General features: G+C 39.9%; 7 protein-coding genes across 18 annotated transcripts; all 7 read right to left on the reverse strand.

Annotated features, from left to right (window-relative positions):
* Positions 1-20,425: 20,425 nt before the first annotated feature.
* On the reverse strand, positions 20,426-28,540 carry mybl2a (MYB proto-oncogene like 2a). 2 transcript variants are annotated; one of them, XM_080294422.1, is made up of 12 exons: positions 28,305-28,540; positions 25,016-25,118; positions 24,728-24,799; positions 24,537-24,629; positions 24,224-24,444; positions 24,017-24,137; positions 23,733-23,786; positions 23,360-23,598; positions 22,468-23,170; positions 22,005-22,247; positions 21,665-21,865; positions 20,426-21,544 (listed from the first exon to the last, which is right to left on the reverse strand). In XM_080294422.1, exons 2-12 carry the CDS (start codon positions 25,115-25,117, stop codon positions 20,951-20,953), a joined length of 2,643 nt encoding a protein of 880 aa, XP_080150548.1. In that variant the 5' UTR covers position 25,118; positions 28,305-28,540; the 3' UTR covers positions 20,426-20,950. The 2 variants fall into 2 exon arrangements, with proteins under 2 accessions (XP_080150548.1, XP_026009064.1); XM_026153279.2 differs by lacking the exon at positions 28,305-28,540 and adding an exon at positions 27,812-27,954.
* Positions 28,541-32,303: 3,763 nt separating this feature from the next.
* sgk2a (serum/glucocorticoid regulated kinase 2a) lies at positions 32,304-45,548 on the reverse strand. 3 transcript variants are annotated; one of them, XM_026153510.2, is made up of 14 exons: positions 45,390-45,548; positions 43,705-43,768; positions 43,493-43,544; positions 40,817-40,878; positions 40,526-40,583; positions 39,760-39,843; positions 38,664-38,795; positions 37,564-37,676; positions 37,415-37,451; positions 37,240-37,326; positions 35,713-35,808; positions 35,121-35,276; positions 34,727-34,816; positions 32,304-34,077 (listed from the first exon to the last, which is right to left on the reverse strand). In XM_026153510.2, the coding sequence occupies exons 3-14, from the start codon at positions 43,505-43,507 to the stop codon at positions 33,922-33,924; spliced, it is 1,086 nt and encodes a 361-aa protein (XP_026009295.2). In that variant the 5' UTR covers positions 43,508-43,544; positions 43,705-43,768; positions 45,390-45,548; the 3' UTR covers positions 32,304-33,921. The 3 variants fall into 3 exon arrangements, with proteins under 3 accessions (XP_026009295.2, XP_026009293.2, XP_080151767.1); XM_026153508.2 differs by having other exon boundaries at positions 43,493-43,547; XM_080295641.1 differs by lacking the exon at positions 45,390-45,548 and having other exon boundaries at positions 43,493-43,722.
* A 4,181-nt stretch (positions 45,549-49,729) lies between these two features.
* l3mbtl1 (L3MBTL histone methyl-lysine binding protein 1) lies at positions 49,730-65,027 on the reverse strand. 7 transcript variants are annotated; one of them, XM_026153501.2, is made up of 22 exons: positions 64,889-65,027; positions 63,637-63,832; positions 59,547-59,728; positions 58,868-58,994; positions 58,117-58,279; positions 57,899-58,034; positions 57,752-57,800; positions 57,278-57,366; positions 56,166-56,270; positions 55,909-56,044; positions 55,552-55,643; positions 55,093-55,244; positions 53,903-53,979; positions 53,526-53,611; positions 53,287-53,397; positions 52,230-52,419; positions 51,602-51,704; positions 51,114-51,302; positions 50,997-51,046; positions 50,390-50,547; positions 50,239-50,301; positions 49,730-50,000 (listed from the first exon to the last, which is right to left on the reverse strand). In XM_026153501.2, exons 2-22 carry the CDS (start codon positions 63,800-63,802, stop codon positions 49,866-49,868), a joined length of 2,559 nt encoding a protein of 852 aa, XP_026009286.1. In that variant the 5' UTR covers positions 63,803-63,832; positions 64,889-65,027; the 3' UTR covers positions 49,730-49,865. The 7 variants fall into 7 exon arrangements, with proteins under 7 accessions (XP_026009286.1, XP_026009288.1, XP_026009283.1 ...); XM_026153503.2 differs by having other exon boundaries at positions 52,278-52,419; positions 58,117-58,294; XM_026153498.2 differs by having other exon boundaries at positions 58,117-58,294.
* Positions 65,028-65,267: 240 nt separating this feature from the next.
* On the reverse strand, positions 65,268-70,197 carry LOC113013007 (uncharacterized). 2 transcript variants are annotated; one of them, XM_026153506.2, is made up of 6 exons: positions 69,977-70,197; positions 69,437-69,597; positions 67,667-67,785; positions 67,353-67,555; positions 67,149-67,229; positions 65,268-66,997 (listed from the first exon to the last, which is right to left on the reverse strand). In XM_026153506.2, the coding sequence occupies exons 1-6, from the start codon at positions 70,081-70,083 to the stop codon at positions 66,493-66,495; spliced, it is 1,176 nt and encodes a 391-aa protein (XP_026009291.2). In that variant the 5' UTR covers positions 70,084-70,197; the 3' UTR covers positions 65,268-66,492. The 2 variants fall into 2 exon arrangements, with proteins under 2 accessions (XP_026009291.2, XP_026009290.2); XM_026153505.2 differs by having other exon boundaries at positions 69,464-69,597; positions 69,977-70,196.
* A 1,548-nt stretch (positions 70,198-71,745) lies between these two features.
* Positions 71,746-76,885, reverse strand: eif2s2 (eukaryotic translation initiation factor 2, subunit 2 beta). Of its 2 annotated transcripts, none has more exons than XM_026154596.2 (9): positions 76,672-76,885; positions 75,429-75,612; positions 75,236-75,336; positions 74,983-75,112; positions 74,783-74,880; positions 73,613-73,761; positions 73,444-73,500; positions 73,244-73,329; positions 71,746-73,133 (listed from the first exon to the last, which is right to left on the reverse strand). In XM_026154596.2, exons 1-9 carry the CDS (start codon positions 76,684-76,686, stop codon positions 72,958-72,960), a joined length of 996 nt encoding a protein of 331 aa, XP_026010381.1. In that variant the 5' UTR covers positions 76,687-76,885; the 3' UTR covers positions 71,746-72,957. The 2 variants fall into 2 exon arrangements, with proteins under 2 accessions (XP_026010381.1, XP_026010380.1); XM_026154595.2 differs by having other exon boundaries at positions 74,783-74,883.
* A 1,716-nt stretch (positions 76,886-78,601) lies between these two features.
* Positions 78,602-84,205, reverse strand: LOC113013173 (charged multivesicular body protein 4c). Its single transcript, XM_026153871.2, has 5 exons — positions 83,853-84,205; positions 82,241-82,418; positions 81,706-81,820; positions 80,578-80,704; positions 78,602-79,951 (listed from the first exon to the last, which is right to left on the reverse strand). The coding sequence occupies exons 1-5, from the start codon at positions 84,034-84,036 to the stop codon at positions 79,887-79,889; spliced, it is 669 nt and encodes a 222-aa protein (XP_026009656.1). The 5' UTR covers positions 84,037-84,205; the 3' UTR covers positions 78,602-79,886.
* A 1,214-nt stretch (positions 84,206-85,419) lies between these two features.
* Positions 85,420-121,326, reverse strand: LOC113013154 (guanine nucleotide-binding protein G(s) subunit alpha). Its single transcript, XM_026153833.2, has 20 exons — positions 121,125-121,326; positions 119,910-120,783; positions 119,585-119,723; positions 114,478-114,550; positions 110,694-110,748; positions 110,477-110,596; positions 105,690-105,787; positions 101,524-101,578; positions 101,138-101,211; positions 100,937-100,995; positions 100,725-100,845; positions 100,292-100,422; positions 99,815-99,882; positions 99,541-99,671; positions 94,091-94,164; positions 92,658-92,810; positions 89,790-89,893; positions 89,296-89,376; positions 88,369-88,548; positions 85,420-86,752 (listed from the first exon to the last, which is right to left on the reverse strand). The coding sequence occupies exons 3-20, from the start codon at positions 119,721-119,723 to the stop codon at positions 86,585-86,587; spliced, it is 1,884 nt and encodes a 627-aa protein (XP_026009618.2). The 5' UTR covers positions 119,910-120,783; positions 121,125-121,326; the 3' UTR covers positions 85,420-86,584.
* Between the last annotated feature and the right edge of the window lie 2,369 nt (positions 121,327-123,695).

Raw genomic sequence — 123,695 nt, forward strand, 5'->3', positions numbered from 1 at the left:
CGACAATGAGCTGAAAGAACAACAGAAAGAAATTAGAGACCTTAAGGGTAAAACTGGTAACAAGCTTACCACATATGACAGTAAGCTAAAAGCAGTGCATGGCCTGCTACCTCCTATTTCCACTAGGGCCCGGTCTAAAACTGTAGACAACTCAAAGAAGCAGTCTGAGTCTAGGAGCTCACTCAACCTCAAGTCCACTGTTACTCCCAAGGCAGAAGAAGAAATGTTTCATCCCCATTCACCTGAACTTACTTCCCAGTCAACTCTACGTAGAGTATACAATCCTGCTACAAAACTACTCAAGCGCCGGCCTTCAGCCAAACCCAACCACATCTAAAAAATCCTCCTACCAGTTCTCACACTGACTCCAAAGAAATAATCAGCTTTTAAGCTGGTTAAAAAATATCTATTTCTTTGTTTCCAAAGTCAAAATAAATCACAAAGAGACAATATCAGAAAAAAATTTAATACCCGCCCATCCTGAGGGTATATTACATCCGTAACCCAGGAGAGGCTGTATTTGCTATAACATCATAAATGTAAGACAATAAGGACATCTCTGCATGTGTGAGGAAGTGACATGCATTTCATCTATGTCGCTTCATCACCCCCAACCGGTCGAGGTAGATGGCCGCCCCTCACTGAGCCTGGTTCTACTGAAGGTTTCTTCCTATTAAAAGGGAGTTTTTCCTTCCCACTGTCGCCAAGTGCTTGCTCATAGGGGATCTTCGGATTGTTGGGTTTTCTCTGCATTATTGTAGGGATGTTAACTTGCAATATTATATAATATTGCAAGTTAACATCCCTACAATCTCTGCGTTATTGTAGGGATGTTACCCTAAAGTTTTAAAATTGGCACAAATAAAATTGATGTGAACTGAATTTTTCTTTTGATGTGTACAAGTGGTTGTATTTGAGTACTTTTGATCTGCTTTTATTCACTACTACGCACACACTGGCTTCAAAAATACAAAGTGATGGCAGTCCCCATGAAAAGGGAATTTTGGCTTCATTTTTGTACAGTGGCAGGAAGTGGAGTGAGGTTATTAAAATAGGCTGTTCTCAGCTATTTTTAAAGCTACATTTTAGTTAGTTTTTAGTTAGCGAACCTTTAGTTACTGTGGCCAAATACATATTTCATTTTTTAAAGTAAACACATTCTCAGTCACTCGCAGTCAGACATTGAGCAAAAGCACATGTTCGGTAGCTAATCCTTGTATTTACCCTGACTAACAAAATATCTCTGCTGAAGTCACTGAGATGGTTTATATGAGAAACAGAAATGTTACTGGCCTGATCAGTCACTAGGCAATGTTGCCGTTACTGTACCTTTAGGAGTTACACAGTCAGAGCAACATGCTGGACTCTTCTTTAGCTCCTCTGCAGAGCCCATTATTAAATATGTGCAAACAGCAGCATGTTTCTGGCTCCCTCCACACATGGTCAAGGTCAGGTTTATTGATCGAGCACATTTCCAACAGCCCATGCTGCACAACTTGCTTTACAAACTAGAATGCAACTAAAACAAGTAAAATGCACTACAATGACGCAATAAAATATAAATGAATAATAACACTAAAATAAAATAGAATGCATTTAAATTACTTATTGGCAGCTGATTTGACGCAGTTTCAACTGAAGATGAATCAATGAGAGGATTAAAAAAAATGTTCTCACAGTTTTCTTCAGTCGCAAACTGTCTTTAATATCAGACATATTCCAATATTCCAGTTTCTAGCAGATATCTCAGTTTCTTGATAACACAGCTGATACATACTCCAATGTTTAATGCAAGCAAAAACTTTTTGAATGCTTCTCAGAGGAGATCACAGCACTCATAACACTGGTTTTAATTTTCAACACATTATCGGTCTTTACCGCAGTAAAATCAGGTAGCTGTCATTCAATGCCAACATCAGCCTACCTGACAAAGCCAAACTAAATGAAGCTTTTCCATCAGCTTCCATCAGACATTATAGTTTATCCAAGCAAAATGTTTTCTTTTTAAAAATCTATGGTTTTGAGGAAAACAACAGCATCTATGAAAGTACATGAATTATTGATTAGGCTATTTGAAAATGGTGAAAGACAAGTCTGATAAAAAGCTGAAAAGATGCTGACACTGTTGTATTTCACGTTAGAATGAATGAAACAAAACTGTAATGCCTGAAAGAAATGTACAGTGGATTTCTCATTTGACTATAAAATATAAATGACTTTTGGGGTGGAGGGACTGAATAGCCAAATTCAATATAAAGATCTACTGTTCCATCACGTTTGGCAGCAAATATCTCATTTATCAGTGCATAGTGGAAATAAATAAGCATTCAACCTCTGATTTGACATTTTATTACTGTCTTAACAAAAGTTGCAGTCAGAAAACATGAAATTCTGCAAAAGAACGATACAAGCTGAACTCATTTTGGTTTGAAGTGAATCAGATGCCATTCATTCACCGACTCCATTTCTAATTTGCCATTTCCCAATCCAGTAGAGAGCTCTGACTTGAATCATGTGTGGAAGGGACAAAGTACAACTCTGAGCAGCACCGTACAGCACGCAGAGACAGTGTGCATCTCTATCGCTGCTGCAGGTATGAAGCTGTGAGGATCATTGACCAGAATGCGTCCTTTTAACAAACTGATGAAACCAGCTGTAACACAGGACTTGTTGTTTTGTTTTTTTAATGCAGACCAGCAAATGCGTTCTAGGAAGAAAGAGTCAGCTGATTCATTTGCTACAATATAAGAGGTATTAGCAGTTCACCCTCCTTCTTAGCGTATGGCACAGTTTTTAAAAGTAGAGGCAGAGTTTCTGTTTAATGCTGTGAAACCTCTGCCACACTCAGCTGTTATCCATCAGTGTTTAGCAGCCCGACTGGGCTTTTTAACAGTCTTCACTTTTACAGAGTTTTTGTATAGTAGCAGTCTCTCTGTGGTGTGAGGTGGCAAGCGGTTCCTTTTTGCTTTCACAATGCACGCAGCCATCGGACTGAAACGGTCAAAACCTCCAGATGTGGCGGGCACCGCCAGCAGCTTCTTGGCGAGGCCTTGGAGCTTCGGGAATCGAGAAGCACATTTCCAGTACTGAAGAGTAGAGTTGCTTTCCCACAGCGGTTCAGACAGGTACACGTCGAACTCTGACATCTTTAGAGTCTTTGCAGGCGGCTGAAGGAAGTTGAAGATGGACTTCCTCTTGAGGTCGTTTTCACTGATTTCAGGACAGTTGTTGTCTGAGCTGCCAGCACAAGTGTCCATCACGCCATCTGTCTGGCTTTCTTCTTTCACATCGTGCTCCAGCCCACTGCCTGTCTGATCTTTCTCTGCCTCAACAGTAGGAAATGTTGAGGCTTCCATGTTTTCTAATGTGGACTCAACAATGCTGCGAGCCTCAGATTTTGACGGAGGTGTTAGGAAATCATTCTGTTCATCCTGGTTGTCATCAGAAAACGGCTGCAAAAAAAATGGTTGTTTTAAATGTACACACATTTTTTTCCTATATCTACTCAACACGCATATTCAGTTAAATATAAATCTACAGAAGTCCGCTATGCTTCTGGCCTAATTTGGTACCTGCAGTTTGATCCTAGGATCCAGCACAGCAGCTAGTATCATGTCCTTCTGGTGAATCACTGGCTGGAAGTGTGTGTAGAGGCCTGTGCGCAGGGCCTTGCAGAAGTGGGTGTAGTTGGTGACACAATTCTCCAAGGTTTTATCAAGTCCAATGAGGGACGGTATGATGAGAGACATAGTCACACCATTTCCCTGCAGGACCTACGATAGATAAGACACAAACATGGCATCCACAGTGAAGACATCGTGGACAGCGGAGAATCTCCCGGTGGTGGAGCAGACTGGGACAGAGTTCCACTGATGAAAAAGAGAGTCACGATGGATATTATAAGAATTAAATAAAAAAAGATTCAGACCAAAAGATTTGTGATCTACACAATCCAAGCTGATCAACGATAAGCTCAGTATTTTCATTTAATATATTTTTCATCTGCTTGAATGTTTCCTGCTTCACACAGTGCTCAACCTGCTAGATTTTTGTTTGTTATTCATTTATTTTAAATGTCTAATCTTATCTTTGAATCAAACATTCATACATATATACACTGTGTTCATTATAATAACATACATATATACTGTCAGACACCACTCTGACATTCCATTCATGCTCAGCTGAATATTAAAATGGACAAATATGTGTCATCTCTGCATACGCTATGATCATTATAGAATGACATGAAATATTAAAACTGAGCTTAATCTTCAACATAAGCAGTAGTCATATAAATTCATATACTCTTAAGCACAAATGGTGAAAGTTTTTCTGCAGAATAAGTAGCCTATTAGTTGTATCTGTATTGCGGTGTTCTGATAGTATGGCTTCTTATACTGAAGAAATGGATCTAAATAAATAACTAAATAAATCCTCCAGCACTCGTTATTGTCACCTATTGCTAATGTTTTGACGCTGCCAACCTCTCATACGCTGTAAGAATTTAATTCAACTGTTTATCACAGAAAAAGTGTGACTTGTAGGACACGTAACACTAGCGGGCATAATGTTAGCTTAATAGTCAGCTCAACAGCTGTTGTTAGCTCCGGACAAGTGACTACAACAGTAGCGATGAGCCCCGATGAACGGATCCGGGGGCGGATGGGCTCGTACATAAATGGATCGATCGGGGCGGGATACGGTGGGAAACGACAGATACCTTAAACTTGAAGACAGCCCAAGTAGAAGGATCGCTAAAGTCTGCTAAAAAAAGAAATCGCAATGCAAGTTGAACAAACTTGCAAAGACACAATATCAAATTGAACCCATTCTGGTACAAAATGACATCATAATAGACTGTCCTTTGAATGTCACGACGTTCGGCGATAACGTCACTTGAACTCCTTTGAAGACAGTTCTGGGGGCGGAGTCAGAGCCTATAAATATCCCTCGAGTACATACCTTGAACCCATAGATCGCTATAGTTCTGAACTAACAGTTTCCACTTGCGAACACTGTCTCATTGAGTAGATCATTTTTCAAACACAGAATAACACGTCGTATAAACTAAACTAAATACATTCATTTCAAAATGAGCTCCCTAAGCTACTTTGATATGCAGATGCTCAGAAATGAGATAGAAAATTACAAACAAGCTAAAAAACTTCAGCTTGAGGAAATCCAAGAAAAGAATTGTAGGATTTCAAGTCTTGAGGCATCTTTGAAAGAAGAGCAGGGACTGGTTGCAAAGATGAAAGAGGAGTCCAAAGAAATGCAGATGCTCAGAAATGAGATAGAAAAGTACAAACAAGCTGAAAAGCTTCAGTTGGAGGAAATCGATGAAAAGAATTCTAAGATTTCAAGTCTTGAGGCATCTTTGAAAGAAGAGCAGGAACTGGTTGCGAAGATGACAGAGGAAACCAAATCCCAGCTAAGGTCCGCAGAGTCACAGAATGTAGATCTCACAAACAAATATGAGGCAAAAATTCGGGCTCTTCATAAGGCAATCAAACACCTTGAAAATAAGTGTGCCACTGAAAAAACGATGCGGGACAAGAAAGAAAAGGAGGTGGAATCTCTGGTTGTCCTTAAAATCAAACATGAGCAGGAAAAACAAGAACTCAAGATGAAGCTAAGCAAGACGACTGAGGAAAAAAATGAAACACTTAAAGAACTGCAGAAACAAAATGAGCAGCTTCAGACTGAGATTCAGAACAATGAGAAGTACATTCATCGTAATGACTTCCTTGAAAGAAGGATAGACGAGCTTCTTACACTACCTGGGGAGGTGTACTGCCGTCAACAGAAAGTTAAAAGTGTGGGGAAGAAAATTTCATCCCAAAAAAATAACATAGCCCGTCTGAAAACTGCTCAACAGCTGAAGGGACTTTATGACACACTCGGCCACACTGTGCAAGTCGAGAAAAAAGCCTCCCCAGAGCAGCAAAGAAAGGATGGGGATGAACAAATAGCCCGGAAAAAGGTGAGATTTGACCTGAGTAATGTGGAATACTTTCCATCCAAAGGCGACAATGAGCTGAAAGAACAACAGAAAGAAATTAGAGACCTTAAGGGTAAAACTGGTAACAAGCTTACCACATATGACAGTAAGCTAAAAGCAGTGCATGGCCTGCTACCTCCTATTTCCACTAGGGCCCGGTCTAAAACTGTAGACAACTCAAAGAAGCAGTCTGAGTCTAGGAGCTCACTCAACCTCAAGTCCACTGTTACTCCCAAGGCAGAAGAAGAAATGTTTCATCCCCATTCACCTGAACTTACTTCCCAGTCAACTCTACGTAGAGTATACAATCCTGCTACAAAACTACTCAAGCGCCGGCCTTCAGCCAAACCCAACCACATCTAAAAAATCCTCCTACCAGTTCTCACACTGACTCCAAAGAAATAATCAGCTTTTAAGCTGGTTAAAAAATATCTATTTCTTTGTTTCCAAAGTCAAAATAAATCACAAAGAGACAATATCAGAAAAAAATTTAATACCCGCCCATCCTGAGGGTATATTACATCCGTAACCCAGGAGAGGCTGTATTTGCTATAACATCATAAATGTAAGACAATAAGGACATCTCTGCATGTGTGAGGAAGTGACATGCATTTCATCTATGTCGCTTCATCACCCCCAACCGGTCGAGGTAGATGGCCGCCCCTCACTGAGCCTGGTTCTACTGAAGGTTTCTTCCTATTAAAAGGGAGTTTTTCCTTCCCACTGTCGCCAAGTGCTTGCTCATAGGGGATCTTCGGATTGTTGGGTTTTCTCTGCATTATTGTAGGGATGTTAACTTGCAATATTATATAATATTGCAAGTTAACATCCCTACAATCTCTGCGTTATTGTAGGGATGTTACCCTAAAGTTTTAAAATTGGCACAAATAAAATTGATGTGAACTGAATTTTTCTTTTGATGTGTACAAGTGGTTGTATTTGAGTACTTTTGATCTGCTTTTATTCACTACTACGCACACACTGGCTTCAAAAATACAAAGTGATGGCAGTCCCCATGAAAAGGGAATTTTGGCTTCATTTTTGTACAGTGGCAGGAAGTGGAGTGAGGTTATTAAAATAGGCTGTTCTCAGCTATTTTTAAAGCTACATTTTAGTTAGTTTTTAGTTAGCGAACCTTTAGTTACTGTGGCCAAATACATATTTCATTTTTTAAAGTAAACACATTCTCAGTCACTCGCAGTCAGACATTGAGCAAAAGCACATGTTCGGTAGCTAATCCTTGTATTTACCCTGACTAACAAAATATCTCTGCTGAAGTCACTGAGATGGTTTATATGAGAAACAGAAATGTTACTGGCCTGATCAGTCACTAGGCAATGTTGCCGTTACTGTACCTTTAGGAGTTACACAGTCAGAGCAACATGCTGGACTCTTCTTTAGCTCCTCTGCAGAGCCCATTATTAAATATGTGCAAACAGCAGCATGTTTCTGGCTCCCTCCACACATGGTCAAGGTCAGGTTTATTGATCGAGCACATTTCCAACAGCCCATGCTGCACAACTTGCTTTACAAACTAGAATGCAACTAAAACAAGTAAAATGCACTACAATGACGCAATAAAATATAAATGAATAATAACACTAAAATAAAATAGAATGCATTTAAATTACTTATTGGCAGCTGATTTGACGCAGTTTCAACTGAAGATGAATCAATGAGAGGATTAAAAAAAATGTTCTCACAGTTTTCTTCAGTCGCAAACTGTCTTTAATATCAGACATATTCCAATATTCCAGTTTCTAGCAGATATCTCAGTTTCTTGATAACACAGCTGATACATACTCCAATGTTTAATGCAAGCAAAAACTTTTTGAATGCTTCTCAGAGGAGATCACAGCACTCATAACACTGGTTTTAATTTTCAACACATTATCGGTCTTTACCGCAGTAAAATCAGGTAGCTGTCATTCAATGCCAACATCAGCCTACCTGACAAAGCCAAACTAAATGAAGCTTTTCCATCAACTTCCATCAGACATTATAGTTTATCCAAGCAAAATGTTTTCTTTTTAAAAATCTATGGTTTTGAGGAAAACAACAGCATCTATGAAAGTACATGAATTATTGATTAGGCTATTTGAAAATGGTGAAAGACAAGTCTGATAAAAAGCTGAAAAGATGCTGACACTGTTGTATTTCACGTTAGAATGAATGAAACAAAACTGTAATGCCTGAAAGAAATGTACAGTGGATTTCTCATTTGACTATAAAATATAAATGACTTTTGGGGTGGAGGGACTGAATAGCCAAATTCAATATAAAGATCTACTGTTCCATCACGTTTGGCAGCAAATATCTCATTTATCAGTGCATAGTGGAAATAAATAAGCATTCAACCTCTGATTTGACATTTTATTACTGTCTTAACAAAAGTTGCAGTCAGAAAACATGAAATTCTGCAAAAGAACGATACAAGCTGAACTCATTTTGGTTTGAAGTGAATCAGATGCCATTCATTCACCGACTCCATTTCTAATTTGCCATTTCCCAATCCAGTAGAGAGCTCTGACTTGAATCATGTGTGGAAGGGACAAAGTACAACTCTGAGCAGCACCGTACAGCACGCAGAGACAGTGTGCATCTCTATCGCTGCTGCAGGTATGAAGCTGTGAGGATCATTGACCAGAATGCGTCCTTTTAACAAACTGATGAAACCAGCTGTAACACAGGACTTGTTGTTTTGTTTTTTTAATGCAGACCAGCAAATGCGTTCTAGGAAGAAAGAGTCAGCTGATTCATTTGCTACAATATAAGAGGTATTAGCAGTTCACCCTCCTTCTTAGCGTATGGCACAGTTTTTAAAAGTAGAGGCAGAGTTTCTGTTTAATGCTGTGAAACCTCTGCCACACTCAGCTGTTATCCATCAGTGTTTAGCAGCCCGACTGGGCTTTTTAACAGTCTTCACTTTTACAGAGTTTTTGTATAGTAGCAGTCTCTCTGTGGTGTGAGGTGGCAAGCGGTTCCTTTTTGCTTTCACAATGCACGCAGCCATCGGACTGAAACGGTCAAAACCTCCAGATGTGGCGGGCACCGCCAGCAGCTTCTTGGCGAGGCCTTGGAGCTTCGGGAATCGAGAAGCACATTTCCAGTACTGAAGAGTAGAGTTGCTTTCCCACAGCGGTTCAGACAGGTACACGTCGAACTCTGACATCTTTAGAGTCTTTGCAGGAGGCTGAAGGAAGTTGAAGATGGACTTCCTCTTGAGGTCGTTTTCACTGATTTCAGGACAGTTGTTGTCTGAGCTGCCAGCACAAGTGTCCATCACGCCATCTGTCTGGCTTTCTTCTTTCACATCGTGCTCCAGCCCACTGCCTGTCTGATCTTTCTCTGCCTCAACAGTAGGAAATGTTGAGGCTTCCATGTTTTCTAATGTGGACTCAACAATGCTGCGAGCCTCAGATTTTGACGGAGGTGTTAGGAAATCATTCTGTTCATCCTGGTTGTCATCAGAAAACGGCTGCAAAAAAAATGGTTGTTTTAAATGTACACACATTTTTTTCCTATATCTACTCAACACGCATATTCAGTTAAATATAAATCTACAGAAGTCCGCTATGCTTCTGGCCTAATTTGGTACCTGCAGTTTGATCCTAGGATCCAGCACAGCAGCTAGTATCATGTCCTTCTGGTGAATCACTGGCTGGAAGTGTGTGTAGAGGCCTGTGCGCAGGGCCTTGCAGAAGTGGGTGTAGTTGGTGACACAATTCTCCAAGGTTTTATCAAGTCCAATGAGGGACGGTATGATGAGAGACATAGTCACACCATTTCCCTGCAGGACCTACGATAGATAAGACACAAACATGGCATCCACAGTGAAGACATCGTGGACAGCGGAGAATCTCCCGGTGGTGGAGCAGACTGGGACAGAGTTCCACTGATGAAAAAGAGAGTCACGATGGATATTATAAGAATTAAATAAAAAAAGATTCAGACCAAAAGATTTGTGATCTACACAATCCAAGCTGATCAACGATAAGCTCAGTATTTTCATTTAATATATTTTTCATCTGCTTGAATGTTTCCTGCTTCACACAGTGCTCAACCTGCTAGATTTTTGTTTGTTATTCATTTATTTTAAATGTCTAATCTTATCTTTGAATCAAACATTCATACATATATACACTGTGTTCATTATAATAACATACATATATACTGTCAGACACCACTCTGACATTCCATTCATGCTCAGCTGAATATTAAAATGGACAAATATGTGTCATCTCTGCATACGCTATGATCATTATAGAATGACATGAAATATTAAAACTGAGCTTAATCTTCAACATAAGCAGTAGTCATATAAATTCATATACTCTTAAGCACAAATGGTGAAAGTTTTTCTGCAGAATAAGTAGCCTATTAGTTGTATCTGTATTGCGGTGTTCTGATAGTATGGCTTCTTATACTGAAGAAATGGATCTAAATAAATAACTAAATAAATCCTCCAGCACTCGTTATTGTCACCTATTGCTAATGTTTTGACGCTGCCAACCTCTCATACGCTGTAAGAATTTAATTCAACTGTTTATCACAGAAAAAGTGTGACTTGTAGGACACGTAACACTAGCGGGCATAATGTTAGCTTAATAGTCAGCTCAACAGCTGTTGTTAGCTCCGGACAAGTGACTACAACAGTAGCGATGAGCCCCGATGAACGGATCCGGGGGCGGATGGGCTCGTACATAAATGGATCGATCGGGGCGGGATACGGTGGGAAACGACAGATACCTTAAACTTGAAGACAGCCCAAGTAGAAGGATCGCTAAAGTCTGCTAAAAAAAGAAATCGCAATGCAAGTTGAACAAACTTGCAAAGACACAATATCAAATTGAACCCATTCTGGTACAAAATGACATCATAATAGACTGTCCTTTGAATGTCACGACGTTCGGCGATAACGTCACTTGAACTCCTTTGAAGACAGTTCTGGGGGCGGAGTCAGAGCCTATAAATATCCCTCGAGTACATACCTTGAACCCATAGATCGCTATAGTTCTGAACTAACAGTTTCCACTTGCGAACACTGTCTCATTGAGTAGATCATTTTTCAAACACAGAATAACACGTCGTATAAACTAAACTAAATACATTCATTTCAAAATGAGCTCCCTAAGCTACTTTGATATGCAGATGCTCAGAAATGAGATAGAAAATTACAAACAAGCTAAAAAACTTCAGCTTGAGGAAATCCAAGAAAAGAATTGTAGGATTTCAAGTCTTGAGGCATCTTTGAAAGAAGAGCAGGGACTGGTTGCAAAGATGAAAGAGGAGTCCAAAGAAATGCAGGTGCTCAGAAATGAGATAGAAAAGTACAAACAAGCTGAAAAGCTTCAGTTGGAGGAAATCGATGAAAAGAATTCTAAGATTTCAAGTCTTGAGGCATCTTTGAAAGAAGAGCAGGAACTGGTTGCGAAGATGACAGAGGAAACCAAATCCCAGCTAAGGTCCGCAGAGTCACAGAATGTAGATCTCACAAACAAATATGAGGCAAAAATTCGGGCTCTTCATAAGGCAATCAAACACCTTGAAAATAAGTGTGCCACTGAAAAAACGATGCGGGACAAGAAAGAAAAGGAGGTGGAATCTCTGGTTGTCCTTAAAATCAAACATGAGCAGGAAAAACAAGAACTCAAGATGAAGCTAAGCAAGACGACTGAGGAAAAAAATGAAACACTTAAAGAACTGCAGAAACAAAATGAGCAGCTTCAGACTGAGATTCAGAACAATGAGAAGTACATTCATCGTAATGACTTCCTTGAAAGAAGGATAGACGAGCTTCTTACACTACCTGGGGAGGTGTACTGCCGTCAACAGAAAGTTAAAAGTGTGGGGAAGAAAATTTCATCCCAAAAAAATAACATAGCCCGTCTGAAAACTGCTCAACAGCTGAAGGGACTTTATGACACACTCGGCCACACTGTGCAAGTCGAGAAAAAAGCCTCCCCAGAGCAGCAAAGAAAGGATGGGGATGAACAAATAGCCCGGAAAAAGGTGAGATTTGACCTGAGTAATGTGGAATACTTTCCATCCAAAGGCGACAATGAGCTGAAAGAACAACAGAAAGAAATTAGAGACCTTAAGGGTAAAACTGGTAACAAGCTTACCACATATGACAGTAAGCTAAAAGCAGTGCATGGCCTGCTACCTCCTATTTCCACTAGGGCCCGGTCTAAAACTGTAGACAACTCAAAGAAGCAGTCTGAGTCTAGGAGCTCACTCAACCTCAAGTCCACTGTTACTCCCAAGGCAGAAGAAGAAATGTTTCATCCCCATTCACCTGAACTTACTTCCCAGTCAACTCTACGTAGAGTATACAATCCTGCTACAAAACTACTCAAGCGCCGGCCTTCAGCCAAACCCAACCACATCTAAAAAATCCTCCTACCAGTTCTCACACTGACTCCAAAGAAATAATCAGCTTTTAAGCTGGTTAAAAAATATCTATTTCTTTGTTTCCAAAGTCAAAATAAATCACAAAGAGACAATATCAGAAAAAAATTTAATACCCGCCCATCCTGAGGGTATATTACATCCGTAACCCAGGAGAGGCTGTATTTGCTATAACATCATAAATGTAAGACAATAAGGACATCTCTGCATGTGTGAGGAAGTGACATGCATTTCATCTATGTCGCTTCATCACCCCCAACCGGTCGAGGTAGATGGCCGCCCCTCACTGAGCCTGGTTCTACTGAAGGTTTCTTCCTATTAAAAGGGAGTTTTTCCTTCCCACTGTCGCCAAGTGCTTGCTCATAGGGGATCTTCGGATTGTTGGGTTTTCTCTGCATTATTGTAGGGATGTTAACTTGCAATATTATATAATATTGCAAGTTAACATCCCTACAATCTCTGCGTTATTGTAGGGATGTTACCCTAAAGTTTTAAAATTGGCACAAATAAAATTGATGTGAACTGAATTTTTCTTTTGATGTGTACAAGTGGTTGTATTTGAGTACTTTTGATCTGCTTTTATTCACTACTACGCACACACTGGCTTCAAAAATACAAAGTGATGGCAGTCCCCATGAAAAGGGAATTTTGGCTTCATTTTTGTACAGTGGCAGGAAGTGGAGTGAGGTTATTAAAATAGGCTGTTCTCAGCTATTTTTAAAGCTACATTTTAGTTAGTTTTTAGTTAGCGAACCTTTAGTTACTGTGGCCAAATACATATTTCATTTTTTAAAGTAAACACATTCTCAGTCACTCGCAGTCAGACATTGAGCAAAAGCACATGTTCGGTAGCTAATCCTTGTATTTACCCTGACTAACAAAATATCTCTGCTGAAGTCACTGAGATGGTTTATATGAGAAACAGAAATGTTACTGGCCTGATCAGTCACTAGGCAATGTTGCCGTTACTGTACCTTTAGGAGTTACACAGTCAGAGCAACATGCTGGACTCTTCTTTAGCTCCTCTGCAGAGCCCATTATTAAATATGTGCAAACAGCAGCATGTTTCTGGCTCCCTCCACACATGGTCAAGGTCAGGTTTATTGATCGAGCACATTTCCAACAGCCTATGCTGCACAACTTGCTTTACAAACTAGAATGCAACTAAAACAAGTAAAATGCACTACAATGACGCAATAAAATATAAATGAATAATAACACTAAAATAAAATAGAATGCATTTAAATTACTTATTGGCAGCTGATTTGACGCAGTTTCAACTGAAGATGAATCAATGAGAGGATTAAAAAAAAATGTTCTCACAGTTTTCTTCAGTCGCAAACTGTCTTTAATATCAGACATATTCCAATATTCCAGTTTCTAGCAGATATCTCAGTTTCTTGATAACACAGCTGATACATACTCCAATGTTTAATGCAAGCAAAAACTTTTTGAATGCTTCTCAGAGGAGATCACAGCACTCATAACACTGGTTTTAATTTTCAACACATTATCGGTCTTTACCGCAGTAAAATCAGGTAGCTGTCATTCAATGCCAACATCAGCCTACCTGACAAAGCCAAACTAAATGAAGCTTTTCCATCAGCTTCCATCAGACATTATAGTTTATCCAAGCAAAATGTTTTCTTTTTAAAAATCTATGGTTTTGAGGAAAACAACAGCATCTATGAAAGTACATGAATTATTGATTAGGCTATTTGAAAATGGTGAAAGACAAGTCTGATAAAAAGCTGAAAAGATGCTGACACTGTTGTATTTCACGTTAGAATGAATGAAACAAAACTGTAATGCCTGAAAGAAATGTACAGTGGATTTCTCATTTGACTATAAAATATAAATGACTTTTGGGGTGGAGGGACTGAATAGCCAAATTCAATATAAAGATCTACTGTTCCATCACGTTTGGCAGCAAATATCTCATTTATCAGTGCATAGTGGAAATAAATAAGCATTCAACCTCTGATTTGACATTTTATTACTGTCTTAACAAAAGTTGCAGTCAGAAAACATGAAATTCTGCAAAAGAACGATACAAGCTGAACTCATTTTGGTTTGAAGTGAATCAGATGCCATTCATTCACCGACTCCATTTCTAATTTGCCATTTCCCAATCCAGTAGAGAGCTCTGACTTGAATCATGTGTGGAAGGGACAAAGTACAACTCTGAGCAGCACCGTACAGCACGCAGAGACAGTGTGCATCTCTATCGCTGCTGCAGGTATGAAGCTGTGAGGATCATTGACCAGAATGCGTCCTTTTAACAAACTGATGAAACCAGCTGTAACACAGGACTTGTTGTTTTGTTTTTTTAATGCAGACCAGCAAATGCGTTCTAGGAAGAAAGAGTCAGCTGATTCATTTGCTACAATATAAGAGGTATTAGCAGTTCACCCTCCTTCTTAGCGTATGGCACAGTTTTTAAAAGTAGAGGCAGAGTTTCTGTTTAATGCTGTGAAACCTCTGCCACACTCAGCTGTTATCCATCAGTGTTTAGCAGCCCGACTGGGCTTTTTAACAGTCTTCACTTTTACAGAGTTTTTGTATAGTAGCAGTCTCTCTGTGGTGTGAGGTGGCAAGCGGTTCCTTTTTGCTTTCACAATGCACGCAGCCATCGGACTGAAACGGTCAAAACCTCCAGATGTGGCGGGCACCGCCAGCAGCTTCTTGGCGAGGCCTTGGAGCTTCGGGAATCGAGAAGCACATTTCCAGTACTGAAGAGTAGAGTTGCTTTCCCACAGCGGTTCAGACAGGTACACATCGAACTCTGACATCTTTAGAGTCTTTGCAGGCGGCTGAAGGAAGTTGAAGATGGACTTCCTCTTGAGGTCGTTTTCACTGATTTCAGGACAGTTGTTGTCTGAGCTGCCAGCACAAGTGTCCATCACGCCATCTGTCTGGCTTTCTTCTTTCACATCGTGCTCCAGCCCACTGCCTGTCTGATCTTTCTCTGCCTCAACAGTAGGAAATGTTGAGGCTTCCATGTTTTCTAATGTGGACTCAACAATGCTGCGAGCCTCAGATTTTGACGGAGGTGTTAGGAAATCATTCTGTTCATCCTGGTTGTCATCAGAAAACGGCTGCAAAAAAAATGGTTGTTTTAAATGTACACACATTTTTTTCCTATATCTACTCAACACGCATATTCAGTTAAATATAAATCTACAGAAGTCCGCTATGCTTCTGGCCTAATTTGGTACCTGCAGTTTGATCCTAGGATCCAGCACAGCAGCTAGTATCATGTCCTTCTGGTGAATCACTGGCTGGAAGTGTGTGTAGAGGCCTGTGCGCAGGGCCTTGCAGAAGTGGGTGTAGTTGGTGACACAATTCTCCAAGGTTTTATCAAGTCCAATGAGGGACGGTATGATGAGAGACATAGTCACACCATTTCCCTGCAGGACCTACGATAGATAAGACACAAACATGGCATCCACAGTGAAGACATCGTGGACAGCGGAGAATCTCCCGGTGGTGGAGCAGACTGGGACAGAGTTCCACTGATGAAAAAGAGAGTCACGATGGATATTATAAGAATTAAATAAAAAAAGATTCAGACCAAAAGATTTGTGATCTACACAATCCAAGCTGATCAACGATAAGCTCAGTATTTTCATTTAATATATTTTTCATCTGCTTGAATGTTTCCTGCTTCACACAGTGCTCAACCTGCTAGATTTTTGTTTGTTATTCATTTATTTTAAATGTCTAATCTTATCTTTGAATCAAACATTCATACATATATACACTGTGTTCATTATAATAACATACATATATACTGTCAGACACCACTCTGACATTCCATTCATGCTCAGCTGAATATTAAAATGGACAAATATGTGTCATCTCTGCATACGCTATGATCATTATAGAATGACATGAAATATTAAAACTGAGCTTAATCTTCAACATAAGCAGTAGTCATATAAATTCATATACTCTTAAGCACAAATGGTGAAAGTTTTTCTGCAGAATAAGTAGCCTATTAGTTGTATCTGTATTGCGGTGTTCTGATAGTATGGCTTCTTATACTGAAGAAATGGATCTAAATAAATAACTAAATAAATCCTCCAGCACTCGTTATTGTCACCTATTGCTAATGTTTTGACGCTGCCAACCTCTCATACGCTGTAAGAATTTAATTCAACTGTTTATCACAGAAAAAGTGTGACTTGTAGGACACGTAACACTAGCGGGCATAATGTTAGCTTAATAGTCAGCTCAACAGCTGTTGTTAGCTCCGGACAAGTGACTACAACAGTAGCGATGAGCCCCGATGAACGGATCCGGGGGCGGATGGGCTCGTACATAAATGGATCGATCGGGGCGGGATACGGTGGGAAACGACAGATACCTTAAACTTGAAGACAGCCCAAGTAGAAGGATCGCTAAAGTCTGCTAAAAAAAGAAATCGCAATGCAAGTTGAACAAACTTGCAAAGACACAATATCAAATTGAACCCATTCTGGTACAAAATGACATCATAATAGACTGTCCTTTGAATGTCACGACGTTCGGCGATAACGTCACTTGAACTCCTTTGAAGACAGTTCTGGGGGCGGAGTCAGAGCCTATAAATATCCCTCGAGTACATACCTTGAACCCATAGATCGCTATAGTTCTGAACTAACAGTTTCCACTTGCGAACACTGTCTCATTGAGTAGATCATTTTTCAAACACAGAATAACACGTCGTATAAACTAAACTAAATACATTCATTTCAAAATGAGCTCCCTAAGCTACTTTGATATACAGATGCTCAGAAATGAGATAGAAAATTACAAACAAGCTAAAAAACTTCAGCTTGAGGAAATCCAAGAAAAGAATTGTAGGATTTCAAGTCTTGAGGCATCTTTGAAAGAAGAGCAGGGACTGGTTGCAAAGATGAAAGAGGAGTCCAAAGAAATGCAGGTGCTCAGAAATGAGATAGAAAAGTACAAACAAGCTGAAAAGCTTCAGTTGGAGGAAATCGATGAAAAGAATTCTAAGATTTCAAGTCTTGAGGCATCTTTGAAAGAAGAGCAGGAACTGGTTGCGAAGATGACAGAGGAAACCAAATCCCAGCTAAGGTCCGCAGAGTCACAGAATGTAGATCTCACAAACAAATATGAGGCAAAAATTCGGGCTCTTCATAAGGCAATCAAACACCTTGAAAATAAGTGTGCCACTGAAAAAACGATGCGGGACAAGAAAGAAAAGGAGGTGGAATCTCTGGTTGTCCTTAAAATCAAACATGAGCAGGAAAAACAAGAACTCAAGATGAAGCTAAGCAAGACGACTGAGGAAAAAAATGAAACACTTAAAGAACTGCAGAAACAAAATGAGCAGCTTCAGACTGAGATTCAGAACAATGAGAAGTACATTCATCGTAATGACTTCCTTGAAAGAAGGATAGACGAGCTTCTTACACTACCTGGGGAGGTGTACTGCCGTCAACAGAAAGTTAAAAGTGTGGGGAAGAAAATTTCATCCCAAAAAAATAACATAGCCCGTCTGAAAACTGCTCAACAGCTGAAGGGACTTTATGACACACTCGGCCACACTGTGCAAGTCGAGAAAAAAGCCTCCCCAGAGCAGCAAAGAAAGGATGGGGATGAACAAATAGCCCGGAAAAAGGTGAGATTTGACCTGAGTAATGTGGAATACTTTCCATCCAAAGGCGACAATGAGCTGAAAGAACAACAGAAAGAAATTAGAGACCTTAAGGGTAAAAAGGGTAACAAGCTTACCACATATGACAGTAAGCTAAAAGCAGTGCATGGCCTGCTACCTCCTATTTCCACTAGGGCCCGGTCTAAAACTGTAGACAACTCAAAGAAGCAGTCTGAGTCTAGGAGCTCACTCAACCTCAAGTCCACTGTTACTCCCAAGGCAGAAGAAGAAATGTTTCATCCCCATTCACCTGAACTTACTTCCCAGTCAACTCTACGTAGAGTATACAATCCTGCTACAAAACTACTCAAGCGCCGGCCTTCAGCCAAACCCAACCACATCTAAAAAATCCTCCTACCAGTTCTCACACTGACTCCAAAGAAATAATCAGCTTTTAAGCTGGTTAAAAAATATCTATTTCTTTGTTTCCAAAGTCAAAATAAATCACAAAGAGACAATATCAGAAAAAAATTTAATACCCGCCCATCCTGAGGGTATATTACATCCGTAACCCAGGAGAGGCTGTATTTGCTATAACATCATAAATGTAAGACAATAAGGACATCTCTGCATGTGTGAGGAAGTGACATGCATTTCATCTATGTCGCTTCATCACCCCCAACCGGTCGAGGTAGATGGCCGCCCCTCACTGAGCCTGGTTCTACTGAAGGTTTCTTCCTATTAAAAGGGAGTTTTTCCTTCCCACTGTCGCCAAGTGCTTGCTCATAGGGGATCTTCGGATTGTTGGGTTTTCTCTGCATTATTGTAGGGATGTTAACTTGCAATATTATATAATATTGCAAGTTAACATCCCTACAATCTCTGCGTTATTGTAGGGATGTTACCCTAAAGTTTTAAAATTGGCACAAATAAAATTGATGTGAACTGAATTTTTCTTTTGATGTGTACAAGTGGTTGTATTTGAGTACTTTTGATCTGCTTTTATTCACTACTACGCACACACTGGCTTCAAAAATACAAAGTGATGGCAGTCCCCATGAAAAGGGAATTTTGGCTTCATTTTTGTACAGTGGCAGGAAGTGGAGTGAGGTTATTAAAATAGGCTGTTCTCAGCTATTTTTAAAGCTACATTTTAGTTAGTTTTTAGTTAGCGAACCTTTAGTTACTGTGGCCAAATACATATTTCATTTTTTAAAGTAAACACATTCTCAGTCACTCGCAGTCAGACATTGAGCAAAAGCACATGTTCGGTAGCTAATCCTTGTATTTACCCTGACTAACAAAATATCTCTGCTGAAGTCACTGAGATGGTTTATATGAGAAACAGAAATGTTACTGGCCTGATCAGTCACTAGGCAATGTTGCCGTTACTGTACCTTTAGGAGTTACACAGTCAGAGCAACATGCTGGACTCTTCTTTAGCTCCTCTGCAGAGCCCATTATTAAATATGTGCAAACAGCAGCATGTTTCTGGCTCCCTCCACACATGGTCAAGGTCAGGTTTATTGATCGAGCACATTTCCAACAGCCTATGCTGCACAACTTGCTTTACAAACTAGAATGCAACTAAAACAAGTAAAATGCACTACAATGACGCAATAAAATATAAATGAATAATAACACTAAAATAAAATAGAATGCATTTAAATTACTTATTGGCAGCTGATTTGACGCAGTTTCAACTGAAGATGAATCAATGAGAGGATTAAAAAAAAATGTTCTCACAGTTTTCTTCAGTCGCAAACTGTCTTTAATATCAGACATATTCCAATATTCCAGTTTCTAGCAGATATCTCAGTTTCTTGATAACACAGCTGATACATACTCCAATGTTTAATGCAAGCAAAAACTTTTTGAATGCTTCTCAGAGGAGATCACAGCACTCATAACACTGGTTTTAATTTTCAACACATTATCGGTCTTTACCGCAGTAAAATCAGGTAGCTGTCATTCAATGCCAACATCAGCCTACCTGACAAAGCCAAACTAAATGAAGCTTTTCCATCAGCTTCCATCAGACATTATAGTTTATCCAAGCAAAATGTTTTCTTTTTAAAAATCTATGGTTTTGAGGAAAACAACAGCATCTATGAAAGTACATGAATTATTGATTAGGCTATTTGAAAATGGTGAAAGACAAGTCTGATAAAAAGCTGAAAAGATGCTGACACTGTTGTATTTCACGTTAGAATGAATGAAACAAAACTGTAATGCCTGAAAGAAATGTACAGTGGATTTCTCATTTGACTATAAAATATAAATGACTTTTGGGGTGGAGGGACTGAATAGCCAAATTCAATATAAAGATCTACTGTTCCATCACGTTTGGCAGCAAATATCTCATTTATCAGTGCATAGTGGAAATAAATAAGCATTCAACCTCTGATTTGACATTTTATTACTGTCTTAACAAAAGTTGCAGTCAGAAAACATGAAATTCTGCAAAAGAACGATACAAGCTGAACTCATTTTGGTTTGAAGTGAATCAGATGCCATTCATTCACCGACTCCATTTCTAATTTGCCATTTCCCAATCCAGTAGAGAGCTCTGACTTGAATCATGTGTGGAAGGGACAAAGTACAACTCTGAGCAGCACCGTACAGCACGCAGAGACAGTGTGCATCTCTATCGCTGCTGCAGGTATGAAGCTGTGAGGATCATTGACCAGAATGCGTCCTTTTAACAAACTGATGAAACCAGCTGTAACACAGGACTTGTTGTTTTGTTTTTTTAATGCAGACCAGCAAATGCGTTCTAGGAAGAAAGAGTCAGCTGATTCATTTGCTACAATATAAGAGGTATTAGCAGTTCACCCTCCTTCTTAGCGTATGGCACAGTTTTTAAAAGTAGAGGCAGAGTTTCTGTTTAATGCTGTGAAACCTCTGCCACACTCAGCTGTTATCCATCAGTGTTTAGCAGCCCGACTGGGCTTTTTAACAGTCTTCACTTTTACAGAGTTTTTGTATAGTAGCAGTCTCTCTGTGGTGTGAGGTGGCAAGCGGTTCCTTTTTGCTTTCACAATGCACGCAGCCATCGGACTGAAACGGTCAAAACCTCCAGATGTGGCGGGCACCGCCAGCAGCTTCTTGGCGAGGCCTTGGAGCTTCGGGAATCGAGAAGCACATTTCCAGTACTGAAGAGTAGAGTTGCTTTCCCACAGCGGTTCAGACAGGTACACGTCGAACTCTGACATCTTTAGAGTCTTTGCAGGCGGCTGAAGGAAGTTGAAGATGGACTTCCTCTTGAGGTCGTTTTCACTGATTTCAGGACAGTTGTTGTCTGAGCTGCCAGCACAAGTGTCCATCACGCCATCTGTCTGGCTTTCTTCTTTCACATCGTGCTCCAGCCCACTGCCTGTCTGATCTTTCTCTGCCTCAACAGTAGGAAAAGTTGAGGCTTCCATGTTTTCTAATGTGGACTCAACAATGCTGCGAGCCTCAGATTTTGACGGAGGTGTTAGGAAATCATTCTGTTCATCCTGGTTGTCATCAGAAAACGGCTGCAAAAAAAATGGTTGTTTTAAATGTACACACATTTTTTTCCTATATCTACTCAACATGCATATTCAATTAAATATAAATCTACAGAAGTCCGCTATGCTTCTGGCCTAATTTGGTACCTGCAGTTTGATCCTAGGATCCAGCACAGCAGCTAGTATCATGTCCTTCTGGTGAATCACTGGCTGGAAGTGTGTGTAGAGGCCTGTGCGCAGGGCCTTGCAGAAGTGGGTGTAGTTGGTGACACAATTCTCCAAGGTTTTATCAAGTCCAATGAGGGACGGTATGATGAGAGACATAGTCACACCATTTCCTTGCAGGACCTACGATAGATAAGACACAAACATGTCTTCTATTAAAGACCCCGTTCACATTTCTTCTTAGCCTGATTATGGGATTACTGAACAAAAGGTTACACATGTAGATTTGGAAATTCCATTATAGAGAAACTTGCTCTGTTACCTGTAAAGCCTCCTCAAAGGGCTCAAGAAGACCTAGAATGTCAATCACTTGTTCCCTCTTAACCATGACCAGTGGTGGGGCGCTGGCTGTGTCACTAGCCTCTATGCGTGCCTGGGCCAGGAGAGTCATGATGGAGCTCCAGACAGACTCCTGGACCATTCGCCGTAATGATAGCATCATGGAGTTCCAACGACAGTTGCTAGAGGAAGGGCACAAAGACACATTGTACTCCTTCATCAAAACCTAATTTAAAAGAAAAAAGAGAAAAAGGGCAAAAATAATCTTGTTAACAGAGCTCAGGTCTGCATCTTTTCTGTAAAACATTTGCCACATTACACTAAATAATGTAAGCAAGAGGAAACATCTCTTAAATTCTGTTTTTCTCCCTCGCAATGAAAATGAATATATTGAAACCCAGCTTTAAATACCTTGGAAATAACATTTAAATCCTTTAGTCTCATACCTCGCTCCAGTAGGGGCTGCTCTTGAAGAAAGCCACCACATTGTGGACCTGTGAGAGCAGGTTCTCTACTACTCTTGAATTTCTTAAGGCATCCCTAATCACTATCTGCAGTGTCCTGGCAGCACATGTAGTCCTTGTCCCCATCTGCAGCTCGGAAAAAGGGGACTCTGCTTCAGACATTTGGTCTGACAGAAAGGCCAGCACTTCATCTCCATCCGGTTCTCCTCTATTGGACGTGCACATAATCTTGTAGTCGCAGAACAAGTTGTTTGTAGCTAGGGCTTCTTTAGCCTGGTTGGCAAGGACGTAGCCGATGCTGCGAGGAAAGATCCCGTAGCTGAGCAGCACACCTTCGAGCTCCCTGGACACACAAGTGCTGAGGTTTTTGTGGCTGACATGACGGAAGGCCACAATAGGACGGCGGAGCTGCCAGGAATCACTGATAAAGTGAAGCTGGACAACAACAATGGGATCCTCTACTGGCAGGGTTTGAGCCCCTGCCCAGAGATCAACGGTGACATGAATGGCACTTTCACCATCTTTCATTGTGGCAAGGCAGGATTTAAGATCACGGATGAGCTGAGGCTTGATGGCTCGTTCCACCTCGTCATAAAGCTGCAGGGCCACTGCGCGCTGGGATAGCTTGTTGTACTCAGGGCTGATCGTACTCATGAAAGACCTGAAGCCAGCCCCTTCAACAAAGCTGTGCGGAATAAAGTGAATCATACATTTAATGATATACAGTAAATATTAATTCAATATATAAAAGCCTTTACAAAGTTTTCAACATAACCACAGAGTGACAAGAAAATTGCATTGACTTAAGGATTACCAAACCTCCTTCAGTGAATCACAAACCAACACTATCTCAACTATCAGCAGAAGAACTCACCTGAGGGGCAACATGTCCTCAGCAATCATCCTTAGTGCTGCATCAGCAAACTTTTTCTGATCCACCTGCACGGCTGGTGGTGCGGTGCCAGAGCTGGGACTGGATTTTGAGCAGGGGAGAAAAGAATTGCTGAGGGAGGAAGACTCTCTCTTTGATGTAGACCTCTGCGGAGGTGGAGCAGCAGTCTTCTGCTTGGCTTTATGGTGCTCCTTGTCCTGCATTGACTTCTCAGGCCTGAGCTGCAGCAGAGCAAAACGCACAATAGGTAAACCAAACTTGTCGGATGAGAACAGCTTGTGTGAAATCCTGAAAGATTTAGGTATTTATGAATTCCTAAATCTTTTCTTCAGAAATACAGCTATAGCAAGCTCACCACTTCAGGAGTTACTGGTTCGGCATCTAAAACAACGTCACATTTGAAATCCACCTGTAACACATCATGTAATATTAATTCACAATTAACAATATCAAAGTTTACTGTAACTTAAAACTGCAGGAAAAATGGTAGTTTAGTGACATTAAAAACAAGCAGCTTTGAATTTTTTGAGCTGGCTATGTCCCAGTATAAAATCTATCTAACAATACTGGCATATCTCATCAGTTATAACTGAAAATGAAGCCTTAAAAAGTATGAACTACATCCAATAAGCACTGTACCTCTCCATCCACAAATTGCTGAATATCAATGGAAATGCTTTGAGCAGCATCTCTAAAGAAGCCCAGCTCTGCTTTACGTTTGATGGTCGAATTCCAATGATTCTTCACAGAATTGTCAGACCTGCCAGAAAAAAATAAATAAATAAATTGCATTTTGACTGCTAACCATATTTTAAAAATTCAGTCATTGCTAGCTAACTGGCCCACCTTCCTGGGAGCAGCCTGGAAATCTCAGTCCACCGGTTTCCCAGAATGGAGTGGGCTTTATAGATGATGAGATCCTCTTCATCAGTCCAGCAGCTCTTACTGATCATTGGGTCGAGGTGATTGTGCCAGCGATCACGGCACTGCTTCCCCAATCGACCCTTTAGATGCTTTGAAATTAGAGTCCAGTGCTTGGTGCCATACTTGGCCACAAGCTCTACTATCTATCCAGAGAAAAATACAAAAGTAAAAACAGAATTTAAATAACAAAAAAAGGAAAATATCCAAACTAAAACCATGTTTTTCATTTTCCCACCTTTTCATCTTCCTCTTTGGACCAGAAGCCTTTAATTAAGTCAGGATCCAGATATTTTCGCCAGCGGTGCATACACTGGTATTCTGTTCGCCCCTGTACAAGGAACAAGACATGTCACGCTGTATTAAGTCAGAATTCACTGCTGTTATTCATCTTATTCTTGAACAATGTCTGCATGTACCAAAACTTACTGGTAAAAAACTAGCAATAGTTTTCCAATCTTTTTTTCCAATGTTGCAGACCAGAATTTTGAGATTTTCATCCTAAATGTCAGAGAAAATAAGTCCAAACACAGTACATGGGTTACCATCAAAACATTACAACGACATTTACAGATACTGAGTTAGCCAGGTAGTTAATTAATATGAGCCAAAAAACAACCAACAATATGACATTAGTAACAGTAACTGAATAAATTATGTGAAAATCAAGATGCTGTAGGAAGAGAAAAGGTTGTCCTGAGACTTCTTTCAACTTACCTCTTCCTGAGTCCATTTGACTTGACACCTGGTACCATCCTTATTTTCTACTAAATCTGAGTCAGTGTCAAAGCATAGATTATCATCTCCCTCATCGTCCATGCTGCAAACACAAAGATAACCAATAACTCAAACATAAATATTTTACTTTATTTAAATTTCCCAGTGCAAGTGCAAAGACACTGAGCTCAGATGTCTCAGCGATGAACACTGACTATGACATGGTTGACATTAAACCCAAACAAATAACTCCAGAGCCATCATTTACAATACACTCAGTACTGTCTGCAGCATATGCAGCAGAGTACAATTCACAGTTGAGCAGACTGTGATCTTAAGGACAAGTTAACAAACAATGACTTCATTGCCATTTTCAATAGATCTCTGAAATACTCCATGTAAATAGAGAATATGAATTCATATATAGATATCTGAATTTATGTTAATCCCTAAAGATCCAGTATCAACTGAGATCTACATTTTTGCAAGTCAATACCAAAATCTATTGTAAATGTAACAGATATTAAAAATGAAGGCACTAAGAATGAAGTATGCAAGTGTTGGCATATTTGTTGTTTGAACTTTAAAAATCACATAAGATGTGTCAAAGTTATTAAAGAAAATAAACTACAGAGCAAATTAACAGCAAAATCTTTTTCGACATACATATCTAAGTCACGTCAGCTAAAGAGCTGTCTAATAACTATGGTTAAAAAAAAGAAAAGAAAAAATATCCAGTGAGCAATTGTTCTTAGAGCAAAATTGCCTTGTTGATACTAGAGGTTCAAGTAGAATAGCCAAACGGTTTCAAGCTGATAGGAAGGCAACATTAACTCAAGCACCCGCTACAATTGGGAATGCAAGCATATCAAACCTTGAAGCAGATGGGCTAAGGCAGCAGGCCACCACATGAGGTGCCACTCCTGAGAGCTAAGAACAGAAAACTGAGGCCAAAACTGGACAGAAAATTGGAACAATGTTGCAGCATTCAAAAATTATGGTCAGAATAAAGTATTCACATGAAATGATGCTTCCTGCTTTGTATTACCTAAGCCTTTTTCTCTTAGTACCTACTTGACTTCACTCAGTTAAGGTTGATTTCAATTACAATTGAGTACCACCTCAATGTGCTACGGGTCGTTGCAGTAATGTCACCGAAAGTCCCATGATGTTGTTTGTATGCAACACAAACACAATGCAATAATGGAGGACGTCGAGACAACGGTATATCTGCTGCTTGGTGTATGCCTTTTAAAAATGGCAGCTCTGTGAAAAAGTCGCGACACCACTGACTGACCGATCATTGGCATGCAGTCAGTTGCTGTTACATTTTCAGATCGACTCAGCTCACTTGGAACCCCAGCCGAGCAAGTACTAATAAAGTACCTGGTATCAGATACTACCACCTAATGGAAAACCCTAAAAACCAGGTCAAGTTAAGCTGAGTAGGTACTAGTGGAAAAGAGGCATTAGTACCAACTGAGAACTATTTAAATGCCACAGCCTACCTCTGTATTTCTGCTGACCATGGCCATCCCTTTATGAACACAGTCTACCCATCTTCTGATGGCTGCTTTCATAAAGATGACCAAAAAGCTCAAATCATCTCAAACTGTTTTCTTTTTTTCCTCTTAAAAAAAGGGAGTTTTTCTTTCCTAATGTCACCAAAGTGCTAGCTCATAGAGGGTCACATGACTGTTGCAGTTTTCTTCGTTTCTTCTGTATTATTGTATGGTCTTGACCTAACAATATAAAGTTCCTTGAGGCAACTGTTGTTGTGATTAAGGGCTATATAAATTAAACTGAAGTGCATTGAAATCAAATGGCCTCCACAATTTCCAGACATCAATCCAACAGACAACCTTTTGAATGTGGTGGAATGGGAACCTCGTCGATGTGCAGCAGACAAATATGCACTAACTGTGTGGTACTTTGTGCTTCCAATTCAATATAAACCAAAATCTCTGAGGAATGTTTCCAGCATCTTGTTGAATTTGTGCCAGAAGGAATTAAGGCAGCCGAGGAAAAAAGGGGGTCTAAACCAGGACTAGCAAGGTGTACTCAAAAAAGTGCCCTAGAAATTTCATTATCTGTCTCTAAAGCAAGCAACCCATCAGTGATATTTTGCAATTTAAATAGAGCAACTGTTTGATACAGAAGTAACCTTAATGTCAAAATTAATTAAAGAAAAAAGTAAGTAACACAATATAGTCGTCTGTAATGCTCTTAACCTAAGCAGTCACCATTGGGATATCTAATAATAACTACAGTGTAAATGGGTTGGAATGAATTTCATTCATTTATTGAGTACATTTCAAATATAACACACATTGAGTAATTATTTATTGACTGGTAAAGTTGATTTTTGAGTCTTAATTCTACCCTCTCTCTAAGGAAATTATCTGGATTACAGCTGCTCCAAGACAGTAACAGTAACAGACTACACTATTTAAATAATACAATATGTTACAGAGTTTACAAATTGAAGAAATAACACTAATATGTAAAATTGCTCAATTACACAATATCAAAATATCAGCACATTATCACAGATCTAACTGCTGTATTTCACCTGCTCTCCAGCAACCAGTTAAACAAGCATGCATGCTATTCAGCTAAGAGCTAACAACTTCCCACAGCTAAGTAGCTAACATTAGCTTCTGCCAACCCAACAATTAAATCGCCGTGAAAACAAATTGTTACCTTATATAGCTACAACAGTACATTGTGCGACTCTCGAAACAAAGTTATTGCAATTGATCGAACAAAAATATAACGCAAAGCTGCAGAACTTACATTTAAACTTGGTTGCAACTTCAAGCTAACTCTCTGATAGCAGATCCAGTGAGCACACTTGAGAAAACGTTAGCTGTTAATTTAGCAAGTAGAGCGCCTCTAGCGGCGCTTGTGCGGGATAAAAACAAGCCTGCCCAATGCAACGCTTTCATCAGGAGTGGAAGTCGTAACAGGCACATTTAGCCGACACGAAAGCAGAGATAACGCGGACATGTTTAAATAAATCTAACATTGTGTAAGTGCTTCTGGAAAACAGTCGCGTTCAGCCCTTCCAGCTCACAACTTGACGGCATTGGAGGAAATCACAGTTTCACTCACTGCCATAAACACAAACAAGCTCTGCAACTGCGTGATAAATATAACGACAAATAAAATATTCTTTTGTGAAACATTTCCAGCTATCGCAGAGTATCATATACCTATATATTGCTTGTTTGTTTATTTTTTAAAGACACCAAGAATATACACACACATGCACATTTCTCACACTTACCTGCGCGATATAACTCCTCTGTCCCTTCAGTCCCCCGGTCCCGATGAAGACCCGAAATTAGCAACCACAATAAATCATTGTTTCCATGTAATATATGCTTAATGCGGTTTGTATTGGTTATCTACAGACAGTAACAGGGAGCTGCTGGCGTTTTATCAGTTGAAATTTAGCCGGGACGATATACTAAAGGTCTGTTCAAGAGCACCACTGCTGCAGAGCTGCTACACACATTTCCCGGAAACGACCCATGTGAGCTGCTGCTAACGGCTGCTCAAAAGACAGGCTGGTTACACTGCATGCACGACTTCGGCTTTAACATTTGTAAAAAGACTTTAAGAAAATAAAAAGCCCACATCAAAACATTAATGTACCACTGAATATATTCTAACGTAATAATAACTTCCTCATAAAACCTTTAGTGGGGCACTTGGTAGGCTAATTGTTATGCAGCTGTTTCAATAACGTTCTGCCTGTAATGTCTTTAAAATGGCAAATACTACTTGTGCTTGCTAAAAATGGACATTTTAAGATAAGAAAGCCTCCTTTTAAAGTTATAATAACGTTTTGATGATTACCATTGCCATTTATGTAAATGTATATAACGCACATTGTTATCAAAAGATAGCGTCAAAATAATAAGAGATTAACTTCATCCATTATTAAATTAATTTCATTTTAAGATCCATGTAAATACCTTGTCTATGGCAAGAGTTTAAGTCCCCTATTTATGGGGATAATTGTTTTGTTTATGTCATGGCGTTGTATTATATCTTAAAATCTCTTATTCATTTTCAATTCAATTCAGTTTTATTTTGTAAGGTAAAGACTCTACAATATATATATATATTTTTTAAAACCCTCAACAATCACATGACCCTCTATGAGCAACCACCTGGTGACAGAGGGAAGGAAGAACTCCCTTTCAAACTACAAGCAGCACCAGAATCAGCCTGTCCTATGAATACATATCATGCAACTATGTTTTACTGTATGACCGGTTCTTATTTGTTTATACACCAGTTTCCACAGGAAGCATACAAGTGCTCCACAAATTCATGTTAAGCCTTTTCCTTATTTTTATCAAGTATGTGCTTTTACAAAGGTAGATGCTCAAAATAAACATGACCAAATTCTAAACCTTTGGCTTTGGCTGTCCTCAATATGTTTACCCCAGACAGCCAGGCAGATCTGGGAGAAGCACAGAAGCCCTATCCACCAACAGTTCGAATATTCTGCTTACTAGAGGTAGCCTATCCAAAGAAAGTTGGCTTAAAGGGAGAGTGAAGAGAGCTAAAATGATTTATTTCATAGCCCAGATGAACCCAGGACCTACACCAAAGCCCAGGATCAGATTAATAAAGATTATTTTGAATTGTGAACCAGGTAAACCGCTCTATAAGACTGGAACGAAGTAAAGATGGAGGCTGAAATTAGTGTTTTTATTTTTTAATTTAAAAAAAGGCGTGATAATAAATATCATTATTTACGGCATGTTTATGTTGTTTTATCCTCCCTAATATTTATTTATTGGTTATCAATTTACCTAAAGCAAGTTTGATGTCTACACCCTTATGAGGATGCCGGTGGATGATAAGGTGTCGTCCAAAATTCACCCTTTGCAGCAGTGTTGCTCAGGAACAACTGGCTCCTCATCGTTGGTGCAGTTTCACACTGTGTGTTTCCTATAATTTATAAAGTTTATATGTTTGCAGTGTTGAATTTAAAAAAAACTGTTTCAGTGTTTATGTTGGATCCTGTATTTTCAGCTTAAGGTCACACTGAAATCCAAAGAAGACTCTGGGACACGACAGGTTCTGTTGTCCACATAATGATACTGAGAACCATACAAGTTGCAAACATGTTTCTGTGTGTACACTGCACCCCTTTGACTTCTGCTTGAGTGAGCAGTGTTCATGTGCAGTGTTGGTGATTTTTGACCACTAAGTGGGGCACTTCTACCAAGGTGATGGCGAGCTGTTAATAACTCTCAACTTTCCTCAGTGAGGTGAACATGTTTCACTGTTGGATTAATAATTTATCTGTTAATCTCACCTGAAAAATTGAAAAAATAATGAGTCTCTGGTGGTTAATGTGACCACAGCTTGCAGCGCTTCACTTAGATAAGTTTGTGGTGATATAATAAAAAGCATAAAGTGATGAAATCTGAGAAGATACGATCGGTGATGAAAAAGAGACAAAGCCTCCATCATATACAGATGACTCACCCAAGGCTGTCAGTTAAAGCTTGTTGTATATGAAATCTTTTGGAGAATAAATGAATATCCAGAATCAATGAAAGACTTCGTTTGCTCTTTTAATTATTCACTGTTATATCAGTTTGATAAACGCAGTTATTGTTTTATTATGTTACATTGCTTTGTTGATACCAATTGTTTATTGTGCAGCTTCTAACTGTGTTTTTAGTTTTTCTTGGAAAGCACTTTGTTAACTTGCTATAAAAGTGTAATATCTGGATTATCTGGATAACAGTATGTCGTATATTACATATCTATTACATAACCAGTTTTCCAACATGTCATCGCTTACACTGAAATTACAATACTATGGCATTTCCCTCTTTACAGTCATGGATATTCCCACTTTGAATACATGTGGAAGCTGAGTGCCGTTGTGGCTCAGTAGCAATAACCAGAAATAGGAAAGCACAGCAGAGTCTTTACTTTACCTATGAAGCCCAGGGATGGAACTGGAGACAATCCTATTCTATATTTAATTTTGTTTCCTGATTTTTTTGTCTTTTCCCAATGAAAACATTTTGACATGTCCACTTAGGTAGAAGCTATAGGCCTGTAAAAGCCATCTTCTTCTCCTGCTTTGCAAAGTGAGAAATGTCTCCAATCTATCTGCATCTCCTCAGTTCAACAACTGCAAGTTTGTTTGTTTGTTTGTTTGTTTTTCCACTGTCATAACTGCTCTCTCACAACTGAAAAAGAAAGCAGGCAAAAACAATCAACCAATGAGAATCATTGGATCGATGACGAGTTGAGCAGAGTTATGCTTATGTAATAAAATAAAATGTGGTGCCAAAAGGACTTTGAAGCAATTGTGTGGTGGCGCATGTCATTTCAAACGTGTTGCACAATAACTTCCAGTCTGTATGACTTTCACCTGTGCTTTGTCTTTATTCATGTCTAAGTAGAAGTAATATTGTATTTACCAATCCCAAACGTAAGAGATGTGGGCTTTTAAATTTAATTGCATGGAAAGATAATCAGAAATTATTATATTCGGACTTCAAAAATAGCAAAATTCCAAATCATATCCAAGCTGTTTATTAAAAAAATAATGTCTTCTGTATAAAACTTCAGTACTACCTGCTGAGTGTGTTTTCTGCTTCTGGATTTAGAGGTTGCCTTTAGGATCTCTTTATGGATGAATACGTTTTGTTGAAACATAGTCGCACCAAAACATAAATTCAGCACAAGAAGCTATCACTGTCTTACAGTAAGGAAACTGTTGCTTTAAAGGAGGGTGACCATGACTGCTGATTGATTGCATCACAGACTCTGGTCCACTGAATCCCTCATTTGTTATACAGGTCTGTTCTACTTTTGACCTTTTTTTAAAGTCTTCAATCCCACGTTAACCTCTGATTCAATCTTTAGTAGATAAACCCTGTCGCAGGTCACCACCAGGAAGAGCTTGACATTTTTACATGCTGGTCGACGACTGAAGTGAATGATCAAAAACATAGTTCGGTCACGTTAAACGATGCAAGCAAAAGAACACGTAAATATTTTGGCAAATATTTGAGTTATTAACACGCATAGGTGGATTTTTGCTAATGTTGGTTTCGGTCACGTATGGCGCCGCTGCTGGCAGCGTGACCCAGCAGTTCCTGTGTTTACAAGATCTGATGGTGAGCGGCAGCTCGGCACACAGCTTTACAACTTTAAAGGTCTGACCAGAATTTGACCCCTACGAGCAACAGACCATTTGTAGATTTAGAGGAAAAAATGACAGCTGTCACTCCAGAAATCATGCGGGTACATGAGTGTATTTGGTTTCACAGTAAAGCATGTGATACACCATTTGTTAAGATGAAATATTGAACAAGATTAACAAGTTTTTAAGGAGGTAAATATCAGCGTGCTATGTTCAGAAACCAGAATACATACACAAACAAGACTTCAGGCGTATATGAATAGAATTATAAAAACAGAATGCAAGGACATGTTATTGACTGTACATTTTTAACTGTATCACCTACAACTGCCATCACCAACTTCACAGCCAAGTCAGAGAGGCACTTCACAGTTTACACTGATATAATCACAGTAGTACTGTAATAATCCTGCTGCAAAGCTGCTGCTGTATATTTACAGTACTCGACACCGTATTTCCACAAAGACATGGCAACAACCTGTTATATAAACCAGTGAAGCTAAACTTATATCTACAGACAAAAGAACAAATGAATACTTTGATCATGACTACTGTATAATCCTCATAATAAACGACTATATCGTGCACACAGAGCCATAGCTGACTGACTGACTGAAGTTAGTCAAAGGTACTGCATCAGTGCATCATTAGCAAATCAGTGTGGACATTTAGTACATTTGCAGCTATGATCACCGCTGCAATAACTAGTAGCCAGTGTTTCGCACCCAGCTATGCCACCTTCACTGTTTTATCACTGCGAATAGCATGGCTCGTATTACTTTTCAACATTTTTTTCTCCTTCTTTGGTCAAAGATTTTTTTTAATCCTTTTTTTGGTCTTTAAGGAGAAACATGCTGCATAGAATCATCAGTAGCACCGTGTGACAAAAAGATAAAAACAAATGAAGAAAACATGCCTTTGCTTAGGCTGCTGCCCCCGCGACCCGACCCCGGACAAAGCGGATGACGATGGATGGATGGATGGAAAACATGCCAAGTGTGCACTGATAACTGATGTTAAAAAGCAAAACACTGCACTAGAATTGTTACTATCTAACCTGTTAAGAGTAAGAAAGTTTTTTTTAAAAAATATATGAATTTCTTCTTGTAGTATTTTTTCTTTCTTTTTTTTATTATTCCCTGTTTTAACTCAGTGCTGGACTCCATGATTATTATCCGTTGCTAAATTTAAAAAAACATGTTCATCAGGATCTACTTTCTATAAAAACAGGATCAGTGAGCAACAATGCTAAGTCTTGATATAGACACACAAAGATGGTGTTTTGTGCAGGTACAATATGCTAAAGCCTTTAAAAAAATACAAAGAAAAAGAAGTTTTGTCTTTATCCGGACTCATGTGTTCTTCATTTCTCTACAAATAACTGAAATAAAGGCACTTCTTGTTACATTTTAAGGACACTCCAACTGCATAACTTGTTTGTGTATATCCTAAACACGGGACCCCCCCAAACAAGACGTTTTACATATTTCGAACTTGAACTTATTTCGAACAGTGTCTGCATTGCAGACTTGCCCTTTCTGCTACATACTCGCTTCACTGCAGCGGTCAAACATGACCGATGTCATGTGGGATTCCTGCTGTGTTACATGAGGAACACTTATCTTTGTGAGAAAACTTTTAATAATAATGAACAAGATTTCTGCGCTAAAAAATCATTTAAACAGTTAGCTGCGATTCATCTGTCCGGATGTCACAGAAAGCTGTCCTCGGTGCCGACAAAGGAGAACCCATTAAAGGCGTTGCTGGAGCTGGTGCTGGGATTGAACTCTGGGGTCTGACTCACTGAGTTAGGAACCATTTCTCTGGTGAACTCAGGATCAATATGTTGAGTGTCAGCTGGGCCCCTCTGAAAGATGAAACAATTTTAAGCGTAAATAAGGATGACTGCTATTATATGCATTATATACAATGCATGACAAGGTGTCCTAAATGTAAAACTAATATACAGCGATGCACAGGCCCATTTGTCTAACTTAAGTCTAACTAGTGAACACTGATCTAGAGAAACTTCTGAAAGCTGGTGTTAAAACCAAGTTTAAATAGTAATCGATTAAATGATGCATGTGAGTAAATTCAGATCAGCTTACTCGTTGACATCAATATACTGAAAAAGCCTAGAAGCACAATAAATGATCCTTATTTTCATTAAAGATATAAAGTATAATATATTTCTATTTCATATGTAGAGTGATTGAGAAGCAAAGCCACACCAGTCTTTGCAACAAGTAAAAGAGTTTCAACTACATAATGACTAAGAGTGCAAAAGGTCAGAGGGATTTCCTTGCATTAATCTTTAGCTAGATAATAACATAAGATGGGATAAAGAGATTCAGGGACAGATCTGAGAGGGTTTTACTGGCTGATCGCTCTGAAACATTTGTGGTGAGTGGAAAGAAAACAGAACACCAGCTAAGGTGGAGATAAGTGGTTAATAAAGTCACATATGACGAGGCAGGCACACAGAAAAGACACGAGCAGGCGGAGCAGCAACTCACCACATTAGGGTTGTAAGGAGGGGTGATTCTCTTGTGGTAAAGGTCGTCCCAGTTGATCGGAGTGAAAAAAGTGTGGTTCTTTATTTCTAACTATAAATAAAAGAAAGAAAAAACTTCACATGCTTAACTTTTTCATGCCTTTCATAAAAACAAAATCACACATATAGTGAATCATGTAGAACAAAGCCAATAGCTGCTACATGCAAGGTAAATGTTATCAGAGGGCTTGGGTGTGGAGCTCTCTTTAAAAGAAATCCAAAACTCTTAAATAAAGACTACACCCAGCTTTTATTTGCGCCAACATTTATTGCAGTTATCCCTATTCTAAGACTAGGCTTATATCCTGTCTGGGAAAGCATCTGTTTTAATATGGAGCAAAGACCGAAAGACTTACAAAGTCTGCGATGGCTCCCAGGCGTCTGTGCTGGTCTTTCTGGAGAAGACCCATCAGCAGAGAGCAGGCGGCCTCAGACTTTCCCGGAGGCAGCATCAGCGGCTTGTGAAGGATCCCATCGTACATTTCACCAATATCACGGCTGTAGAAAGGAGGCTGAAAAGAAGGGATGCAATAAATATCATTCATATGTAACATATCAAGTTTCTTTTTAAGGGAAACGAGAGAAAAAATGTTAGCAGTTTCTACCAGGAAGTCATCATGGCTGCGTGCCCAGTAAATGACAAAGGGAAAAGAATTCCTCATAAAATGTAACTCAAAATTCAATCAGTCTGTGTCTTTAAGATGTTTAACAAAACACACCTTGTCCAAAACCTTTCTTTGACCATTTACGACAAGGTCTACTAAAAACTGAGGTCAAATTTGGATCCACATATAGGAGGATGGTTTTAACCTTTAACTACTTTTTTCTGTGAGTACCACCAAAATAATGTGTCTTACTTTTGCGGAAGACTACTTCTTGGTAAAAAATTAACAACAGTACAGTACTGCCAAAACTCATAATCCATAAACCCTAAACAAATACGCATACCAGACTGAAGAGCATCTCATACAGCACGGCTCCCAGGCACCACCAGTCCACTGTCCTGTCATACGGTTCCTTACGAAGAATCTCTGGCGCCAAATACTTTAGACACATGATAGAGAAAAAAAAATGAAACGATCCAAACTTTGGGTTATCAGGGAACATTTCCTTCCTACAAACTATTGTTCACCCATAGTCTGCATGCTTGTGTTTATATAATGCAATCTTCTTTATCTGGTCCACCTGTTCAACTGTTTGCTAATGCAAAGATCTTATCAGCCCACCAGTAACTCTTTGCCTTTAGGCATGTAGATATGGTCCACATGATCTGCTCACATTCAAACAGAGCACCAGAATGGGGAAGAAAGGTGATTTAAATGGCTTGACATGGTTGTTGGTGCCAGACAGGCTGATCTTTCAGAAACTGCTGATCTGCTGGGATTTTCATGCAAAACATCCAATGAGCTGCAGCTCTCTGGGTGAAAATGCTGTGTTGATGCTGGAGGTCAGAGGAAGGCTACGGTGAGTCCAATAACCGCTTGTTACGAGCAAATTACGCAAAAGAGCATCTCTGAACACACAACACATTCAAGCTGATGGGTTACAGTAGCAGAAGACCACACCCACCAGGTCCTGCTCCTGTTAGTAAAACTGAGCCTACACAGAAAAACCTTTTTTTTTTTTTGCGACAAATTGATTTGGATTGTAAACAACATGAAAACATGAATCCATCCTGCCTTGTATCAGTGGTTCAGGCTGTTGGTGGTATAATGGTGTGGGGGATATTTTACTGGCACACCTTGCACACCTTAGTAGCAACTGAGCATCGTTTAAATAGCACAGCCTGCCTGAGGATTGCTGCCCACCATGTCCATCCCTTTATGACCACGTGTGTAGTCATCTTCTGATGGCTGCTTCCAACAAAATAGTGAGGCATGTGTCAGAGTCCAAATAATCTCAAACTGGTTTCTTGAACATGACAATGAGTTCACTCTATTCAAATGGCCTCCACAGACACCAGATCTCAGACCAGTAGAGCGCTTTTGGGATGTGGTGGAACAAGAAGATTCATGGATCATGGATGTGCAGCCGACAGATCAGCAGCAGCTATGTGATCAAGTCATGTCAATAAAGACCAAAGTCAGGGTGCAGGTTTAGCTCAGTGTGTTGAGCAGGCGACCACATCACAGCCATGCGGCTGAGAGCGACTGGCCCTTGTCCGACCCGCGGCCCTTTGCCGCATGCCCCCCCCCCCCCCCCCTCTTTCTGTGCCTCTGCTTTCCTGTCTTTTCTTCACTGTGTCTATCAAATAAAGCTGAAAAAGGCCAAAAAATTAAATATACAAAAAGACCAAGCAATGTGAGTAATGTTTCCAGCACCATGTTGAATGCATGCCATGGAGATTTAAGCCAGTTCTGAGGGCAGAAAAAGGTGTCTAGCCCAACAATAGCAATGTGTAACTAATAAAGTGGCCAGTGAATGTGAATTTAAAATATGCTTCGTAAACGTTTACTGAAAAAGTTTTTTACTCACTTCTGGAGTGCCACAGAAAGTCGAGGTGGTTGCCTCTGGCTCCACACCCTCCTTGCACAGCCCAAAATCTGTCAGCACCACATGGCCCTGCGCACACAAAACAGTGAGTGACAAACACAAATAAAGCCTTTTTCCCCTTTAAAGTGTTAAAGCAAATGGGCTGATCCTGACTCACCTGACAGTCTAAAAGTATATTTTCTGGCTTCAGATCTCTACAATGAACAAGAACAAATCAGACCGTCAGTGCAAAAACATATTATTACTTTGTATTTTCAATTTTTGATAAACGATAGGTTTCAATAAACGTTCGAGCGTCTCTTTAACCTGTAAACAATGTTGAGAGAGTGAAGGTAGCCGATGGCGCTTGCTACCTCAGCCGTGTAGAATCTCGCTCTGGGTTCTGAGAAACACCGCTCTCTCTGCAAGTGGAAGAACAACTACACAAAGAGAAAGACGGGCGGAAAGAAGAAAATAAAATTATATTGAAAATTTTCAATGCATTGAGAGATGAGACACTTCCAAAGTCTCAGGAAAAAGCTCGGTATAAAAAAGGTTTTGACTTGCTTTGCTTTTTGAGTGCTGCAACAGCAAACAAGAGGAAAACAACAACATGACATCAACTATGTCTCATACCAGTTTCAGTTTAGGCTTCATCATTACAAATGTGGACAAATTTGCACAATAGGTGAAATAAAAACCATCTGATCAGTAGACGGAAATATGTTAAGATTTTAGATAAGACATTTTCTAATCTGTGGGCTTTTGTTTCAGTGACGGGAAGGTTCACTCTTGTACCTGTAGGCTGACTATGATAACACTATAAAACTAGCAAGAATTGAAAGCTTGTGGAAATCATCTGTTGTACTGCACTTTGTCTAATCTTTACTGTTTTAGCAAGAAAAAAGCGAATTTGTAGCAGTTACACAAAAGAGAACAAAAATAAGCTAGAGGTAGATTGTTTGTGATGACAGCAGTACTTCGTACACTGATGATGCTTGTTACAGTAAACAAATAAATCTAATTGCTTCCTGTCACCCAGGAAATTACTAATATATCCTGTACAAGTGGAAACAGTTTGTGTCATAAGTGTACTGAACACGCTATACGGGCTGCAAGGCATCGGTCTTGTTGACAGTGACCTAATTTATTACAGAGAGCATCTAATGTCATTGCTTTTTAACTTAGCACCTTTAATTGAAACAGTCCAACAAACCATGAAGCTACAGTCTACAATCTTTAATGTTAAATTCAGCTCATTTAAGAGACAACTCAAAACATTTTTATTTAAAAAAAAGATCCAGGTACTTTTTTAAAAAGAAATCTCTGAAAACTCTGATATTCACCACGCTCCAAGCCACTTTCTGACAAAGTCTAATGAACTATGTAAGTGGAAACGATTTATTTATGTATGTTAGCGCATGTACCTCTCCGCCATTTACATAGTCCAGGACAAAGTAGAGCTTCTCTACAGTCTGAAACGAGTAGTGCAGCCGAACCAGAAACGGGTGTTTGAGGCTCTTCAGCAGCACGTTTCTCTCTGCCATGATGTTCTTTTGCTAAAGAGGGAAAAGGAGAAAAATAAGTTCTGGAGCTTTTCTGCTCCATGTTTTTTGACAAAAAGGCCTTAAATCATTTTATTTCACTATAAAATTTGAAATGCACGTACGAACATAAATAAATATTGTTTATAATTCACAGAATATATTTGCAGTGATGATGCATAAATAATACAAAGAAAAAGGAAAATAAAGGAAACATGTTTAACACACATCCTGTGTAATTTATTTAAAAAATGGCTGTAATTCATAAACAGTTAATGTAAAGGTTTTGAAAACCCGAGAGTTTGCACTTTAATCACATTTTGATAGTCCAAATTAAAATCCAATGTGATGATGTAGATACTAAAAAAAAGCATGAATAATGTGATTGTTTTTTGCCCTGGAGTTACTGCGCTCACATGCTTCTGGACCAAAAGAAGCACATCAATGACTTCTTTTCATGCTGCTAACTGAAATCAGTTGAAATATGTGTACTTTTTTTTTTAATTACTCATTAAACATTATTTGAGCCCCTTTTTAAAGTAATTAAAACAGTGATGTGCAAGTTATCTTTCACACTATGAAAAGCTTATTTCATTACATTATTTTATTTCATTTAATGTCACTTTATGACAAAAAGGGATGACTGAGGAAGAAGGTTGCCAGCGAGCATGGTCAGTAATAACAATCAGTTTGTCTAATCAGCAATTATGCTGTCTAACAAACACCTGGCCTGGCTTTTTTTTCTGGAGGCAATAAAATCTGTTCTTTGTACAGAGCTGTAGATTAGATAAGCCTGAGACCCTGTTGCTAGGTAAAAACTCTAACAACTATCAAAGATCCTCACTATCACAGAGGGAACCCTTGGACAGTTATTTTCCATCGTCACCACCTTATCCTGACACAATTCCAAAATGCATTTCAACTAAACGCGGATTACTGGACCTTTAAAACACATTAACACAGTGACAGCAGAGCCCACCTCTTTTTTCTTCAGGATGATTTTCTTCTGCAGGACTTTGACAGCGTAGAATTTGCTGTCGGCTTTATGCTTGGCAAGCAGGACCTGTATGGAGGTTCACTTGTTAGTGCCTTGTTTAGCAAACAGTCTGCACCACCATCTCAGCATTCTGCTTTCAGGATATTACATGAAAGTAGCGCACGCAGCACAGATATGTCGTCTGTGGAACCAGATAATACCGAGAAATCTGATAAGTTTGTTGACACAAAGAGCAAAAAGGCCTGAGGTGGACATGAAGCCACAAAAACGCCTATTTTTTAAGATCTTTAGGAGTTGAATGTCCATATTTATTATGTTCCACTGGACGACGCTCAGGAGACCGAAAGAGGCCTCAGTGGATTGTACAGTTAATGATTCATGAAGAAAGGAGCACATTTCGATTAGACAGTAGTCAGCAGGTAGACTCTCACTGACCCCCGCTGCAATGTCAGCAACCGCACGCTATGTAGTCTCTCTCCTTCTTTCTAACGCCCTCTCACTTGTCTCACAAGGTCAGCACAGTAAAACCCTTATTCATTTGCATTAATACCATTAATACCTTCAACTGGATTTGTTATTTATTAATAAAAAAGGAAAAAATTTACTCGAGGAGCCGCTGCAGCCGCTGCACCTCCTTCAGTGAACTGAAGGAGGTAGAACAAGGAAATGACCGAGAGGAAAAAAAGCCAGGAGATGTATTAAACAGCAGAAAGATGGATCTATAAATAAGTAATTGTTTCAGTGTTACCTTTCCAAAGGTCCCTTTGCCAATGACAGCCAAGAAGTCAAAGTCAGTGGGCCTGGCACTGAAGCAAGAAGGTAATTTATTAAAATTACATAATAACTTCTGAGATACTTTATTACTAACAGGATATAAATCGTGGAGATAATGCTGGTAAGAGTTTCTCCTCATACAGCAACACCTCCTTAATAAAATACAGACTGTAGATAATTAAAGTTTCTGTTTGAGGTGCTTCGATCTGACATTAAGAAAGTTAATGGGGAGGTGGAGCTACATGCTGGTTAGTGAGTTACTGACTTTGGGTTTGCTGAAGGTCCCAGGTTAACATCATCTTGAGGAGAGGAAGGTGGTGTCCGCAGCTGGAAAAAAAAAAAGATTGATTCAATTGATTTATAAATAGGCTTCAGTAGCAGGAAAAGGATACATGTCACGATGTATTCGATTATCGAATGAAAAATACAGAAACTAAGGAGTTCGCAGTAAAATCTCGACAAGGTAAGGTCATGTCTAGCACCTTTGAAACACCAGAGCCATTCAAAAAACTTTAGAAGATCAAATTAAAACCAAAAAGATGAAACGAAGAGAAGAAAAGGCAGAAATGATCCCAGTAGTAATATTAAAAATAAAAACAGCAAACACAATGTTGGCACAGCTACCTGCTGGTTAAAAGCAATCATGAATAAAGGGGCTAGCTGGTTGTGGCATTAAGCACCATAGCAGCTGTGCATTTAGCTGCTATGGTGCTTAATGCTCATCCTGCTTAGTTTAAGATCTGTGCAGTGCACTAGCTGACCGGATCTACTGGGTTTGTATCCATTAAACATCTCAGATATGTATTTAGGGCCCCAAGCCTTTTAATGATTTATTAACAACCAGTAATACTTGTAATTCAGTTCTATATGTTACTGGAAGCCAGTTCAGGGAGCCGAAAATAGGTGTGGGCAATTTACAATTTTCAGGAGCTCAGGAGCAAAGCTGCTCAAACGTATTTTAAGGAAACTTGTGGGATGTATCTAGAGAGCAGTTATTACAAAAAAAGTTTTGTAATCCATCCAAATTCTTCCGCTTATCCAACTCAGGTTGAGAGGCGGGGTACACCCTCGACAGGTTGCTAGTCTGTCGCAGGGCTAACACAGAGAGATAGACGACCGCTCACACTCATATTCACACCTACGGGTAGATTTTTTACCACTTAACCTAACCCCCACTCAAAGCATGTCTTTGGACTGTGGGAGGAAGCTGGAGTAATTGAAGAGAACCCACACAGACACAAGGAGAACGTGCAACACTCCACACAGAGATGCTGGATTCAAACCCATAGTCCTTCTTGCAGTGAGGCAACAGTGCTAACCACTGTGCTGCCAGACATCGTTAAATTACTGCTAATTATTGAGTATAATACATATTTTCTCTGGTATGAATTTTGTTCTTGAAAAAACTTATTGCACTTTTTGGTTGAGACAAACTCTTGAAGTGGCAGTGCTGGAGGGCTTGTTAGTTTGTCTACAGCAGCAAACAGAGTCTGAGTATTTTAGGTGTTTTCATTAATAATGTTAGTAAAGTAGGATTAACTCAAAGATGTAGATACAGACACTGATTAAAAATGTCATTGTCAGTCTGAAGACTGCTTCTGCTCAGTTTTCTTGTAGTTTCTCTTTTGATCTGCTACCATTATAACATTTTTCCACAGTGCTTTCTGTTTACCAGAAACAGTGTTAACCTTGACAGGTGCAATGTTGTCAAGAACCCTGAGAATGTTAGAGTTACTGCTTGAGCTGGTCATCCACAGACTCTGCTATTGCACTATTACATCATACCAATGGTTTGCATAAATAAAGTACTAGTGTTTTCATTGAAATTCCTCTTTCTAATAGTTTTGAATGTGGCTTGGTGGACTGGGGTAACCATCAAAGAAGACACAAAAATGGTCAGACAGAACTACATCCAAAGCATTAGGATCAGACTCGTAATGGAGCTGATCTTAAGCCCAGACACTACAATTTTCAGGTCTTTTTGATGATTTTGTATATGAACACTGAAATACCAGAAAAATGTAAAAGGATCAAGATATGTTCAACATTATGCACCACCATTTAGTAAAGAAGAGAAAATATAATTCTCTGTAAGCCGTATGTTTGATCTGGTCAAGATTTCATGCCCTTCCTGATGCAACACTCCCCAGTTACCCAGGCTTGGGACCAGCACTGGGAGTACTGTGGCTTGTGGACTCCTGGACAGAATTAACAATGAGTAGATCAGAAGGAAAGCTCAGGTTCAGTGGTGTGAAAACAAAGTTAGAGAGGCAAGGCTGACTCTGGACATGTGCATAGGAGGGATAGTGGGTATATCAGATTAAGGATTAAGTGGAGCTGATGAGCAGGAGGAAAAGAGGAAGACCACAGAGGAGGCTCATGCATGCATTGAGGAAGGATATGCAGAGGGTTGGTGAGACAGGGGAGAATGCTAGGGATGGGGTGAGACTGCGGTAAAGGGAGCAGCCGAAAGTTATAGTAAAGAGGAAGATTGACACTTGGGTCTTGCGCTCTTTTAAATAGCAGTCTATTCAAGTCTGATCTATTCAGGTTTAAATTATGTGGATTAGGATTTTGTGAAAATCTACTCTGGAAATTAAAAATCCAGAACCAGAGGAAAAGACATACGTGAGGTTTGCCTCATTTAAACAGGGAAACCCATCAAAGGTTAAGAGCAACACAACAAATGCATAGATTTGTCTCGTCCTAAGTGATCACATCAAACAAATGGCACTGCTAGAGATCATGTGCTGAATCTCTAAAATATTGATTCAGTGTGACCTGATCAAATACGACGCGACATGAAAGCCAAAGACACTCCAGATGTCGATATCAGTTCACTCATTAGACATCTGCTAAACAAAGCAGGACTGGACTGCAGGCGCGTTTCCCTTTCACCCAACAGAGTAAAATAAAAGCATCATGATAAAATTACACTCACATTACAGTGTGCCATGGTTACTATACTCCACTCCCATCAGTGTTTGACAGACCTGCTAGGAGAGGAGAAATATTCACATTCAGTGGGCTCAGCAGCTTTTGTAGGGGTAAAACATATTCAATATTTATAGGTAAAAAAAAATCTACTCATCTGCTCTGACTCAGAGGAACGTGGTCATCTAACCTCCGTAACCTGCGCAGGTGTTAACTCACCTCATGTGACAACAGCCTGAGGATCAAGAGGAGCTGGTAGTTCTGGTTTGTACTGAAGAGGATGCTGGAACAACAGAAAGACTGTGATGGGCCTCGTGTTTGTGTAGTGTGTGTCTGTGTGTGTGCTTGCATTACTAATGTTATGAAGGGAACACATTTTTACAGCGTTAGGAGACGCAAAAATAAAATCTGTAAATTTTACTCTTAACATTAGGGTGAGGGTTATGTTTCGTAAACTAGAGGTTATGGCAAGTTTTCAGAAAGTTATTGAAAGTCGGTGCGATGTCCTCTAAAGTGATGGAAACATGACCCTGTGTGTGTGTGTGTGTGTGTGTGTGTGTGTGTGTGTGTGTGTGTGTGTGTGTGTGTGTGTGTGTGTCGGTGAACATGTTTATATGCTAAATATTGTTGTGTCTTTTTTCATATCTGTCAAAACATATGGGATGACCAAGATCTCTCTCACTCACACACACACACACACAAGCACATCCATCTAAACACACACACATAAAACAAAAGTCCCATTGATCTGAGGTCATGCTTTTCCTAGGAACCCTAGGCCTGTTTATCTATTTATAGGCAAATGAGGTGCTGAATGTCACATTACATTTGTGCAGATGCATTTATTGTAGTTTGTATATAATAATATTTTAAGGCCAGTTAGTAACCGAATCCGTGCAGTTTCACACCCAAAAAATAACGATTTTATGCTACATTAAATAATCTACAACTAATGAAGAACTCTCATAGACACAGACTGTCACTTACATAATGCCTTTCTAGTCAGTTTGAGCACTAAAAAAAGCTTCTTACCACAAGTCTTTAAACTTGATCACACACATTCACACGGTGCTTTTACTAACATTAACGCACTCGAACATTTCGACATGCAGAGTGGACGAGCCGGAGTTCGACCCAAAAGTTTTCCACATCCAGCTCAAAATTTTAGCTGTTAAAAAGTGTCCAGTTTACCAAATTTTAACTTTAAGAGTGTGTTTCCACATTAAGATTGATATGAAGAAAGCACTCTATTGTTCATTTAAATGTAACCCAAAAAAAGTGAATAAATAGACTGCAGTTTGGCTATAACAGCGAACTTAATGCATTATTTAATAATGACACATTTGGTAAGGACATGACAGGAGGTTAAAATGATGCACATTGACAGTTATGATAACCTCTTAATCTGCCACTAAAGCTACACTCAGCAAAACTACAACTCTGTTCAGAGATTAATCCTCAGAGCAAACCAGAAACTAACTCACAGAAAGACTCGTGTTCGCAAAACTAAAAGCTGGATAGAAAACTGAATCATACAAGAATAAAAACCTATTACAGAGCCTTCTTAGAAAACTGTGACTTTCCTTTAAAGAAGGGAAAAGCTCAGCTACAAGTCAGTGATCTGAGTGAGAGTTGGGACTAAAGACAACATGTAGAGACTTCCTAACGGGGCTATCAGTACAGTATCATCAGTAACCCTGATCGATCACACAGATCACATATGGACGTGTCTAAATATCCAGCAGGCTGAGGTTGTTAGCAAGTTTTACAAGCAGACCTGTGCAATAATGATGAGCACCACAGTGACGCTCCACACTATCTGTGCACCTGTTATTATTACCCCGGATATAGAAAATGACCCGAGGAATAAATCACGCAGAATAGGTCAGAAATGATCAGCTCACCTGTGTGAAGGATGAGGTGATCCGTGCTCTGCGCGCTTCACACTGACAGGACTCCAAACAGAGCGCAGTCACAGTGGCAGCTTGAGGCTGATCTCAGGTCAGCGCATCTGCTTTTCACACGTCATGAGGGGACGTGGGCAGGACTCCACAGAGTGAATCATTGATGAAATGTTAGCGAGCTTAAAATAACAAGGCGGTGCAAGGGCGCAAACTTTCAGCGACCCTGCGTGCGTGTGCGTGTGCGCAAATAGCAAAATTTCCGGAAATTGCTGTGTGGTTTCAAAATAAGGTATGTAAGATATAAAATAATGTAAGACTGATATGTTTTTTAACCTTCCAAAGTTATTTGTCAAGAAAAAAGGTGAAACAGCGGTCACATTGTTATAGATACTTCACGTATGTGGTTACATGAGTACATGAACCCTAACTTTAGCGTCATGTAAAGCATGCGTACTAGGGGTGCCAAAAAGGGATTTCCGATTTTTCTGTGTGGGTTTTTGTTTGTTTGTTTTCTCATGTGTAATTTCTGCGCACGCACTGTTAAATAAACTGTGTTTTAAAACTCATTTGTTTTGTAAGCATCTATCACAGATTGTAGGCCAATAAAATCATTTCGTTTAATTAGGGGTAGATATTTTTAGCGCAACACAACTCTTGTACATGGCTTGCTGGGCTATAATCTGTCAAACATATCTCTCACGAATGATATCAAGTCATTTTGAGCCTGAAAGAACATCGATGTCACAAGGTACACGTTGCAAATATCGATTTTCTGGTTTGTCCCTTCCACACAGAGATTTTTCCATGTTTTGATGTTATTATATACTGTAGATGATGAGAAAAGATCTTTGGTTCCTCAGACACCCACAAATGCAGGTAATAGCTCTGTGATGCAAAGAAGAAGGCATGGAAACACTGGGCCAAAGATCTGAGGCAAAGAGGAAAACTGTTGTTAAAAGAAGCGGGGATGCTGTACACTGATAATCATGGCCCCATTTAAATTTATTGCACTCATATGTGACCTGTGACCCATTAAGATAATCTAGCTTCTGAAACAGCCCCATATAGTTCATAGACTGGTAACACTTTGGCCGTTACCTCATTTTTTGAGGTTGTCGAGTGGCTCTATGCCCGGTTAGTGGGGCATAGTCACACAGTCCCACAGTTTGAGAACAACTAAAAACAATGAAACTTCGACAGACTGCAGAATAAGTCAGTAGACTCTACTCCCAGCAAGGTTTGTCAGTTTAGATGTGTTTTAACACACGTGAAAGAACATTTGAATAAAAGTGTGTCATCTTCCCCCCAAAACACTATGTTATATAAAGATGTTACATGACAAACTAAACTAAAAAAGTATTTATGAAGTATTCATTGAACTCCCCGGGCTTTATAAATATCCAAGTCATTTTCTTTTAAGGTTTTATGATAGTGGTTTCAAACTCATTCTACATTGTGGGCTGGGCCAGAGCGATTAAATGATACATGTGTAAAGTTCATCGCTCTGACTGCCCTGTAATTAAATATTTAGATTATAAAGTTTTCATTAATTACCAGAAAATGTACTTGTACTTTTGTGTGGTATGGATGGTGGGTGAAGTCTGTATTAATCAGAAAAGCTGACTTAAAATACAGTAAAAAGTTTGAAATATACTCAAAATATATCCTTCAAATTTTCTAAAGCTGTCCAGTGGGAGACATTGGAGTGTTTGCCAGGCTGATTTGAACACCCGGGCCTTATGTTTGACACTCCTGATTTATCATATCTTTTTTTTTTTTTTTTTACTGTACTGTGGGTTCAGGTTTCCATATCATGCTTCTGAATACTGAACTGCAACAAGCTTTCAATATTAAAATGCGCACAGAGCTGAACGTTTAACACAGCTCAACACTAGTTTCAGTGTAATGGGACTTTTCTTTTGTTTAACTCTGCTGCTCGTACAGAAAACATGGGTTAATGTTAAAACCAAAAGTCCTGACTTTGCTTAGCGCCATCTTCTGATATTATTAAGAAAAAAATAAGACCTGGTCAACTGCTGCTCCTTCCTGTATGAAACATTTGTTACCCAGCAGTCAACTGAGTGCTTTGTTTGTTGTCTTGCTGCTGCAGGTTATCAGCAGCGCCTGCTTTCTGGCCTCTGCAGTGGAACAAGAAGATAAGTAGTGAAAGCAGAAAGGGCGTGGAGGGAGTTATCGCCAGTGCTGACAACAATACGATCAACAGGGGGATGTGCCTGTAGGCATAGTCAGTTTATAGTCAGTACTGTGCACACAGAATACCTGCACACACACAGGAAATGCAGGATTTATCATCTGTAGCAGGAGGCAAGAGGCAGAGACATTAATCAGACAAGACAGCTGTGGATGTTTATTAATTCATATGGTTTAAATGACATTTGTGACCCAAGATTATCTTGACACGCACACACACGCACACAAATCCCACCAGAGAGACATACAAAGAAGTGATATTTAAGATTCCAGGAGCCCTTAAAACATTCAGCTTTCGTCTCACAATATCAACTCCATACAGTGTTTTAAACAAACCCTGACATCAAATGTAAACATTTCTGAGAACACAGTTCGCCCGGCGCTTCCTTCACATGTAAACTGCAAGAGCGCTCCATTGGCTAGATACCAAATACGTGTTTATAGTGCAAAAGGTGGATTTTTTGCACTCTCTAGTGACCGAGTGTGGGAATATCCATGTGTAAAATCCATTTGAATTTCACAGTTGTGCTAAAATCCCAATGCAAAGAGTCCGTTTCATCTATTTATAACAGCTAAAAAATAATTTCAGACGTTTTGCATATAGAGATAAAAATTCAAACACTGTCGTTTGTTTTCTCTGCCTCGGATTCGAGAGCTGAGGGTCGACGTTTTAAAAGTTACATTTCGTCCTTCACTCGAGCGCTCACATTTTCGGTGCAGCGCGCAGAATTTTGAGGCAGTGAACATAAAGAACTAATACTCAGGAATAATCAGTGAAATGAGCAAAGGCTTCCTCTGCGACTCAATCACAAATCTAAACAGTCTGAACAAAGCAGCTCATTTGATTTCCTTTTTTTTAACATTACAGTGCAACAATTTGTCTAATATATAAGGAACTGTAATATTAACTGTTGCTGAATACAGCACTTCTGTATCAGCTTCTTTATTGCACAAAACATGAAGCCTATAAGAGCCTCACAGACCAGCCTCACTTACTGCATCAAAATCCTTTTACTTACTTTTTTTTTAATGTGGAACCCTTTCTTGTCTTTTACCCAACCTTTTTTTTTTATTTTCCTTCATTTCCATTAGTTGATACAGTATTTCAGGATGATTTCTTTTCAACCTTGATACATGTTCCTTTCACTTTTACTCGTCAGACATTGCAAACTGATGGGTTTTGTCACAATCCAGGTAAGAGTTCTCATCACATCTGGCCACGTGTGAACTTCATCTTAAGGTAAGTTGACCTCTTTGGAGGTTTCAACTATCCTTGTACATCAATAGGAACTATTCTAACTTAGGAAGTAAACGTACAGTATCAGTACTTATATCAGCTGCATTGGTGTAGGCAGGAACTGGATGTTAATCTTCCTTGTACAGGAAAACAAATAAAACAGTATGTCTGTTTAACAAACATCTGTTACATGACATCACCTATTTTTTCCCCTTCACACCACTGAGAGCAGCGGGTGTCTGCAGTTCTCTGCCCATCCATGTGTCCATAAGTTTGTATACCTTAAGATGGACAACTTTGTTCATCTTAATCAAGGACATGATACCTTTTGAAGGTTTTCGGGGATTGTCTTTAAATTTGGAAGTTCAAGCACGAACTGATTAGAATTTGGTAGTCGGTGTTTAAAAGTCGCTGAGAGCTTTTGGCTTAATTCACACTGTGATATCATTTCTCACAATAGCTTAAAAGGATATGTTATTTATAAAATTATAACATTTTTATGTTCAAATAGTAAAAAAGTTACCCGCAGAGAGACATGGATGTAAAGTGCGCTTTGGTAGGCAGAGAAATGCAACTGTGGGGTTTCCAGCCGTTCCCGCTGGCTTATAATTCAAATTCAGTATAAAGTATGTGGGTTGAAATGTTGAGATTTAGCACAGCACACACAGACGTACTGTGGCTAAGGGATATTTTTTGAGGGGTTTTGGGTGAACCAAACCCATCAGTTTCTGTTTTCCTACATGTGCTCCATCCTCATATCCATGACAGTCCTCCATTACTCTCCAAAAGTATTCATATTTTCTAATCAACCTGAATCTTCTAATCTCAGCTCTGTTTCTCTTTACCCTGATTGGACCTCACCCCCCCCCCCCCCCCACCCCACCCACCCCCCTCCCTCCTCCCTCTCTCTGATGGGTACAGGACACCGAACACATGGAAAAAGGGGTCAGGGTCTTTTTCCCTGCAACAGAATGAATTTGGCACATGATGATTGGCGGCACAGCGCTGCCGCTGAGTGAGGGCGGGATTCACTTCAGTCCCTCGTCTGTGCTCTTGAACATGAGGATGGCGTTGGAGATCTTGAGGGCGGGGCCTAGCTTAATGCTCATGATCTTCACAATGTCGGTCTGGGTCAGCAGCAGGAAAGCCTCCCCGTCGATCATCTAGAGAGACACAAATGTGGAGATAGTAAGTGGAGAAGAGTTTGTTCCATCTGGTCAAATATCAAATTATAGTAGCCCCTAGCAGTGAAATCCACTCAGAAATATTATACAGCTGCAAACATGTAAGAGTGCAAGACAGTCTAAACAGCATCAGTAATGAATGACATGTTTACACGTCACCAGTAAAGACTGCAAATCTTTATTCATCCTTCAGTTATTAATCCACCTCTGGTCTCACCTCTTCTTTGAAGAGACGAGCCTGTTCTTCACAGCCAATTAAATTCTGGACAAATCTGAAGACCTGCGGCACAGATGCAGCGGATTTCAGGTAATCGTATAAGTCAGAGAAAGAATGTAAATAATTATAGAGGCGAACGACATTTTCCCACCTCCTCGACGCTCCATGCAGCCACCTGGCTGGCGTGAATGCCCTGAACGCCGGGCAGCAGCTTGCAGTGCTGTTCCCAGCACAAAGACAGAGTGCGGTCTGATTGGTTGCTCAAAGCTGACATGAACAGTGATGGATACACTCCCTGTGAGGACATGTCTGTGCACAGAAACATACATACACATGATGAAACACGTGATTGTACAAACATGGAAATTTGAGGGGAATACGAGATACATGAGCTGACTGGATGTTTGTTGCAACTGTTGCCTGTCTAAATACTGTATCTAGAATCTTATAAAGACAACGTGATTGTAAAATTATCTTAAAAGCATTAAGTAATTATATAAGATAAATACGTTGACAACCATTTAATTTTGGGTATCATAGCAGAAAAAGCAACGGTTAATTCATTTCTATTAGATTGCAAGGCTCAGTGGAAGCTCTAAAAACTTCACCGGTGAGTTACAAAAGGTCTGCCGGCCTTTTCACAGTAACAAATACAGCATATCAAACAATTAACATGCAAATCTTCTGATTAGATTATTAGTATTTCTTGTTTTGAGGTGAGGTGCTGCGAAAACAAAAAAACAAACAGTGCAACTTACTCTGGTAGTCCCTCTGTTGATTCTTTCTGTATTTGGGAGGACGACCAATCCTGAAAATACAGAAAATGAATGCGAGAAAAAACAAACATGCACACAAATACATGGACACCACTTTACCTGCCACGGTAATGAGTCTTCTTAGTCCTCTGACCAAAGAAGAGGTTTCTCTTGCACTCTGAGTCTGATAGGTCAGCCTTCAGCCTACCCTGGTTACGCTCAGCCAACGGGCAGCCGGATATGCAGTGATGGGCGGTGAAACGACCGGTGACATGGCCTGAGCCGTCACACCCTGGAGTTGGACACTTCCTGTTTCAAAGACAAAAATGGAGATATGCTTTCTGTGCATTTTAGCATCTAAAAAAATTCTAATTTAAAAAAAAAAAAAGTTGGGACTCTGTGTAAAATGTCAACAAAAACATGGCCCCGTCCCAACTTTTTTTAGATCATTGACTGATAATGTCAAATTCAAAATGATGATCCACTTTCTCAGTTCAAATATTTGACTTTTTTTATTCTGTTTTCATTTAGGTTTTACACATCATCCCAAGTTTTTGGAAAAATCATGCATTTAATGACAGAATGACAGAGCTGAGTTCAGGATTTACCTGTTGTGGAAGCTGTATTTGTTGGTTCTGGGCTGACTGATGGGTTTACAGGGAACAGAGGAGGTGTAGGTGGACTGGCCTGTAGCAGGAGGCTCCCTCACACCTACATATATACAAACACAGAGGAGAACATTCACATACACTCATAGGCTGACATTCACAATCACGGCATTGATTATACCTTAAAGAAATCATGTAAATAACAAGTGGCAAACCGTGAGGCTTTAAAAAGATCCACTAATGTCCACATGAGACTGGCTTTACAACAGAAAAAAACCATTTGGTCTATAAAGTCACCCATTTAACTTGTATTAAATCTTAAAGTTATGGATATGCCTGACAATGTAGATTAAATCATTACCTAAGAACAGTTTCTGTTAATCCAGTTTTCTTATTGTTAGGTAAAGTTAGCATGCCATTAAATATCACAGTGAATTACACTTGCTATGTAAGCTAGCTTGTCAGTGCTAGCATTAGCCAATATCGTAGCAGCACTGCCTTCAAAGTTCAACAAAATATTAAAATAAAGTTTCAGAACAGTCCGTAACACAATACTGATGTCACTGTGGCCACTTCTATCTTTTATATACAGTCTATAGAAGATAGCAATAGGCTTAGAATTTTTGACCTCCAGTTTTAAGTGAAGAAAAAGGAGTCACATGAGGCTGGTTGCTACCATGCGGTTGCTGTGTTTTAGTGTCCCGTGGAGGGATTTTAAGCGGGTGACCGGTGGCCTCGCACCAGCCTGCTGGATGGATGTCTGGGTGATCTGAGTCTACCCACTCATCATAGACGTGACTCCAGCCATCATAATGGATCTGAACAAGAAGAAGAGAGCGGGCTGTAATAGATATAAATACTCCACATGTACATGAGCTCAAAATGTACAGAAATCAACAGTCAACTGCAAAGACGTATGACACAGTAATTGGACATGGAAGATCTTATTCCTGCAGACCTATCCAAACTGACAGGCACACATTAAACATACTTTATTGTTTCTTCTGTTTACTTCTCTTAGTCGTTGTGCTGTTATTTCTGATGACTGATCCGATCATCTACACACACACAATCCACTTTATTGATCTAGTCTTTTATCTCTGTTTGTCTTCTTCACCTCTGCAAAATCCTTGTTCAAGCTGTTCCTGACGAGGCAAGATGGTTTAACCCATGAGACTGGCACCTTCTGCTTGTTTTCCAGGTTTGATTCACTGCATCAGTTAGATTGCAGGTTGCGCGAGCAGCACCTTGGTTTATCTGGATGCTGATGGTCAGACCGAAGGGATCATATGCTTGATTGTCAGGATGGTCGGTCTTTGAAAGCGGAGCTCAGAGAGGTTGAAAAGTGGTCCACCAAGATGATATTTGATCTCCAGACTTGTTTATTGTTTTATTTATTGAAGCACAGCTGCTGAGCATAAGGAAAAAGTACTGGAGCAGGAATCTATATCTAATTTACTCTGATGATTAATGAAACTTGATTTCTTTTATTGTCATCAAACCAGTCTTGACTCCTTTTTTTATAAAGCTGATACTGGGATTATGTTTAATTGTGTTGCTTCCAGCTCTTTGACTGATTCTTGGGATCTTTTAATCTTTAGGAATCGATCAATCAATTAATTTTCTTCAAGAAAATGGGTTCAAGTAATCATTCCACAACATTAAAGAACTATACAAAGTTGTACCTTAATGCGATGCGTGTCCACCTCCTCAACTGTAGCCACTCTTATGAGACCGGGACTTCTTTTGTCCACGGCCTCCAGTTTCATCTGAGGCTGAAAGCTGTGAGGTGACCGCTGGAGCAGAGGATGATGGGATTTCACATTCACGTTGACAACAAAACAAACTAGACATATTTTCCATTAATCTGTGACTTTACTGTTCGTAATGCTAGCTCTTCTTTACTTTTTATCTGCATTCTCACCACTTTAAAGGCATCAGCAGCCACTGCTTTGGATCCTGTCTCCTCCAAGTATCGAGACCAGGAGAACCGGCCCTGGTCTGGATAATCTGGTGCAGGAAAAAACTTTCACCAACGTAAACAGCCATAAAACCTTACACGGTTTTGCCTGACTTTATATATCACTTATTAAAAAACAGCTTTTGTAAGTTTTAAGCATAGATACATATGTCAGGTACTAACTTTTAACTGTCACATGTTCATCCTCAGTTTAACGGTAATGAAAGAAAAAAAAAAGAGGGCAAGTGTACAAAAAAGTAACTGAGCAGAACTCATGATGAACCCATGATATGACAATGAGCACGGATAAACTACTGATTAACAGGGATCACATTCCTCACCTTGGGGTGGTGTTAGAGGGAGGTTCCTTTCTTGGCACCAACCAATAGGATGAATGTACGGACTGCTGGAATCACACCTGCATGTTGTGACACACAACAATATGCACAATTTAGGTTCAATAGAAATTTCTGTGAACTTACAGGAAAATTAAGACTGAACTGATGAGAGATTATGCTGCAGGAAATAAATCAGCATCTAGCTGTTGAAGAAAGTGAAACTTTTAAATCCTGAAAGATTTGTGTTTCTCTCTGTTGAAGTGATCTAAAGACACTTGTTTAGTAGTATTGTATCCATAGTGACATTGATGTAAAGGTGGATTTGTTGTACTGCTCTGAATCTCTGTGAAGATTGTGTTACAGCAATGTCAGTGTTTGCACGACACTTTTTTTCTGCATTGCTCTGTAAACAATCTGAGCTGACTGTGTTGAATATTGAACAACAGTTACTTTTACTGAAACACAGGAGCGAGAAAAGAGAGAGGTGAAAAAACGAGAAAGCAGCACGCATCTGCTGTGTGCTGGGAGAAAACTGGCACATGCGCTGAAACGAGTGAGCCAGATAAAAGTCCAGCTTGTTACGCTTTGTTTAATGGAGGCATTATCTTTATGCTAATCAATACACCGTGCTTGTGCAGCTCGGCTGCTGTAGTCTGAATTGCTGCGATATGTACTGAAAAAGAAATCGGATACATGGAAAACATATTAGATGTTCACACTGAGAAAAGTCCAAGGGTTTTGGATTTTTTTTGCAGACAGACGAACCTTTACTTCTGAGCAAGGTTGCCACTCTAAAATGTTCTGAAATGAACATTTCACAAACGTAATTTTATAATCTGAAATGGTCACATATCACCTATGACACAGCATCAAACAGCTGTACAGTCCTAATAAAGGTATGAATTTCGTTCCACGGGATTCAGAACTTTTTGCAAACTCTAGCAGCCATCATTAATCTGCCTTAACAATGCCAACTGCTCCCCTCTTGATTAAACTCAAACCTCCAGCTACACCAGCAGAATAGAGATATTATAATTACCCTTTTCTATGACAGCACGAAATATCTAAATAGCTGTATTCTCACCGATACTGCTTCAGATTTATATGAACATATCAAAAGCCCAATCACAGTATCATTTTAGAAATCCTTTAAATCATTTCCCAAAAGCATTCAGATAGATGCTACGACTCACCAGTAGTCATATGTGTCATCCCAGTTGTCAAAATGAACCAGGAAGCGGTCATCCACCACATCGGTGATGGTTGCTACACAGATCAGGGAGGGGTTCATACGATCGACGGCCTCCAGCTTCATTCCTATCTCGAAACCACACTTCACATCGATCTGGAAAACCAGGGGAAGCGTTACCTTCTTTGGTGTGCTGTTGAGCCACTTGTCAAGATTTTTAGATTATGATCTCCATGCATTTGGTATTTACATAAAAATTATCCAGGACCTTATTAAACAAAACAGTTCAGTTTGTCTTCAGTGCTGCACGATCATGATCTAAGGTGCACATTTCTTAAAATAAGCTTTTCATTATAATAGCTGAAGTTGGGAATTTTCCTTGCACTGAATCAGTCACCTCATCCAATATGTGTGTGTGTGGTTAAAACAGCCAGCATATATTATACTGCACAGAGATGGTTACCCTTCCGGGACTGGCAAAAAGTTCTTTGGGAGCCACTTGTGCTTTAGTCATTCTCAGATAGTTGGTCCAAGTAAACTCCTCCTCTTTACAGCCTGCAGGAAGCACAGAAATACAGAAAGGAGTCACATGTTGGAAGATTTAGAGGATTTAGAGGAATTGTTTTCACATCTGTGTGCTTTAAATGTAAAAATGCCAGGAGAGACTCAGCTGAGCTCAGTAAAAACACTAGATCTCATTACTTAATCTGCACCAAAAGAAACCATGCGCTCTAAACTTCTTGTGTCAATAAAACACACACTGGGATGGCAAATATTTTTTAAGAATTTATTTAGTGTAAGAATAAGTATGACCTCTGACCTTTGGGGGTGTGCAATTTGTGCCCTGTGCTCTCACACCAGCCTGCAGCGTGGATGTCGGGAGAGTTGGCATTCACCCAGAAGTCATGACAGTCAGAGTAGCCATCAAAATGAAGCCGCAGCCGGTAACCGCAGACCTGACATGACATATCAGAAGAGGAGACACCTCAGTGAACTCATTCTGCATCCAAAGCATTCTGTGAATACATGAAAATGATCCTAAATAAGAAGCCTGGCGGCGACAGTCAACTGGCTCACCTCAGCCACAGTGAGGACAAAGTACATGGACGGATGCTGCGGGTCGATGCCTTCCAGCTTCATCCCCTGTTTGAAGCCGTTCTTCACTGTCGGCACTCTCTGGGACTGGAACATGAAACAACAGCAAAAGTTTCCGTACAACAAGGAGATGGAAGCAAAGTCTGCATAAAAGATTTTTCTGGGGAAACTGAGTGACAGCAAAGAACAGAGAAACCATCCGAAAACCGCTAGAAAAAATAATAAAATAACAGGGATTATGTCTTCATCTTAATGTTTTTTACTCTTTTATTCCAAGATTAGGTTTTTCATCACTGTTATACAAACCTTTAGATTATTTTAAAATCAAACTCCAACATTTAGTACAGAGGTGTCAAACGTAAGGCCCGGGGGTCAGAATCGGTCCGACAAACACTCTAAGACTCCAATCCAGTCTGCTTAGACAGGTTTGGAAAATGGCATAAATTTTGGACTTTTAACTGTATTTTTAAACATTTTATAACTTAACCGATGAAGACCATGGACATTTATACCACATCAACATAACTACGTAGTAGGTAAACTATTCTGCTGGATACACTCACAGCTCAAAAAAAAGAAGCAAGTTCTTTGAATTAACATACACTTTCTGTTTTGGAATAGTCTCAGCAATGAGCTTTCTTTTGTGTAATTTTCAGCACTTATTTCTTACAATTTAAGCCCAACGAGCTGCGCTGACAGATTTCTTTCATTTGATACAGCAGCGTTTCTTTATTGTGTAGAAAAACGGAGACGTACTGCTGAAATTGCACTTGTTTTCTTACACTGAGATACTTCAGAGATTAAAAGTGTAACTAAAGTTCTTTACACTTACAGAAAGGAGAGTTTCATTGATTTGGCCCGCTTCACTTCAAAGTGGGCACAATGTGAAATTAGTTTTAAATCCTTGATTTAATATATGAACATATGGCTTTGGCGACATAAATTACTTTGTCCCTCTCTTGAGAGTGCTACACTCAATTTTGCTCCGAGCAATAGATTTGATTGCCTACTACGGTTACTACGTGTGTGTGTGTGTGTGTGTGTGTGTGTGTGTGTGTGTGTGTGTGTGTGTGTGTGTGTGTGTGTGTACATACCTCTTGGAAAAGCTTGTTAGGAGCAGCAACAGCTTTGGTCTCCTCCAGGTACTGAGCCCACGTCCACTGCTCTGTCTTACTGTCTCCACCTTCAGCAAACAGACACCATCATTTATTACATTTATAAAATTATTTATTACAATTTACAACTAATGGAAACAGTCAGAAGAAGATAATTTAATGGCATGTCAGCTGCAGCGGAATTTAAAAAATCTAAGCCTGCTGTGAAACTCCAACATTATGTCTTCTATACACTCGATACATTTTCGACCTTGCATGTTTTTTTTTTTCAAATAAATTGAAACAGGAAAGGGTATGTAATGAAAGGATAAAGAAGGACACACAGCTTCTGGATGAAGTAAAGAGATGATGTGATTTTATGTGATGTAGTGTTGCAGCTTAGTAGTAATAGTATCCAGTGAAAGATGATATGCGTCCAACAAAACCACTGATGCAAGAAATAAATGCTCCAACCTCCTCTGATGTGTCGGCCATCTGCTTTAGAATCATCCATTTTCTCATCCTTAAAAAGAAAACACGAGAAAGCACACAACAGGAAACGGTGAGATGGTAGTCACGCATAAAAGCAACTTTAAAACTGAAATAGCAACGCGGTTCCACCGTGCCCTCGATGTCCGAGTCTTCCTCAGATGGACTCAGGTACTCCTTCCTTTTCCTCTTCCTCATGGGCTTCAGGTGATCGGGGTTGAGGGAGACTCTCCCGCCTGCCGGCACTTTCTCCACGCCAATGCTCCTCCTGAGGCGCGGGGAACGAAAGATGAGCTTATGCATGTGGAGCGAGGCGCGTAAACATAAAGGCCGAGCAGCGGGGCACATACTTGTCAGTGATGGGGTCTCTGCGGAGCTCTTCTGTGTAGGTCCGCTGAGCTCTGGGATTATGGTTCTGTTGTCCTGGATCAACCTGGACTTCAGCTTTGATCGGCACCAACCTCTCTGGCTCCAGGGCCACGCCCCTCCCAGAGCTGGCAGGAGTCGACGCATCTGTCACAGACAGGGCTGCAGGTGAAAACACGCCCGTCTGCATCTTTATTGAATATTCTTTGACTTTTCAAAGTTTCTCAGCTGGATTTTAAATGTCTACAAAGAAATCTGCAGCTGCAACCTCTTCACTTGTAAAGAGAAGCTCTGCTACAGCTGATGTAATTACCACTCATTTATGCTTAATACACACACACACACACACACACACACACACACACACACACACACACACACACACACACACACACACACACACACACACACACACACACACACTGATGACTGAGCCCATGCTGTTTAGTACTTCAAATAAAAGTGCAGGCTGTTTAAACACGTGTAACACAAGAACTAGTTTAACTCACTGTTATATTTGAAATATCACATATAAAAGCTGCTTTGGTTATCAAATATGTGCTAAAATATAACAAACACATGTGGCTAAGTAGTATAAAAATCTGTTATCCTAGAGGTGACCGGTTCCAAACTGTTTTGTGCTCTGTGTGTGCAAAATGTAAATGATTCACCAGAGTGCAGTATTTGTGTGTCTGTGCCTGATATTACTATGACCTTACGTAACCACGAGTCTACCTGGCTTGTCTGGAACTCTTTCTGCGTCAGTGGATCTCCCAGAAGTCCCTGCTGCAGGTTCAGCAGTGCTGCTGGCAGTGCCCGGGGTGATCAATGTGCTCAGAGCTCCTAAGTCACTCACACAGAACTACAAGACAAATACACACACACACATGCATCAGTGCACCATCTGTCAAAATGTGTCCGTGTCTTTACAAACTGTATGCTGCTTTAAAAAAAAAAAAAAGTATATACATGTATATGTATATATATATATATATGTGTATATATATATATATATATATATATATATATATATATATATATATATATATATATATATGTGTATATATATATATATATATATATGTATATGTATATATATATATATATGTGTATATATATATATATATATATATATATATATATATATATATATATATATATATATATATATATATGTGTATATATATATATATATATATATATATATATATATATATATATATATATATATATGTGTATATATATATATATATATATATATATATATATATACACATATGTGTATATATATATATATATATACACATATGTGTATATATATATATATATGTTATTCAGGACTTTGTCAAAAAAGAAATAAAAACAACTTTCAATGACTTTTTTTAAACCACAGCAAAGCTTAATATCGCTTTACCTTAAGGTTGCTACTGGGCAGGATGGCCATTCCCTCCTTCAACTCTAGGACATGGACAATGCTACAAGCTCCGCCCACCTGTGCTGTCAGTGCAGGCGTTGCCATCTCATTGGCTCTGCTTCCTTTACCTGGGTTACCCACTGCAACAGCTGGAGTCACCTCCACCTTCTGATGGGCAGGAGCTGAGGAAAAAGATGCACTCGGAATAATAAAGCACAAAGTGATGTAGTTCATTGTCATCTGCTTTACTCACTATAAATGGTAAAGGAAAAACAGCGCTCTGTTGCCGTGACAACCAGGCAAATAGTATTTGTTTGTTTCTGTAGATTTGCAGACAGGCCTGGTTATCAGCACACTTCACAAAACTGTTAAACAGCTGCTAATATCGTCACTCAGTTTTCACACTCAGTATTACTGCACATTTCTCTGACATGAGAAACTGCAATAGAAATCAGGATCTGCTGGTTATTAGTGTTATATTATTGTTATTAGTGATTAACACGTTTGTAAAAGACCCGGGGGCACAGACCCGGCCTCAGAGAGGGTCACAAGCTAATGTGCGTCTAACGCCAAGTCAGATAAATGGGAGGATTGTGTCGGGAAATAAATTGTGTCTGTTTTTTATTTTTATATCAGTTCATTAAAGTATTTTTTCCCCCAAAACTTTGTTATGGTTTTTATTTCAGTAAGTTTTTATTTTAAGTAACAACAACAGTCTTGGTTTATCTAATACAGAGCAGAGATTTTGGAAGCAATCAAACTGTTTTCTTAATGTTGTTGTTATTTTGGACAAACACAGTTTTAATTACCTGATTATCTCTTTTGTTAATAAAATTAAAAAAGTAAAAAACTTCCACGGCTTTGGTGAGCTAGAGCTAACGTCTCAGAAAGTGTTGCTCTGTCCGGCCAACACATCAAAACTTAAAGGTTTAATATTGAACATGGAAACTCTGAATTAAAAATTATGCATTAAAACTTATTAATTATGAACAGGCACTGGAAGATTTGTCAGGATTTGCACATGCAGAGAGGAGTGGCTGAGTGAACTCTATGTACTACCAGTCAAAAGTTTGTACACACCTTCTCATTTAATGTTTTTTCTTTATTTTCATGACTATTTAAACTGTAGATTCTCACTGAAGGGATCACAACTAAGAATGAACACATATGGAGTTATGTAGTAAACAAAAACGTGTGAAATAACTTGTGTTTTATATTTTAGATTCTTCAAAATAACCGCCCTTTGCTTCCATTACTGCTTTGCACACTCTTGGCCTTCTCTCAATGAGTTTCATGAAATGGTTTTCCAATAGTTTTGAAGAAGTTCCCAGAGATGCTCAGCATCTTGTTGGTCCTTTTGCCTTCACTCTGCGGTTCATCTAATCCCAAACCATCTCCTGTGCCTTCAGTTTTGAATAAGTTCCCCAACAGTGTCACCAGCACAACACCCCCACACCATCACACCTCCTCAATGCTTCACAGTGGGAACCATACATCTAGAGACCATCAGTTCACCTTTTCTGCGTTGCACAAAAACACGGCGGGTGGAACCAAAGATCTTAAATTTGGACAATGAGACCAAAGCACTGGTCTAATGTGTTTTGTGCTAATTTTGATAATTGTATTTCAAACAAATCTCTTCTGCTTGTTGTTGCTGCTTGTATTAGTTTCTTAGCAGCTATTTGACCATAAAGGCCTGATTTGCGAAGTCTCCTCTGAACAGTTGATGTACAGATCTGTCTGCTACTGGAACTCTGTGTGGCATTTATCTGGGCTCTAATCTGGGTTGCTGTTAACTTGTGATTTCTGAGGCTGGTCAGATGAATTTATCCTCAGCAGCAGAGGTAACTCTTGGTCTTCCTTTCCTGGGCCGGTCCTCATGTAAGCCAGTTTCATTGTAGCGCTTGATGGTTTTTGCAACTGCACTGCATTCAAAGTTTAGTTATTTTCCGGACTGTCTGACCTTCAGTTCTTAAAGTAATGAGAAGGTGTGTCCAAACTTTTGACTGGTAGTGGATGTAGCATCTTTAACAATCCTTAAACCATCAGCTGGGCCCGATTCCAAGAAGCAGGCTTAGTAAACAACTTTGAATTTGTTAACCCTAAATTGAAGGAAACACTGTTTTCCCCCCCTGAACGACAGGTAACTTCAACTCTGAGTAGTTACCATGGTTACCAAGTTTCTCTCTCTGACTCCTCCCCTCTTGATATGCACAGTTTAATTTCTCCTTCATAAAGTCGCTGTCAAAGTGCACAACGCAGCAAATTCATTCACAGAAGAGGGCATGGTTAGTTCACTGTTTTCTGTACGTAACATAACAGCGATTACATCTTAGACTTATTGTCAGTTCAGATTTAAATCTATAGACTCGGTCTTTCTAAAGCTGAATCTCTGTGAACAGTAATGCAGCTGTCACACTGTCAGTCAGTTTGCCCACACTTTAAACATTTGCTGCAGCAATCACTGTTTAAGTTATCAATCATGTGTTGTTCTGTAATCAGTCACATTGATGGAAAAATGGCTGAGAATATCTGATTGAAGATGAGCGTGAAATGACTAAAACTGAGTTCAATGGTTTTTTTACAGTGACGTTTAAGGATGCGCTCAGATAACCATCATGGATTCAGACTGGATCAGGTCTGGATCCAGCTCATCTCCTCCAGATCCATTCATTGTGGCTTAATTTGTCCCGATACAATCTGTATTCCTTATTTAAAGAGCCTCACCCTCCCAGAATTACACTAAAATATCTCAAATCTATCTGAACATCATGTAAACAGCTCTATAAAAGCTGAGACATTTCTAAAAACGTGTTTGTCCATGCTAACATGCAAAGTCTTACTATCAGGCTACCAGTAACTGAGTAAAACATCTCTACTGTTGCCGTAAGAGAGCCATCATCTATCACTGAAGGCTGATATTACATAAAATTACGAACGCTTACACTGGGGAACATTAAAGCACAGTTTTTCCTCTAAATTTAATTAAAAACTTTTATCCAGTAATGGCAGACATAATGAAATCCTCTGTGAAAAATGAAATTCTTACAGCGCATCAGTACATTAAATTTTTACTGAATAATTATTGGGAAAAAATGTAATGATTATAAACTGCTGCAATAACTGTTTTTTTACTGAACCAAAACTGACTTGAGGGCAGACTGTCTGTTGCCGTCTGGGTTACTAATCTCACAGGTCCATCAGTAAAGTGTGGCTCGTCTGTTTCTCCAGATTTTTATCTTCCCGGACATCTCCTAGATTTTGTCCCTGTCAGGTTACAGCTGAATCATTAGGGTTAAAAATCAGAACTATAGCTTCATCTAATGAAAGTTTGCTAAATAAACACCGCAGTCAGTACAGAGAAGTTAGATATTTCATATCGAACATTTATATTGTGCATGATGATGACAGAACGGCCCATGGCTCAATAAAATGACTCTTTCCGCACTTCTAAAAGGACTAAAAGGAGGCTCTCTTGTTTACCTGTTGCCGTGGTGAATCTGCCCTCCTAAAGTAAAAGAGGTCAATTTTAACATTTTCATTTAAATGTATCCAGCTAATGATTTTATTAGACTGAGATTTAAAGCGGATGACTTGTTCAATGAAAAGAAAAGATAAGTTTTTAATTAACAATTCAATTTTCATTGGGGGGGGGGTTATCACAAATGCATCAATAAACCTGACCTGAATTAGTGACAGAATGATCTGAAGCCGTTTAGTAAGTCTATGAAGGTTTTCTGGAAATGAAGACTCAGAGTTGATTATTAAACTCACAGCTTTGTGAACAGTGACCTAATAAGATGAGTTGCATCTTTTGTGTATATATTTCTATGTGATGTTATTAAGTCAACCATTAAAATGACCCTTGTTTTGTAATGTGATGCCTGTGAATTAGGTTAAACATTGCAGGTGTAAATTCTGAACTATGACCTTACAATTTGCCTGGTAAATTATTACACTGCTGGTTACTTAAAGGCTCACTTCTCAATTCGTTTTTCAGTCTAATGAGATCAGAAGACACGATCAGTGTTTTCCCCAACAGTGCTTTAGTAGAGTATGTATCTGTGAACATGCTTACATATGAGTTCACCTGGTAGCAGGAGAGCAGTGGTGGTGTGGGGCTGAGGCCGAGCCTTCTTGGTCACACCATCACCCCCGCAGATGAGGATTGTCTCTGTGGGAGGCGAAGATGACGGATCCATAGGGGTGCAGTCCGGTTCTTTGGCTGGAGCCTCCATGTTCACTTTGGCACTCATGACGGCGTCCCAGTGTGTTGTGCTGGAGCACTGGGAGACACAGCGTGAGAAATAGCACAAAGTAATGCTGTCTGGTTATCGGGTAACAGCTTTAACATTGTGTGTTAAAGATTTATAGAGGAGACTGTACCCAAAACCTGAGGAGGGAGTGCCACAGTATGGACGGGAGAGTAATCCCGCCAATTTAAGCTTTCATTTTTATGTTGTTTCTTGTTTTTAAATATATTTCTTTATTGGAATATGTCTGATTTAGAGGCATATACAAAATTCAAATCTTAAATTATTATAATATTATTTTCTGCTGTCTTGAAACATCTCTTTTTAATTTACCACATTAGCACCGCTTTTATCATTCAACAAAATACTATTTATCCAAAGTACAGGACAGAGTTTAAATTTTACTTTAAAATTTAACTACATTTCACCCTCCAAAAAATCTTCCTCTAAAAGTGTTTCCAATAAGGCAAAACAGCCATGAACTTTTATAAGCCATGCATTCCTTTCAATAATAAAAGAATAATGGTGACACACCAATATTTACGCGCAAGCTCCCAAGTCCACACACACACACACACACACACCGACAGAGACTAAAATACAGCATTTCAGTTAAAATGGCGGAGGATCTGAAATCCTTGAGGCAAAAAATGTGCTAAAGCAGAGGCTCAATTCCTGTGAAAATCCCATTTAATGAAAAAAGCAACCTTATCGCCCATTCCGGCAATATCTTTAATGAATGAGCAACATTTTCTCCTCATAACAGCGTTAAGTGTGCCGGGTATTTTTGAAACCTTGGCGCAACTGCTTTAAATTTAAAATTAGTATTTAAACCTGCTACGTCAAAGATCCGCGAGCCATTATCAAATGTATATATTAAAGATGATAAGCTTTGTGCTTGATTACATCTCTGACGCCAAAAACGGTTTACCTCGGTGAGGGGAGAAAAAAAAGAAACAACTGACTGGCGGGTTTCTTTTTAAACCCAGTGTGACTAAAATATGCTTCTGCCTTCTATAATTAGAGGAAAGTTCTAAAATTTGATTTTAATTCGTGTTTTCAGATTTCAGGAACTGAAATTTGGCTTACCAGCTCTGATCTCCTGCGGCTCCGGGGCTTGGACTGCGCATGCGCGGGACCACAGTACAGTCACCGCTCGTTGGCTATAATTTAACGCCAAAAGAAAGACTTCCAGTGCGTCGCTCCACTTTCAGTAATGGTCGATAGGTGGAAAAAAAGTGCTCCCTCGATTAGCTGCAAAAGCGTAAAATAGCTGCTGTAACGATTTTTATTTGGCATGCGAGCGAAATGTTCCCGCTTACATCCATAAATACGCGCTCTGCTCATTTCCTCCACAACTGCAGCCTATAATGAGCGAGCGTTTATTATATAATTAGCAGGATATAGGTCATGTCAATACTGCAGTCAAGGTTTTTATAATCCAGACAAAACAACGTCAGGCAGCAAGTTTATTTTTTAATGAAGATCTTTTATTGAACATAGCATAAAAAAGGACTTTTTCCCCATTAGATCTCATACATGTTGGGGGAGAAAAAAAAAGTCAGTTCCACAAGATGGAGAATGTGGCTGAGTTCAGCAAGTCTGATGTTTACAGACTCACAGGAGTTCTGAACACATGGACCTTTCAAGCACAAAAACAGTACTAGCTGCAAACTTTAAATAAGGCTTTCCAAAACCCTTAAGTCTGTTCTGAAGCTGGGGAGGGAAAACATTACCAGGGAGGCAATCGGCGCAATGGAAGAATCTGAGGAAAAACAGGACGCTGCAAAGGAGTCTAGTCAAACTGAAAATCAAAAACTAAAATAAAGGCCCTTAATAGATTACCTGCTTAATGTTACCAACCTCCTCCCCCCAAAAAGCTACCAAAAGATTGCTTTGTGCTGATTACTCTATGTACAAGTAGTTAAAAGGGATCAAAATAATCCATCTACAATGCAAGTTACTCAAAAGTGAAGTCCAAACCCTCATCTTTAAATTAAGAAGTTCTGCACTACAAACTCTTACATCCTGAATATGCATCGTTTAACACGAAGACAGACTGATTCCTCGAAGAATGTGACCGAATGTGCAGGTCAACTCAACTGCTCCAGTCCTGGAGCCTACTCTTCAACAATCATGCGAGCTTGAAAGAGTACGACACAAAATAATTACCAATCAAAGATGGATGCTTCAGACATAAGAGGCCTGGAGACACAAGGAAAGCAAACTGTCAGACTACCAACCAAAACAAACAGCTGCAAACTGAATAAAAGAACATTTAAGACAACTTAATATTCACTGACCAAACAAACAACTTGAAATGAAAGCAGAACAGTAAGAAACCTAAATTTTACCAAATCAGGCACCAGTCACAGAGACATCAACTTCCTCAGGCTATAGTTGTAGAGCCCAGCACCCATTTTCATTAATCCAAAATTCTTAATTTTATTTGTAAACTTTATTTTTTTAATTTTTATTTTTTTAAAGGGAGCAGATCATCTGAAACAAGTTCAAAAAGCATCGGCTGTATTGTGGTTGATGGTCTAATAAACTCCTGCTTTAACAAGTTAAAAGACAAATGTACATTTGAAGGGGGGCGTCAGAAGCATAAACCAGTTATTAAACACTGCTCAGTATGTACAGCATAATGATCAAGCTAAACAATAAGAAAACCTCTCCCTTCTCTACACCCACTAATCCTGAGAAGCTGATCTAGACCGTGAACGAGACCTGGAGCGAGACTTGGAGCGAGACCTGGAGCGAGACCTGGAGCGAGACTTGGAGCGAGACTTGGAGCGAGACTTGGAGCGCTTTTCTCTGGACTGGGATCGGCACTCTTCCTCTTGTGGAGATGGGGAGCGAGAGGCAGATTTGGCCACATGCTCTTCTTTTCCATTCTCTACTGGAGAGGGTGAGCGGCTGCGGGACTTCTTCTCAGCAGACCGTTCCTTTGATCGGCTACGAGAATCCCTCTCCGACTTTACCTTAGAGCGGCTCTTTGAACGAGACTTGGACTTGTGCTCGGGGGAGTGAGACCGAGATTTGCGAGAGCGTGAACGAGATTTGGATTTGTTGGATCTGTTGGATCTAGAACGAGATCTGCGAGAACGTGATTTGCGGTCTCCTGACTTGGAGCGAGACTTTCTCTCAGACCTGGAGCGGGAATGATGCCGTCTCTTATTGCTGCGGGAACGAGACCTATAGGAACAGAAGCAAAGCTCAGTACAGCCCCACCTTACATGACAGCAATGTCATGACAAAATGTCATACTGAACATACAGAACTTATCAATACCAATAATTTAATTTAAATCTCCACGTTACGGTTCCAAGATTACATTGATCCTAACCTCGAGTGGGATCTGGAGCGACTCTTTGAGCTCCTGTGGCTTCTGCTTCTCCTGCTACGGGAGCGACGACGACTGCGAGATCTGAAGATGACAGAGCACGATTTAAAATTTTTTTTTTTTTTTACATCAGTTTCTTGTTAAATAAACAAAATGTAACAAAGCGAGGCTCATCTTAAAGCAGTCAGCAGTAAGAAATTTGCTTACCTGGAGCGACTGCCAGAGTAAGACCGACGTCTGCGAGGACGGTCCTCCACCAGGCGAATTTTCCGCCCGTTGATGTCAGTACCATCCAGCTTGTCCAGAGCCCTCTTCATGTCGGAATAAGTCCGGAACTCAATCACTCCCTCATTGGTGCGTTCCTTGTGGGCATCTGCATAGGTCACCTCTCCTGCCTGACGCATGAAGTCCTGGTGGACAGGAAGAGGATGAGGTGCCGATTATTGATTTCATTCCAAGCACTTCTACAATACACTTTCCCTTTATCTGAAGATTCCCCTCTCTTATTTTCAAATATTTACCTTGAGGTCCTGCCAACTACAGCGGCTGGATAAGTTCTCCACAACGAGGCGGTACTCTGTGCGGACTGGCGGTCCATATTTGTCCCTGCCAGAGCGGCTGCGGCTGCTGTAACCGCTACCTTTATAAAAAAACAAAAAAAAAAAAAACGACAGCACACACAAATAGTTAGAAACCACTAAACCAAACAAGATTCAAAGTACTACTGCTCTGGGCTATCAAATGCACTCAAGGCAGTGAGTTTCCAGATTATTGTCCTTGGGGTGGGGGTGGGGGTTAAATTTGTACAAATAGTCAAAGGGGTTTCTTTGATCTCATTTTCAAACAGCTTCAGTTAAGTGCTCTACAAGCAACTGCATGGGCTCTTTAAAGTTTGTATTTTTCAACATTTGGAAGCTGTTTTCTGCTGCAAAGAACACCACTGCATCTGTTTCCGGCAATACAAAAAACACAAATCAGCATCTGTCTTACTCCAGTACATCACTGTGATGCTATAGCTGCATAAAACAAATGGACAGTGATGTTCTTTCAAGACCTGTGTATCCTGTAACACAAACAGAAAGGAGGCATCCACAAAGGCTGCAGTCAGGGACACTGTTCAAATTGATTACGGTGTTAAAAACACACCGATCTTTTGAAAATTGGCATCTTTTTATTTAACCGGATGTCAGTCTGAAATTCTTTTTTCCAGTTTTGATCTTACAACATTTCTTTAGATTGTAAGGTCTGTAAAGGTGCCGATCCACTTATGTTTGCTGTCAACATAAAAACCAATGGCAATCCTCACCATCACCCCTGGTCTATTGGCAAAAGGCTGCTGTCATCATGGCTTCCGGTTAGGTCAGCCAAGGATCAAGGGGGGGCAAAGGTCACACACACATTGTAAGGTGAAAGCCAAGGCCAAACGGGACAGGCAGTCATCTTAGCCAGTCATCTTTAGCCTCAATGGACTCTCAGCCTCAGCCCGCAACTGGACTCTTTCAAATTGAAACATCAAGGACTTTTGTTAATGTTGAATATAAAAAAAAATTTATATATAGACCAAAGTTAAAACACATTTCACATGAAAACGTTAGTCTACTCCTAATGACTACACTAACTAGGTAGCTATGTATGTGGTGATTTGTGTTCAGCTTGTTTTTTTCCCCCTCTGGTGCAAACAAACAAAAATAAAAATAAAAAAAGACACCTTCACATGGCTCGCCCAAATGACAGTTATGGTTCAAGTGAATTTTACAATGTATGAAAAGAAAACTATGTTATTTAACAACACTAAACTCTAGACTCAAAACTGCTCTTTAAATCTCACAGATTGTTGCCCCTTGCAATCAAATAGCATGTAGCTCGTGATGATAATCACTATGGAGGAGCAAAAACCTGCAGGTCACTACCCCTTGGGTGACAGACTGAGAACTGTTCAGCAGGGTGATATAAAATTAAACTGGACTCCCTGATTTGTAAGAATGAAGATAAACCATGGTTGCATGTAATGAAGTTACTGCGTGATATAATGAACAACATCTCTACTGACAGTCCTACAACTTTGCATGCAACCTGCGCCTTAAAGAGCTACCCACGTGGCTGGCTATAACCCATGAGGGGTACCTGGAAAAACCTGATCGAGGGCCAGCTGAGTATCTAAACCTATGCGGCAAGTCTGTTAAAATTAGCGTAACCATGAATCATTCAAACAGCTGTCTGTGCAGTCCACGTCGACACCTCACCCCAAGGGGAAGGGGAAGAGAGGGTATCTTGTAATAGACTGCACTTACTGCGCCCACCACCCCAGTAACCCCCACCGTAGCCATCTCGGTCTCGTCGCGGGCCCCGGGCATGCTCGACGATCACCCGCTCCCCACACAGCTCCTTCCCGTTTAGCTCGTAAACGGCGTCGTCGGCGTCCCTATTATCTTCGAACTCCACGAATCCATACCTGCAAAAAGAAAGGGTTTAAAAGCATGAGTATGAAATGAGCGTTACCCGCTTACTTCCACGAATTAGCGTTAGCATACGTTAGCACAGCGACGTGCAAAGTATAAAGACGCCATGTTGGCCACGCGACATTTGCTAAACGTTCATGAATGAAGTTAAAGAAACAAAACGTTTTACATTTATAAGGACAATACTAAATGTCATACATCGACATATTGCGTTTTAGAATCAAACTTAACTTCTAAAAAATATATATCTATCTGCGTAAAAGAGTGAAATGCCCCCCGAGTCCGTGCGTCGTTCGCATGAATGGCTAGCTTTAATGCTAACTACGACATGCTCGTTGGACTCTGGCTTACAAAATTCCGCCGAAAACTTACCCGTTCTTTAAATCAATCTCCATTAGCTTCCCATAGCCGCTGAAAAACCGCTGAATATCTTTTTCGCGGACATGATAGCTTAGTCGTCCGATATAAACTCGAGGCATTGTGATTCGCCTAGAGTGACTGTTCTTCACTACTGCTCCGAAATTGCTGAATGCTACTGCCGTTAGCTCTCCGCCAGCAACCGGTCGGCTGTTTCGCCAAACCCAGCCAATAAGCGTGAAGCTAACGATGATCAATTTCCGGAACAGAACTCCAAATTAAAAGCTACCGTTTATCACAAAACCGCAGACATTACGCGCACGAGAGGAAAATACTAGTTAAATCCTATGTAAAATCTGCCCTAGTCATTTCCAACTAGAGGCATTTTGTAACTGTAGTTTGCAGTGGGTACATACAGAGATCATCTTAACTAATTCAAAAAAGGGTACAATTTTACTTGTAAAAAAAAACAAAGAAAAAGAAAACACCCGCAGTCACAAAAACTAGGTAGTTAAAAAACACATGCAACTAAACAGTAAATTGTTGGAATAGTAAAGTCTCTATTGCAATAAAGTTGAATTAGAAAAATTCCCGTTAGCAGCCAGACACAGAACCAGCCTTACTGATCAGTTTATTCACTCCGTTGGTATTACAATTTCTGATGCATATGGTCCACAGCTGCGTGACGGAATATCTCTATCATTTATAATTTCTGTTTAAAGCCTCTGTGTTGGCCTTCCATGTGGATGCCCAGGTAGTCATAGTCCTCCACCACATCAGTAGCCTGTCCCAGGATACACACGGTTCGTGTCCTTCTGAAAGTCAAGTCACCAACTTCTTTGGTCTTATTCACATTCAGAAGTCAATACTTTCTCAATGACCACTCCACAAAACCATTAACCTCTGCTCCTCATCACTTAAACATCCAGCTGCTGCAGAATCTGAGTATTTCTTTAGGCGACATCACCTGGAGTTGCACTGATTGAAAGTCCGAGTTGTACAAAGTGAAGCAGAACTGAGACAGCATAGCCTCAATGGTTTGATAACTATTGGATAAATTGGCCAACTATATCTATAGCATCCATATTCTGACTCCAAATGATAGTATAAGTGCAAAGTTTGTGAATTTAAATTAAACATTCATGGTTTGGCTGTATAAAATTGTTGAAACACATTTAGAATATGGCAAGTGGTAGAGATTAATGAGTGCTTATCTGATAGGCTATGTGCTTAAGTCTGGCTGGTTATGACAGATTTATGTGACTTATACATCAGTGATTGATGCATTTGCCTGCATACTGGTAGTTTAAGCACAGCTAAAAACAAAAACAAAAAACAATTATATAATATAGTGACATTTGGGCCTGCAGAGGAAACCTAACTATGGCACCAACCTGACATATTATCCTGCAGTCAGGTTCAAAATAAATCTGCAACTCGACATGTAATCACCAAACTCAAGGACATTGTCTTCAGTTACCATGGTTATCAGCTGCTCATGTTTTAACCTTGTGGGTCTGTGTTTGTATCATTACAGCAAACCGTAGGCCTCACAAGGACTGTCAATCACATCTGAGCAAGTCACACAAATAAGACTTAAATATTTTAATGGGACTTGAAACAATGGCCATATTTAGAAATGGGAGGGGGCCATAATGACGAGAGCCAAGGCCGTTCACTGATCATTACGACCTTTTTCCATTGTGACAGTGAAAACATGACGTCATTATCATGACTGACAATTACTAAACGGGCACCGTCATTAATGCAAGCAGAGAAAGTAGTGGAGAGAGAGAGTGTAGAATATTTTATTTTTGTAAAAACCAGGTTTTAAAATGATTCCAGCGAGACCTTTATATTCACATTCCTCTCAAAACAATTAGATTGACACTCCTTGATAGACTCTGTTAACCACACTGCAAAATAGGAACCTGAAGGAGGAAACGATCTGAGGTGCCTGCTCAGAAGTTGTAGTTTATTATTACTTTATTATTTTAGTGACTGGCATTAGCTCATAAATCCTGCTCATCGGAGAAAAAAAAAAAAAAAAAAAAAGAGAAAAATTGAATCTTTATTTTCAAATTGACTTCATCAAACCTCAAGTGGCTGACAAAATGTTCTAATCAAATAGGTACACAAACTGCTCATCAGTGCCACAAAAGCACTCACAAACATACTGTATAATAATTTCTACTCATCTCATAAACAGCCTCCTTTATTAGAGTACTCTTAATGTTGCTCTCCCCTTCATTAGCCCCCAAGTCTTCTAGTTTTGTGTCTCCTGCTACAAAATGATCAAAAGCAGGTCCTGTGTTAGGAGCCTCACACACTAGTTTCAGTGACATGTTCCTGTATGTACTCCAGCCCGGTGACTGATTTGTCTCTATAAGCTTGAGTAGAAAATCCTGGACTGACAGTTTTTTGTATATATCATTTAGGACCAGACCAGAAACAAGAACACACCCTTTAGTTGAGTTCAAGAAAAAAAGAAAAAAACCCAGAAGTGACCAAGTCAACAATTCGTTGGTTCTGTTACTGTAGATGAACTTAGCTTATCTACAATTTGGCTAATTTGAAGAAATATTAACGTCTGGCGCATGTAAAGTGGAAAAATAAACAAAAACTAAACTTCAAGCTGTGTTAAATCAAGGGTTTTTTGGAGGAATCAAGAATCACAGCAAATAGGAAACAGGAAAAAAAAAAACCCTAAGAGCTGGAGGGTCCATCAACCAAACAAATCAAATGCATCCAGCAGTGTATGTGTCAAACATCTGTTGCTTATCAGGTGCCTGAACCCTATCTTTCATCTTTAGACACTCTCACTCCCTGTCAGGTCAGGCCATGACACAACCAAAATGACAGCCAAACCCTCCCGCAGTTCAATTCAGAGAGTCCTTTTAGCAGATCAAGCGGGCGCCCGACCCCAGCTTCGGCCCTTCTGATGGGGAAAGATTGGACCGTGAGAAGAGGTGGGGGAAGCCCAGTTTTAATGGCCTTTAGTTAGCTTTGGCGCGGAGCTGCGCCCTCTTGCCCGTCACAGCCTGGAAACCGGTCTTGATACTGGCGACGGAGCAGCGGGAGTGGCACGTCTCACACTGCAGGAAATAGAGACGAGTGTCCTTCTGCAGGATGGTCTCCGGTGAGCGGCAGGTGTGACACGTCACATATTCCTCTGCAGGGGTGAGAACAGTCCACTCAACATTACTGTTCACAAGCAGGGGCTGTTTAATTTTACCCCCATCAATGTAACTTCACTGTAAAGAACACGTCGTTCCTACTTACTGATATATCTTCTCAACACATTTTCTATCTGTTTCTGTTGAAATCTGCCTTTGATCACAAGCTGGTTATTTCCGTCAATGGAGCCGCTGTTGACAGAGAAAAACGCTAATTAAACTTTTACTTAAAGTGAACACACAAAAACAAAACGTGCCACAAACTTAGCTTGAGAACTGACATCACTTAAAATACAAAAAGCGTACCTCGTTCCCAGCTCAGCCAATAGAAAAGCGAGGAGATGTTTAGGCTGACGATGCAACCTGTGATTAATCGCATGAAAAAAGAAAAAAAAGAAATCAGTTTGTGGATTACACATACAAGTGTCACTGAAATGCGTCTGTCAGTAAATATAAAAAGCTACACGAGGCTCACAGTTTGCAGATGTCTGTGAAATTGACAAAGGAGGTTTTCTTGGTTCCCACTCGGACCACCTGGGGAGGCTTCATCACAAACTTCCTCTTCTCCCCAGCCACCATGTCGGGGTTCTTCTCCCTCATGATGTTGAAGACTCTGTTCAGGAGCTGGAATAGAGACGATACTGTGACTTTGTTTTGTTTTTGTCTATGTTCATAAAGTTTTCAACACAGAATATAAAAGGACAGAAATTGAGAGCCCTGTGGGATCAGCTGAGGATAAAAATAAATAAAAAAGGAAAGCAGTGTGTAAATCTGTGCTTTTTATAAACACTGTTCTCAGACCGGTAAATCCAACTTTGTAATTTTACAAACCGTTTCACTCATTTCCTCATAGAACAATAAGTGGGGGATTTTAACAACTCTATTCAAAAAGTACATTTAATGCCGTTAAATATTCAGTGCAAAACTTCAACATAAATGTAGATCAAAGCACCAAATTAGTGGACACTAACTTGGTGCTTTGTCCTACATTATCAGGCCATATTTCACTTTGTTGCAATCCTGACTAAGGAATTTTCATTTTCTGACGTGAACCTTTGAAAGTAAACAAATACCAAAATGAACACATTCATAAAGAATGTGGTCCAGTGTTTCACTATCTGTTTGACAAAATAAACAGGAAATATTAAATGTTGAACTGCTGTCTTAGAAAATCATTGCAATCAAAAAAATAATTTATCATTTTGAAGTGTTTCTTTTGCCTCTTAGGAAGGTTGGCAGGGATAGGTATCCGTTTATAACCCCGCCAGTCTCAGGTAATGTTTCATCAGATTTTTTAACCCTGCTAGTCTCAGGTAATGTTTCATCAGACTTTCCTTTTGGACACAGGCTCTATTCAGGCAGAAACGGTTTGCAAAGTAATTCCAGTTTAACAAATCTGTGGGGACGGAGCTCACAAAACCAAATGGTCTGAGGTCTTAATATCAGGACATTTATTAATGAGAGAGAGAGAAATACAACAATCTATTATGTCTATGTGTACACAGCCTCACACAGTACAAAACAACCGAAAACAGTCTAATATTTATCCCACTTTACAGGAAATAACTTCACAAACAACTGTGATAACTCTTTTTCTGCCTTTCCTGAATTGTTTCTAACTTTCTCATTTCACGTATCATCCTACCTCGTCGTAGGTGTAGTCTCTTTCCGAACCAGCCCAGGCCGGTCCTGTGGAAGAGCTGAAGGAGATCCCATCACCATTCTTGCCATCATCATCATCCACTGCTGGGAGAAGAAAAAGAAAAATGACATTATGGGTCAAACATTATGATCCATGTCCCTTTTTTCGGTCCCTAGTTTCAAAACCATGTGATTTCATCGTACCGTCGTCTTTATCACCGGAGTCGTTTTCATCAAAATCTACTTTCTTTGGCTTCTTCTTTTTGTTAGGGAGCATCAGATCCAGGTTGTCCTCCTCCATAGCTTCCGTCTGCTCGCCTTCAATTTTCAGCTCCTGGTTTGGACAAGCGAGAAGTGAAACTCAGCACGTGAAAGTTATTGGTAAGCCAATCAAAATCAGTAGAAGCAAAAAGTTAAAAGTAATGCAAAATCAGCAAATGTTTAATCAATGGCTGACCTTCAATCCCTCCTCCATATCATTTTCAAACACTTTCTTGGGTTTCTTCTTCTTTTTCTTCTGGTTGAAGAAGTTTAGGTCGTTCAAGTCATCCGACGGCTCTGGAAAAAAAGAAAAAAAAAAAACCCTCCTCGAGCTCATAACTCTACACAACATAGTTGCGAACTGATACCGCACCTTAAATAGATCTAACCTTTCTTCCTGCCTTCATCTTCATCTAGATCCACCTCCTTGTCATCTCCAGCCTCTGGTTCTGCCTCCTTTGTCTCCACCTCCTTAGCTTCTTCTCCCCCCGTCCCTTCTCCTCCGTCCTCCTCCAGCATGAAGGGCTTCTTCTTCTTCTTTTTCTTCTTAGTCATGTTGGGATCGAAAATCATCTGAAAAAAAGAGTGAAGGAAAAAAATCAAATTAAAATAAATATTGAAATGCTGTCCAGCTTCATTTAGTACAGACACTTTATGGCTGCTTTAAATATACATAACATTGACTAATCCAGCATAAGTACAATTACCAGTGAGAATTACAAGATATATATATTTATGAAAGTCATGTTTCATCAGATTTTTCTTTTGAGTGGCAGTGGGAGTTTGTTTGAACATTTTACGCTTGTGAAATTTAGTTTTCAGTTATGAAAACTGGACTGTGGAAAGACGCTATTTTTTCCATTTTAGGCCAAAAAAACTAACATGAAGTCATATCAAGGATTGAACAAAGAAAACAACTTAACAGATAACAAAATGTTGCATATCATCTTTACAGACAGAGGCTGGACTCTTGAGTTGATCCAGTGTACACTGAGTGTGTCAGTACACTATTAAGAAACCCTACCTACTGCTGTAGGTTTCTTAATAAGGCTTGAGGTAAAGTAACCCTCCAGAATTTTTAACTAACATATTGCACAGACTGCCCCCATTCAGTTAGAAAAATAATAATAAAAATGTCGTACTATTAACATTAAGCAGCGGTAATTCTGGTATTTTGGTTTTATTTTACAGCCAGAGGAGCTGTCCTTAAGGACAAACCGAGGTACAGATAGCTTTTGGTCTCCAGCAGAAAACGTTAACAGTTAGCTCCGCAGCTCTGGTAACGGGAAGCTAAGGCTACATAGCTAGCTTCCACTCTTCTCTGAGAGTCCGGCGGAAGCTTCGACAGCTCGAATTGATGAGCCACGCTCAGAATATATAACGTATATGCTCCGATAAATAGCTGTATATCAATATACTTGATGACTTTCTTGATATTCCGGCTGGCTCGGGCCGTGCTAGCCCGACTGCAGCAGCCATGTGAGCGCTACTGCGGACAGAAAGGGAGGGAGCAGGAGAGTCGAGGCCCAAAGTCATCCCCAGCACCGATATGCGCCTGAAACTCAACGAATTCCGTCCAGCAGTTCTTCACACCTACACGGATTAAACAGCATCTGACTCGGAGTGCCTTACCTCGTCTCCTGACATGTTTGCGTGCTGAACAATGAAATAAAAATGCCTCTTCTTTCTTCTTCGATCAGTCCCACACCGCTTCGCCCAAAATTTCTTGCATCAGCGTATGACTACAGTGCGCAAGCGTGAAGTCGCCAAATCCCGACGTGCTCGTGGTGACACCCCTTTCTGCGCTTGCGCATTGACAGTTTTTAAGGAACGTTCAAGATCGTGACTCAGAAATAATAAACTGGTGCTAAATATGCACGTTGTCGTTTTTATATAGTTCATTTTTTACAATTATAATAGTAAAAACTTTCATTTGTCAACAACAAACTAGTCATTATAACATTACGATAGAAAATAATATTTAAGTAAAAAAAGGACAGAACATCAGCGAGAATAGTACCAGAAAAAAGGAAAGAAAATCAACTTAAATACAATTAAATAATACAGTAAAAATAAACTTGCAAAACAAATTAAAGAATTGTAAACAGCATTTCCTACATTATCAGGCCATATTTCACTTTGTTGCAATCCTGACTAAGGAATTTTCATTTTCTGACGTGAACCTTTGAAAGTAAACTAATACCAAAATGAACACATTCATAAAGAATGTGGTCCAGTGTTTCACTATGGGAACGGGAAATATTAAATGTTAAATTGCCGTCTTAGAAAATCATTGCAATCAAAAAAACAATTTATCATTTTGAAGTGTGTTTCTTTTGCCTCTTAGGAAGGTTGGCAGGAGGTATCTGTTTATAACCCTGCCAGTCACAGGTAATCTTTCATCAGATTTTCCTTTTGAGTGGCAGTGGGAGTTTGTTTGAACATTTCCTCTTGTCAAATTTAGACAACTGATATAAAGCATAGGTAAACTTGGCTATAACACCTGCTATCAACACTGTATAGTCGATTCTTTCTTTACAACCTGGAGCATATCTTGTATTATGTATTTCCCCTTCTGATCTCATAATGATTGTCATAAAGTCACAATGACTGTATACAGCCACTGATTATTATGTAAAGATTTGCCGCTATGTAGCTAATGTGCTTTATCCAGAATAATAGTTGTACTTTAAGGGAAAATCATTGAGATCTGATAAACAGGCACCATTTTTCAAAACTACAAAAGATCAGTGAAACGGCAAATTGATTTTCCCTTTAGTTAAACTTTGTTGAATGAATATAAAAGCTGCAAATTTTAAGATTTAGTGCCTTTGGAACAGACCAGTTACTTCTCTCGTCTTTGTCTTTAAATCTCCTTTAAAAAGATTTTGTTAATATTTGTTTTTTGGTGTTATTGTGATGCAGAAAGAAAAGAAAAAAGCTCCAGCTACACAACCCGGAACAAGATGCTGATGTGGTGGAGGACTATAAGTACCTGGGAGTCCACATGAACAGCTGAAGAGAAGATTAGCACAGATCTCAGTTTCCAAAGGAAGCTGAGATGCTGCAATATGCGATGCGACATCATGGAGATTTTCATCACGTAGCTGTGACGAGCACAGTGGACTTTACTTTGTTCTGCTGGGGGAGCTGGCGACACCAAAAGAATGAGCAAACTGATCAGGAAGGCTGGCTCAGTGACTGGCCATCCTCTCCTATACTTACCGAACGGCCGCTCCCTCAAGAGACAGATACAGGAAATATTTCATGCCACCACAAGATATCTGAATGGTAGTAAGGCATCTGCCAGAAAATAATAAATTATTATTGTTCATTTTGTCTGTTAAAAAAGATTCTGTCTTCATTGTTTTATTTATGGAGTGATTTTAGAAATACTCTGTAACAAAGCTTTAGTTACCAATTTAATATTAAACTAAAAGTGTACTTGCTGAGGTTTTTCTTCACTCACACTTTGTTTCTTTCTCTGGTGATCTGCTTAACTTAGTCATTTGACCAAAAACCAAAACAAAACGCATGAACAGACAATGCTTCCACCACAATGAAAGAATTGAAAACCATTTAATGATTCGCAAATAATATTCTCATCTGGATAAATAAAACATAGAAATGCAAACATGCTTATCCATTTGTCCTCGTGTTACGTTTTCTATGTAAAAAATGTACATCATGTTGCTGAAAAACTAAAGGAATTCAACTCTTTTAAACTCTGAAATGCATGTGTTGCAGATTGGCTATAATCTAATCTTTTATAAACCACCATCTCCCTCTGGATGCAGTTAATAAGGTGTGACAATAGTTTAATATTACTAGTTTCTTTTTTTTTCCTTTTTCTTTTTAACATACATTTTGAAATGAAAACCTTTATGAGTGGGACACAGACAGAGGAGGATGAAAGTGGTAGGTTAAACATCTCTCTTACTAGCCCTGCGGTGTGACCTGTGTCGTGATTTCCCCACCGTTGCATGCTTCACGCAGCATCAACCAAAGCGCTCAATGGCAGCAGTAATGCAGTGTACTTAAAAAAACAAAACAAACAAAAAAACCAAAACACACACAGTCAGCTGGGATATTTACACCAAAGAACGAGAACCACTGATGGGGTTGGGAGGGTAAGGGGAGAGGCAAAGAAGGAGCGAGCGGCAGTAGGTCGAAGAACCCAACCTGAAATGAAAGAAGAGGTTTGGATTCTGGCAAACACACACAGCTCAAAGCTTCTTCAGCCAGCACACACTCAGCTGCACCTCCATTTCCAGAGCAGTTAACAAGACGAGGAAGCAACGGGTTATTTTGTCAAGGAAAACAAAAAAACAAACAAACAAAAACACAAAAAAAAAATTGCCACAAATAGGTAAACGGGAGAGTGAGAAATCGATTTTTTAAGCATTAATCATCCTTGAAAATCCCCCCCAAAATCATCCAGCGATGTTAACAATGACAACAGCTTGGTGAATAACTCCATCTACTGCACCATCCAGCTTATAACACCACCCTGCAACATGAAATCTGTGGCCACCAGCATGGCACACGACAAGGACCACAAAGTGCTGCATTAAAGTTGAGGGTAAAAATATTAGGTGACTTTGTCCAGTATAGCAGACCCTCACGGACTCATTTGTACTGAGCACCTTGGGGGTCTCTAAAGGGGAAAAGGAAAAGAAAGACTACAGCATTGTTGCTTTTTTTTGTTTTGTAGTGTTACACATAAAGTAGACAGTCCACTCTTCTCAGACACACAGAAACACTCAGACACAACATCCCATCAGTCCATTCGTTTCCCTCTTGTTCCTTTCCTCTCCGATGCAGGTGTGATGTGGCGGATGCTGCATTTACATGGCTTCCATCGCCCAGCGCTGCAGGTCCTCCATGTCGTCCTCGTCCTCCTCTTTCCTGGCTGTGGGAGGGAGGACAGAAATAAAAGATGTGATCTGAGGATCCTATCGAGATCTCATCAAATCCTCATTCAGCATTAATCACTTCTAGGCAGTACTATTGTAATTCATTATTACCCAATACTGCTGCAAGAACACTGACGGGGACTAGAAAGAGACAACACATTTCTCCCATACTGGCTTATCTCCACTGGCTTCCTGATAAATCCAGGATTGAATTTAAAATCTTCTCCTCATGTTCAAGGTCTTGTATAATAATTCCATTCGAGCACTTTGCTCTGAGACACTATCTCTACTTTTAATATTAGGCTTAAAACTTTCTTTTTGATAATGCATACAGTTAGGGCTGGATAAGCTAACTATGAAACCTTTGGGGCAAGTGCCTGCTCATAAGGGATCATCTGATTGAGGGTTTTTTTCTTTATTATAGCAGCACCTTTAGCTGACGATAAAGATAAAGATCCTATGAAATAAAGCTCCTTGAGGAAACTGCTGTTGTGATTCGGTGCTATATAACTAAAAATAAAACTATAGCAGTCACATCACTGAAAGTTAGTAATTAACAGTTTGTACATCCTGCGAACAGCGTAAAAATGCAATGCAAATGGTTACACCCCAGAGTTCTTACCAGGTCTGGAAGGTAATGAAGTCGAAGGCACATTGGGGAGAGGGGCGGTCTCTGGTCCACCGATCTCGAGCAGATTTTTGTCCAGCTCTTCCTGTTCCAGCTCGTCCAGCTCGGCAAGCAGCTCATCCTGAGAAGCAAAGAAATTCACCCCAAGGATGAAGACCAGCAACAACGTATTCATACCAGCAAAAGCAAAAAGATAATAACTAATAATTAGACTCGGCTATACTGGGTTAACCCAACATCATTATCAGTGCAACATTCATATGCCAAACACAGGATAATAGCAACTGTCTAAGAGATAAGTAATGATATTTCTGAGTCAGGCGTATGAAAACATGCTTATGTCATGTACAGTAAAATCCCATCATCATTAAGAAGGAAGCCTTAGATAAGCAAAGATGCAAAAGACAGAATGATTTCATTCTGATGGACTGCTGCCCCAGTCCTGTGCTCCAATCAAGCTCCAGATGATTACAGAAGCTGTCTTAAAAAAATTGTTAATTTCATGTATCTCAGGCTTCTTGTTCGGCTCCACACACAGGTGCTTGCTTGTTTCTGGCTTAGTAACTTGTTTTGTTTCCATCTGGGACACTTGCCTCACCCTGACGATTGTGGCAGGTTTAGTAGAAACTGCACCATGCATAGACTACTCTGTGTACAAACAACAGATCTCGAGGTGGTACCAATGGTTGAGGTTTTTTTTCTTTTAATTGAGGGTGTAGTCGTTTTTTGTCTCCTGTGCTGTTTTGTGAAAAAAGACATTAAAAAAATGTTTAAAAAGAATCTATTAAAACCTTTTAGGTGCAACTCCACCTTCTCCATCCTGGTTAAAGCACACTTTAACGTGCCTACAAGCCAGGGTCATAACAGTGTGTATCTGCAGTTATCAATACGTTGCTGTGGATGCAAGTACAGATTAACCCTCCTGCACCATTTCATTTTTTTTGATTTAAGCTTAGAATTGAGTCTTTTTTCTTTAATCATCACTACCCGTTTTATTTGGGTACGCTCTCAATTTATGTATTTTTGGTAATAAAATCTGTGAATAAAATGAGGCACTTGCACACTTAGAATCAGATATACCACACAAATGTAAACATAAAACAGCTGAAGAGCTTCACCTACCTCATCAAACTCCTCACCAAAGCCCACAGGTTTAGAGATGGCGTCAGAGATTTCTTGGGCCAGTTCCTGCTGCTCTGTAATGTCCTGCATCAGTTCATCCACTTTGTCAATGTCCCTGAAATAAGAAGGAAAGACTGTGAGCAAAAGAGAATTCACTCATATAGGTTTTATAAAAGAGGGTATTTAATCTAAATATGACGATTAGATGTCTGAGTAGTTCTACGGCAAAAACTAAGGAGGATGTCAGGCATCTAATATACATGGCAGTGAAACCCACATACACTTTTTTATGGTTACATTTTACAGATACTGACTGAAATAAATGCATAAAAGAAAGGATTACTGCATCTTGGTGAAATTATATGCATTTCATTATCAGCAAAACCTCCTTGTAATATTTCTGATCATTTCAGAACTGACTGAATCTTCTTTACGCTTGCTTTAGTCTCAGTAACAAAAAGGAAGTTGCAAAAATAATCTGTGCAGAGAGGTTTCGTCCCAGTCCAATCGATCACGCCTTGGTGCTCGCTCTTACATGTTTTCATGAGCAGACTTCATGGCCTTGGCAGCGAAGCCCATGTTTTTGAGCACTTCAGTGTTGGTGTTGGCGTTCTCCAGAGCCTCCCGCTGGAATTCAATGGTGGACAGCGTCCCATCGATCTGCTCGAGCTGCTTCTCGTACCGCTTCTTTCTTTTCAAGGCCTGAAGTGCCGCTGAGGATCCAAAGACAGGGAGTGGGGTGGGGAGAGTCAGAATGAACAAATTGGCCTTGAAACACCATTTAGTGACAATGGAGAGAAACAGTGAATAATGGTACTTTAACACAGCAAATATTTGTGATACTACCCAATCAGGCTGTCATTCCTGTTAGTCAGCACTACTCTGTGAACCTAGATAATTCACTGCTAATTATTCGACCACATTAGTGACACTTTTAGCAATACGAAAGACAGTCAAATATAGCCGGCGTGAAGACTAATGGAAAACCTGGAGAGTAATTAATCAGATAAAGAGGTCAGATGACAACAACCCCTGAAACCTGATAGGCTATACTGATCTTGTCAGAGAAGGTTGTGCTACGCTGAGTCATTCTGTGAACTTTTTTTTTAGTCTTTTAATTTTTTTACTTAATACATCTGGTGGCTCCATTAACTGTTCATCCATTTTTCTTCTTCCACTTATTCAATTTAGGTGTTGCGAGGAGGGGACTGCGGGCTGGCTGGAACTTATCCCAGCTACCTTAGAATGAGAAGCAGGGGTACACCCTGGACAGGTTGCCAGTCTATTACCGAGCTAACACAGACAACCATAAATCATCAATTGACCTAATATCATGCATGTCTTTGGACTGTGGGAAGCGATGGAGAACCCGGAGAGAACATGGAAACTCCACACTGGCTGGATTTGAACCTGCGATCTTCTCGTTGGGAAGCGACACCGCTAACCATCCTGATCTAAATTAAATTTACTCTGATCCCTAGAAATGTGCTCGATGTCAACAAGAACAATACACATGTACAAATCTATATGGTTGGCTCCACGTTGTGGTAGAACATGGTCAACTTGTATTACAGTTAACTTATAATGAGCCCCAAGCTGTGATCGGCTCACGTAATCATCTGTAAGGAGACTGTGGGACCTGCTGGAGGTCCACAGGTTTCTATACGGACATCTGATCAAGATGCAAACACGCCCACCTCTCTGACACTTATAACACGTGCTCAACCCTTGTCCTGGCTAACTGGGTCGATATCTTTATTGCCGCTATATTTGCAACATCATACCTAACAGTCTATATACACACACCACACCTTCAACCAGGTCTCCTGATTTTTAAACAACCACCTATGAGTCAAAAGAAAACTCGAATATCAGCAAAGGCCAAGGCTAGCGTCCCCGCGGGGCCATAAGTTAACGGTGATCACATAATGAAGTCAGTCACACAGCTAGACAGCCGCCCATCCAGACTGGCAGCCATGGCCGTGGTAAAGACGCTGGATGAGGCTGCCAGCAGTTACGACACCTCGGGAAAGTTAGCCAACTCAGCTAACGGGCTAGCTAACGGTTAGCTTGAGGTTGCTGACAACAAAAATCTAACAAGCAAGAGAAGAAACTACGGGGGGAAAAAAACCCTCGCGGCGTCTCACCTCTTTTGTTCTTTGTGCCGTTTTTCTTTGCGGTCTGCAGCTCCTGTTCGATCTTCTTCTCTAAAAATTCCTGTTTCTTGGTTAGCATCTCCTCCGTCTCCCGGAGTTTTTGGATCGCCTCCTGTGGACTCGGTCCCTTTCCCGATTTTCCTCCTCCTCCAAATATCTTGCCAAACACCGACATGTCTGGGATATTACACAGCGCTTACTATAAAGACAAAACACAAATGCGAGATATCTTATAAAATAAAGCTAAAGCTACGTCTCTGCTAAGCTACTCGGACACTTCGCCTTAACCTGGACCCTGGAAGGGTTGTTGATGTTTTTCCACTTCCTGGATTAGGCCCACTGACGTCATTCTGCCCGGCGAATGAGGGGCGTTGCCTGTTGGTTCTCTGTCGCCATCTGCCTGACAACTGCTTTTAATCCTCTTTAATTCTTCAATCACTCTTCTTTAACAAGGAATATATTAATAATAATAACAATAGTTTTTCCTCTTTCGAGTTTAGCAGCTGTTGTGCTTTCGTACTTAATGAAACGTCCCAAAATAACAAGTAAAGGCAGTATTTTTGCAGCTGTATAGATTTTTTGTCCTGCTATTCAAGTATCAAAGTATTAGCAGTTACAGGGATATGCACACCATGCTTCCCAGATTGCATTCTTAACTGAAAGGGAAAAAAACAGAAACCTTTCACAGAGCCAGACAGTTGGGGGGGGTTATGTATTTTAATTCATTATGATGCTACATCATCCATGGTGGCTGTTTATTTTCTTCCTTTAGTACAGTATGTTAATAACTTTGCCAGTTATCCTTTGAGTCTTTTTTAATTTTTATTTACATACAAAAAGAGTATCCAATTACTGTGTGATTACATTGTTGTGACTGTATCTGCAGGTGTGGTCTGAAGCGCTGATGCCTTTGTTGTTTTTAAATCCTTTAATGTAGTGTGTATTCACAGGTCAGTCCTCTCACAGCTGCCCACATCCAGACATATCTGACCCCCTCCCCTCCCCATGCAAATAAGCAGATATTCATTGTTGTTGTTTTTTTAACTTTTGAGGAAATGAATCAGCCGAGACGGTCATGTGATGGCCAAGATAATACAGCTGTGTTATCTCACAACCACCAGAACTCAACAGGACAAACGGAAAAGGTGACAGCAAAGGAAACAAAAAAAAAACACACACACACACACACACACACACACAAACTGATAACCAGACTCAAGATGGTCCCTTTTGGAAAAGACAGTATTTTTTTGTTTGTTGGTTTTGCTAACATGGATTTTTCAACACTCAAAAAAATAAAATAATCATAATAAATTCAGGTCATTCCATGCAGACTACAGAGTGCACAAGTGAGAATAGCGCATTTGAATATTTTAAACAACAGAAGCAAAGTGTCTACACGACAACACAAGAGAGGAAGAAGAGAAACAAACAAAAAAGGCAAACAACTGCTGTAATACACCAGAGGGCGCAAAGTCAATGCACCATGGGCAAAATTCAATACAGTGGTCAGAACTTGTGTTACATACTCTGATGTGCATGGATAAGTAAGAGTCTGTTTTGCATGACCTGTCCAGAGCTTTGTAGCCAGACATTAGCCTTTTTATTTATTTTTTTCCTGTTCAGCGTAACTCTGTGTGCAAACCTGAGGAAGTAATTAACAAACAAACAAAACAAAAAAACAAAACAAAACAAAAACCAAGCATGAAGATGTAAATTACAGCTTTGTTTCTGAAACAAACAAACAAACCAACAAAAAAAAAAAGAAGAAAAAGAAGCCAAAAAATAAAATATAAATCACCATACAGAACACTTTCTCTGAAGTCATAATTGTGAATTTACTGAGTCATGATTTTAATGAATTTCTACAGATTCCTTGGTCTGGATTACACCAAATCATCCAATTCAATCATTCAATTAGATTTTCAACAAACACCCCCATTTTTGCTGAATACAAGAAATCCGTTTGGATTATTTATTTATTTATTTTTAAACCAGCCCTCTTCACAGCCTGTGAGCCTCACCGTCTGTGGTCTCCTCGCATAAAAACAGTCACACAGTCCGACACATCATTGCTCCTGCAGGAGGCAAAATAAACACACACACACACACACACACACACACACGCGCTTTTTCTTTTCTTTTTAAAACCCCAAACTCTTTAGAGGACAATACATGAAGCTTGAGTCTAGAAAGGGGGAAAAAAAAACAAAACAAAAAAAAAACAAAAAAACAGTCTTTCACTGATCAACTGTGTTCACCTCTCCTTGCAGATTAATAAGTGGAAGAGATTATCAGAAGAGGGTTAGAGCTTTTAAACTGACAACGTGTGTGAGCAACTTATGAAAACTTGCGAATCAATGAAAGACTAGACATTCAGCCAGCGTGAAGCCACTTAAACACACGACTAACTGTTACCTGTGCAAGTTAGGGAAGATCATTTAAGGAAGAGAGATGGACGGAAAGAACAGATCAAAGAAAAAAAAAAAAAAAAAAAAGGACCTGTGACAAAAATGCTCGCACTCATGGTTTAACTTGGGATAGCCTTCTTTCGTTTTCTTTTTACACCAAACCATCATGATATTGCCTTAAATGTTTAAAAGAAGGAAAGAAACAGATCAACATAAACCCAGAAGACATCCCCGTCGCCGTTGCTGACACGCGTCCTCCCAAGCACGCGGTCTATCCGTCCGTCTGTCACTGTGCTCTGTCCGTCTGTGTCCCTACAGGGCCAGCTTGCCAATGATGACTCCAATCACAAAGAAGAGCACGCAGAACGCCAGCACGCGGGTGCTTAGGCCTTCGTCCCTCACGGCTGTGGTGGCCATGGTGGAGGAGGAGTGAGCGGGGGCCAACGGTGTCACCTTTCTCTTCCGCAGACCGTCATCCTCCTGTGATGAAGACAAGGAGTCAGAAATACAAATACGCGCTTATAAGTTAACTTTTAATTTGTTAGAATTTGTCACTCCGCTTCTCAATGATAGCTTATCAAAAATCTGATATTTATTTTTATATGTCATTACTGGATTTTTAAACAATGTTTACACCAGGATCATTTTCCATCATTTAACAAAGAGCCAGCATAGTGAACAGTTTTGCTTTTCTGTTGCAAGCAGCTATAACACTGCTGCCTTCAAGTGCTGTCAGAATTTTTTAATTATTATCAAACTACAGAAAACAAAACAAACAAACAAATGAAGAAAAAAAAAAATCACGAATAACAACAATACAGATATCAAAAGGACAAGGAAGCTTGCGGGAAATTTTATGCCTGAATATAAAGCTTTACATACAAAACATACAATTTTCACAAATGCGCAATGTGTCCCCCTCTCCATGCATGGCATTTGTCCATAACATAGCCAAACTTGTCCCATACTTTTGCAAGCGTGTCTGGAGTCACTGCAGCCACTGCTGTTGCTATGATACACCCAGTATGATGATTGTATATCATATATGACTGTATGTTTGTTCCCACACTCCTCCTAGACGACTGATTTAATTTTCCTGAAACTACCTATGGTTTGTAGTATGTTGAGTGATTAAAACTACAACATCAAATAAAAATTACTTTTTCTTTTTCAGTGTATTTGTATTTGGAAACTTCGTGACCAAGGCCGGTTCATAAATGTATGTTGTTTTTACGCATCTAAATAAAACATAATGTTTAGGTTTATATCCATGTTACAAGGACACTTTAATGGTCACCAGAGGGTCTAAGTTCTAAGAACTGGCAAGACTTTACTTGCCATCTGGTGTGTCTATACGATTGGACAGCATTATTTGAGAGAGAGGGAAATCTTCCTGGATATTTGCATTGCTGGGAATGGCAGGTGTGGTTGTTCATTCCTTTAAGGTAAAGTACTGACTTGCCTCCGGAGTAATTCCATTTTAATTTCTGTTTCCAATTAAAATCCCCTATTATTTATATTAAAGAGAGGGTTAAAGTGTAACTTCTAGCAAAACTTTGCTACAGTGATCGTGTAGAAGTGTAGTTTTAAACATTTCTCAAAATCACCTTTACTCGCAATTTTGTAGTAATTAACCTATTCAGGTTTATGATTTATAAGCTGGTAAACATTTACACATAACAGAAAAGACATTCATAAGAATCAGCGTAACGAGCTGACAATGATATGAGCCATACCACATACAGGATGGGGTCACTGCTGTCTAGGGACAATTCTCTGGACTCGAGCAATGACAAAAATACTTTGAGAAAACTCAGGCAGTCATTGAGTCATTTCATTCTCTGCTTCACGTTAATGTAGTGCAGCACTAGTTGCACTAGTCAAAATATATTTCCTGGAATAAAACATTTTTTATTTCAGTGTTTTGTTTTGTTTTTTATTTCAGACTTGGTCTTGTTCCTCCTATATTTAAGAGTAAACTCCACAGCAATGCTTCTTCTGTTAGCACAAGAGAAGACGAGCTAGAGCAGAAAATACAAGTCTGACTGGAATATGAGACAGACACACAGGCTCTTATTTGTTTTAGCGCGTCTCACCCTAATCTGTTTGTTTTCTTCCCGTAGCCTCTGCACTTCCATCTGCAGTCGCTTGCACTCCTCCATGATCTTCTTCACTTCTCCATCATCCAGCGAAGCACTGGCTGACTTGGGCAGGACAGAGTGCTCAGTCTTAACAGAGGCAGAGGAAGACACAGTTTTGATGATTTCACTCTCATGCTGTGGAGAGAGAGTGAAGATGGGGAGTGGTGGGTGGGATGAGAGTGGAAGAAAAAAAAGGAACGAGGGGACATGCAAAGACAAAGCATGGAGATTAAAGTGGAAACAAATCACAAAACAAAATAAATCACGAGATGGGTGATACAGTGATGTGTAGCTGATGAATACAAGACAAAAAAAAAAAAAAAAATGCTGACAGAAGGAAAAAAACTAAAAACTACTACTCCACTGAAACAGAAATTAAATGGTTTAGTCTGATTTTATTCTTTGAAGGGGACCTATTGTGCTTGTTTTCAGCTCCATACTGTTATTCATTGTTGCTGCTAGAGCTCGACATGATTTACAAATTGAAATATTTCTTATTCATCTTATACTTGGCCTTGGCACAGTCAAACAGTTGATCCAGTCTGAAACGAGCCCTTTTAGTTCCTCACCTTTTAACGCTGCACTCTGTTTTAGCTAACCTTCTTTTGATTGGCTGCCTCCTCTCAAACAGAAGGTTTGGGCAGCTTGGTGGGGTTCCCGTGCTTTCAGCCAGATTACTGCTTACAACTTTTCTGTCACAACAGGTCCCACTAAATACTCAGTCAGCATATAATCTGTTACTACAGACAGCTATTATTATGTACTTAAATCAATGAAGTACACAGTGGAACAACCGTTTGTGGAGCTCATTTGGGGTGTGAAAAAATGTGATTGAATGTTTAAAGTGATGTGGCAAATGTTGAAGTGAAGAGAAACACTTACAGTTTTGTCATTTTCTAGAGGCATCTCAAATGCACATCTCAACTTTGAATCCATCAGCTCTTCAGGCTTTGCCTCCTTCCACTGTTGACAAGAAAATGAAAAAGGGAACCTTTAGATTTTTCTTTTCTTTTGTATCACAAATTCATTTTTCACTAATATCCATACTTCAAAGTAAATTCTCAACAGAAATGACCAACTTTACATTTTCAGGCTTAGGGAGCTGCATAAAAATGTATACATTTGTCAAACAGTTTTAAAAAAAAGCTTTTGCGGAATGAGACAAATACATTGAGTGAGCTACACTATTCAAGTGTTCAGCTGAAGATAGACTTTTGGAAGACACAGATGCCACTAACGCAACTAAACAAAACAAAACTCAGGGCCGAGAGGCAATGTAAGAAATTTAAACCCTTCAGATTCTCCAGTAATAAAGCACCCCCCCCCCGAAAAAAAAAAAAAAAAAAAAAAGGAAAATAGTATGCTCAGGTACTCACAACTCCTTCCATGTCAGTCATGTCATATGGAGCCAGCATGGACTGCACCATGAATTTGTGTTTACTCTTTTCATTGGGGTCATAGTCAAAAGGCTGTAGCATAACTGTGGGCAAAAACAAAGACAGAATGAAGAAACCAGGATTTGCCTGTCTCATAAACCAATAGAACAATGTCAAGAAAAATATTAGTCATTTTGAATTTGAAGAAAATCGCTGAATTTGAAGAATTTGTAGCAACATGTCTCAAAAAAAAGTTGGGACAGAGCCATGTTTACTGTGGTTTACCATTCCCTCTTTTTTTAACAACAGCCCATAAAAACCAGAGGAAATGGGACCAGTTGCTGGACTTTCAGGGGAGTAATAGTGTCCCATTCTTGTCTGTTATAAGCTTCTTGCTGTTTTTGGCTGGTAAAAGGTCTGGACTGCAGACAGGCTAGTTCAGCACTTGGACTCTTTTACTAGAAAGTTATGCTGTTATGATAGCTGCAGTATGCTGTGTTTTATTGTCTCGCTGAAATATTCAAGGCCTTCCTTGAAAAAGACGACCTCTAGATGAATATGTTGCTCTAAAGCTTGTAAGTACCTTTCAGGACTTATTGTGTCTTTCAAGTAGTACAAGCTAGAGCAGGGTGATAAGACCAAAAATATTTATCACGATATACTAGGGCTGCTCGATTATGGCAAAAATGATCATCACGATTATTTTCACTGAAATTGAGATCTCGATTATTTGACGATATTTATTTAACCCTTTAAGACCTACCATAGAACCAAGTCCGCCAGAGCTTATATTATTATTATTATTTTATTTTTTTTACATGCTGTAGTGCCATTTGTGGGAGCATTTCAAGTTGCTATACATCAATACAACTGTTATAGCCCATATTTTAATAATATGTATGCATTAAGTCCATAGTAACTACATTAATTGCAAAAAAGTGCAATAAACTACAAAAAAATTGAAAATCGTTTTTGTTTGTTTTTTAACATATATTTCTACTTGGGGAAATTTAAGAGGTTTATCCCTCAAAAAGTTAAATACAAAAAAGTTGCAAAAAATAGTTTACAACAACAGGAAATTTATTTTGAGTGTCTTCATAGTTTTATTTTGGAGATACAGCAATTTTTATATATTGCAGGAAAAACAAAAAACAATCCTATGATGCAAATTTGCAAAGAAAACAGCATGTGCATCAAAATAAACTATTTCCAGCAGTGCAATTCGAGTTCTAAGCATCCCAGAAACTATTCAGAAAAGTATAGAGTCAAACATGACTTATAAAAACACCAGTATAGGCTTTTAAGGCCTACAAGTAAAAAACTACATTTTCCGCGAAAATGATGTCACTTCCGGTTTGACAGTTTAACCAAAAGGCATTTCCAGGGGAAATTGGCCGACATATCCTCAGCATAACAATGCATAATATCCAGAAAACTTAAAAAGAGGTTATACACACACACACAATACGGTAATATTATGTTGAAGCACAGTACGTATCACTCCGCGAGGCTCCTGCCTACGGTAGCCGTAATGCTCCGACAATCCATCAAGCAGTGCGGCTTCGTAGCTTAGCAAAGTCGTACTAAAACATTTGACAGATTTTCGAGCGCCGTGTAGCACACAAAATCATTTCGAGGTGAGTAAACACAACCCGAATTCATACATACGGCACACGGGATTATAAGGGGCACTCTCGATTTTCAGAAAAATCAAAGGATTGATTTTAAGTGTGCCGTATTTTCCAAAAAACACGGTAATAACGATGGCCCGCTAGCATGCTCTACCAAAAATAGTGCTTTGTTGTGTATCTGATGGACGAAAGTTAAACCAGTTCCACACCACTGAAGTTGCAGCATTTTTACAAACCAATTCTGGTTCATCCGTTTCATTCAATGATCCGCTTTCACCCTTCTCATTCTCTGTCGCCGCCGTGCTTTTTCCGCCATGTGCGTATGAAAACAAAGGCACTGCGCATGCGTGTTTTACCCATATTCTATCGGGAGATTTCATTTTCTTATCGTTGCCCAACATTATACCGGTATTACCGTGAACAGTATAATATGGCACAGCCCTAGTACAAGCTTCCAATTTTATAGGGACAAATACACCCCATATACCAGTAGAGCCTTATATAAGCACTTTTTGCTTTAATTCAAAGGACGTGATGTCTTAAAAAAAAAAAAAAAAAAAAAAAAAAAAGATTTATGTGTTGCTGCCATCAAATTCGAACTTAACTCATCTTATTCATGAGGTAGTAAAATGTCTCATGTCTAAACATTTGACACTTTTCCATCTTATGCTGTGGATAAAATGTTTTCAAAAATTTTAACTTTGAGTAAATTATACCACCCTCCAAAAAAATAAGAAACAAAAATGAAAGAATAAAAAAAGAAAATGCAGGAGACAGAAACCACTTTAGTTGTCAGAAACAAGTCTTTTTTTTTTAAATTTTAATTTAAATATAATAGTTATGTGCAGATTAGACAGATTATTGGGAAAGTCATAAGGAGGCATGTGTGTAAAATGTCTCCAAGCATGATGTAATTATAAACTCAGGTAGTGACTGCAGTATCCATTACAGGTAGTGCAGGCGCGACCCTTTATTTGCGTGCTGCAACACAATACATGGTTGCTGCTAGTTCAGCACTACGGTTCCATATCTGACGCTGTTAAATGTAAGTATATTACACTTTATCTAGCACTTAAATTATGACAACTCAATATAGTTTTACTTCTATTAAGCCCAATAAGCTAACATTAATTACAGAGTCAGGCAAAAATGGATCAGTATAAGCCTTTGAACTTCTACATTAGGTTCACAGCTTTACCAACTTTTCTGGATGGCAAAAAGATGCAAAGATCCTTACCAAAAACATTTATGGAGGTTCCAGCGTCAATGATGCCACTGTTTGGGCGCACACAGTATCTGCGAGGTGCGGTCGTCTTGACTTTGAAACACACATTTCTGTCTGTGGGGTTGGTCAGCTTCAGGGTGGCGGTGACAACATCTGTAAATGGGCCTGAGGATGAGAAAGAAAGAAATGCAGTGACTTGAGTGTGCGTGCAAGCATGTGGGTGAATTTACACGTCTCGTAGTTTGGGTATAGATGCAGCATTTGTTTGTTACTTGGGCTCCTAAGAAGAAAGAAAACAGGGTGGGTGCACAAAGATTCTCCCAGGTAAAAGTGCAAATATACACAATGTAAAAATCCATTTCTGCAAACATCAATATCAGAGTAGATTTTTTTTAGCGGTTTTACAGAGCCTGCCACAAACAGAGCAAATTAAACATTAAAACAGTGGTGAGATCAGCAAAGTGTGCACGTGTTTATAATTCATACCACGCCCTCAGCCAAACGTTGGATGCTGCAGAAAAATTACTAGATGGGTGTCTTAAGTGCTAATGTTTTCCTTTTGTCTCTGTAGCAATTAGGTCTCTCACACGTTTCTTGACAGCTTAAGCATGGTTTTGGAAACTGATGTTGATGCAAGTGTGCATCAGTAACAGAGTGGGTGTATGGATCTTCTCCAAAGCCCTGCAACAATCAATCAGTGAACAGCCCACTTCAAACTGATACCACCACCCTAGGCCCTCACTTGACCCATTTCTGCAGCAAAAATGACACACCAAGGTAATTATCCAAGAAAATAATCATTACCGCTGGCACTGCAGCTCAGTCCGTAATTTCATAATCATTGTGCTTGGATACAGAAAAGCTGTAAAGGAATTCGGGTTGCACAGTGGGAGAAAACGCCAAATCTCCTGCCGGCTAGCTTATAATATTGTGAAATAGCATGGTAATAAGGATAAGCAATGACACCCTGATCGTGGAAAATGCTAGAATAGGGAATTCTTTGCAGTCGGGCAGTAGAAACGACACCGAAGGGGAGGTTAACTGAACCATTAGATCAAATCGAGGTGTTTCCAATGCTGTCAGAGTATAAAAGAGAACGTATGACAAGCAAATGAGAGAATTAGAGAAACGGTGCGGCGGGCCTGCCCTGACGCTGCAATGACAGCTAGCAGTTTGCCTTGTTGCTAGTGAGATTAGCTGGATGCTACTCCGGCGAGCTAGTTAGCACCGTCGCACAGTGTCGTTTCACCTGTCACCGCACAACTGTCGTACACACAATGTAGACTACAGCTAACAGCTATATCCCTCACGTTTTACCACAGCATATACAACGAATGGCACATTCAACTACTCAGTAGTGCAGAAATCGAAATACTGGCTCTCATTTACAACGTCTCCTGTGTTAGCTACCTAAGCTCGGCCCTGCCCTCCGCTTCTTCGGTTACCTCTGAATTTCAGTTCGTGTTGTGGCTCCAGCAACAGGACTTGTTCTGGTCTGGCCATGTCCCAGGGCTTCTTCCTGTCGTGACGGCGAGGACAACAATATTTTTTTTTTATCGCAGTTGGCCCGCAGAGGTGAAGCAAGCTGGCTCCCGAAGAAACAACCCGGCCGCCCTCGGTTTTTCTACGGGAGGGTAAATAAAGAGGGGGGATTTATACACGCACAAACACACACCGCCACTCGAACTGACAGGCTGGCTGACTGACTGCCACCGACAGCTGCTGGAGGCTAAAAGGTGCTACTGCTAACTTTACTAGCAGCGGAGACGAGGAAGGAAAAGGCTACGTCACGCTGTGGGCGGGACTAGCAGGTGACGTAAGCTGGTTTTTGTTAGTGCTGTCAAAGAAAGTCCAACGTTTAACAGCTCAGGACTGAGATAAGACAGCACTATGAACACTTCAGCCACAATAAAGATTTTACATTAAGGCCTAAAGCACTGCTACACATTCCTTAAAATGTTATGTTTTAATCTTATATAGTTTTAATAGTGAAAAATACAAACCATACCAGTATATGGAAGAAATTTCAGATCCTTTTTGCCATAGACCTTTAAAGAGTCCTCTTCTGGTTGCTCCCAGTAGGGGCCACCACAGCAGATCATCTGTCTTCATCTCGCTGTCTCCCTTGAATTCTTTCTCATACCAGCCATCTGCATTTCCTCCTTCACTTCATCCATGAATCTTCTCTGTGGTCTTCCTCTTTTCCTCCTGCCTGGTAGCTCCATATTCAGCATCCTTTGCATTAATACATATTTATACCTTCTCTGCACATATCTAAACCATCTCAACTTGCCTCTCGTTAGTGTCATATCTTCAAACCATGCAGTATAACAAGTCTCACAGCCACCTATGAAAATAATGCCAACCAAATTCCTCCAATAGGTCTGCGTAACCCCTCACCATAGGTAGACTTTGAATTAGGTAACACCAATTAATTCAGCCAGATTTGACAACCCACTTGAAAAATATGGAGAGGCTGGTCTGTGTTTTTCTTGGCTTGGTTTTTTTCCCCCTCCACATTTGTGTCCTATGTTTTTCCAAATAAAGTTCTTGCTGAGGGCCCCAGTTAGACTTATTCCAGCTCCTATTTTATATCTGTATCTGAATGGACTTAATTTAGCTCAAATTCAGATCCATCAGATATGAGTTTTCCCTTGCTGTGATTTTCTACCACCTTATCACATCCATTCTCATTACATCATGCTCTGCAACACCTTTCTTGTAGAAAATAACCAGCATATGGTTTTGGATGCTGCCTTCACTCCATACTTGCTCCAACGGTGACTTTGGCATCAGCTTAAACTTTGCTTAGGTTGGTGAGACCAGCAGAAAAATATTAGTCCTTTATTTATCCAGGTAAAAAGAAAAAAAAAAAAATCTCATTGAGATTAACAATCTAATTTCCAAGAGAGTCCTGAAAAAAAAAATAGGAAAAAAAAAAGCAAACTCTGCTAATGTCAAAGCTTAAAATTAATAAAAAGAAATTTTCACTAAGTAAAATGTTGAGTTTTTGGATACGGAGAGCTGGAGAAAACTTTTTTTTTTTTTTTTTTAAAAAAAAGAGTACAAACAACAAACATGTACTAGAAAAGTCTTGTGCATTGCTTCCATACACACCGCTTCAAAACACACCTGGTAAGTTCTGAAAATATAGAATCAACATGTCAAGTTTAAGTTTAGGTGCTTAATGATTAAAAAAAAATATATATAGTTTTTAAATTATCAGGGCACTCATTAGGAGGCTGCAATATTTCCTTTTTGACTGAGACCATGGAAACTGAGCTGAGTAGGCTTGGGAGTTACTTAATCCAGAATAAAACTAGGTAATTTTACCTTTAGATACTCACATCGGTGATACATGCAGGAAAATCATTTACACCAGGAGTGTCAAACATAAGGCCAGGGGACCAGAATCTGCTCAGCAAAGACTCCAACCTGGCCTGCTGGAAGTCTTTGAAAATTGTGCAGGAGGGCATAAATCCTGCACTTAAATGTATTCTCAGAAATTTTCTTTTTCCTACCGAAGACGACCTCCTCCACAGCCACACTCTAAGCAATAGATAAGTGCCAAAGTTAAGAGGTTGTCTGAATTAAAAAAAAAAAAAAAAATCAATGTGTCCACAGTCAAATAATAAAAATGGAAAGTTTTTAACTGAATTTTCTATTTCATAATTACAGGCCCGTCTAGGCAATGAGCTACCAGAACTTTGTAATTTTACACATTTGAGTCCGAAGAGTCATGTTGACACATTTCTTTATCACGTATAAGATATCTCAAGCAGTAAATATGCATTTAAGTTATTTTTACGGGCTAAAAGATTCTCTCAAGTACAGCCCTTTTAAGATCAAAGTGGGCGCACAGTTGGCGACCCATTGTGCTTTTCTACTTGTGCTACATCCTTTCATATTCTTTTCTTCCTGCCAGTCACTCTTTGAGATCATTATATTACACATGTACTTTGAGTAGCAGTAGCAATAAATGAATAAAGAGATAAAAAAAAACCAAACAAAAAAACCAAAAGGAGCTAAAGAATTTATAGAGCTAAACTTGAAATAGCAAATATGTTTGATACAACAGTGCATTCAGATCATACTTCTGATTGTAAAAGCTGCAAGACAAGGCATCTCTAATTTTTTTTGCTGCGGTGGGGGCAGGAGTAGGGGGGCGGGAATAAATAAATAAATATCAGCACTGTTAAAGATTAAGCGATTTGGTCCGATACGTTACTGATTTTCACAACGAATGTAGATCAGTTTTTTGGTTGGGAGCTAGAGACACAGGTAGATGTGCAAAATGTTCACTGCCATGAGGATTGTTGTTTTGCGAAGCACAACAGTCATAAGAATCGATAAGCTTGGATGCACTTTTCTCTAATAGGGTTGTTGATTTCTATCCCCTGAGTTGCGTAGAGTGTAATGACAAAAACATGACAAAGCAGTTGCTGTTTGCACCAAAAAAAAAAAAAAAAGAAAAAAAAAAAAGAAAAAAAAATTCTTTATTTCATAGAGCTCCTTTTCAGAAAGTAGACCCATATTTGATGTACACATTAAATGAGACTAGGGCACTGAAATGAGAGATGCTAATACTGTACAGGCTGCCTCTGCTGTGCAAGGCTAGGCAGGAGGACCCCCTCCCCCCTCAGCAGAAAAGAAAAACAAATTGTTCTTTTTTTTGGCCATTTTTTCTTTTTTTGCAAAAACAAGAACGATTTGTGTAGAAACAAGCAATGTTTTGCATCTGTCACCTCCCACTTATAACCCTTCAGTGTGTGGAAGAAAAAAAAAAAAAAATCCCAAACAACTTCAGTTGAAAGGATTAAGTTATAGCAATATGCACACCATCAAGTGTACAATTTGTCAAGGTTCATTTGATTCTAATAAAATACTTTAGAACCCATATAGATTTCATATTTATCTTTTTGGGGGTATATGGATCAAAAAAAAAAAAAAAGAAAAAAAAAGACATTAAATCATAAAGATGGGCTGGAAGGAAAAGGGTGGGAAAAAACCCCCAAAAATAACCCAAAAAAAAAACAAAAATAAAAAAAAAACAACCAAAAAACAAAAACCCAACCACCCCAAAAAACAAAACTCTACTAAAGCTACAAATGGTCATCCACCATCTCCAAGGAAAGGAGAGGAGAAAGAAATAGACTGAGAAAGAGAGAGGTGGGGATAAAGAAAGGGAGAGAATGTAAGAGCGAGGGAGGCAGGGAGAGGATTGGCCAAGCTATACAGCGCAGTATGACACCCACTTTAGCTCATTACACACGTACAGTCGTGATCAAGGCACAGGGATCTTCTAAAAGTTTTTTCCTCAATAAAGTTGTACAAAATAATACATTTTACAGTCTGTACAAGAATAATAGTTCAGCAGTAAAGTAAAGACAGACATACAAGGGAGGAGAGGAGGAATGGTGGAGGGAGGAATGGCAGGGAGGTGCAAGCACACAGGTGGGGGCAGAAAAAAAAAAGTCCCATTTTGTTGTGTTTAATATTCCAAGATTAATATATCTTATTTTCTCTTTAAAATGAAAGACCACTGCCAGGAAGGTAAAAGTGCAAATGGAAAAGGTGGCGGTGAAGAGGGTGGGCGAAAGATGGAGAACGTGTAGAGAACGGGTGACAAAAGGATGACAAAGAGTTGAGATAAAGAAAGAGCGCACAGGGCACAATGGCACAAAAGTCTACACAGAGAAAAACAGCTGTGGAGACTGTATAACAGGATGAGAGTTCTCTTTAACTTATATGGTACTGTACTGTTGAAGGATGCCCGTCGCCCTCTATTGAAAGTCCCATAGAAGTTGGCATTTCTGGTTCTTTTTGTTTTAAACTCAATATATCCTCCTCACGTGATGCTCCGATACCAACAAGACAAAGTCAGGTGGCTAAACAGTTCTGTAGAGAAGCCGCTGGCGCCCCGGTCAATCACGGCCGACACCTCCCATCAGAGAAACTCAAATCGCAGTTGGCTCCCATCCCGTTTTAGTGAACACCTGCTCGAGTGACGTCTCACCAACACACCCGTGGTCTGGTTAAGTCTGTGGTAACGCTGCTCCTCTGGGCTCGGCTGAGCTTCGCCCGTTTAATCTCAAAAAGCACCGACCCAGATAAATAGCCGGCATCTCAACGAAATGCGAGCAGGTACGTGCGTTGCCAGATTGACCCCCCTGTTGTGCAGTCCAGTAAAAAGCAGGTGAGATGTGTTGTGTGTGCGCAAGCAGAGCCACTGGATTTAAAGATGTCTCTAAGTGAAAGGAAGGTTTGGTGTACATGGTTTGAGTCAAAGTCCTGAGCACAGTGCTTGTTTTTTTGTTTTTTGTCTCTCTTAAATACAGTGTTCAGTTGATCTGCTGTGATATATTCATTCTCCATTTGCAGTAATTCATCTCTTTCCCAATTGCACTGAAGTAGTAGCTCTTAGTTTTCAGCCCAATCAGGGGAGAAAACCCCCCCCCCCCAAAAAAACCAAAACGAACAAAACTCAAGCTGCAGCTCCAACCCTCGCTGCAGGAAACTCAGTCCGGACTGGGCCACTTTTTTTCTGTTTTTAGGAAGGTGAAGGTAACGTGACGATAACATTATGTCGAAAGGTGAGGAGCTGGGAGTATGGCTGAAAGTCAAGACTGAAGTCTGTTTTACGTGTAAGCCCCTCAAACCCATCCGTCAAAAATTCTGCATCAGGTAGAGAGTTTGCATCAGGGGAATTTCTGGGTTCACGGCGTGTTTACTATAAGTGTGTGTTTTGGCCCCTGTTGTGTCACAAGAGCTCTCATACTTCTGCAGAAGAGTTCAGAGACGCAGGTTCAGGGATTTCTTTTTCGTCTTCCATAGTCCGATCTGGTTTTATCTTTTTGGCCTAACACCTTTCCTCTCCCATCACAACAGCTCGTACTGCCGCAGGTGCATCCGCTGGATGATGTCTCGACAGTCATTAAAGACGCGGCGGATGTTCTCTGTGTCGACGGCGCAGGTGAAATGGGGGTAACAGTAGTGCCTTCCATCTCCACTTGCTGTGCTGATCCTCTGTAGAAGAAAGGAAAAGTTACAAAGCAGCTAAACAACTTTTGTGCAGCAGAAATGTCTCCAAATTTTATTAAAGCATAACCCCTGCCCCTCCACTGCATACATTTAAAAACAAATCCCATGAAAGACAGCTACGCACTTACCAGGAACTCATCTCTGATGAAGTACTTTGCCCTTGTAACACGCGGATCTTCTCCAGGTTCTGGCGTCGCTGTAAGAGGAGACAGAGGCCAGTGACTAACTTCTCACCATATGCAATTTCACAGGTAGACAATTTAAACATGACAATGCAACAACTAGTAAGGAGGCACTACAACTCTATAGCAGAATGTGTAAGACGTAAAAAGAAGCTTTCCACCTCACAGAGCAAGCGCTTCACTACAAAAATCTTCTAGGTGTATCCAGGATGACCCCTTGTGGTGAATGATATCAAAGGTATCCTTTCAAATTTCTGGATGAGTTGTTGCATCGAATTTTCCATTTTTTAAATGATAAATTTCATTGATGAAAATAAAAATGTGTTTTCACGTCGGTATAATTTATTGTACTTAATCTTAACACACACACACACACACACACACACAGAGCTCAAAATCAGATGCTGTAATAAGGCAGCTCACCATCATCAGGTGTGGTGTAGCGAGCAAATTCTGGGAAGTATTCTTCGATTTTGGACTTCCCTGCCAACACCTTCTCTGCAAGCAGGTCCTGTTTATTTAGGAACAAGATGACAGAAATGGTCCGCAGCCACCTGAGGAAGACGAGAGACTGAAATAAGATCACACTGAAATATAAAACTGTTTCCAAGTGTGAAAAGACAAAGTTCAGTCAGCCAAAATAAGCCATAACAGGGGCCAGCAGATAACAGTTCGCTTAGGACTTGCTCAAAGTGTTCTAGCTTCGAAACCATGTTTGATAAATAACTTGCCTACCCTTGAGAGGCTGAAGTGCTGCGACGGCTTTCTGATTTCCTATGCTGTCAACTTAATCTCAGGATTCAATACAAAACAAACCACAAGTCCACAGGATGACAGGTTTGGCATCTTTCCTCACCTGTTGTTCCAGATATTCTTGAAGAGGTTGAGAGCCTCCTGTAAACGGTTGGTCTGATTGTCCTCTCGGATCACCATGTTGTAACTGCTACTGGCCACCACAAAGATGATGGCTGTTACGTCTGAGGAAGAGGGAGGAACAGCGATAAATCAGACACCGTGAGAGAAAAGGATACGAGTCAAGGGAAGTGAGAGGAAATAAACACCACTTACCATTAAAGCACTGAATCCATTTCCTGCGCTCATCCCTTTGACCGCCGACATCAAACATACTGTACAGATATAAATGTAAACATGGAAAATGCTGCCATCATGTGGAGAAAATGCATATGTACAGCTGATTTGTGTTTATATCCTCAGACACTGTAGATTACCTTTGAAAGAAACTGTTACTCTCCACCCTTTTTTACTTACTGGAAATTAACTTTGTCCACTTGGAATCTCGTCTCAAAGATCCCTGAAGTCAGTACTCTGCACCTCAGCAAATCCTGGTGAACAGGAGTGACACAATGTAACAACAAGGCTTTTATGTGCCAGATTAGAGTGACAAACCTGGAGAAACACTCACAAGATACAAATCCAACATATGGAATATTTGGACAATATACTGAATTTCAAAGTGAAAAATAAGAGGATATAACACATTTGAGTTTGGCACCAAAGGAGCAAAAGCATAACTTTAATATGTGACAGGGACCAAAATGTTAAAGTCCCTTCCTCATAAAATACTATTCAGGGGAAATAGTTGTATAGTTAAATGTAGGATATTATTAACTTTGTAGTGGAAGAAGTTCACCCACCTGATCTGTTGGAGTGTAGTCACTCTGTTTCACAATGTCGATCTTGTCTAGAAAGCTGAAAAGACGAGAGACACAAAAGGCAAGAGAACAGTTACCGAAGTAATACTATAGACCACACAGTGGTTTCATATTTGTAAGACTTGTACAGGTGTGCTCAAGGAGTCAAATGAGACAAAAAAAAAAAAAACCCCAAAAAAAACCCCCAACACTGGTATAATACCAGGCATGACTGTGCACTTTTTCCTCCAGCAACACTTAAGTATCATCTCTCATGTACATCGCCACAGCTGTGGTATTATATGAAATACAAAACCAGTTTGCCAGAGAGGCTGTCCGTGTGGTTTTGAGCCCGACATACTGAGACTTAAAGTCTCCAATAGAGAGAGATACCAATAAAACCAACTTTTGAATTTAATTGTATTTTTCTACAGCAGATGACCTTGAAGGTAGAAGCATCCTCACTGCTCACTCAATATGCAGGGAAAACACTGAAGCTGTTGTCCAGTATGCCAAAATGAGTCAATGTGAAAGCAGGGAGTGAGCATAGCTACAAGTGATCATGACAACTCAAAGGGCAGAAGACGATAGATTCAGGTTACACCCAGCTTGAGGAAACTAAGATCTTATGGAGAAGAGTACAGTGCATTCAGTAGTTTTAATATGTATAGTATTTAATGTAGCTTTTTCCTCATTTGCAAGAGAAGGTGGGCCTCCTGCAACATCTGCAATTATTTCACATTTGAGTAAAAAGGATGACCAAGAAGTGCTATGTTAAAGATCAGAACAAGCCGCAGGCAGCATTCAAACATCTTGCCAATGACAGCAGGTCATCAATATATCATGGAAGACATGGATGAACTAGGAAACAGGAAGAGGAAGTGGACAGTGAGAGAATCTTTGGGATTCTTTGAAGGTCCGAGCAACCACCAGCCCCATACGGAGAGGGAAGAAAGAAAGAGAAAAAAAAAAGTGTCCAGAAGGTAAGATGAGAGCACACACACAAGAGTGGAAGAGGTAAAGAAACAGAAGGAGAGAGACAGAATGAAGGTGTAGTGGCGTCTGTCTGACATTACAGAGCAGATTTCAAAAATAGCTCCCCAGCGCCCTGGCCTGCAGCACGGTTACCATGGAGACCCAACCACAGGCACTATTAATAGTCTATCAGCACCCAATCTCGTGCAGCTGGAGTAGCACCAGAAAGAAGACAGACTGATGGAGAAAGGGGAAAAAAGGAGGAGAGAAGGAAAGAAAGAGCAGGATGAGTTTGTGTTGTGTGCAAGGCGGAAGGAGGAGGGATCACAGACTGGACTGTACCACTTGAGTGAGGAAATCAACTTTTTAAAGATCAAACCGATCTAAAGTTCTCAATGACCGGATGCATTATTCACCAGGATGGATTTATTAGTAAAAAACAGTCAAGACTACAGGGTCATAGTCAAGAGCTGAGCAGCGAAGGTATCCTCCTCAAACATCACCCCCCCCTCCTCTAAGCATCCTCTGATCTGTAGATGACTCAGCCTCCGCCATGTTTGCTCCCAAACCCTGCAAACTGCAGCTGTTACACGACTCCTTCACTATACATTTTCTTTGTGGTTTTACCTGCTTTTGTTTGGAAAAAAAAATATAAACTGGACAACTCTGACCCATAAAAAGTACATTTAGGACCCCCCTTAATCACTTAACGTATGCACATCCAGATTTTAAGATTTCAACCAGTGACTCCTGTCTCAGCTCCCTTTTAAAAGTCATCCACCTTTGTTAGGATGACTCCATACTCCTGACAGGTTATGATAACTTTGCTGTTTTTATTTGTAGCAGATGCAGAGTGCTCCAAGTCTCGTCAGTGATTTTTAGAAGTCCGCAGGTATTTAATGTATCCCAAAAATATGACCCTTTAAGTTTTATTTCAGTGTTTATCAGGACATGAAAACTGCATGTTTAGAAACACCACTCGAAGACTAAGCTGTTTTAATAATAGTGATGCACTGTATCAGTCTTAATTCAGCAAGAGACTCGTTTCCCTTTATGCTGAAGAGCTTTGATATTGTCGGACTTACTCCTAATCGAGATGATTTCTAGCTAGTTTTCCCTCATTAATGCACTGAATCAGCATCGTCAAATCTAATCTTCTCCACTACACAATTGCATGCCAGCATTTTCACATACGACCACACTCGTCATTTACATGTGTAAGGGTGCGTTGGTGCCCGCACATTGGGAAAATGAGAGGAAACAGAAGGAGGGCGTTTCTATCTGCTGGGTTGATTTTAAATTAGAGCTTCATGCAACTTTGTTTATAGACTAGCTACTTTACCTCTTTTCCTGAACTTTGAGTCAGTGTGTGTTGTTGAAAACATGCAGTGTGTGGTGAGGGTATGGAGAAGGGTTCAGAAAAACAGAATCAAGTCTTTGTTAAGACTCAAAACAAACGTGTCACAGTCAAGTCAAAACATTTGGTTGAGTTGTTCATCTCAAACTCGAGTATGAGCACCGGTTACAGTATTGAAGTCCATAACTGTATGTAGAGGTGGTATATGCCGATATTACCTATGAGCTTTCTCCTCTTGATGGGAAATAAACTCTGGATCTCATTGCATTTAGTTTTTAAATCTTTTTTAAAGCACAGTTAATATTATGTAGGGTGCATAGTGCTTCCCTAACGAGTAGATTTTTTGGCAATCTCTTAGGGAGCAAGAGCATTCATACTATCCGGTCTTTAAGTCTGATATTATTAGCCGTTTCTGGGTCCAAGCTACACTTTAAACAAATATAGCAGCATCACAGAGTTACAATTTTGCCTAAATTCTTTCCTCTTTAATAAAATGCTCAATGTGACTGCTCTACCAGGTGTAACAATTAGGTTTAACATCCAGGCATTCACCATAACAGAGCTAGCAGGGAGCTAGAGATGGAAACCATGGATTGAGATTTCTGAAAAAATTAAAACTTACAGCTCTGCTATCACAGCCGACAAAAATGAAGACAGAAAACTAAACAACAATGTTTGCAGGGTTACTGAAGTTGGGCTAGCTGGTATATAATGTTGTTCTATGTCACTGCTAGCTACACAGCTATGATTTGCATAATATAAACACATTAGTACACTAAAGTTGGAAGATGAATGCCAACTTTTTTCCACTCAATAGAAGATCATGTGATGGTTCCCGATGGTTAGGGATAAATGCAATTGCATATCAGGAAGGTGTAAACAGACTAAACTTCAGTCAGGAGAACAACTGAGATAATCCATTCAAAATATGAGGTTGGTCATTAATATACTACTGCATGGGGCTTTAGTTACATCATAAGGTTTTAAAAGCTGAGCTTTAAAAATGAATAGTGGTAATAAAAGTGACAGAGGTCGACAGTGATCACTGAATTTTTTGTTTTGGGGGGCTTGCTCAGATGACATTGAATAAGATACAAACCAAAAACAAAACCAAAAACAGCCTTAATAAACGCAGAGTAGTTTGGACCTGGAAGCAGGGTTCATACATCATCACTTAACAACCGGATTGACGAGGCTAGGGCTCACATTGCTATCATCTAGTTTTGAGTCCTTAGTTGTCATTTAATCTAAGGAAATAATTTAGCCAGATTTAAGGAAATTAAGGTAAAATGCACTTTTCTATAATACACGGTCTCATTGCCATATAGGAGTCATGAATTGAAAAAACCCAACTAGTATGCCTTACCTGCCATGAAACCGCTTAGTAGCGCACATGCTGGGATCAGGATGAGCATGTCTACCCCAGATTTCACCCTACTTATGCTTTAGTCATAAAACCGGAAGTATTAGAACAAATACGAAAACATACTTCAGTCTCTACTTCTTTGTCAATAATGCAACTGTTCATCCTGCTTGTAACCGGCTTCCAGCAGGACCTGACACCATCTCAAGCTGAAAGGAGCCGCTCTGCTATGCAACTTCTAGGATGCCCCAAGTACACAACATTTGCCTCAGATTACTAGTAATAAGCTTCTGTAACTCAAAGCAAACAAAACAATAAATAAAAAAAAAATGACAATTAAAACTACACCAACTATAAGATAACCACACAAAATGGCACCACATGCACAGTATCAATAAAAACTAGAAGTTATCCCTCACAGAATCCTCACATTTATAAATCACGTCACCATGAAGTTGAACTTAAGTTACTTACTACTGTGCACAGTCGATTAGCTGGTACTCATTGGATCTCTCATAGCAAGCCCGGACACCTTCGTCTTGCCACAGTGTCTTTGCGTGATCGTAAAACTCCTGAGAACAAGAAGATTTGGGGAGGGAGGGGGGGGGGGGGGGAGGAGAAGATGAATCATACAGGCAGAACAGGAGAATTGAAGCATCAGCAAAAGTTGGACATTGTTAGTAATCATGTTTATCATGAAATTACAAAAAACAAGTTCTGTGTCACTGCAGTGGAAATGCGAGACAACATTAGAACCACTGCATGATTAAACAGGATTGAGCAACAGCTCATGTGCTTAAACATGTTTCAAAGTAGGCGATTGTGTGTATTCCTTGTGCATGTTACACTGAACATGACATGAAACGGGGGGGGGGATGTGTATGTGAGGGCACCTCCTGCCCAGCGTTTCTGTTGACACCATATGCAGTGTACGTTGTGCCTGGGCGATGTCTGTGTGCACATCTTTAAAAAGGTAAATAAGGGTGCAGATTCCGACAGCAGACAGAGACTTTGTGACATGCAGATATCAAATAAATGAAGCATTTATCTTTTTTGCACTCTTAACACCTTTGCCGATTTCATTTTAAGGAAGTAAAAAGTTGCAGAAACAACAGCAACAACACCACCTCTGTGTGTCACTCACTGACCACTTTGAGCACACCCGTTAAACCTGACTTGAACTGTCCGGAGCATTGTACATGCATGCTTCTTAACTGGCTTCATGGTGGCTGGTGGTGTGCTGGATTGCATTACACGGCATGTTCCCAATATTTTGTCCACTCCATTAACATACATGAAGAAACATTAGGCAATGTCAAGCACTCCGGTACACCACCAGCCACTATGTGAAGCCAGTAACAAAGCTGACTTGTCGCTTCTTTAATAACATCAAAAACTGAAAGGGTGCAAGCTTTGTGAAGGTGGAGTTGATGTTTGAACTGTTGCTCAGGCTTACAGTAGATTTTACGAAATGAAGTGGCAACACTATGAGAATCATTGCTATAAAAAAGGACCATTGCAGCATCCAAACCCTTCATCCTTAAAAAACACGCAATACATATTTAGCACAGTTTTTAAAAATGGATCATTCGGTCTGCTGCTCCTGAACCTCTCATCAATGTCACAGAAACATGGCCATTAGTCAGGTGACTCTGCTCCTAGATTTAAAAAGGAACAAGTTTGATTTCCTTAGAGTCTTCCAATCCCTATGAGCACACTGTTGAGCGTTTTGACAAAACCCTGTGTCTCCACATTCCTGATCAGGGAGGTTTTCCTCATGTACAACAGCGTGTTCCCCGTGTGTGTGTAGCTATATGCACTGAAGCTACTGAAATTTACTTGTGGCTGTAAGGTGGTAACACCTGTTATTGCTGACATATCACCCCAAAATAACTTAACACAAACAGCACAACTAGTTTTTCTGCCGATTTAGATGCCCACTCTAAACACATATAGTATATTCTCCTTCATTACAGCCAAATTCATTATATTGCTCATTTACATTTTTTTTTTTTTTTTAAATACCAGCATCTGTGCTGTGATATTGACATTTAATATGAGAGATGCTGCTTCTCTTACTGCAGATTTCTAGGCATCACTAGATTGTGATATGAAATATGTGACTGTTTGATCAATAACTGCAGCTAGTTGCTAAACTAAGAAAAAAATCAAATTTGATGCACTCATTTAATGAAAATAAAAAAGTTGGGGGGGGGAATTAAGAGCAGACCAACTGCAGTGACTCAAAAGGTATTTTCTATGTGCAGAGCCATTTTTAGCTCATCTATAAACTAAACAAATGCAGGTCAAATATATCTGGTTTCTCCTACACTACAGGAACAAAGGTATTGAGTCACCTACACTTTACACCTACAGGAGCTGTTCAGCCTTGGAAACCCATGCCATGTAGCTCCTGGTGCACAGTTTGTGTGCTGATGTTAATGCCAGAGTTTGGCTGTTACTGAGTCAGCGGAGTGTTAGAGCCTCAGGACTTGACGACCCTGCTCTGCCACTTTGAAGCAGAGTTGCTGTGGTTTCTAAACACTTTGACTTTGCAATAATACTACTTCGAGTTCATGGTGGAATATCTAGGAGGGAAGAGATTTCATGAACTGATTTGCTGCAACAGTACTATCCCTAATATAGCACCATGCTCGAATTCAGCAAACTCTTTAGACTGGCTCTTTCAGCAGTGTTTATAAAGTCAGACTGCATGGCTAGGTGCTTGATTTATACATTTGGGGCGATTGTGGCTCAAGAGTTGGGAGTTCGCCTTGTAATCGGAAGGTTGCCGGTTCGAGCCCCGGCTTGGGCAGTCTCGGTCGTTGTGTCCTTGGGCAAGACACTTCATCCGTTGCCTACTGGTGGTGGTCAGAGGGCCCGGTGGCGCCAGTGTCCGGCAGCCTCGCCTCTATCAGTGCGCCCCAGGGTGGCTGTGGCTACAATGTGGCTTGCCATCACCAGTGTGTGAATGTGTGTGAATGTGTGTGTGTGTGTGAATGGGTGGATGACTGGATATGTAAAGCGCTTTGGGGTCCTTAGGGACTAGTAAAGTGCTATATAAATACAGGCCATTTACCATTTGAATTTGAAATTTAAAGTGTTTACCAAAATCTACATAGTGTACTAGAGTGGGCAATAGACAAATGGCTGTGTTGCACATAAACACTGGAATTTGCTGTGTGTAGCCATATGTAGGAAGTCATCCAATATTTACTTAGACACCAAGTCAACGGCACATTCCTCTATTAATTTACACTATGGGCTGCAGAGATGAGACATTAACAAATGTGTGATTCAAATTGCAAACAAAATTTGCTCTTCACATTTTACAAATGAAACACTCATTCCATAAACTCAGTTAAAGTTAAGAAATCTGACTTGGTAACAATTAGTGCAGCCCTCAAGTCATCATGTAATGGAAAAGTAAATGGGTTGGACTTATCTTATCCCAATCATCCAGCAGGCAGTCTACAATAATGTACCTGACAAAAATAAGGATCTCCAATCATTTTCAATCTGCACTGGATTCAATTCCTCGTCTCCATTAAAGTCCTAAACCGGTTTGACCGTGGTAAACGGCTTTAAACTATTAATGTTGGAATTCACCTGTTCACAAACCTGCATGCGTCACGTGTGGGCACGTCCGTCCTCGTAGCTCTTTACAACTTTACCAGCACTCTGCTTGCTGAATTAACTGTAATACTCCCTCCTTTAAATTAAAAATGAAATCTAACCTAAACATTTATAGTGGCAGGCGCACAAGGGCACTGTTAAAGCCAGTTTAAAAGCAACTGACTTCCTGCAAACTGATTCCCGTTTCATCCTGATTTACCATTAGTCTTCATTTCGAGATAAATTAATAATGTCACAGTCCTGACTGGAAGTGATGATGTGCCTATGACGCTCACCACCACACACACTTTTCACCATCATGTTTTATAACTTGGAAACTATGCCATGCTTGTCATAAACAAGTCATCCAACCAAACAAGTAAAACTACCATAAACAAATAATTGCTTCCCAACAGCTCAGAATGCATGGAATTCATTGGGCAGCAGGGTGATTTAGTGGTTGACGAGAGTGGCTCGTAGGTTAAATCTCTCAGATTTGAGTCCTCTGACAGCTGATTTGTCTTAATGAATTGTTGCAGAGTTAGATTTGCTGTCTGCTTACAAACTACAAATCACTCAGGGTAAGAGTGTGAGCTCAGTGCCACTATGTAAATAAATGGGTGTCTGGTGAGGATCGTTACTTGACTGAAACACAGCTGCCCCTTTAGTTTCAATATTTCCCACCCCTATTTATCATTTATGAACTTTATTCAAAATAAACAGAAGTAACAAAAGCTTCTTCTTGAAAAGGTCATACAAGACTGAGTGACCTGAAACCTCAAGCTCAACAGGTGGCTGTAGATAAACACTGACTAATGTCCACACTAACATTTTAGTGTTGAGTGCATAACTTACTTCCCATGCATTGCACTAGCCCTCAGACTTTTGCAAATGCTGCTGAGCTCCAGCACTGCAGTGCAGTGCTAACTACTACACCACCAGTGCATGGCGGCATACCAAGTGTCAGTTGTCTTAACATACACATTTTCAAGACGGACAAAGACTCCCAAAAATAATACCACTGTTTCACCTTAAACTGCTATAATCATATTAGTGTAGGTATTGTGCAAACCTTCATCTCTTGGGATAGACAATTAGTCAATGGAAATATCCCGCTGAGAATACCAAACCCACACAGACATTACCAGTGGATTCATTAGTAAACCCCAGTGTCTATAACAGTCTCTGGACACAGTCTTTACCTGTTTCAAGAGATCCTCACCTGTGACACTGGGAGTAATTCCTACCATGATCTACTGAAGTACAAACACACAGCTGAAAAGGCCATGGCCCTGCTACAGATCCATTATACAGACTTTAAAAATAATAACACAAATTTAAATAATAAAAGTCCTAAAATGTACCTTACACATCTATCCCAATTTCTGAAGCAACCCAACAAACTCAAACAAGTATATAAGGTCAACTCTACAATTCTTAGTAGAACATAAACTGGGGCAATGAACTATGAAAACGTGAGCCATGAGTTCAATTTGAAAGAGTAAAGCTGGAAAATTACTGTCATTATAAAACAGTTCTGAAGATCAAAGCAAGGCAAACAAGAAAAACCGCTAAATAAATTACTTAAAGAAAGCTACATGTCAAAGTGTGGGTTGATATGTATTTGGTGATATATTGCTACTCACAGATGGAAAATCAAAGTCTTTCTGATTGACAAAGTTGAGGATGTATTCAATCCGGCACTGGTTTTCAGGACATGCCAACTGGACAGGTGGGGTTAGGGTACTCATAGCTGTTACTATGGTCTGTAGAAAAGAAACCCAAAGAAAAACGATAAGACAACACGACAGGTTACGGCCGCATTTGTCTAAGCTGCTACTAAACCACCAACAGCACACTTACCTCGATAGCCTCTTTAATATTATTCTTAATGTCCTGGATTTTCTGCTTCTTCTCTCTGAAACAGAAAATGTTCAATGAGAAGCAGTAAATCGCAGAAATACTGCAAATGTCTTCAGAACAGGGAAAAAAGTGCATGCATATAAAAACTGTTTGACTGAGATGAAGTGCTCAAAACATGTAAAACGAGTTCTACTTTTGTCTGCAGGTGATTTGTTATATATAGAAAAAGTTAATATCCTAAAGATTTTGGATATTAATGTTTAGCATTTAACCTGCAATACATTGAGACCACAAATTAACCATAAAACAGCAATAATCTGAAACTGTTAAGAGGGAGCAAAATAGAGTAAATAAAAAGACAAGACATAATTTAGCGTTAAAAAATAATTTAAGGCTAATGGTGACAGAATGATTACATTTGTTTTTTGAACCAGTCGGTGACATTTTGTCAAACAGACAAAACTGCATGATACAAAAGCAACTTCACATCCACTGAAAGAAAACAGCCATTCTCACAGCTTGCACTGCAACTCTGCCTCTCTTCAAACCACTATATTTACATCAAAAACATGTTTAGTTTTGCTATAAAGTATCATTTTAATGAAGCTTGGAGAAAAAAAGAAAAAAGAAAAAAAGTGTTAGAGGTCCCTCTTACCCTGACCGGGTGCATTACAGTCCACTGTATTAGGTTTGTTTTTGGTCTGTATGGGTAAACAGACCTTCATTGACATGCATGCTAGCGAAATTATGTCTGTCTGCTGTAAATGATAGCTGTGTGTTTGAGACATTTGGACTGACAAAAAAAAATGTTTCTAATAAAAGGCAACCGGAGAGCCAGTTAGTCTATCTTTCACCTTGAGCCTGCCAGGACAACAGTACATTGTGTTTACAATAGCTCCATGTCAGTGACAAGGGTGAAACGGTCCCCTTTACAAACTTATCTACACTTAACAGCCACAAATGTATGTATACAGCCAAAGCCATGACACCAAAAGCTAACGTCTGTTCACTAGCTTCAGTAACTTGGCATTTCTGGCACTCAGTCTTTGTGGTGAAAGAAAAACAAAAACATATTTTACAACAAACCACATGTGAGGTAACTGGGAAGAAAAGAAAAATAAAATGGGGGGGGAAAGAGGAAGAGGTTATGAGGGGAACTGGGAAGGCACATTTACATTTTTAAACTGATAGTCAATGAAGACTGTCACATGGTTGTGTGATCTCTCCAGAGAGACTGCTTCCCTCTGTATGGTTAGAGAGAGATGGACTTAAAGATGTAACATATATGCAATATGTGCTACAGTGATTGCATCCAAAAAACATGTGTTCAACAAAAAAGAAAAGCGTTTAGGTGGATGATAGCCCATCTAAAGAGGGTTTGAAATCAATATCAATAACATTCTGTACTCTAGTGTGTTGCATAACATGGATTAATTAATAATCAACTGGCCATCTATACCAGGGGTGTCAAACATGAGGGGTGGTGGCCAGAACGGGGCCAGCAAAGTCCCCCCCAAAAAAGAGAAAAAAAACAGACTTGTATGAAACTGAAATTCAGTAAGTTGTAAGAAGCCACATTAAGTTAACATGAAGACTGTATAGAAGTCTCACTTCAGCCCATTTTTAAGCTTGCTGTGTTGGTTTCATGGCCAAGGGGGTGGGGGGATAATAATAAAATGAACTGCTTTGATTCAACTTTAAGGCCCATCATCTGCCCCTCCCCCTCAATAAAAATGTCCCAAATACCCCAGTCCTCATTTTTGCCTACTTTCCAGTTCCAAATGCCTTGCCCAAGGGCAGCTAAGTCACGTTTGTTCAAAGAATATGGAGAGATGAGTCATCCATTCATCTATTTCCCAAATCACGCCGGCAATTGGAACTGCCAGTCTTCCGGTCACGAGACAATTACTCTGACATTACCATGATGCCACAACACTCAATCCATTCACCCCAAAATTCTTTTTATCACAGGCCTTATTGAACCCTTTAAGGCTCAAATCAGTATATTATGTCCTGCCTGAGGATGCAGGCAAATTAAAGCACATTATTATGCTTGTCATGTGAAGTCCGTTCTGGAACACCGTTTTGGTTTAAAGAGACCTTCATTGATGAAGGTGACTAATTCCAAAGGTGACGTCTGATCAGACATACACAGACAATAAACCTAACATGGAAATCCTCCAGTTTACTGCATCTGAGGACAGGAATGAGCCATACAGGTCTCAATAAACACGAGTCACATTTATGACTCCAATGGCACTCTACGGATTTGTTTCTTAATGAAGACAGATCTCACCCATGCAAGCAGAGACAGACACACTGACACACACTGTTCTGTGTTGTGGAGTCACACACTGGGTCATATGCCCAAGTTCGCCTTAAGTGCTGAAAATCTAGCCTAACCTCGCAAAGATACTTCCATCTTATCAATACATGACCACCACCAGACCAATACAAACATCTTATTTTACTCCTGAAACTGGTTAAGCAAAAGTTAAAGATGTGCTCCCAAAAACACTGAGGAGGGGGGGGAAGAAATGCAACACAAGGGTAGTCTTTAGAGTTTTCACACAGAGGGTTTAATTTGTTAGACCACTCAGCTAGATTAACCCTCAACCAAGTATGCTTGGTGATTCAGTTCAACCCCCCACCCCCACTCCAATCCATCAGAGGGAACAACTATCAGTTATATTGTTGGTCACCGTTGGAGTGACCTTAGGAGACCCTGACAGAAACTTGTGCAAGTACTATAAAAGTTCAGCTGCTGGCTAGCTAGCTCCAACTCCCATCTCATGTTCTCCTATCGGAAAGCTGACCAGGACACTGATCTAGTGGTCTTTCATATCATTCAGCCTTCTCTCTATTTTGTCTGGTGTTCAGACGGACTTCTGCCCTGGAGATCTCTTGCAAGAGTGCCACTACCCTGATCTTAAAATGAGCAGCATTGCTAACTACTCTTCAACATGGTGGAGCTAGCAGTTGAGGCACTGGAGAACAGCAAATTATTGGAATCATTTATCACAAAGCTGGCTTAATTTTACTTGTAGGTGAGCAGTTTTTAGGGTACTGACTGTCAGTTCTTTAAGCCGGCTTGGAGCACCTTACCCTTACATGCACGCTTCTCCTTACCTGGGCAGATTTCAAAACTTAAACTAGGCCCAGTCATAGCAGTCAATTTAGCTTCGACCAGAGGTGGTCAACAATGAGTGAGCTAAGTGGCATCATAATGTCTTTACAGAGAATTAGCTCACTAAATAATCGCTTTTAACCAAATCAAAAAATGTCTAATTTCTGCCAATACTAGCATATCAATAAATTAATAAATAAATTACTTCAATGCTCCAGGGCTATATAGTAGAAGATGAAACTACCTTTAGGATTCTATTGCACCATTTTACAACTGAATCAATACAAGTTAGGTCTACTAAAAGTTGACAAAGTATCCCACTATATAGTCAGTTCTCTTCACAGTGAAAAGCCTGCAGGCTGGTCAGCGACCCCTTGGAAACCTCCAGTTGGTAGCAAAAAGTGTAAATTTGCCAAATGGTTGGCAAGTGGTTGCTGGCTGTTGCTAGGTCAAAGTAGTTGCAAAGAGGTATACTTGTTTCATTAGAAACTTATGACCATTGACAGAAACTCTTACAGGGGTCTCTGTGGCGCTGAGGAGGAGATGTAGATTCAGCCTGGGATAAAAGTCTTCAAACCCACAAGCCAACATGAGCCTCAGACTTAAAAGAGCACTCATCAGAATGCTGCTCATTCTCAGCCTCACTCTAGTACTCACTCTGCATTGAAGCCGTTGACATGTAGGATCCTCATCTGTTTCACTATGGTGCTCTTTCCCGACTCTCCAGCTCCTGAGAGAGAAAAAGTGAAAATGGATTATGTACCTTACTGATACACTTACATGCACTCAGTGTTGGGATAAAATGGGTGTTTATCTGAAATACCAGTTTACAGTGTAAGTACAACTTCCTTTATGTGGACACAAGCACTGTAGCTCACTACAAGGTTAAAGGTCCCAAACTGTTATGGGTTTGACTGAATAAGTTGCCTGCAAACTGACAATTAGTGCAGTGCCCGCTGTTACAGGCATGTTCGCACCGGTGACATTACTATGAGGTCACAGAGGTGTGAGAACAAGTGCAAATAAGGCCACCAATAAAGCACAACACTAGATTATTATCCAAGGGGCCAGAGAACAAAAGAAGACCTTGAGATTCCTTTTTAAACTACTTCAAATAATGGTTTAATTTTGAATAAAGTATAACATCTTGTTGTGTCTGCCCCTACAATCTCTTACCCTTTAAGCAACTATGACAAAATACAGAAAAAAAAAAAAAGCAAAAAAAAAAAAAGCCCCAAAACAATTCGAAAGCCCATTTGTGTGTCCTGGGGAGAAAACATGTTAAGGTGTGCACACAAGAGGAATATTCTGATCATTCAATATCACCCGGGATGGGAGACTTCATTCTGCAGCATCACAATGAGTCCCCCCCCCCAAAAAAAAAAGCCAGCACCAAGAACCATCTGACAAGAACAAGGGGTCCATCAACAGTTGCTGTAACCCCCCACAGAGTCCTGATCTCGACACCATGCTCTCAGTTAGACTAAGACTAGCTAAAAGTATAACATGTCACAATTCTCCTAAGATACTGCATGAAAAATTTGAATTGTTAAAAAATAAATACATAAATTAAATCCAATTAGGGTTTTTTGTGTTTGTATTCAGATGTCAACAATACGCTTGTCGTCACTTTATCTGAGCCTGAACCTTACTGTGTAATATTGTATACGTGTGTTATTCATTTTCGTTTCTCATTTCTATTTTAACAGACTGAAATTGATAGCATGCAGCACTACCGGGCCGTTAGTGGTAAGCTGCAGGTTGCCAGATGAATTGCTTGGAACTGCTATAAGAATGAAACTCAGTTTTTGCCCTGTAATGTCAAACCTACAGCATGCAAGGCTACATGAGGAATGAGCAAATTTAGTTACAAGACCCAATGTACACCAAGATGTATGCTTTTCCCGTTTCAGGCCTATTTATATAAATTTAAAAAAAAAAAAAAAAAAAAAAAAAAAAAAGGCCTGAAACAGCAGTCTTGTCTTTGTCATCTTAGTTATTTCTGGTGTTCACTTACATTAAGGTAAAATTAAATTTACCTTGAATTAAATAAAGACAAATGTAAGTTACACCCCCCCCAAAAAACAAAAACAAAAAACCTAACGTACTTAAGGTAAAGCTTAAAACAGACTGAAGCACAAAGCCACAAGTACATCAGTTCGTTTGATTATTTAATATCTAGAAGATTAAATATTTATTAGGTGATTTTTTTTTAACTATTGCTTGACATGATGAGTGACTGTTGAAGTAAATGTCTAAATACATAATTACATGTAAAACTTATTTTGGCATTCTACAGTATTACAGCAATACTGAATATTTCAAAGTAAAGTTAAAGGCGTAATAAGTGGCATGTTTGTACAGATGTCATTTATCTTAGGGCTCTTTTCTCCCTTTCTGTCCTACTTTGGACGAATGAAAAAAAAAAGTTAACTAAATACATTTCCAAGGTAAAAAGACGAAGTCTAAAGTAAAAAAAAATAACTTAGTCAGCTTTACATTAGCATCATCTGACAGTTTGCACCAGTTTAGGCTGCGATTCCCAGCAATGAAGTGCAACTGTTAGTCAAGCACATCAGAGAAGCCACACAAGTCTGGGACTTGTGCATTTTGATGGCTCAGCTTGCTACAGTATATATCATGAACTCGTAACATCATGAGCTCGACGATAACTGATGACCTCGTGTCACAGTGCTCCCTCCTTCTCTGCCCATTACCCGTCTTTTACCAGACTACATTGTGAAGCAATAAAATAAGGACAAATACTAAAGTACACTTTAGTTTGGAGAATGTTAACCACACAAATGATTTTAAAAAGTAGGTCATATATAGCCAAATGAGTATTATCCAAAATGAAAATCCCGACTGACTTTAACACCTTAACAATGGCCTTAAAAAAATAAATAAATAAAAAAAAAAGGGAACTTTTGCCACCACATGTCCACAGTGAGCATATCTGCTAGTAGACCCTTTAACATTGGCAGTTCTATCACATTAAATCAGAGAAGATACACCAGAATGTCAGACATCAACCAGCCAGAAACAGAATGATAGAACAATACTTTGGTCCATTATGTGGCAGGATTGTTGAAGAAAATCAAGATTTTGCTCCAAACATAACATCCCAGTGCACTTCAAGCTGAGTAACACCCTCAGACCAAAACTGGTTCATCCCTAGGACCACACACACACACACACACACACACACACACTAAACAGCATAGTGTATGCAGTGCAGTCAGGAATACTTGGACCTTTAAACAGGACAAACCAAACAACCACCTTACAAATGTTTAACACAACATAGGAGAGCCAGCTCAAGACTCAGCTGTACACTTGTACCTAAAGGAGAAGGACACCAGGGTTCACATTTTCATCCAAGACGGACGGTTTGACAGGGGAGTGAAAGAGGCCACCTAGGTCCACTTTGATTTGTTCATTGTTGAACACCAGCTATCACGACCTACAACACAGTCTCAACAGTCCTTCCCAGGCATTACAATCCCCACTCACACTTTGCCTCAGGTGACCTCAATAGCTCACATGATGGTGGGGTGGGAGATATGATATAAGAAATTTCATACCATGCCCCCAGTGACAGAATGACCCATGCCCTTTTATTTTTTTTAACACTACTGATCATGCGAGATTCCACATGATCAACGTTGGGTCAAGGACCATCTCCAAAGAGACAACCCCAACTAAGGGTTCAATACCTGGGACTGTCAGTCATTTTGGAAGTAAAGAAGCCTCTTGGATAAACTTAAAGCCCAGTTATGTTCTTTTCAAGCATTCAAGACAACCATGATCTGGATGACAGAGAACCTGCAGAAACATGAAATCTAAACTGCCATTAGGCCCTTCACAGCCACAGAAGTCATCAGCACTGAAACTCTTGCAACATTGCTTAAACTAAAACATCAGATTAGCTGCTAATATAGTTGTACGCTAACACAGCATTTAAAAAAACAAAACAAAAAACCAAACAAACAAAAAACAACAAAAAGAAAATGCTTGTTCCTTTGTTTTGCAAATACTGTGGTAGCATTAAAGATGCAATTGTTTTTGTCATGGCAAACTCATTAAATATTGCTTCACATGCAATGTGGCATCTAAAACCTGTTTACATTAACACCCTGAGAATTTAGGATGCTTTTTTATAATGAAGTCTGACAAAGATGCCAAATTAAAATGTAGTAATTTACAGGATTAATGGTGTGCAGCAAAATGTGGTGGGTTCCACGTCAGGAAGCATGACTGTTCATCTGATGTAGTATCATGATGGACAAGAGCTGAACTGCATCTGGGGCACCCTGCAGTGTTCTGACAGAAAAGCTAGCTTGTGGGGTTGACCAGTATAAGCACAGAGCAATCCAGTAGTCTTTTTGTACTGCTACCCTTCACCCATTGTGTCTTATTTAACAGGTCTCGTTAACATGGACCTATTAAGGCTTTAATTAGACTGGGTGGTTAATCCAATCAAAAGCATACTGAGCAAAACACATAAATGATCTGCAAATTTAAACCTTGTGGGCACGCATGCTCAAAATTTTGCTCTGCCAATAGATGGTCAACATTTGTGTTTTAGCTAGGCTACAATACAAACCGACACTACAAATGCTGAAGAATTGGTTAGGTTGTGTGTCCAGCTTTAACTCGTAGACTCTTTTTGGTCAATTTACTGCCTGTCAAGCTGCAGAGATCATCTTATTACCAACAAAGCTAACACAAGGTCTAGTAGCAGGTGTGAACTGAGTGTCCCTTTTTTATGCTTACTTACCTTTGCTCACCCTTAAAAAAAAAAAGTTTCCTTTAAGGGTCGCATTTAAATCAAGCTGATATTTTAGATCTGAAAGACCTAAAAATTACAGAAGGTATATTTGTTTTGTCCTTCTCCTTTCCAAAAGTCATCACAACTTCCTCCCTAATGCAAGTAGTGACATGTCATACAATATCCACCCTCAATAGTGATATGTTCAAAACAAATTGACCCCCTCCCCCAAGGGTCCGCCGCAAATTCTTAGAAGTCAAAACCCTGTGAATGGATATACGAGGAGGGTACAGATGAGAGCTTTGCAGGAAACAAAAAACACTCTTATGTAATGAAAGAGACCCAGCCCACCTAAATTTCACTCACACAACCACATGTTGAGTCTTACACATATTCATTTCTTCATTAACCAAGTTTTGGTGTGCTTTTCTTTGAGTCACATTATCTTATGTTTGGGCAACACACCCACAAACTGGCATGTGATGTAAAGCTTCTGTTAGTTTGGCAAATTTGAGGCCTGCATGCATGCTTAGTGCTAGAAATGAGCACTGTTCAGCATGCTGCAAAGTCCCAGTTTAATACAACTGAAAAAGAAAAAGTGTTAAAGAACAAACATACATTACTTAATGATCAATTAGGACAGGCTGGTTCTGATTGATGTTGGTGCTCGTTAATCCTTTAACCACTGCAAGCAGTTTACCCCACCTTACAGGTTTGCCTCACTGCATACTCTAAAACCAGCCAATGGGCTGTGCTACAGCAGGTTTGGGGAGTTAGCATTGCAGAATGACAGTCTGACAGCAACATGCCAAAAACCCAGCACCGTATTGCATTTTTGGCCTTATGCAAGAGCAAAGTCACTGTTGACAATGTTTCCCAAAACAACATCCCAGAAAGTTTTGCAGGGAGGAAGCAGGGTCTCAACCGTCCAAACAGAGGCCTTGTCTGTAAAGCAGCAAGCACATAAGATCTGTAAAAATGTGTCAAACTCACCTAGAAGTAGTAGTCTGTGTGTTGCTCTGTAGATCTGTTTGTCCTTTTGGAGCTGCTTCTCTATCTTTTTGTTTGCTTCTCTTTGAGCCTTCTCCTCATTTCTCTGGTCTTCGGTCTTACTGTTGCCCAAACAACCCATCTTCCCGCAAGAAAAAAGAAAAAAGGGGGTCCAGGGGAGGAGGAAGAGGTGGTGGAAGAAGAAGTAGAGGAGGTGGTAGTGGAGGGGGAAGGGAAGGTGGGGGGGTAATGTAGAAAGAAAAATAAATCAGATAAACTAGTCTAGATGCCTCGTTTGACCCGCGGATTTGGCAGCAACGTTACCCACATTTACACCGTTTAAGGTCCGTGGCGCCCCTGTGTAGAGATTTAAAGTCCGTAACGCGTATTTTGCTGTCAGAGAAAGGGCAGGATACTGTTGCTGACGACACGGAGGCCGCCTTCTCAGTTTGCTGAATCCGGCTCGGGCTTTTCCCTTTTATATGCAGTAGTTTGTGTTTCGTTTTTCCAAACTCTTTCCCCCCCCCCTTCAGCCGTGTAAGATAAAGACTTGTAATCCACAATGTCCACTATAAGACCCAAAAACGGCGGTTCACCTCAAACGGAGGCAGAAAAAAACAGCCTAATTTGCATCTCCAAAAGCCCGGGTCTTGCGTCTCACAGCTGCCCGTGACAAGGAGCCGAACTCGGCGTGTCCGCAAAGCTCGCCTGTGCTGTAGCGCCGCTCGTTACCACGTCGCTTTTCATGACAAACATTTCCATGGGTGTATACTTAGACTCTATATCTATTTTTCTGTCTCCCCGACGGCTGTCTTCGTCGGGGACCCAGCAGGACAGCTGTAAGGAAAATAATATTTACACCCAAACGAGCTACATGTGTGGCATTCTCGCTTCTTCCGTCGTCACCCGGCTCTTTTTCATTCTCTGCATCAAATCAGCCCCAAACTCACTGCGGTTGTCTTTTCGTCTTGATCCCTCGCCACCTCCAAATCCGAAATGATCCAGTATCCCCCCTCCGATTTGTCCTCCTTATATGTGATGGCTGTTCCTTGCTGTTTTCTCCTCCAAAGGGCCTTCTCTCTCTCTGCCCCTCGCTTTTGTTGCTGAAATGTTTTATCAGCCCCTCACATCACCACCAAGCCTCCAAAACTGCGCACCGATAGACTTTTTTTCTTAATTTCTGGCTCGACTCCGATGAATCCCTTCAAAAGAGAGAGGGGGGAAATAATTACAAAAAAAAAAAAATAGGAGGGGGACAAAATAACAGAAAAAGAAAACGTGACCAAAGACGTGAAAATCCCTCGAAATGTATCCACGTTTCTTGCAGGTGAAAAAGCTACACCCGCTGTCAGGCTCGGCTTTTATAACCTACATACGGCCTATACATGTGCACACACGCTGTCATACAAACATACATTTATATACACATATGTAGATTCCTCTTGAATCCTAGGTGGGTAAACAGGCTACAGACTTGACACTACATGTGCATTTACATTCACAAAAAGTAGGACGCGGGGCTGTTGTAGCAGCACATTCCCACCGTGAAGGCCGCTCCCCTCCTGGCCGCTGGTCGAGGAAGGTGAAAGACGGGAATACCCGATTCTTGGAGGTTATTATTTTCTCCCTTTCTCTCTTGCTTTCTCTCTCCGAGAATAGTAGCCTACATTGAACAGATAGACAGCGCTTTTAGAGAGACGGGGTGGGGCCACACAACGCTCATTGAACCCTGGGAAGGAAGGACCGAGAGAGGAGGAGGAGGAGAGGCCGCTTCGCCTGGTCACGTGATCCGGGTGCGGAGCCGCGTTAGCGGCGTGGCTGTGCGGAGAGAGAAAAAGGCGCCCTCTTCAAGGAAAAAAGACCTGAGGTGGTTTGTATGCAGGAATAACAGCACAAGACCCCTCTGAGCAGGGCTACTCAAATCTTAGAAGACCACTAGATATGTTCTGTTACAGACATTTATTCACGGAAAAGTACAAGCACATCAGCAGCGGATTATACTGAGTTATACTATTAGGAAGACTGGTGCATTAAGTTACTTTCAAGACATAGGCTTAACACTATTATACCCATTTCTTAAAATCTGCTAAAATAGTTTTCCATAACTCACGATTTAAATAATCATTCTTTATCTTGTGAAATAAGCTGCCCTCACATTAAGCTAATTCTGACTGGCTTTCTCTTGTAAAGCACGTGAGTGCAACAGGCGCATTCAGAATTGTTTTCATAGGGGTGGCCATATGGGGGCCACTAAAAATATTGGGGTGGCACACCAAAAACAGAAGAGTGCCGGGCGCAGTGGTGGGGGGAGGGTGACATCGTAAGGGACATACAAATGACAAAAATAATGCTCCAGCTCACTGTAGGGCACAGGTGTCGAACTCCAGGCCTTGAGGGCCGGTGTCCTGCAGGTTTTAGATGTGCCCTTGAGCCAACACAGCTGTTTTAAATGGCTAAATGACCTCCTCAACATGGCTTGAAGTTCTCCAGAAGCCTGATAATGAACTAATCATTTGATTCAGGTGTGTTGGCCCAGAGTGATATCTAAAACCTGCAGAAGACCAGCCCATGAGGCCTGGAATTCGACACCCCTGCTGTAAGGTGTCTTCCTCTCTCTTGCGCTCACATTTATTAAAATTATTACCAACACAGGACCCACCCTAGGGGGGGGTAACAAATCTTGGGGGGTGGCCAGTGCTGCCCCCTGGCTCCCCATTGGCACACAGCTGTCTGCCTGAGATGACTATATTAAAGATATCTGTTCTTACTGACATCATATAAAGCCACAAGCAGAAGAAAACTGCGACTGCTTTTGACTTTGCACACACAATGACCTATTTTTTTTGAAACTGAGTATTTATTGTTTTAATAGTACTACATGTCAGAGAAAATAAGGGTCTCCTTTAATAACGCAGGTGGTGGAACTGTTTGACTACTTAGTGTCACTCCATAAATTCATGAGAAAAATAAAACAGCCACGTGCAATATTTTTTTTCCTATAAAATATTGTGAAATATAAGTATCAAGTGGCATACCATGCAAATCTTTAGTGAGGGATGAGGAGTCCCATAGTGTCCTCCAGATAAAAAAAACTAAAATCCACGTTTTTTTTTATTTAGAAATCGAAGATAATAAAGCCACAGATAAAAGTCACCTGTGGCAGAAGCTGTATTTTCAAACACAAATGAGTAGAGCCAGCTGTGCTGACATTAGCACTCTCTACTCCTAAAAGCTCTGACTGATACATACCAAAGTGTTCAGCTTCCTCTAGATATCCATTATTTATTGTATAACCTGTAACCAAACCTACACATGTATTCACTTCATATAATATCCCGATCGAGTCCTGGGCGGAGTCTTTATCCCTTCTCCATCTAGATCTAGAGATATCAAATAAAATGTGCTATAGCCTGTGATAGTGGATGTAATCTATCAGTTCTCTGCCATTGGAGCAACACGGCTCTCCTTTACCAATATTAAACACAATACTAAAATACCACAAGTCACAGCCAGCTAATCTAAAGGCTAAAAGACTTGGTTAAAGCATGGCTTTGAACTTTTATGTCCTGGTGAACTTTGAAAAGTTAATGTACATGCTTCAAAACAAATGTCCAGAATCCAAACTGCAGTTAGGACTTTTAGACACTGGGTGGCAGCAGTTTTCAAAATCAGCAGGCAGGTTTGGGTTTAAGTCAATTGCTTCTGAGTTATCCCCATGACATTCATACACATTTGACTGTAGAGCACACCACACCAAATCAATTAACAATATTTACAACATTTTTGAGTTTTGGATTGTTAATTGCTGTTCATTTTGTATTCTCTGTTTGCTTTTGTTCCTTGAGTTTTGCTTTGAACCCTCATTTTAGAGTTCAGATTTTCTTTACCTCTTACTTTGCATTATTTATTTTTGTTACTTTATTCTAGTGCAGTCTAGGCTCCCTAGTTACATCTTGAACCTTTTTAAGTGTTTGTCTCTATTCTGTTCCCTTTCGTCTACTTCCTGTTTTACTTCCAAGTCACAATTTTATTGTACACATTTTTAAAAAACTGCTATTTTTTGAGTAAGTGAATCATATTAAACATACTGAAAAATATCTAAGCCGTTTTCACT

Source organism: Astatotilapia calliptera, chromosome 20 (genome assembly GCF_964374335.1).
Source record: "Astatotilapia calliptera chromosome 20, fAstCal68.1, whole genome shotgun sequence".
Lineage (NCBI taxonomy): Eukaryota > Metazoa > Chordata > Actinopteri > Cichliformes > Cichlidae > Astatotilapia > Astatotilapia calliptera.

Coding starts and splice junctions, on each gene's coding strand:
- l3mbtl1 (XM_026153496.2), bottom strand. CDS start 63,802: ATGAGTGCCAAAGTGAACATGGAGGCTCCAGCCAAAGAACCGGACTGC. Junction 56,045..56,165: donor TTGTCCTCACTGTGGCTGAG/GTGAGCCAGTTG, acceptor ATGTCATGTCAG/GTCTGCGGTTACCGGCTGCG. Junction 50,302..50,389: donor CTGCATGGAGCGTCGAGGAG/GTGGGAAAATGT, acceptor TCTGTGCCGCAG/GTCTTCAGATTTGTCCAGAA.
- sgk2a (XM_026153510.2), bottom strand. Junction 37,327..37,414: donor ATATACTTTTAGACTGTCAG/GTGAGTCAGGAT, acceptor TTGTGTGCGCAG/GGCCATGTGGTGCTGACAGA. Junction 34,817..35,120: donor TGGGAGCCATCGCAGACTTT/GTAAGTCTTTCG, acceptor TTTTATTTATAG/TTAGAAATAAAGAACCACAC.
- LOC113013154 (XM_026153833.2), bottom strand. CDS start 119,723: ATGGGTTGTTTGGGCAACAGTAAGACCGAAGACCAGAGAAATGAGGAG. Junction 89,894..92,657: donor AACCTCCATAAATGTTTTTG/GTAAGGATCTTT, acceptor TTTTGCCCACAG/TTATGCTACAGCCTTTTGAC. Junction 89,377..89,789: donor TGACTGACATGGAAGGAGTT/GTGAGTACCTGA, acceptor TCTTGTCAACAG/TGGAAGGAGGCAAAGCCTGA.
- eif2s2 (XM_026154595.2), bottom strand. Junction 74,884..74,982: donor CTCCGGTGATAAAGACGACG/GTACGATGAAAT, acceptor TTCTTCTCCCAG/CAGTGGATGATGATGATGGC. Junction 73,762..74,782: donor GAGACTACACCTACGACGAG/GTAGGATGATAC, acceptor TCTCTATTCCAG/CTCCTGAACAGAGTCTTCAA.
- mybl2a (XM_080294422.1), bottom strand. CDS start 25,117: ATGGACGATGAGGGAGATGATAATCTATGCTTTGACACTGACTCAGAT. Junction 23,787..24,016: donor AGCAATTTGTGGATGGAGAG/GTACAGTGCTTA, acceptor GATGTGTTACAG/GTGGATTTCAAATGTGACGT. Junction 21,866..22,004: donor CCTTTGAGGAGGCTTTACAG/GTAACAGAGCAA, acceptor TATCTATCGTAG/GTCCTGCAAGGAAATGGTGT.
- LOC113013173 (XM_026153871.2), bottom strand. CDS start 84,036: ATGTCGGTGTTTGGCAAGATATTTGGAGGAGGAGGAAAATCGGGAAAG. Junction 82,419..83,852: donor CGGCACAAAGAACAAAAGAG/GTGAGACGCCGC, acceptor TTGGATCCTCAG/CGGCACTTCAGGCCTTGAAA. Junction 80,705..81,705: donor TTGGTGAGGAGTTTGATGAG/GTAGGTGAAGCT, acceptor TTTGCTTCTCAG/GATGAGCTGCTTGCCGAGCT.
- LOC113013007 (XM_026153506.2), bottom strand. CDS start 70,083: ATGCCTCGAGTTTATATCGGACGACTAAGCTATCATGTCCGCGAAAAA. Junction 67,556..67,666: donor GTAGTTGGCAGGACCTCAAG/GTAAATATTTGA, acceptor CCTGTCCACCAG/GACTTCATGCGTCAGGCAGG. Junction 67,230..67,352: donor TACTCTGGCAGTCGCTCCAG/GTAAGCAAATTT, acceptor TGTCATCTTCAG/ATCTCGCAGTCGTCGTCGCT.